Source organism: Ceratotherium simum, chromosome 37 (assembly GCF_057802395.1).
Source record: "Ceratotherium simum simum isolate JZ-2026a chromosome 37, ASM5780239v1, whole genome shotgun sequence".
NCBI classification, from domain to species: domain Eukaryota; kingdom Metazoa; phylum Chordata; class Mammalia; order Perissodactyla; family Rhinocerotidae; genus Ceratotherium; species Ceratotherium simum.
Genome location: NC_141936.1, coordinates 19,900,125 through 20,038,211, shown reverse-complemented (window position 1 = coordinate 20,038,211; position 138,087 = coordinate 19,900,125). Strand labels below are relative to the sequence as shown.

Genomic DNA, 138,087 nt, shown 5'->3' with positions numbered 1-138,087 from the left:
TCCTGCCTCCAGACAAGTCTATAGAAAAACTCTGCTTGAAAATAGGCTTTAAGGCTGGCCCCGTGGCTTAGCGGTTAAGTGCGCGTGCTCCGCTGCTGGCGGCCCAGGGTTCAGATCCCGGGCACGCACCGACGTACTGCTTCTCCGGCCATGCTGAGGCGGCATCCCACATACAGCAACTAGAAGGATGTGCAACTATGACATACAACTATCTACTGGGGCTTTGGGGGAAAAAATAAATAAATAATTAAAAAAGAAAATAGGCTTTAATAATCCAGTTTTGGGTCAGCCTGAAATTTCCCTTGTTGAGAACACCAGGGAAGATGTTGGGATGATAGGCTTCCCCTGAGGCCTTCATCAGCTGCAAGGTTGTGAGTCGGAGTAGGAAACAGCACAAAGACATCCTAAAATTGGAAGAAACAAGGGCTATTCAATGAATGCACTGAGACAGGGGTTACCACTCCTTCCCCCATCCAATCCAGAGCAAGTCTCTATGGCAGTCTTGATCTGGATAAGCCCTGAGACAAGTGACTCGGGAACTGTCAGACTGCAGGCCCTTCCCTGGTCCTCATCTCTAATCCTGTCTCGTTTCTGGGATTTTCCACTAGACACAGGGCTAGTTGGTCCCCTGTGCCTGGAGGAGAATGGCAGCTCCTTATATGCATACTTGATAGAACCATAGCAACCAGTCCCCATCACAGGGTCAGTCACAGGACCAAAGATGTGGTCCAGCAACCAATCCAAGCTAAGGAGCCCGGCTGCCATAGTGACAGGGATGGGGACCAGTTTCTTTGAAAGGGGTGAGGGGCTGGAATACCTCTGAGGTACAGGCTGCCTCTGGACGGAGCCCAGTTGGGAACTTCCCAAAGATGCTGCCATGTTCTTTGTCCAAGGTACCACCAGATGCTACCTGGACAACTCAATAGCCCCAAACAGGCCTACCTGTCTCTACTCTTGTCCATTTCATAATCCATTTTCCAGCAGCATCAGTGTATCTTTATAAAATGTTTATCGTATTGTCCTATTCCTTCCTTTAAAATCCCCTGATCATTTCCCATTGCACTTTGAATAAAACACAAACCCTGTCTACGAACTACAAGCCCTGAGTAATCCTGGGCCTATTCTCCAAGCTCATCTCCTGCCACACGCTGTTCTGTCTGTTTCCCTCATGAGTCCTGCAATCTCATCTAAGGACAACTATATTTGTAACTCTTTCTGCCTTGGGGACCCTTCCTCCAGATCTTCCCCTGGCTGCTTCCTTGTGTCATTTATGTCAAAGTCCAAAAGTCACCTCCTCAGGCTATACTTAGTGTGGACAGGTCTGAAGTGCGAAGCAGCCCAACCTCTACTGGGGTCTTTGAAAGGAAGGGTGAGGGCTGTGCAGAGGGAAGGCTGGGCGTCAGGAGACCTGGTCTAGTCCTGCTCCACGCGTGCCCACCCAGCTCCTCAGCTGTAAAGATGGATGGATGACTACTGCGTGGGTAGTTTTCTGTCTGGGCTCCAAAGAGCTCAAGGGTCCCAAGGAGATGCCTGAGAGCCTTACCCAGGCGACTTCCTCAACACCACAGAGAAGAGCAAGGGGGAGGCTGACTGCAAGGGGCTCTGGATACTCCTCTCCCATTTAAGGACAGAAGCTATACAGTCACGTATCAGTTAATGACAGGGATACATTCTGAGAAATGCATCATAAGGTGATTCCGTCGTTGTGCGAACATCCTAGAGTGTACTTACACAAACCTAGATGGTATAGCCTACTATATACCTAGGCTAGATGGTCCTAATCTTATGGGACCACCGTTGTATATGCGGTTCATTGTTGACTGAAACAGCGTTATGCAGCTGTATATATGTGTATACATACATATATGTGTGTGTGTGTATATATATGGATGGATGGGCTAGGTGGAGATTAGGGTCCTGTCATAATCAAGATTTTCTTTAGAAAAACAGAGCCCGTATATTTTTTTTAAAGTTGGAAACCCTCCTAAGTAGATTTCTGCAGGCCCTTCAAGCTCTGTGCCCATGCCTGATCTTACAGAACAAGAGGCAGCTGGAGGCCCCCAGCCCCTGCATCCGCAGTTGCTGAAATCTGTGAAAAGATGTCTGTGAGAGACAGAGAAAGTGGGGGTGCCCTCCGGTGGGGAAAGGAAGAATTTCCCTGCAATCCAGCAACCACTGGCCGGCATTTCTCATACATGGTCTTTGATCCTCATGGCAACTCCCAAAGGTCACCATTATTACCAACTCAGTTTCACAGATGTGGGAGAAGGGACCGGAAGAGCTTAGGTAATGTGTCCAAGGTCACAGCTGGGCAGTGGTACAGCCAGGAGTGGGCTGGCTCTGTCTGTTGAAAGCCCTGTTCTCTCCCATCCTCCAGGCCCTCTCTTCCAGAAGGTTCTCCATCAGGCTCAGTGAAGCCCTGTCGTTCCTCATCAGCCAGCGTCTCTCCTCTCCCTCACCCTGCCTCCCTCCTTAAAGGGGTGCTTGGTGGGCTCAGCCTCCCCGGACAAGGCCAGGCCCTCACCTGCAGTGGGGCCTTCCGTGGTTGGTCGTCTCTTGGTTCAGGGCCTTTGAAAACACTCCAGAGTGCGAGCATTGCTCCCTGCTCACCTTGGTCACTGGGCCCTGAGGGGAGGGAAGCCAGCCATCAAGGGCAAAGGGAAAATGGTGAAAGGGCCCAGAGGGAAAGAGGGGGGCCCAAATGAAGGATTTCAAAATCCCTGAGGGAGAGGCTGGCCCAACGGTGTAGTGGTTGGGTTCGTGCGCTCCGCTAAGGTGGCCCGGGGTTCACAGGTTCAGATCCTGGGTACGGACCTGCACACAGCTCATCGGCCATGCTGTGGTGGTGTCCCACATACGAAATACAGGAAGATTGGCACAGATGTTAGCTCAGGGGCAATCTTCCTCACCAAAAAAAAAAAAAAAAAAAAAAAAGTCCCTGAGAGAATCTCACCTTAGGGAACAATAGTTGAAGTTTCTCTTGGTCCTTGTCCCTAGAAGACAAAGATTAAGCCAGGAAGAGCAAATAGGAGCTGTGCTTCCTAGTCTCCTACCTTTGCAGACATCACTAATGGATCATAGGATTGCTTCTGGTTGAAATAGACAGGCATTCTCCTCATTCTATTCACTGGACTCCTGACAGCTCCTACCTGCAGTCCTAACGCTCATTTCCTTCCCAGTTCCTCGTCTACCAGACTTGTGCAATGTGGACAGACCACAGGCCTCACACACCTCAGCCTCGTGGTTTTGGTGGGAAAGTCTGCCTGCCCATCCCTCATGCAGGTTTCTGGAGCATGGAGCCTGGACATGAGCTCCATCTTCCTGGTCTTCACATCTTGAGTGACATTATCCTTCCAGAACAGTCCTACAGGGTGAAAGGACAGAATGAGTTGACACTTGGAACAGTCTGACTGGCGCACCCCAGAAACCAGAGTGTGGTTAGGATTTCTGCCTTCCCCAAAGTGCAAAGGGACCACAGGGCATTGGAGGGATCCAGAGACTCGCTGGGGTACAGGAGTCTGCCTTCTGCCCACCTTAGCATTTGAATCTCTGCTCTCACTAGCTCTGTGACCCTGGGAAACTTAATTAAACTTGCTGATCTTCAGTTTTCTCATCCATGAAATGACAAACCTCATAAGGTTGTTGGGAGAATCAAAGGAGATAATGCATGTAAGTTTCTTAGCACAGTACTTGGCATGTGATCAGTCATCAAATGGGAATTTAATAATGATGCTGCCATGAGAATTAAATGAGGTCGAGGATGTACAGAGTGCTTTTAAAACACTAAGGCATAACTCACACATTAGACACCATGATCATTAGCAGTAGTAATTTGAACTCAAAGCAGATCTCCCTTCTGAACCCTGCAACCACGAAACTCTGCTTTCGGGAAGAGTCAGAAAGTTTTTCCCAAGCAATCACCTCCCACTCGACCCCCATCTTTCACATCTTCTATTTGCCATACACTCTGAGCTGCCCACCCCCCCCAGTTCAGAGTCTGGGATATGTGTGGGCAGAGGAGAGGTGCTGGCTGGGGACCCCATGGTTCCTGGCTCTGGAGCACTCGGACAGCACCAGGGGCTTGGGCTAGTCCCAGGGAGATGGATGCTGGCTCTTCCAGGGGCTTCTAGTCCCCTCTACTGTGCTCCTTTAAAGAGTCCAAGTGAGAACAGCCCCCCTGCAAAGGTTGGGAGATCACCACCCCTGTCTTGCCCAGGGTCTGGGCGGGTGAGGCTCCAGAGGTGGGTATGATGAGAAAGCTTTAGGAGAGAAGTTTGAGGCGGAAAGCTTTTAATGTCAAGTTGGGGATTCCCTCCCGACTCCTATATGTGACAGGCCCAGCCTCTCTCCTCCAGCTCTTCCCGTCTCGCCTGGGGGCACACGCTGCTGGAGTACACCTTGGCAGTTTCAGAAGACCAGGTTGATGACCTCCTGGAGGGGCCCGTCCAGACACACTCCCACTGGGCTCTGTCCCTCTAAGGACACAAAAGCCTTCAAAAGGTCTCAGTTGCAGAGGAGCAGCACCCTCTCCACTGTCACTCCCAGATCCCTCCCCTTCCCAGTTATCCGCCCCCTCTCCCCAACTTCCACCCTTCGTCTCTTCATCCTCTGTGGCTCACTCACCCTTGGCACCGACTTCCAGGTAAGAGCAGAGTCTTCTGGCAAAGGGCAACCTGTGCATGGACAGAGGAGCAGAACCTCAGACAGCTACAAAAATTAAAGGGACAGACAGGCAGACAGGCTAGGGATGAGGGAAGAAGTTGAACTGCTTCCTGGGAGGAGAACTGGAAAGAGTTCTGGAATCATCATAAAAATAAAGCATGGAGGGGGCCGGCCCGGTGGCGTAGCGGTTAAGTGCGTGGGCTCCGCTGCGGTGGCCCGGGGTTCCGATCGCAGGCCTGCGCTGATGAACAGCTTGTGAAGCCATGCTGTGGCGGCGTCCCATATAAAGTGGAGGAAGATGGGCACGGATGTTAGCCCAGGGCCAGTCTTCCTCAGCAAAAGGAGGAGGATTGGCAGATGTTAGCTCAGGGCTGATCTTCATCACAAAAAAATAAGTAAATAAAAATAAAAATATATAAAGCATGGAACCTGGCTTCAGACAGCTGGTGAGTCCAGGCTCTTTTCCTAGAAGCCACAGTATACCCAAGTACACAATGTGGAGAATGACCTTTCTACTATACTGTCCCTCCTCAATCCAGGTAGATGGGGTGGGTGTGGGAGAGTCCAGGAGTTTTTTTTTCCATCCTCTCCTCCTCCAGTTCACAAGCAGATTCTAACAATGATGCAAAAAGGTGAAGATCCCAATAAAAAGACAACCCAATTTTAAACCGAGGAAGGGATCTGAATAGACATTTCTCCAAAGATATTCAAATTACCAGTAAGCCCATGATAAGATGCTAAATACCATTAGCCATCAGGGAAATGCAAATCAAAACCACAATGAGATACCACTTCACACCTACTAGGACGGCTAGAATCAAAAAGACAGATCATAACAAGTGCTGGTGAGGATGTGGAGAAATTGGAACCCTTATACATGCTAGTGGGAATGTAAAGTGGTACAGCCTCCGTGGAACACAGTCTGGTAGTTCATTGAAAGCTTAAACATAGAGTTACCATATGACCCAGCAATTCCACTCCTAGGCATACACACAAGAGAAATGAAAACACATGTCCACACAAAAACTACATGAATGTTCATAGCAGCATTATTCATAATAGCCAAGGAGTGGAAACAACCCAATGTCCATCAACTGATGGATGGGTAAATAAAATATGGTATATCCATACAACGGAATATTATTCATTAATATAAAGAAATGAAGTACTGACACATGCTACAACATGGATGAACCTTGAAAACATTGTGCTAAGTGAAAGAAGCCAGTCACAAAAGATTACATAGTGTATGATTCCATTTATATGAAATGTTCAGAATAGACAAATCCATGGAGATGCGAAGTAAGTTGGTAGTTGCCTAGGTCTGGGGTGCAGAGGGTATTAGAGGGGGGAATGGGTAGTGATGGCTAAAGGGCATGGGTTTCTTGGGGGGATGATGAAAATGTTATAAAATTGATTGTGGTTGCATAACTCCATGGATATACTAAAAATCATTTTAAATGGGTGAATTATATCTCAATAAAGTTGTTATCTAAAAGTCACCAATAAATTTAGTTTAACAAAATAGAAGTATTATCGCTTAACACAACTTTCCCAAGCTTTAGTTAGTTGAGAACCACCGATGTGATTTTTGGCTTATCTTTGTAGCATTGTACTATTATTGGCTTACTCTTCGAAGTTGACTCATGTTTTTTATTTAAGTAAAATTATTTTGAAAGGAAATTTTGCCACTGTAAATGAAAAACCAGTATTTCTTTACATAGATGGAAGATGATTATAAAAAATAAATTACAAAGCAGAGAAAGAGAGAGAGAGAGCCTAGCACCCCACCATGGGGAAAGGGCCTTCGGGAGGGGAGCTGGGTCTTTGAGGCAGCAGTCCAGGACTGACAGGTAAAAGGAGCGACCCTGGGCACAGGCCTGCTGTCACTAGTACTGAAACTCGGGGCCGGGCGGTGGGGTCTTGGTCTGGAGGTGACTCTCGAAAGGAAGGCCAGGCATGCGCACAGGGCCTGACTCCCTTCGTGCCCATCCAGCACTCTGCGAACCCCCAGCGGCGCCGCAGGAGGTCCTCTGCATTGGTCTCCAAGCTCAAGAACCCGCGGAGGAACGGTGGAGGAGGAGGGCCCCCCCCAACCCCGCATCCTCTGTTGCGCCCTCCCGCAGCCGCCCCTCTCATCTGAGATCGCGTCGCCCCAACCTCCCTTCCCCAGGTCGGGACGGGATGCCTGCGGGCCCAGCTCCTTCTGCGACCCCTTAGCGCCGAGCTCCTCCACGGTGGCCCCTCGCGAGTGCCGTTTCTCCGGTGGCCTCGTGGCCCGGATCGGTGTCTCTTGGCCCACTCGGGGGTCCCCTCCATTCCTCCTGCCGAACTCTCCATCTCCCCTTGAGCCCGCTTCTCTTCGGTCCCACCCCCATCTTCCGATTTTTAACCCCGCCTCCAAGATGCCCTCTAACTTTCTCACCCTATCCCCCACAATTTCCCGAGCCTCCGAGCTTTGTGCGCTCACCGCCCCCGCAACTCCTCCTCCGGGGACCGCCCCGCCCTTCCTGCAGCTTTCCTCCCGACCGTGAGGACTAACGGCATCCCAGCCCCGGGGCGGCTGCTCAACAGCAGGAAGCACGGCCTCAAACGCGTCCCCGCAGGCCCCTGGGCCCCCCGCGCCTCCCGCACCCTCAGCGGCCGCGGCAGGGTCTCCCCGGGCGCGCGCGCTCCACCGTCCGAACCGCGGCGACTGCGGCCCCACTGAAGCGGCGGCGGTGCGCGCCCCTCGCCCGCGGCGCCGCCGATCTCGGCGGGTGGTAACAAGGCCACCAACCCCGGCTCTCCTGGTCTTGGCGTCAGAGTGAGGCTTTAAGAGTGGGCTGCTCTGGAATACAGTTGACCCTCCTCTCTAGAATCCCCACCAGGCAACCCTCCGACTCCCAGCGCGCGCGCGCGCAAACACACACACACACACACACACACACACACACACACACACACACACGAGCATCGCCTGCATCCCCCTCCTTATCTCCAAGGATTAAAGATGGGGGTGAGGAGGGGCGAGTTAATATCATCCGTAATTGCACATCGGTAAACAGCACCTGTCATTCGTGAGAAGCAGGGTCCCGTACTTGGGTACTCGTTAAGGTGGTCGGCTCCGAGTGAGGCGGCCAGGGGTCAGATCCATCTGTAGGCAGCGCCTTCACTTCTCCATGCCCCGGCTCATCTCTAAGATGAGGATGATGATAGTATCTTGCGCACAGCGTTCTTACACGGATTCATTAGTTTAATGCCTGTGAAGCATTTAGAAACATAAGCGGACTCGCTCATAGTTAAGTGCCCAGTTAACCCTAGCCCTTCTGTTCTCTGCCTCTGCCTGTCTCGGGCACGCAGTAGGCATTGACGTGGTTTCTCCCTGCAAAACGTTTCTCCTGTTAGTCCACATTTTTTCCAGACCCCATGCCACCTCCCTGGTTCCAACCACCACCACCTTTTCCCTCTTACTGTGATTGCCTGTCACCTGGTGGCTTGGAATAACTGATAACTTGGGATGTGTTGCAGGAGCCTAGAGCAGGGTCTGTACACTGTCAGCCCTTAAAGTGTTCCTTCTCCCTACACATCACTATCATTTCCTTTCCCTCAGGACACTTATCACTATAATGCCTCCTTCCTTTTTCACTTGTTTATTTCTGTCTCCCCACCGGAGTGTAAGTTCCAAGAGGCAGGGGACATGTCTGTTTCGTTTACTATCACACCCTCCATGTCTTGCTCGAGACACATCTCAGAGCGGATGCTCAAAAAAGATTTTGGGTCCAGGGACATGTAGGAAACTTCCCTGCCTCAGAGTTCTCATTGTTAAATGGGCATCTCATGAGGGTGATTGTGAAAATGAAATGACGTGATGGATGTGAAAACAGCCTCACGCTATGCAAAGACATCGTGAGTGGAATTTGGCTTCACTTCAGCTTCAGCCGCTGTGGAGTGAGTGGAAGACCTTGAAACTCAGGGGGCCAGGCTGGTCTGGTAGAGAATCAGGAGCAGAACCCAGGAGTCTGCTTCACAGCTCATCAGGGGGAAGGGGTGAAAGACCTCAGCTAGTCCCAGAGAACAGAGGCCGCCCACCCTGATGGGGAGAGGGGAGCCCTGAGGCGGCCCCGCCAAAGCTGGACTCAGGCTTGCAGGCTCCCCAGGAACTTCCTGGCTGTGGGTCATCTTGGCCGAGAGGCAATGAGCGAGGCATGGGCCTCCGTTACTGGGCCTCCTCTTGGATGTCCAGGGGGAGATACTCTCATGGTGTCGACGTCTGCAAGACCCGGACCTCAACCCTTTGTCAGGCAACAGGGGCTTCTCTCAAGTACATGATCGTCCCTGGTGGGAATCTCCTGGAAAAGAGGCAGCTCCTGGGGGATGGATCAGAACTAGGTGGGTATCTGGACTTGCGCCTGTGTGTGTGTGTTTATATGTATCAATGTGTATTGTATGCCTGTGTGTTTGTGTATGTTTGTGTGTATATGTAGGCTTGTGTGTATGTGGGGGATGTATTTGTGTATAGGTGTGTGTGTATATGCATATGTGTGTATGTGCAGTGTATTTATATTCATATCTCTTGCTCTATTGCTCCAGAACAAGTCACCCCAGAGCTTAGTAGCTTACAACAATAAACATCTATCTCACAGTTTCTGTGGACTGGGAATCTGAGGGAGGCTCAGCTGGGGATTTCTGGTTCAGGGTCTCTCATGAAGTTGTAGTGAAGATGTCAGCCAGGGCTGTATTCATCTGAACACTTGACTGGGGCTGGAAGATCCACCTCCACTGTGGCTCTCCCACCCTCCTGGCAACTTGGTGCTGGCTGTTGGCATGAGGCCTCAGTTCCTTGCCAGATCAGCCTCTCCATAGGGCTGCTTGAGTGTCCTCACAGCACAGCAGCTGGCTTCCTCTAGAGCAAGTGACCCAAGAGAGAGAGAACAGGCAGAAGTCACCATATTTTTTTGTGTGTGTGTGAGGAATATCAGCCCTGAGCTAACATCCATGCCAATCCTCCTCTTTTTGCCGAGGAAGATTGGCCCTGGGCTAACATCTGTGCCTATCTTCCTCCACTTTATATGCGACCCTGCCACAGCATGGCCCGACAAGCGGTGCATCAGTGCGCGCCCGGGATCCGAACCCTGGCCACCAGCAGCAGAGTGTGCGCACTTAACCGCTCCGCCACGGGGCTGGCCCTCATATTTTTTTTTTATTGATGTCATACTAGTCTATAACATTGTGAAATTTTAGTTGTACGTTATTGTTTGTCAGTCACCAAATAAATGCGTCCCCTGACCCCTTGTGCCCACCCCCCAACCCCCTTGCCCCTAGTAACCACCAAAGTGTTCTCTCTGTCCATGTGTTAGTGTATCTTCCACATATGAGTGAAATCATACCGTGTTTGTCTTTCTCTGTCTGGCTTATTTTGCTTAACATAATACTGTCCAGGTCCATCCATGTTGTTGCAAATGGGACGATTTTGTCTTTTTTATGGCTGAGTAGTATTCCATTGTATATATATACCACATCTTCTTTATCCACTCATCAGTCAAGGGACACTTGGGTTGCTTCCACAGAAGTTACCGTATTTTTAGAATCTATCCTTGGAAGTCACATACCATCACTTCTGCCGTGTTCTAACCCCGATACATTGTGGGAAATTACTACACAAAGGCATGAATAACAGGAGGTAAGGATCATTGGAGGCCATCTTGGAAGACGGGTACCAGGTGCAGTATGTGCGTGCAGGTGTGTGTGGAGTTGTGTGTGTTTGTGTTTTTATGTGGGTTTGTATGTATAGGTATATATGTTTTGTGTGTGCATAGATGAATGGATATGTTTCGATCTGTTTTGTGGCATGTATATTTATTTGTGTATATGTATGTGTGTGCCCATGAGTATATGTTGTGTGTGTGTGCATATATGTTTGTGTATGTGCATTTGTGTATGTGTATATATGTCTATGTGTATGTGTGTGTACATGTGTATATGTTATGTTTATGTCTGTGTGTAGGTATATGAATATGTGTGCATGAGCATGGGCATGTTGTGTTTTTGTGTGTGTATAAATGTGTGCTGGCACACACACGCAAGCTTAGAAGTGTCACCTGCTATGTGGAGGAAAGCTGGGAGCCAGGAGTAGGGGTACCCAGGGGAGGAGTCCCTCTTATTCCTGAGACAGCACATGAATGGAGGGATCTAGAGTCTGGAGAACAAGTTCTCCTTCGTATCCAGAGTAGGTAGATTCGTGGACCTCTCTGCATTTGGCTCCCCTTTGTCCAGGCTTTCTTTCTGGTTCATTTTTGTTTGAACATTTCAGTCTTCCTAGAGCTGTGCACTAAGGGAGCAGAGGAAGGGCCCTCTCTAGTCCCTGGAAGCTGCGTTCGGTGGAGAGCAGCGCCCCCTGGGGGATACAAGGGGAGCCGACCAGGGGAAGGGGATTTTCCTGGAGAGCGATTGGCCTTCTCATCTGTTCTCTGCCCATCCTGAGCTTCTGGGGTTTACTAGGCAAGAAGGAGGCATTTCTTCACTTCTAATAATCCAGTCACCTTAGAAGCAACTCCTCTCCTCTTTCAATTTAGAATGTTTCTGGTGCCAACTTTTGTATTTGGAGGACTTTATTTTTTTTCTCTTTTTTAAAAAGTATTTTTACCTTATGATTGTGAAAAGTAGCACAGATAAACAAAAGTGGATAACATATAAAGGTGCATATCAACAGATGATTAGAGCGAGAACAACCATGTCATACTCTCCAGGCAACAGAACCCTGCCAACACCCCAGAAATACAACCCTCCCTCTCCTCCCCTTCCTCCCAAAGTTACTCCCTCTCCTGACTTTGAGAGTATAATGTCCTTCCTTATTTTTGTCATTGTGCAACATAAGTAAGTACACATTTCTAGAGAGTAGTGTTTAGAAATGTAATTATACAGCATATTAACTTCCTAGGGCTGCTGCAACAAATTACCACTAGGTTGGTGTCTTAAAACAACAGAAATTTATTCTCCCATGGTTCTGGGCGCCAGATATCCGAAATCAAGGTGTTGGCAGGGCCGTGCTCCCTCCAAAGACCCTTCTTTGCCTCTTCCAGCTTCTGGGGACTCCTGGCTTCCTTGGCTTGTGGCAGCATTGCTCCAATCTCTGCCTCCATCTCCATATCGCCTTCTTCCCTGTGTCTCCGTGTGTCCAAATCTCTCTCTCTTTTGTCTTATAAAGACACTAATCATTGGATTTAGGGCCCACCCTAAATCCAGGATGATTTCATCTCAAGATCCTTGACTAATTACATCTGCAAGACCCTATTTCCAAATTAGGACACATTCTAAGGTTCCAGGTAGACATGAGTTTTCGGGAGACACTATTCAACTCACTAAATACAATATGTATTATTTTGTGCTGATTCTTTTGTTCAACCTATTTTAAAGACTCATCCATATTGTTGAATGTGATTGCATTTTATTCATTTTCATTGCCGTATAGCCTTCCATTGTGTGATAACGTTGCATTACAATTTAGAGTAGGATGTACTGTGAAGCTAACGAAACTTCAGCTTTAAGAGTCCTCATTTTCACAGATCCCTTTCAAGGCTCTGGGAGGATCCCTAGCAATGTGTTCACATGATCAAATATTTTTGTATGATTTGCAAAAATAATTTGTTATGATATATTTTTTCATTCTAGTTACACTTTTTTCTTGCCTAATTGCTCTGGATAGAAGCTCCAGTATAATATTGACTGAAAGTGGCAAGTAGACATCCTTGTCTTGTTCCTAATCTTAAGGGGAAAGCTTTCAGTCTTCCATCATTAAGTATGATGTTATCTGAAGGGTTTCTCATAGATATCCCTTATCAATTTGAGGGAGTTCCCTTATCTTTCTGGGTGTTGATTATTTTTATCACAGAAGGATGTTGGATTTTGTCCAATGCTTTTTCTGCATCTATTGAGATGATCACATGGTATTTGTTCTTTGTTCTATTAGTATGGTGTTTTACATTGATTTTCATAAGTTGAACTAACCTTGCATTCCTGGGATAAATCCCACTTTGTCATGGTGTATAGTCCTTTTTACTTGTTGCTGGATTCAGTTTGCTATTTCGTTGAGAATTTTTACATCTATATTGATAAAGGATGAATTTCTTCCCTTTTCTTTTCACGTGATATCTTTGTCTGGTTTTGGTATCAGTGTAATACTGATGTTCTCTCCTCTTTTGCTTTTTGGAAGAGTTTGTCAAGAATTGGTGTTCATTCTTCCTTAAATGTTTGTCCTCATTCTAATTAAATATCTGCTTTTATGCTAAATTTTTTATTTGTAATTTTGTATTCTATTTAAAGAGGGTCCCCAAATTGTATATGTTTCAGCCCCCCCAAAACTTGGATCTCTCCCAGTAGCCATTGTATTATTCATGGGCCCTTGGGTTGTTTCCAGTTTGGGACTCTTATGAACAGTGCTGCTATGAACATTCTTGCACGTCTCCTGGTGCACATGCAAATACATTTACTACCGTGTACACCTAGAGCAGCATGGCTGGGTCATTGAGGATAATGCCAAACTGATGTTCTAGGCTGTTGCCAATTTACACTGCCATTAACATTGTATGAGAGTTCCTGTTGCTCCGCATTCTCACCAACACTAGGTATTGTCAGATTTAAAATTTTTAGCCATTATAATGGGTGTGTAGTGGTGTCTTATTATGGTTTTAATTTATTAAAACCATTATTTAGGTTAAACCATATGAAATTGCCATTGTGTAGGTCAAAATGGTCAAATATGGTCAATTTCACACGATTCAACCTAATATGTCTCTGATGACTAATGACATAGAGCATGTTTTCATGTATTTAATGGCCGTTTGGATTTCTTCTTTTATGAAGTACCTGTTCAAATATTTTGCCCATTGTGCTTTTAGATGTCTGACTTTTCTTATTGATTTGTAGGTCTTCATATACTCTGAACATGAGCCCTATGTCAATTACATGTGTTGCAAATATGTTTCACTTTGTGACTTGTCTTCTAATTCTCTTAATGATGTCTTAATGATGTCAAATGTGCCAATATTTTCCTCTATGCTTAGTGTTCTTTGTACCGTTTAAATCTTCCCCTAACCAAGGTCATAAAGATATTCTCCTCTAATATTTTCTAAAAGCTTTATGATTTTGCCATCTACATTTAGATCTAAAATCCACTTGCAATTGATTTTGTGTTATTGTGGGAGGTAGGGTTCCAATTTCATTTTTCCATATGGATATCCAATTTTCATAGCACAATTTATTGAAAAGAGCATCTGAATTGCCACTTCTGTCATAAATCAAGTATCAGATATTCATATGTCTCTACTGGTTCTATTTGTCAGTCTATCCTTGAACCAATAACGTACTGTCGTAATTACTATGGCTTTGTAATAAGCTTTGCTAACTGGTAAGTCTGTTATCTTCTACAAACGTGTCTTAGCTTTTCCATATATATTATAGAATCAGCTTGTCAACTCCCACAAAAAAAAAAAAAGAAAAGCAAGGAGAGAACCTGTTGAAATTGTTATTAAGTTTGCACATTGAATTTATATATCAATTTGGAGAAATACCACTATCTTTACAAAATTGAGTTTCAAATCTACAAATAACACATATCTTCCAAATTATTTGGACATCTGTCATATGATTTTCTGCATAGAGATCTTGCATATCTTTTATATTTATTCATACATACTTGATTTTTATGCTTTGTAGAAGTAATCCTTTTTAAAATTTCATTGTCTAGCCATTCATTGTATGTAGAAATAGAATCGATTTTTGTAAACTGATTTTTCAGTTTATTTTGATAAACTCTCTTAGTAATTCAGATACTATTTCTTTTGGATTTTCTACATAACAAATCATATCAAAAGGAAGTTTACTCTTCCCTTTCCAGCCTAACTTTTATTCCTTTTCTTACCTTATTACCTAGCTAAGGACCTACAGTGCAATGTTAACTAGAAATAGAACAGCAGGCATCCTTGCCTTATTCTCAGTCTCAGAGGAATTCTAACTTAGTTTAGGTTCCCCCAGAAGCAGCCCTGAGAAAAGGATCTGAGTGCAAGGAGTTCATTTGGGGGGTGAAGGAAAACATGGGTAGGGGCATGGGGAAGTGACAAGGAAGGGAAGGTGACCAATAAAGGGGTGTGTTATCAGGCTCAATTCTGGAGTTCAATTCTGGGAGCCAGCGTAAACTACATGCTTCCGAGTTATCTCACCCAGCACTTCCAACTGCTATGTGAGTGGAAAACCACGGTCAAGCAACATAAGAAAGCCGCAGGCAAAGACGTACAGATATTGGCAGCCAGAAGTGGGGCCACATGCACTTCCAGCTGGTAAAGAGAGGGACACAGGCGGGTTAAGACAGTGTCTTCCACAAACACCTTCAGCATTTTACTATTAAATAACATTTGCAGTCCCCATAGGGTGATAGCAGCTGCCTAAGTCCAAATCTCCCTATACTGCCTCCAAAAATCATTCACTTCAATAAAAGGAGAAGAAAGGAAATAAAAATACTCATAACTCACGCTTACAGCATAATTAGGAGACAGAAACTACCACACACTCCAGTGGAAGTGGTGCCAGCTGGTCTCTGCTGTTCTGCAGTTCTCTTCTCACATCCACACCCGGGAGCTGAGCTCTGAAGCGGCATCCCCACCATCAACCCCGGCCTGCAGAGGGCTGCCGCCACCGCTCTCTCAGCCAGTGAAAGGCTTAGGAACTGTGTGACTCCAGCGTGCTGGGGTTTATCACCAACACACTTAGCACTAACAAATAAGTAAAACTGCTGGGACTTAGGAGAAACCCACAAAATAGGCAAACTACTACCTAACTTAAGACAAAAAAGGAAAAGGAACAAATACAAGAAAAAGGAGGAGGGCATAGGAGAAGAGCAGGAGGAGGAGGAAAAAGAGGAAGAAGAAAGGGAGGAAGGAAGGAAGGAGGAAAAGAAAAAAAGAGAGAGAAAGAAAGAGAAAAGAGAGAAATGACAGGGGGAAATTATTAACCAGAGGAAAAAAATTTAATAAGAGACTGCTTTAGAGAACTGTGCAAATAAGTGTGAACACAGATAAAATGACTTATGTCTAAAAACATACAATTTACAAAAATTGATGTCATTAGAGGTAGAAAGCTTACGCCAATTTCCATGCAACAAATAGAGGAAGGGATGGAAGGACTTTTCCACAAAGCATCATCAAGTCCATATGATTTTGCAGAGGAATTCTACAAATTTTCAAAAGTCACATAATCCTAATATTAAATTGTTCAGACCATAAAAAAAACCAATAGGAAAACTTCCAAATTATTTTTAGGAAGCAAGAGTAACATTAATACCTAAAGCTGATAGCACACACAAAAAACCCCCCTGCAAATCAAATTTATTTACGACTATAGATACAAAAATCCTAAATAAAATGAAATAACATGTTGTCAAATGCCATTAATGACCCATTAAAAAATATGACCAACTGGGACTTATTCTTGGGATGTAAGTATGGCTTAATATTAGGAAAATCCATAATTCTCCATGTTAAAAGGTCTAAGAAGAAACAATCATGATTATGCACCAGACACAAAAAGCACATACTGCATGATTCCATTTATACAAAATTCTACAAAATGCAAACTAATCTATAATGACAGAAACCAGATCAGTGGTTGCTTGGGGCTCAGGGGTGGAGAGAGTGATTGATTGCATAGAAGGGGTACATGGAATCTTTTGGGGGGTGATGGAAATTGTCTTTATCTTGATTGTGGGGGAGGTTTCCCAGGTATCTATATATCTTTCAAAATTTATAGAATTGTACACTTAAAAATGGGTGTGATTTATTGTATGTAAATTATACCTCAATAAACTTGAAGAATATTTTAAAAATCAATAGCCTTCACTAGCCACACCTGGGGGGCAATGTCTGTGATGCATATATCCAACCTTTGTTATTTGTATTCTGAATGCACATACACATACATTCAGAATATAAGTCCTTTGTGTGTGTGTGTATGCGTGTATATATATTAAATATATAAATCAATAATAGGACCAACCATCCAATGAATATGGGCAAAATATCTGAATAGCAACTTCACAAATGAGGACATTCAAATGGTCAATAAACACATAAAAAAATGCTCAACATTATTCATCAGGAAAATGCAAATTAAAACCACAATGAGTTGGGCCAGCCCTGTGGCTTAGCGGTTAAGTGCGTGCACTCCGCTGCTGGCGGCCCGGGTTCGGATCCCGGGCGTGCACCGACGCACCGCTTGTCTGGCCATGCTGAGGCCGCGTCCCACATACAGCAACTGGAAGGATGTGCAACTATGACATACAACTACCTACGGGGCTTTGGGGGTAAAAAAAAAAACCCACAATGAGTTACCACCACACACCCAACAGAACGGCTAAAATGAAAAAGACTGACAATACCAAGTGTTGGTGAGGGTGTAGAGCATCTGGAACTCTCATATATTTCTGGTGGGTGTGTAAAATGGCACAGCCACTTTGTAAAAGTGTTTGGCAATTTCTTATAAACGTGCACCTAGCCTATAATCTAGCAATTCTACTCCTAGAAGAAGTAACGAGTTACAAGATTAACAAGTACTTGTCCACAAATATACCTGTATAAGCACGTTTGTAGGAGCTTTATTCATCATAGCCAAACGCTGGAAGCAAGCCAAGTGTCATCAGTAGGAAAAAGGATAAAGAAATCATGGTATATTCACATAAAGGAATATTATTCAGCAATAAAAAGAAAAGAGAACTACTTCCACATGCAACAACATGGATAAATCTCAAACATAGTATGTTGATCAAAAGAAGCCTGACAAGTTTGACAAGAAAAGAATTTAGACCAAAAAAAAAGAGTAAATATGGTTCCATATGTTAAATTTGTGGAATTCAAAAGCAGATAAATCTTAATAATGTTTTGTCGACCTTCTGTATCTTTTTAAGTATATCTCTTGCAAACAGCTGTAATTTTTTTTATATCAAGTCTGACAATCTTTGTATTTTAACTAAAATATTTAGTCCACATTTTTTTAAATAACAACCATATTGAGATATAATTAATCCACTTATTCTGAATGTTATAACTAGATATATTTGTTTTAGTCTGCCATCTTATTAAGAGATTTCTATTGCTTCACTTTCTCTTTTTTCTCATTTCTCTCCTTCTTTTGGATTGAATTTTTAAAATTTATCCCCATGTTTTTAGTATAAAAATGTTCAAACACAAAAAATTTGAAAGAATAGTACAATGAACACCCAGAGTCTCTCTAGAGTCAACCCATTTCACTATTTTCTATTACCCACACATATATACATAGTATGGTCTCGCTGAACCATTTGAAGTCACAGAGTGGACTGATTATTTTTATTATCCAATTTTCCCCACTCAATTAGTCTGAAGTTGTATTAGTTTCCCAGGGCTGAAGGTGTATTAGTTTCCCAGGGCTGCTGAAACAAAGTATCACAAAGTGGGTGGCTTACAACAACAGAAATGTATCGTCTTACAGCTCTAGGGGCCAGAAGTCCAAAGTCCAGGTGTTGGCAGGGCTACGCTCCCTCTGAAACCTGTAGGGGAAGCCTTCCTCGCCTCTTCCTAGCTTCTGGTGGTTTGCCAGCAACCTCTGGCATTCCTTGGCTTGTAGATGCCTCTCTCTAATCCCCCGTTTTCACATGGCACTCTCCCTATGTCTTCATATCTTCGTCCCTCTGTGCATGTCTGTCTGTGTCCAAATTGCCCCTTTTTATAAGGACACAGTCATGTTGGTTTAGGACCCACCCTAATGACCTCATCCTGATCATCTGCCAAAGACCTTATTTCCAAATCAGATCACATAGACAGTACTGGGGTTAGGATTTCAACATCTTTTCTGGGGACACAAGTCAACCCCTAACATAAGCTATATACTCTTTTAAAATTCTTTCAGTCGTTTTCCTAAAAATTACAGTATGTATCCTTGACTTTAAAGTATAGTATTACTTGATGCCTTCACTCTCTTCCTGGACATTGCAAGAAACTTAATACACTTGAACTTGTTTACCTCTCCCAAGTTTTTGTTTTTGTGAGGAAGATCAGCTCTGAGCTAACATCCATGCCAATCCTCCTCTTTTTGCTGAGGACGACTGGCCCTGGGCTAACATCTGTGCCGATCTTCCTCCACCTTATACGGGATGCCGCCACAGCACGGCTTGACAAGTGCTGCGCCAATGCGCGCCTGGGATCCGAACCTGGGCCGCCAGCAGCAGAGCACGTGCACTTAACTGCTACACCTCAGGGCCAGCCCCTACCTCTCCTGAGTTTTATGCTATTGAGGTCATAAAGTTTAGTTATATATATATATATTTTAAACTCCACCAGCATTATTATTGTTTTGTGCATCATATTAAGCATTTAAAAAATGTAAATGGTCATATTTATATAAAGTAATTTTTATATTGGTATCCAAAATATTGGAAAAACACGTTAGCACGATTATTTTGATGGAAGAGTTTACAAGCAGACTTCAACTTTTCCTATTTTGATTTTTCAGTGATAATCTTTTTCCCTGGTAACATATGACCAAGTAACACAACAGCTGCTGAGAAGTGAAGTGGATGATGAAGGGTGATGCTTAAGCCCAGACTGTCCTTCTCTATTCATCACCTGGGAGGGGTGGGGAGGGATTGGGGGAGGGTGGGAGACAGCCTGGGCTGCCCAGGGCAGCTCTGGCGGTGCTAATGCTGAGTGCTGAGACCTCGGAGCGCCGAGCTGGGCTCCTGGTCTATTCTGGGAATGGAAGGAGGGAAGAACGTTGAGGCCACGGTGAGGAGAAGGGAGGATGGGGCACGGGAGCAGAAATGACCTTCCAATTGTGATCCCACCCACCCTTTGCCCATTTCAGGCACGAGCTTAAGGAAGAGAAAAGAGATCTGGAATCATGCCTTCATCAGCTCCCAGGAGCTGTGGCCTCCTTGACCCGTACCCCAGCCTTCCCCTCTCTTCTGGTTCCAGAGGTTCGAGCCAGGCCCAATTCCCAACCCTCTAGTCTCCAAATAAGCACAACAGAATGAGTTTGAGTGAAAAATCCACTTTAATAATCCAGCTTCAGCTCAGCCGAGAACTTCCCCTCTCAAGCACAAGTCTTTCCAAGAGGCCTCAATCCACTAAGAGGTTATGGCTCAGAGAAGGGAACAGCTCAAAGAAGCCCTAAAATGGCAGGCAACACGGGATTTGGAATGAGCTGAGACCGGATGGAGGTGCCCCATTGCTCACCTCCCACCAACAAAGGCCCCAGCCAGACAGGCAGAGTTACTTCACCCACACTTGACAACTGTCCCTCTTCCCATCCCTGATCCCCTCTCTGTCCTCTCATTATCTTCTGGGGGCTGATCAGGGCCCTGAGCCTTGAGAAGAATGGGGACCCTTCTTTTCCTACATGGCAGCACCAAGACAACCCATCACCCAGACCAACCACTTAGTGATGGTGATGTTGCCCCAGCAACCAATCCAGGCGCTAGAGGGGGAAGGAGCCCAGTTGCCATGGCGATGGGTGGGGTGGGAGTCACCTTGAAGAGGGTGAGGGTCTGGAGTACTCCTGTGGTGCAGGCTGTCTCCCGGATGGAGTGCATGGCCAGTTGGGGGCTGCCTAGATCCAGTACCCGCAGCCCCAGCCGAGAAGCCAAGATGGGCCCAATGGTGGACCCACAGGGAGAGTCATTCCGGACCATGAGATCCTGGGGAGAGGAGGAGAGGTTCATGAGCAACATGTGGTCTGTGCTCATTAAGGCCAAGGAGGAAGTCACCTTAGGTGCACAAGCTGAAAGGGGCCTGGCAGATGGGCCACTTCCACCCCCTCAGAGAGTGGACGTGACCAGCATAAAACCACAAAGCCAACACTCAATGGCAGCACAGAGGACAGGATATTCTGAATTTGTCTCCTTCTCTCCATCTGTTCTTCCACCACCATAGTTCCAGCTACTATCATCTTGCCTCCCATAAAGAATCCCTTCTCCATATAGCAGGCATGGGGACCGAAAAAGAAATACGTATCCTATATGTCACCTTCTTGCTTGACACACACTCCACGTTCCCCATACACACACAAAGAAAAATCACTCAGTAGTTTTCGTGTTTTTAAAAATACTGCTACTGTCATTTTGAAACTATTTTCTTTATATTCTAGTAAAAAAGTAAATAAGAAAATCATAATATGATGTTTGATATCACGATTTTCAGTGTAAGGGAAAACAATCATAAAATCCAATAAATTAAGTAATAACTATTCTTATTTTTTGAATAAGGATTATAGTATTAACTTGTGATTTTCAAAATACATGTTTTTTTTTCTAGCTACGTTCACAGAAATGACCCAAAAGCACTGTCTGCCCCCCAAAAAAAAATCAACACTCATGGTGCCAGACATGGTCTCTAATATCATTATCCATCAAAAGCAACCAAGTCTGGGGAGAGAAACGAACCAGAGGAGCCTGCGATTTCTTGTCGTGCCAAAAAAGCAAGGAAACGTTCAAGAGTCATGTCAAAGGACACAGAAGTTATGTTTAAAGGGCTCCCATTGGTCAAAGTTACGACAATTTGAATGAAATAAAATGATTATAGTGCCTCACATCACATTGAACCAACGAAAATCTATGATTTTATAATGATAGAAAAGGAAAACAAAACAAAAAAACCCTTAGTATTTGTCACCATTTAAGGTAGCTATTAAAACACTACACCTTGAAAATTGGCTATTAAAGGTAAAGAATTAGGAGGCCGGCCCTGTGGCGTAGCGGTTAAGTGCACGTGCTCTGCTGCTGGCGGCCCGGGGTTCGGATCCCGGGTGCGCACCGATGCACCGCTTGTGAGGCCATGCTGCGGCGGCGTCGCATACAAAGTAGAGGAAGACAGGCACAGATGTTAGCCCAGGGCCAGTCTTCCTCAGCAAAAAGAGGAGGATTGGCATGGATGTTAGCTCAGGGCTGATCTTCCTCACCAAAAAAAAAAAAAAAAGGTAAAGAATTAGCTTTTATCTTGTCTTTCCAGTAGGAATTGTACTTCATGATAACCTAACAGCTCTAGTTGACAGGGAAAAAGTTCCATTTCACAGAAGAATGGCAGTTAATAAACGTACAAGGATGAAATGTAGAAGGGATGAACTGGGGGGGGGGGGCATTTTTCAGTAAACTCTAACAAAATTATTGATTTAGGCAAGGATTATCAATTGGTGTTAAAACCATGAGGTGGTCTCATTGACGGGGAACTCATCACTTGTACAGGTTACTGTCCAGTCAAAGGAAGAAAAGCCCCATATGATGGAGGGATCGGAGCGCACCCCCAATCCAGCAGTCAATCTTATCATCGCTACGGGTGGATCAGCCAGATAACACGTGTATGATCAACATGAAGGACACCCCAGTCACGATGTCTTCTGGCCAAAAACGTTTAACTCGAACATATCAAGCTTTAGACAGGAATTCCAGCTTACAGGGGCTAGAGGCACAAGCTAAAACCACCATGCGGAAGCAACCGGACAATCCAGAAAGTGGGACATTATGTGGGATGATCAGGCTGGTTCTATAACAAGTCCATGTTTAAAAAAAAAAAAGAAAAAAATGGAGGGGAGGCTGTGTGAGATTGAAAGACATTTAAGCGATGTATCCACCAGCTACAACCACACACGGCCTTGAAATGGGTACCAGGGTGGGACAAACAACCCTAAAGAATATTTTTGGGATAAGTGGGGAAAACAGAAAACGATCTGTGCATTAGATGAGATACAAATTTACTGAAATGGAATGGTGGAGAGGACTGAGTGAAAAGAGGAAGCAAAAAATATACCCACTATCATTTCATTTTTAAAAATGTATGATAAGTATATGCAGAGAAAAAAAATCTGGAAGAATATACACAAATCTCTGGGGATTTATGTCTTGTTTTCTCATTTCTATTTGTATTTTCTAATTTTCTAAAGTACACATGACCTGCTTCTGGCGTAAGTTATTAAAGAGAAATCCCCCGATGTCTTCCCACCGTCTTAGAAGAAGATCCAAACCCCCTTCCACGGCCCAGGAGGCCTGCGCGACCGGCCTGGGCAGGCTTCCCCCTCTCCCTCCTGCTCCCCGGCTCTCCCAATCCGGCTCCCTCTCCTCCCTGTCGACCAAGCTCCCTCCAGTCCCCCTGGGGTGCTTTGCACTTGTTCCCTCTGGCTGGGAAGCTCCTCCTCCAGACTCGCCCATAGCTGCTTCTTTCTCAATAGTTGGGTCTCAGCTCAAGGGTCACCTCCTCAGGAAGGCCCTCCTGAGAGTGAACCACTCAGCTCTACACAGGGCAGGTGGGGCTGTGCAGCAGAGGGAGCCCTGAGCCAGGAGTCAGGACGCCTGGGTCCTCGTCCTGCCTCACCAGGACCTGCCTGCCTTGTCTGTCACTGGACCACTGGGTCGCAGTCCCTGATATATACATCATACATATTATATATATCATCTCTCTTTCTATACATACACCTATGACTAGATGGGCCACTGCCAAGTCAAGAATGAAAATGAGCATCGGAGTGCTAGGCTCCCCGGCCCTGAACTTCCTCATGGAAGCCCCAGCGGTGTGAGAGCGACACTGGGCGGAAAACAAGGACGAACCCACAACGTGCACACTGTACCTTTCATCCTCACGGAAATCCAGGTGAGCAGGCATCATTATCAACCCCATTTTACAGGAGTGGAAACTGAGACTCAGAGAAATCAGGAGACTAGTCCAAGGTCACAGGGCGAGCCCCACGGCAGCACCAGCACTGGTCCCAGCTCTGCCTATATCTATAACGCGTTCTCCTCATTCTGCTGGGACCCCCTCCACTAAAGGTTGTCTACCAGGCTCCCCTCTCATGCGGGGCCCATCTGCTTGTGCCTCCCCGTCCCACTCTCTCCATCACACCTTCCCAGACGAGGCCCGCCCTCACCTGCAGGGGCACCCCGACACTGCTGGCCACCTCTCGGATCAGGGCCTCTGAAACCGCATTCGAGGCGTAGCGCTGCTTGCTGTTCACCTTGATCACAGGGCCCTGGGGAGAGGGAAACCAGGAGTTGAGGGTGAGGCAGAGACGGGTGACAGGCCCAGAACCAGCCAGGCCTCTAGGTCCCTAGGGAGAAACAGGAGCACCTCACCTTGTGGAATAAGGGCCGGTGGTTCTCCTCATGCTTGTCCCTGTAAGAGAGAGATTAGGGGCCAGGGATGGCACACAGGAGCTGGCCTGTCAACCCACCACCTCTCCCATGGCAGACATGACTAATCGATCACAGCATGCTTTCCCACCCAGGCCGGTAGGACCTCAGAGTCATGCTAAACACGGTGTTCCAAGCAGCCTCCAGCAATAGATGGAAGTAAGTTTATAGACAGAGCCTATTCAACAAACCTGGGTTAGGCGTTATATTACTTTGACCCAGCTGGGCCCTGCAGCAGTCTAAAGGAAGTCCCTGCTGAACCTCCTGGGAGAATAAGGAAGAAGGGGGAGGGGGAGAAGCTCGGGCCCAGGGCCAGGCTGAGCCTGAAGGCAGGGTATGCTCAGGTCTCCAGCTGTGTGAGGTCCGTGAGCCTGGCCCGGTAGACTCACAGGTAGTTGGGGTGCACAGCGTGGGCCATGTCTGCGCTGATCATGTAGGACTTGGGAATGGCTTCCTCGAAGGCCGTCAGGTGCTGGGGCGAGGCCGAGATCCGCCGCAGCACCAGCTCTGTCAGCAGCGACTGTGCCCCCTGGGCGCTCTCAGACCCCACCTGGCAACAGCAGGGACGTGGCTCTGGGGGTCTGAGCCGGAGGCCAGGCAGAGGGGCCCAATGCCCAGACTGGCCCAGGACCCCACTGAACCAGTGGGCAGAGAACGTGGGGTGTTATCTGACGGTGGGCTGGGCCCAAACTAATCCACAGTCATCTCTGGAGCAGAAACAGCACCTTCTGGTGGGCTTCCCACACTGCCTCCCTTCCTTCTCCCATGACCCTCACACCTGGGCTCTGCACAGGTGCCCCACCACTCTGATCAATCCTCTTTTACATATGTGACAGAGACCGCTAACTGCTATGCTTTCTTCTTCTTCTTTTTTTTTTTTTTTGGTGAGGAAGATCAGCCCTGAGCTAACATCTATTGCCAATCCTCCTCCTTTTTTTTTTTTCCCCCTTTTTCTCCCCAGAGCCCCAGTAGATAGTTGTATGTTGCAGTTGCACATCCTGCTAGTTGCTGGATGTGGGATGCCGCCTCAGCATGGGCCGACAAGCGGTGGGTCAGTGCGCCCAGGATCCGAACGTGGGCTGCCAGTAGCAGAGGGCGTGCACTTAACCACCAAGCCACGGGGCCGGACCCCCACGTGCTGTCTTCTATTATAGAACACCCACGTTGTAGCTAAGTGTGTAACCACCCAGCTGGAGACGACCTTCCTAGCTTCCCTTGCAGCTAAACACGGCCACGCGAAGCGCTATGGAACGCAGGCAGCGATGAACGCCACCTCTGGGTCATGCCCTGAAAAGGATGGGTGTACACTCCTGCTTTGCCCTTTCTCCCTTCCTCCTAACTCAGTGTAGACAGGACGGCAGGAGCTGGAACAGCCCCCCTGGATGCCGAGATGGAAGCCATGTGTTCAGGATGGCAGAGACTGTCCTGAACTGCTAACTCTGACCTGTGCAGCCACATGAGAACTACCCACGTGTTCAACCTCTGTCACAGCATCTAAGACTCCATCCTAACACGCACACACAATGAGGACCCGCCATGAGCTGAGCCCTGGGACTATGAGGATGAAAGGGCGAGTCCCTGTCCTCGAGGGGCTCACCACGTGGCACACAGAGAGATATGGGAGGTATGTCACACTAGAAGCAGATACATGCTGAGCCGGAGGGACCAAGTGCTAAGGAAGCAGAGGCAGTGTGTCCCCCGTCTCTGTGGCCTCCAGAATAGCCCTGGCTCATGGTGGGTGCCTGGCACAAGGGGGCTGTGGAAGACTCCACAGAAGGGACCCTCCCAGAGCCCTCTACGTACCTCTTCATTGTCGTAGAGGGCAATCATGCGCACGTTGGGGTCTGAGGCCAGGGAGGTAGGGGCTGCGCAGGTATCGATCAAGGCCTGGTTTGAGGGGAGAACGAGAGCATCATCCTCACCTTCCTTCTTCTCTAACAGCCCACCGACACTACGGAGGCTCGCACTCCCCGCCCGCCTTCTGTCATCACAGCCAGAGCGAAGTGGGCGTGGGCTCTCACTGGCCTTCCTCTCTCAGGGCACTGCCTGGCATGGCAGCCTTGTCAACGGGATGGGAGACCGCCCTTTGGGTGTTCTTCTCCCACACCTTCCCATGCAAAAGGCAGGAGGACGTGCCAGGTGGAGGGGAAGGGCTGAGAATCCTGCCAAGTCCAAAGGACCAAACAGATCATGTAAACTAATAGTCCTCAGTGAAAAGATCGAGGTCCAAGAGGTGACTGTGGCTCCATCAAGGTGACATGACTGACTAGCTGGTGGCAGAAGACGGCATGTGTCCCAGGTCTGGTTCTGGTCTCAAATACAGCCCAAAGCCCGTCTCCAAGAACAGGATGGGGAGGGAAGAGAGGTAGGAAAGGGCAGAGGGAGGGGTGAGGAGAGAGGGAACTGACTAGGACAGAAAGAAGGTGGGGAATACCAAGGTGGCTAGGAAGAAGAGAGACCACCCCACTGAGGTTCCAAGGCACAGAGAGAAGGCTGGGGGCGCTTCAGCCTGGGGTGGGGGGGCAGAGGGAGGTGGATGATACTGCCTTACGGGACGCTAGGGCCTTTCCCTTGAAGCAGAGGTTAACTAAGGGAGAAGCAGCAGAAGCAGGTTAGGACAGGACACTGGTGCCCTAAACAGCCTCTCCGCCTTCCCCTACCTCAGCCCCTGGCCCCAGGCCAGTGGAGGATGGCGCCACGCAGAGATGCTGAGGCTGCAGGCTTTAGGCCCCTCCCCGTGGGCCACCCAGCACCGGCAGACTGCGGGGGTGGCCAGCGGCCATCTCACGACCTGCTGGGGCTTGAGGTAGCCCCTCCCCAAACTCTCCAGCTGTCCTGGTGGTATGTGCTGCCTAGGAGCGCCCCAGCCCCTCACCTGCAGGGCACAGAAGCAGCTGTGCAGATTGTCCAGCCGAGGGGCAAAGATGAACTCCTCATAGGCCCCACCCAGGACCTAGAAAGATAGGACAGTTAGCCTGAACTTCGACCCCTTGCTCCGACTCACCTGCGTCCCCCTGCTCCCAAGGGCCTGAGTTTGAGTAAGCCTCCTGTGCAACCTCTCCCCGACCCCTGGCCTAGGGCACTATGATCCCCGCTGCACAGGGCTGAGCGGAGAATGGTGAAGGGGGCCGGGCTGCAGCTGAGGGACAGGAAGATGGAGGCCTGTAGTTCCCACACACTCCCTGTGGGACAGGAAAAGGGCGGGGTGAAGGTTCACAACAAAAGCTAAGGAAATAAACAGAAGGAGACAAGGCAAGAAACAGGACCATAGTGCACGTTCAAATAGGACCGAGCATCCAATTCTTGGCAATCTCCTACTGTTGGTAACTGGGAAGGACACGAGGACAGGCTCCAGAAACAGGGCTGTCACAGCCAGGCCTCTTGTTCTCAGAGGTTCAGGCCAGCATGGGTCACAGTAGACAGGGACCACCCGTGGCAGAAATTCCTGGGGAATCTGTGGAAAGGTCAAGTCCCAGGCTCCAGCCCAGACAGTCCGAGTAGGCAGGTCTGCAGAAGGAAACTGCCCTTTGGAGAATCACTGCCCTGGAGGCAGAAAGGATGGTGTCTACTGGCAAGAACAGGGATGATAGTAACCGGGGGAATGGCAGAGGTGATGACTGCCTCTGGGGACATGCTGGGACAGGCTGGGATCCCAGAGGTCCCCAGCCACAAGTGCCTACAGCCATTCCTCACCGCAGGCTGTGTGTCTGCCAGGCAGAGTTCCATCTCCAAGATGTCTTCAGGGCTCAGCCCCAGGTGGGCACACAGAAGGGACATGAGGACCGAGTGGTGCCGCTCATCCTGCAGGGCAGAAGGATGCTGGGAAGAGGCTCTGTTCTCCTCCCCCTCCCCCTCGGCCTACCCCTCCCCATGAGCAGGGACTCTCTTACTGCAGCACTGAGAGACCCTTGCTCTGGAGTCCCCTTCTCCAGCTCCTCCTGGACTGCCGTGGCAAGAATGGGGACCCTGTGGGGAGACATGTGATGGGGGGCTGGGGAGGGCTGGAGGGCACCCCTGAGCTCAGGCATCTCCTGATGGGAAACTGCTATTGCCCTTCAATTTCCAGCTGGGTCCTAAGAGGAGAAGCTGATGGTGGTCCCCAGTAAGGAGCGGTCTCCCAGGTCCCACCATCACCCTTCCATCACTGGTGCCACCCCCCATTCCTCCCAGTCACCACAGCCCTTGCCCAGTCTCACAAGTGCATCTCCATGTTGGGCCCAAAGTTCTCGTTGACATTTCGCTGCAGATGGATGGCCAGGTGCGGGATGCGAAGAATGGGCCGGTCCACGTGCACCAGCCGCTGCTCCAGCCGGCCTGAGGTCGGGCACTGTGGCCCCCCAGGCCAGGTCAGCCCAGGGCACCTCCCAACCACAGCCAGGTAAAGCCCCCACTTCACCCAGACTAACCAGGGTGATCCTCTGACCCCGACTGCCCTACCCTCCTGCCCCGGGGGGCTGTCCACAGGTACCCCGAAGAAAGGTGATAGCCAATCTCCAAGCAGCTGAAGCTGAGAACCTCCCAGGTCCAACCCCAGTGCCCACCTTGACAATGACACGTCCAGCCAAGGTCAGGTCACGGTCAAACCAGGTGCTCCAGATCCCACCGCCATAGGTCTCCACACCAACCTGCTGGAAGCCCACCTGGCTGCGGCGAGACCGCCGTTTCACCTGAGTGTGAGCATGGGGAATGAGAATCAGAGGCCGCAACACAAGGCTTGGAGATGAGACAGACCGTTCAAAGCTAAGTAACATAAATGAATATTTGTGACAGACAAGGGCTCAAGGTGGGGAGGAAGGGGGCGACAAGTCCTCTTCCTTGCTCTAGTGAACAGAGCCCCTGATTTGTACCCCCCGGGCTCTCTTTTGCCCTGTACTCCTTCTTCTGATGCCTCCCCTACCCCAGCACAGCCCCAGTTCCTTACCCGGAGGCAGGGACTGTCCGTGTGGGCTCCAATGAGGCTGAAACCATTACCAGGAACATACTGGCCTCCCACAGCAAAAGCGATGATGGTCGAGGAGTTTCTGGTCAGGAAGTACTGGCAGGGAGGGGGAGTTGGATTAGCCAGCCAGCTGGCACACAGACTTTGAGACCCAGCCTGGGTTCCTGCCTCTCCGCTCCCACCACACCCCTGGTACCTTGCTCTCGGGCTTGATATCCCAAGTCTCCGTCTCCTTGAGTTCATGAAAGCCAGCCTGGAGGAGGCGGCTGCGGCACTCGGCCACGGCTGTAGGGAAAGAAGCCTCTCATAGCGATGGAAGCCGGTAGGGGGCACACGGGGCCCACCCTCCTCCGCTGCCCTGGTCACTTACCGTGGAAAGGAGAGGGGCTCCGGTTCACGAACTTGAGGAGCTCCCGGGCCGCGGCCTGCACTGCCTCTTTGCGGGCCCTGCCACTCATGGCCACCTAGAGGAGGGGGGCGCTCAGACTCCGATGAGGTCTGGGACCCCTGACTTACCATCCAGGCTCCGGGGACTCCCCCCTGCAAATCTCCCCGAACTGACCGCTCCAAGGCTCAAGCCTCTGCTTCCGCCCCTTTCCCCACAGAGCCGCGCAGACGCCGGGCCGAACCTCTCTCCACTGAAAGCTCCGGCCCTCCAGCCAAAGTATCACAACCCCAGCCTCGCTCTCCGCCCAGCTCGTCCACGAGCGCCCGCCCCCTAATCCGAGCTTTAGCCCCGCCCCCTAAGTCCGGCCCCCGCCACGTGCCTGCCCAGTTGAGAAATCCCGGCGGGTTCCCCAGGTCCGAGCGCGCCCCTAGCTCTGAGCCGGCCTGCACCACGTGTTCTCCAGGGACTACCCACCTCCCCGCCACCCGCCAGTCTCTGCAGGCCACCCCTTGGCAACCCAGGAAGGTCAGGTCACCCGGGCCGGGCTTTCGGTTTCGCTTTGATCGGGCGCGGCCCCCACCTCAGCGCGCTGCTAAGCGTGTGCCCCAGCGGACGCAGGGTCGGGTCTGGGATCGAAATTCGAGCGGGGCGGCGGCGGACACCCACCTGCATAGCCCCCGCCAGGGCCCGCTTCTGCTCGCCCGACCCCAGCGCTCGGCCCGCCCCGCCCCGCCCCCGCCGTCCGCCCCGCCCCTCGCCAGGCCGTGCCGTCCGCCCCGCCCCCGCCGTCCGCCCCGCCCCTCGCCAGGCCGCACCGTCCGCCCCGCCCCTCGCCGCACCGTCCGCGGCGGTGGCGGGGGCCCTCTGTCGTTCCGGAGGTGCTGGGACAGCCGAGAGCCGCCGTCCCCGCTCGTCCCCCGGGTCAGAGTCCGAGAAAAAACTCGTCCCCGCCAGCTCACCTGGTCCAACGGGTGCTGTACAAAGTGCTCTCTCTCTCCACAGGCAGCCTTGAGATAATAAAAGCAACATGCCTGGTGTTCATGGAGCGCTCACGATGAGCTTTAGCTTGGTGGTCGAGCTTAACGTGTTACCTTGTTTAATCTTCACAACTGCCCTATCAACTTTGTACTTATACTGTCCCAATGTTATCCATGAACAAACCCAAATACAGAGACGAGTAACCTGTCCAAGGTAGTAAATGGCCAGAGGTGGGGTTTGGACTCGATTAATTCGATTCCAGGGGCCTGGGAACAATCCACACTCAGATCTTCTTTGGGCCTTTTTCTATGCACCTTGCTCTGTGTAATGTTACACAGAGGGCCCTGAGGGACAGAAGTTCATGACTTGACCAAGATCACACAGCTGTTTGGATGCATGTGGGATTTGACTTGTATCTGTATGTACTCTTTCCATTTCCTGAAACGACAGGGAAAAAAAACCTCCATATGTTCTTGGTGGCAATTCCAGTATTCATATGTCAAGAGTGGTGAGTAGCAATTTAAAAAACTCAGGCACCTGCCTAGCTGTAGATTCTGATCAGGACTCTTGGTGGCCCCTAGGTTCAAAACAGGGCCCAACAGATAACATAGGGGTGTTATCAAAACTCCAGGGATTACTGGTCAACGGAACAATGTGCCTCTTATAACCTGGGGTGGGAATGTTCGACCTGGGGTGGGAATGTTCGGGGAAGAGTAGCTGGAAGGTCCTGCAGCCCTCACTTCAAAGGAATAGATATTGCAGGTTAGTGTTCCAGAAGATACACACCAGGTGATGGGTTAAATTCATGGCATTCCCTAACAATTTATTTTTTTATTTTAATTTTTTATTATTTTTTTTTTGTGAGGAAGATCAGCCCTGAGCTAACATCCGTGCTAATCCTCCTCTTTTTGCTGAGGAAGACCAGCTCTGAGCTAGCATCTATTGCCAATCCTCCTCCTTTTTTTCCCCCAAAGCCCCAGTAGATAGTTGTATGTCATAGTTGCACATCCTTCTAGTTGCTGTATGTGGGATGCGGCCTCAGCATGGCCGAGGAAGTGGTGCCTCGGCCCGTGCCCGGGATCCGACCCCGGGCCACCAGTAGCAGAGCGCGTGCACTTAACCGCTAAGCCAGGGGGGCCGGCCCCCTAACCGTTTATTGAAATCTCATTGTGTATAAAGTTTCAGTGCTGAGTGGGACATGGGGAGAACATCTTTTTCATTTGAGGGGCCAGATGCTGGCTACTGGGGACACACTTAATTACAGTGAAAAGAGCTGAGACAGGGGTACAATGTATAAGGGAAGGAGATTTAACTTAAAGAAGACTCTCGGTGCCGGCCTGGTGGCGCAAGCGGTTAAGTGCGCGCGCTCCACTGTGGCAGCCCGAGGTTCGCCGGTTCGGATCCCAGGCGTGCACTGATGTACCGCTTGGCAAGCCATGCTGTGGCGGCGTCCCATATAAAGTGGAGGAAGATGGGCATGGATGTTAGCCCAGGGCCAGTCTTCCTCATCAAAAAGAGGAGGATAGGCAGATGTTAGCTCAGGGCTGATCTTCCTCACAAAAAAAAAAAAAAAAGAAGACTCTCTCATGTTCTTCTGATCACAAAAAAGAGCACAGGTTAATGTGAGAAGTTCAAATATCACCAAAGTGCGTAACGTAGAAAGGGAAAGTAAACGTTTAATATATTGAACATCCGTTCTTGATAAAAACCCAAACGAAATCCTCTTAAGAAAGTGGGAAGAGAAAGGATAAAGGCTGTCTGCCAGAAATCTACAGCAGATATTAGTGGGGAAATCGGAAGTGTCCTGTTCAAATCAGAAGTAAGACATAACCAGCCGTGACCGCCGGTGGTCAGTGGGGACCTGCAGTCAGAGCCATCGCCACAAAACCAAATAAACAGCTGCATATACGGAAAAGTAAAACTTGTCATCATTTGTAGGTTATATGAGTCCCTGGAACCTCCAAGAAAATAAACTGACAAGCTATTAGAACTGGTAGGAGTGGTGGTCTGATTCTAAAAATCATCAGCCTTCCTGTGCCATAATCAACTAGAAAATATAATGGTAAAAAAGTCCTATTTACAAGAACAAGAAATACTATTAAATTCCTACGAATGAACATAAGAGAGACCCAGTCTGACTGTAATCAGGGAAATGCAAGTTAAAAATGAGATCCCGTTTTTGATTTGTCAGATTAGCAAAAAAGAAAAAGACTGGTAGTACAAAATGTTGGAGAAGGCTTGGGGTAACATGCGTTTATTCCTAATTTCTGTGGTGTCAACCCTCCCCGTGGCTGGTTCCAAGCTGCCAACATGAACTGAACGTGGAGTTGGGAAGAGATGCACAAAAGCGTAGCATCATATAGATTTCCACCATACAGATATAATCAACGTAAATAACCCCAAGAGCATAGGTTTGTATTAAAATAGTTGAGAAAGTGATGATTTTTGAGTATTTATTATCTGTTTTTAATATGATTTATTTAATTGTAAGTTTATATAATTTAATTTTTTAATGATTGCTATGTGTAACAATGGGATCACAAAATTCTTGGAAATTTGACAGTCAGTTCTTATGAGCTGGTCCAGGTTGTCTGTAGCACACAACTTCGCTCATTCTCTACACCTTTGTTCCTCAATGCGTGATTTGTTGACCAGGAGCATCTACAAGACCTGAGAACTTTTTAGAACTGCAGACCCTCAGGGCTTACCCCAGACCGACCAAATCAGAATCTTTGTGTTAACAAGATCCCTAGATGACCTGAATGCACATTAAAGTTGAGACAGTGTTTTAAAGTACCATGTGGCAGAAAAAAAATAATGTGAGGTTAATAGAAAAAAGTTCCAGATAGATTGTTGAGTGGAAAAAAAAAACAATTTCCAGAATAATATTTACAGGGCAAGAGCATTTAGGTAAAACTTTCATAATGAACTAAATTTCTAGATTTTATGTAAATACATATGTAAATGCATGGAAACAGGTTTGGAAGGAGAGTGGTCGTCTCTGGATAAGGGAATGGTCTTGGATGTGAAGTCGGAGGGTCAAGGGGGGAACTTAGCTATCCAAAAAAAGTTTCTGAGGATCATTCTTGCCCTCAGCCTCCCGAGAAAAGCTTCCCTACCTGTCCTTAGCTGTGTTTATAATGCTATCATTATTCATTTATTGTGGAGTGTGTGTGCCCGCGTGCGTGTGTGTGTGTGTCCTGCCCCTGTCTGCTAAAATAGGTGCATTTAGAGAGGGGCTGAATCAGATGATCTTGATTTCCTGATGCCAAGAGAGCTCTGGGTATCTCATTGCTGGTAGATGTGTTGGTTGTTTAAATGAATAAATAATTTGCTTCCAGGTATAACGGTAGGAACGTGCATAACACGGTACCATGTGTCCTCTTACAGTGTTGTTGGAAGGGTACTTTAGTTTCCAACACGTCTTCTGCTCAAGTCCTGTTTTCCGTGCAAGACTCAACTGATCAAGGACTACAAGTTCCAGGATGCCTCGAGGCAAGTAGCTCAGGAAGATTATAATTTCCAACCAATTATGTTCTAGGAGAGAGGCTTAAAAAGTACTTTATATGGTTAAAGAGAATGAAGCACCTCTATAGGTACTGATAGGGAATAACTTCCAGGATAACACTAGTAAGTGAAAAAATAATGTGCAGACTAGCAGGTATGCTGCCATTTGTGTGTGTAAACACTCAGATGCACACACAAATATACTTATATGTTTAAAATATGTCGGCAGTCACAAGAACATGGTAACTGACTCTGGGAAGGAGAAATGGGGTGGCTGACGGTCTGGGGTGGAAGGAACACTTCCTTCTCCTATAAATCCTTTTGCACTTTTTGAATTTTTTTCTATGTACACGTTTTACCTACTTTTAAGAACGAAATAAGTAAATTTAAAAAGTAACAAGTGGAAAGATGATCTGTAAGTACTTTGTGACCATAATTTTGTTTTCTTCTGTACCCTGAGTGAGTAAGGATTTGTTGATTAGCATCTAACCCTAAAGGCTTCAGATAAAAAATGCCCACGTAAAGCTCTGTTACCTTCTACTGTGGAAATTGTGTCTTCATGTGGAAGGGGGAAGAGGATGGAATGTTTCTTTTGATGTTGATATTTAAACAAAAAAGAAACTGGGAAGGAGATAGGGAAACCAACTCCATTAATGGTTCACCTAGACAGAACTACGAACTATTGATCCTGTCTTTTTCCTTTTCCTTACCTGTCTCGTCTCCATTTCCCTCCTACCCAGCATTAATCCTGTGCTCCATCCTTATAATGGAGTCCCTTGAGTATGCCTTCGAATCCCTTGCCCAGTCTGGATTTGCTTACTTGCCTGGCAAGAACCCCAACCCTGACTGCAACTAGCTCCTTGCTTGCTCCGTGTCTGCACCTGGCATATGGTAGATGTTCAATAAATATTTATTGAATGAATGAAATTTTAAAAAATAATTGTTCTTGGGGCCAGCCTCGTGGCCTAGTGATTAAGTTCGGCATGCTCCAGTTCGGCGGCCTGGGTTCGAGGATTCGGATCCTGGGTGCGGGCCTACACTACTCGTCCGCCAGGCTGTGGTGGCGACGTACATACAAAATAGAGGAGGTTGGGCACAGATGTTAGCTCAGGGTGAATCTTCCTCAGCAATAAATAAATAAATAAATAAATAAATAAAATAATAATAATTGTTCTTTGTGAGAAAATGGCCCTCATCGAATACTGTCCAGCAATAAAAAGGAACAAACTATTGATAATTGCCACAATGTGGATGGATCCCACAAGTATTATATTGCATGAAAAAAAGAACAAAATTCTAGAGATAGAGAACAGATTCGTGGTTGCCAAGGCCTCGGGAGGGTGGAGGAAGGGCTGGGTGTGACTCTAAAAGGAGTAGGACAGGGAACATCGCTGTGGTTCTGGAATAGTTCTCTATCTTGATTACGGTGGTGGTTGCATGATTCTACACCTGTGATAAAATTAGGGTTGCCAGCTAAAATACAGGACACCCAGTTATATTGGAATTTCAGATAAATAAAGAATAATTTCTAAGTATTATAAGTACAGTACATGCCCCAAATATTGCACAGGATATATTTACACTTAAAATTTAACTGTGTCCTGTATTTTTCTTTGCTAAATCTCACAATTCTGGATAACATGGCATAGAACTATCCACACACATTTCACCAACGTCCATTGCCTGGTTGGGATATTGGGCTGTAGTTATGGAGATGTAACCTTTAGGGGAAACTGAGTGAAGGGTACACAGGACTTCTCTGTACTCTTTTTGCAACCTCCTGTGACTGTATAGTTATTTCCAAAAAAAAAGTTTTTTTCATTGGCCGTCCAAAAAAAACCACGTGCTCCTGTTGGTGATAAAAACAGAGATATAGGGAAGTGCTGGTGATTAACCTTGGGGGTTTTATGGAGGATTGTAAAATTGGCACTTCGCAAAGGTCTTAAGATGTTTCCCTCTGAAATGTCGAGGATCTTGTGTAGTTGTTGACGGGATAACAAAGTGGTTATGCATGTGGGCTTGGGACCAGACACACTCTGGTTCAAGTCCTGGCTCCTCCATCAACTAGCTGTGGGCCATGCGTGCAGTGGGGTGCTGCAGCCAGCTCCCACTCCCATCTCTTCCCAATTCGACGTTCAACGATATGAGCCTTGTAGCTTGAAACTGGCCTGGGAGTATTTCCACTACCGAGATTGGCAAACACCACAAATCAGGGCTCTTTTTCTTTTTCCTTCCAGAGAGCTAATTGTTAAACATTTACCATCATACCACTTTGAGCCTCAGTTTCCTCATCTGTGAAATGGGGGAAGATATCAGTAATAACAGCATGGCTGACAAGTGGTATAGGTCCATGTCCGGGATCCGAACCCGCGAACTCAGGCTGCCGAAGCAGAGAGCACTGGAACTTAATCACCACGTTACTGGGCGGCCCCTCTTGATCTTTAATCTTAGAGATTTTCAGGCCCTGTGGTAGGCTGCCGGGGAGGTCTAGGCAGCACTCACACCCACAAAGGGGAAGTCCTTGCAGGCCTGGCCCTGACCTCCCAAGGTGGAGATCCTGGCGTGTGCCCCCAGGTGGCAGGGACAGCTCCTCACCTCTCCTTCCTCCGGAAGCCAAGATGGGGCATTTCTGGCTCCGAGCCTGTCTGACTAGAGGTCATTTAATCCTCGCTGGATTTATGCTGTTTATTTTAGTGAACGGGGCTGTTTACTGTCAGTTCGTATTTCTAGGGTTGCTCGCTCATTTTGCTTCCCTTTTATTTACTCTTCGCAAGCACTTGGGTTTGAGTAAATATGTCTATAAAGTTGCAGGGACTGGGTTATTCTGTGTCTGGTATTTTAATGGCCTTTAAACAGTGTCTGCTCAGGTAAGCATTTTATAGATGGGTTGAAAAGATAGAAAATTCTGTTCTCAGTGGCTTCTGATTCCTTCCAAGCTGACAGCTGGACACCAGCAGCCTATGAATCGTGGCTTTTCATCAGTAATAAAAATATCAAAGCCAACACCCATCGCAGACAGAGAAACCCACCCACTGGGCCAACCAGACATGGGACTGGGACCCCTGGTAAGTGTTTAAACACTAGGGCAGTTCTTAGGATAAAAATTCTCTAGAGTACTTTTAAAAATGCAGATTCAGGAGCCCCACACTTGAAAATTCTGCTTTGGAAGGTTTGGGCCAAGGCCCAGGGATGTGCATTTTTAACCCATGCTGCAAATAATTCAGCTATCCGTAGACCACCCTGAGAAGCGCTAATCTAGATTCTCAAAAACGTTAGTGCCAGTGAGTAGGCTGCCCTTGATCTCAGTGCCGTGTTGGGGGGCCACAGGGAGAGAAGCTAGGGAACCAGATACGGCTGTTGGGAGTGGTTCCATCCATGCTTAGCACACCACTCCTCCAAAATTAGCCAAGAGGATAATGAGTATTGTTCTGGTAAGCCACATGCTCAAGGTCTAATTTGTCAGTAACTTGAGGGCAGGCGTCATATCTCCATCATCTTTTTTTTTTCGTTTGCTCAGGAAGATTTGCCCTGAGCTAACATCTGTGCCCATCTTCCTCTATTTTGTATGTGGGTCACCGCCACAGCATGGCTGCCGATGTGTGGTGTAGGTCCGGGCCTGGGAACCAAACCCAGGCCGCCAAAACGTAGCCCACTGGACTTAACCACTAGGCCACGGGGCCAGCCCCTTGATCATCTTTTTATCCCCGTAATTCCTATGACAGTGCAAGACACACAGGTTGGCTTTCTGCACTGGCTGGGACACTCCCACCAAAGACAGACCTAGAGACAGACCCCTTACCTCTGGGTAGCCTGGGAGCCAGTTGCTGGGAAGGGATGTGGCCGAGAGGCTGAGGGCCATGGTGATCTGCTGTCCTCCTCCCAAGCCAGGCTGCGTATGTCAGAGGCCGAGTGGACACCGACCACCTGGACCTACTGCCTTTTTTTGCCCGCTCCTCCCCCTGCCTCGGCCGCTCTGCTCCAACTTGCAGGGTCCTCATCCATCCCACAAGGCCCATTATGACATCATCAATGCATTTGAGACAGTAACATCCTCACAGTACCTGAGCCTTAGGCTGGCCTATTGAGGCCAATGTCTAAATGATGACATGGGGCGCGGAGGGAGGGGAAGGGTGTCCCGTATTCCAGGAGGTTACAGGTGTCGACTTTCTTCTTTACTGGAAGAACCCCACCCTCATTCCCCATCTCGGCCCTTTGTTTCCTTCCCTGCTCAGTGTGCTAATTATCTTACTTGTGTATTTACTTGTTTATCGTCTGTTTCCCCTCGAGATGGGGAGCTCCAGAGGGCACAGCCCATGTCTGCCTTGCTCCCTGCAGAACCCCCAGTGCCACCACAGTGCCTGACACATCATAAGTGCTCAGTAAAGATTTTCTGATTGCATGAACACGTGAATGAGAGGCTTTGCCGGCCCCAGCTGTCCATTCATTTATTCATTCGATAAGCATGCTTTGTGCATCTGTTGTGGGCCAGGCTCTTGTCGACCTAAGTAACTCCTTTTCTGCCCCGAGGAGCTCCCAGCTTGGTGGTAGGATGTGGAGACACATCCTTCATGTAACGCACCCCGACAAGGGCTGTATCTGAGGTCTAACGGAGACGGGGTTGCAGGGAGGAACGCGCGGTGACAATGACAGGCTCTTCAGCCAGAGAAATGGTGTGTGCTCGGGCAGGATTTCCCCTGCCTGAGTCAGGGAGCCCCATCTGCCCCGAGGCCTCTGCCTGTGCTGACAGCCACGGCTGCTTGTTTCTGCTAATATTGCAGCAGGGTGCATCTGTAGAAGCAATCTATAAAACACCATTTACAGCCATAACTAAACCACAAAAAATCAATCCCCAGCGCTCACTCCCATCCACAATATGCTTGCAGGGCCTGTGGAGTGTGGTGTACACCTTTAAGGTGCCACGGGAGACACAGGGATGAATGAAATGAAGACTGTGACCGGGGGCTTCTAATCTCCCTGGGGAGACAGGACACGTGGGGATGAGATGATTAACCACCCATAGTGGAAACGCGTATGCCACGTAGTGAATGAAGGTTCCAGAACGGCGCTGCCCAATACAGTAGCCAGCAGCCACATGTGGCTATTGAGCACTTGCAATGTGGCTAGTCCCAATTGAGAGGGGCTAAACATAAAATAATGTACACACGGGATTACGGAGATAAATATCTAATATATCTCAATTTTGTGTGTGTGTGTGAGGAAGATTAGCCCTGATCTAACCGCTGTTGCCAATCCTTCTCTTTTTGCTGAGGAAGATTGGCCCTGAGCTAACTTTTGTGCCCATCTTCCTCTGTTTCATGTGGGACACCTGCCACAGCATGGCTTGATAAGCAGCATGTATGTCCGTGCCTGGGATGCGAACCTGTGAACCTGCGAACCCCGGGCCACCAAAGCTGAGCGTGAGAACCCAACCACTATACCACCAGGCCAGCCCTACCTCAATTTTTAAATATTGATTACATGTTGAAATGATAATATTTTTGATACATTGGGTTAAATATACTATATTATTAAAATTAATCTCACTTGTTTCTTTTGCCTTTTTAAAATGTGGTTATTGGGCCGGCCCCGTGGCTTAGCGGTTAAGTGCATGCGCTCCGCTGCTGGCGGCCCGGGTTCTGATCCCGGGCGTGCACCGACGCACCGCTTCTCCGGCCATGCTGAGGTTGTGTCCCACGTACAGCAACTAGAAGGATGTGCAGCTATGACGTACAACTATCTACTGGGGCTTTGGGGGGAAAAATAAATTAATTAAAAAAATTATAAAATGTGGTTATTAGAACATTTGAAATGACATATGTGGCTCCCATTATGTCTCTGTTAGACAGCACTGGTCTAGGAGGTGAGGGGACCCAGTGAGGGACCAGTAGACTGTGTAGCTGGGAAGAATTCTGAGGAAATGGAACAATTAAGAGCAAGCAAGGGGTTGCTGAGGAAGGGATGGGAGGACATTTGAGAAGTGTGATCATGAAGGGAAGGAGGGAGGATGGCAGCTCAAGGAGGCAACAGAGGCCCAAGAACAATGCACCCATCACTCACCCAGCCGTTCCTCCCCCTCCTGCATCTTCCAAAAAGATGGACCCTAGGTACCTCCAGCCACCCTCCCATGTAGTGTCTTTAGAGTAAGGCTCCTTTTTCTCAATCCTGGACAATGGGGAGTTGGCCAGTGAGCTGGGTTTAGATGCTAAGTATCAGCTAAGTAAAATCCCTACCCAGGCCATTCCTTGCAAAGGTGGGTTAAAAACACATCACCCTTGCCTGACTCCCACCCCTGGGCCCTGGGCAAAGGGCAGTAGTGGGGGAGGGGAGGGGGGATCTGGGACTCCAATGCAGGCGGAGCTGGGGGCTGCTCCATGTTTGAGATGGGGAGCATTTCTCAGAGGAGCAGTCCGGCCCCGGAGGAAGTCAGCCCCTAACCTGGCCAGACAAAGCTTCCACCGTGGACACATTTCACCGGGGGGAAGTCAGGCAGCCTGCATCTGATGTTCTGCTGCTGCCCTCCCACTCGGCCGCACAGAGAAGCCATAAACACTCAAACGCAGGGATTAACTCTGCGTGTGGCGTCTGGGACATTGTGAGCAACTCTTGGCGGCGGTGTTTGTGTCTGTGTTAGATTGATCTTTTTAACCCCCAGCACCTGGGATGTGAGGCTTGGTAACAGTCAGTGTTCGATAAATATTGATGGGTGGAGGAAGAAAAGGAAGGAAGGGAGGAAGAGAGGAAGGGTGCATGGGTGAATAAGTGACAAATCTGGCAAAGCACAGAAGCCAGATCCCTGTGTCCAGGTCAGAGGAGACTGACGCCCAGCACACAGCACCCTACCATCCTACGTCCCTGCCACACGGCCCTGGGCCCCTGGGCTCTGAGAGAGTGTATGTCCCGGCTGTAGCCATACTGGGCTAAAGTTCTGCCCCTAGTCCCTTATCCTATTAAGTACTTTTTAAAAGCCCCTTAAAGCCTCTGTAAAAGGAAAGATCATGTGAAGAATTCCTGGAGGGTTGGATAAGCTTGGCCTGGGGGTGGGGGTGGCTGAGTTGGTTCCTGGACCAGCAAGGGAAGGACTCCCCAAGCGCATCGGGAAGCCTGCAGTTTCTCCATATGGCCACTGGAGGGCACTTCGACCATGAACTACCAGCTCTCCACCACTTCCCACATCTTGGACGATCCCTGAGTCAATTCAACAAACGTTTTTAAATCATCACAGTAATGATAGCTCTGCTGTGTTGAGTATGCAATAAAGCACTAAACGCCTTAAATATATATTGTCTCATTTAATATTCACTACAACTGTTGTGAGTTACCTTGGCTATTTAGGAAAAACCGAGGCTTAAAGGAACCAAAGAACTTAGGCTAAACTCACTTAGCTAAATACAGTTTGGGAGGAAGGACTTGAACTCAAGCCCTTGGGCACCGACCATAAACAGTGAATACACACGAAGCTGAAAAGGGGGCTGTCTGGATAGAAATGAAGAGACCAGTATGCTACACAATATTGTTACTGAATAATTTACACATATATAAAATTGGACGATGGCTTACAATTTGTACATTTCCTGTGGTAATGTTTCCTTTTTTCCCCCCAGAAATGGTGTCATTAAATAAATGAAGTGTTTCACAAATCATAGTGTCTTCACTGGGAGTAAATAAAGTCATTGTAATACAAGGCAGGAAAAGATAATTTTCATTTAACACTTAAATAGCGCTCACTATCTACCCAGAATGTTCTAAGCACTTTACATCAAGTAACTCAATTCATCCTCACAGCCACCCTCTGAGGCCTGCACTGTTACGATCCCCATTTACAGATGGGGAAATGGAGACACAGAGAGGGAAGCAACCAGTCCAAAGTCACACAGCTGGTAAGAGGCAGAGCCGGGAATAGGGACCCAGGACCCAGGCGGTCTGGCTCCAGAGTCTGCACTGTGGAATTTGGGGAATCTGGCTGGAGCTGGCCTCGAGAGGGGAGGGGGTAAGAGTTCCACCGGAAGAAATGCACTGTGGAGGAGAGGGTGTTCCAGGCATAGGGACTAGCACTGGTGAAGCCCAGAGGTGGGGAAGCATGAGATGAGGAGTCAGGATTGTCTCAGGCCTGGGCTACATGGAGGCCAGATGGCAGAGGCCCGCACAGCCAGAGCTCCCTGGGGCCTCCTTGGGGTGGGAGAAAGGAGAAGGGTACCGCAGCGGGGCCTGGGATAGGTGGGGGTGCTCCGGTGAGGGAAGAGCTGAGGCCACCCTGCCTTCGCCCCTCTCCAGGGACTGGCAGTTTGGAAAGGGCAGCGTGTGCCCAGGAAATGGCCCGATTGGATGACAGTGAAGATTAAAGGAGCTAAATCGGGCCTGGGGCTGGGGGAGGTGTCCAAATAGGAAAGGCAGAGGGCCAGCTGCTGGAGGCCAGCAAGGGCTGCCGGGAACTAAGGCTGGGGGCAGGGATCCCACACCAGCAGGAAGCCCTCCTGACCCCAGCCAGGCAGGAATGTGGGGTCACCCAGCAAGGGCGTCCTCACTTAGATGGAGCTGGGGGAGGGGGGCAGAGACCCAGAGACCAGAGTGGGGCGGAGACCATGGTGGAGACAGACCTAGAGGTAGAAATGTGTTAGGGGGACTGGGAGGTGGGGGGGAGATGGGAAGAGCACTGAGCTGGAGAAGAAGGGAAGGGGGCCGAGGCCAGAGAAGGGGAAACGTGGGGACAGAGACTGAGAGGGGGAAGAAGTTGGGGGTGGAGACTCAGCCTGAGCCCCATCCCGGGAGGGTGTCTGGGGCTGCCTGCCTTGGCTGGGAAGCAGGGGGCACCGTTGCTTGTAGGGTGTTGGCGGGGAGCTCTTTGCACAACACAGAGGAGCAGCTGGGACCATCCAGGGGCCCTGGAGCGCCCTCCCACTGTCCCAGCACCCCCCCTTTCCCACCCCCTCCCCCAGCCTGAGTGGCAGCACCGGCTGTGGCCCCTCCCGGCCCCCAGGGCAGGTGGTCAGTGGGCTATTCTGGTGCCCAGGGTGGCTGGGGAGCCTGGGAGAGGACGGAGGGAGAGCCCGGCCCATCTCTGAGGATGAAGGGGGACATCAGGAGGGCTCCTTGAGATGGTTGGGGGATAGGGTTCTGACTGCTGTGGGTGGGGAGAAAAATCTCCAGCGCTGTTGTCAACAAATTATATCTCTCGGGATCTTTAAAATTGGGAAGGGGAATGTATCTGGGACATCTCCAGGTGGCTCTGGGGCTCGGGACCTGGGGCAGTGGGAATCCCCAGCAGCTGACAGCGGGCCCCAGGTTTCATTCCAACCTTGAGGCCGCAGGATCAAGTCCTCTGGGCAGCCTCTCCAGGACAGAACTGTGGATGCTACTGATGGTGGCTGCTCCAAGGCCAGTTGGGGGCAGTCTGGGGCCAGGGTGCACTCTGGGGAGCCTCCCCAGCCTGCAGGGGAGCCCCAGGGCCTGGCTGGCCTGAGGATGGCCAGGGCGGAGCAGCCCCCACTGGCCTCTTATTCCCCAGATAGGAAATCTTCAGGATCCCCCACCCCCAGGTCCGTGGGATGAAGACCACACTCCTCTGCTGATGGGGCCTGACTCCTAGCAACCTGCCCCCTCCAAGCCCAGCCCCGTCTCTGGAGGGCAGTGGGTTGGGAAGAGGAGCAGGGCAGAAAGTTGGGAGGGACTTGCCCACTGCTGGACCAGGGGCTTTTCAGCGGAGATCCCCGGACAGGGCTGAGTTAAAAGGGGAAGGACCTAGGGCTGAGCCTGCCAGTGGATCTAGGGCAGGGCCTTAGAGACCACATAGAGAAACGAGCTGGGCTTCTAGGAGCCACTGACTAAAGTTCAAATCCAGACTTTGTTTTTACTTGCTGTGCAACCTTAGGGAACTTACCTAACCTCTCTGAGCCTAGTACCCATAACTGTAAAATGAGGATAACAGTTATTTCCTAGTGTTGTGAAGATTAGAAATACAGTGATTTTATATGGCAGGTGACCAGAATACTGTACCTAGTATACAGTAGGTGCTCAATAAGTGGTAGCTATGTTATTATCAAAAACAGGAAAGCCTCTGATAGAGAGCTCTGGAGTGAGAGCTCCAGAGTTAGGCAGTCCTGGAGATGAGTCTCGGCCCTGCACCTGCTGATCTCAAGCAAGGATTCAAGCGGTCCCTGGACCTCCGCGAACCAGTTTCCTTATGGGTCAAAGGATAAAATACTAGTAATGACCGGCGCTCGCTGAGTGCTTCCTGTGTGCCAGGCACTGTGCTCAGTGCTTTACAGACAATTTCTCATTTAATCTTCCCCCAAACTCTATACTGTCATTACCACTTTATAGATGAGGAAACTGAGGCTCAGAGAGGTGAGTAACTCACCCAAGAGTAGTAGAGCCAGGCAGTGGCCCAGCAGCTGCTCCCTGAATCCCTCCCCTTGCCCATAGCTCTGTGGAGTCCAGTGGGACTTAGGGCATTGACTGGTTATCTGGACAGGTGTGAGAAGATAGCAGGATGAAGGACTGGGGCTATCAAAACACTGAGGGCCCAAGAAGGGGTGTCTTCTGGAACCCAAGACTCACTTTCATTGTGTACCTGGATGGTTTGGAGAATAAAGCATCCCACCCAACAGCAAGAACAGCTCAAGGTGCTCTGGTGGGCTGTGGTCTGGACTGCCAGAGAAGGCCCTGGGGTCTGAGTAGACCCCAAGCTGACTGTGACTCAGCTAGTGAGAGGAAGAGGAGGATGATCCTATAAGGCTATAGATAGCAACTGTGCATAGTGGCCTTGTGAGGTCATTGCCAGCCTGCTCAGGCCCTGTTTAAAGCACTCCACAGCCTCAGAGGGACATAGGAAACCTGGAAAGGGCCCAGCACAGCAGGGATATGACCAAACTGGAGGGGCTGAAACCAAAAAAGCCTATGAGGAAAGATGAAAGGAATGGGGATAAATTAGGGAGATGAGAGAGCTGAGTGATGGGACTAAGATGTGACAGAGAAACCTGGGCAAGAGAAGAAGCTGCTTTTCTCTCTGAGTTAAGGTCTGAGAGAGAAGGGGCTTGCTTCCATTTCAGCAGAGGGATTAGAGTTAGGCCTCGAGAGGCTATCTAGGGTGCGAGTCCGTGGCGGGGGTGAAGAAGCCCGTGACCTCTCCTTCCACGAGGTTGGAGCATCCTGCACCATCTCGGCTGCTCCTGACTCCCCCTCACACCCTCCCACCCCAGTTCAGGCACCCCTTCCCCTCTTCCCCCCAGATACACCCGACTCTGGTCAAAGAGAATTTTCTCCCTGTTCTCCTTGGGGGTTTCAGCTGTGGGGGAGGCGCACATGTGTTGGGGGAAGGGGGTTCTGCTGCCTTGGGTCTCTGTCTCTTCAGGAAATGGCTCAGGACTGGGTGGGATTAGAGCAGTTCAGGGGTCTCCTCTACCCACCGCTGGGACTGTGGGGAGGTGGCCGGACGTGCTGAGGGGAGAGATGTGTGGGGACAGTTGGGACTCTGAGAGCCCATAAGCGGGCGGGGGGCTGCACATGTTTTGTTGGGCAGGACCAAGTGCTCACGTGGTGGGGACGGAAGCCTGGGGAGAGGGAAGAGGGGAGAGCCTGGCAGTCCGAACGAACCCCGGGGAGGGAGACCGTGTCTCTGAGGGGGAAGCCGAGGCTGTTTCTGTAGCAGGTGTAGCCCCATCTCATCAACGCAGGGTGGGATTGGGGCTGTTCTGGGCATGCGCAATGATCTGGGTCCCGCTTCACGGTGAGTCTGGGGTGAGCAGAGCGGCTTCGACAAGGCTGATCAGGGAGGCACCAAAGCTTTGATTCGCAAGAAAAAACCCTCTGTCATTCCTTTCCTTGGGGTCACAGCAGGGAGGGATGTCCGGGGTGTTTCATTTTAAGCAAGGAGAAACTGAGACCCAGAGAAGGGACATGACCAGTCCAATGTCACACAGCTTCTCCAGCCTCCAGACTCCCAGCCATATGCTGCCCCCACCACATCAGGATGCCTTCCCCGGGGACCTTCCCTTAATGCTACCAAGACCCCCTCCTTTTCCTCAACTTGACTTCTGTCCCCATTCTCCCCGCCCCCATCTCTTACTGATGTGAGCAACACCTGAAATTTACAGGATGCTCAGAGCCGTAGGCACTTTCACCGCCACCGTCTCATTAGCTCCTCCCATTGGAGGGTCAGCTTCCTCCTCCTCCCTCCCCCCTCCTCCCCAGCCTTCCAGACGTCCTATTTGGTAGAAGTTGGGGGCTGGGAGGAGGTGAGATGAGCCCCAGACTTCTCCTACTTTGGCAGAAAACCCGCAGCGCTCCATGTCTGTAAAAGGAGCGTGGGGCAGGAGCCTGGCTGTGGGGCCTCCCCGGAGAAGGAGCTAGGTCAGGGGTGTGGGGGTGATGAAGAGGAGGTGGAGGAGGGCTCCTGGGGAGGGGGCAGGCAGTGAAGGAAGGGGCCCAGGAAAGGGTCTAGGTCAGGAGGTGGAGAGAGTTGGTAGAGGCCTGAAGTTCTGAAACCAACAAGAGGAGGAGGGTGGTGGATGAGAGGGGTGGATTGCTGGCTGAGCCTGGGAAGGGGGGGCAGTTTAGCACGAGGGAGAAGAGTTCCAGGGACAATCCTGACGCCACCCATCGTACCCGCTGGGCCCCCCAACTCAACCTCCCCCCCGCCCCGGGTGATATCAGGAAGAAACAATCGCCTCTGGACATTCCTTCCCTTTTACAGTCACTCCCGGCTCCTCGGCAGCCCATGGAGGTTAAGCAGCCACTACAGCTGAGAGGAAGGTGGATGGGGTTGGGGGCAGCCCGGGAGGAGGCTGTTGTTGGGAGGGGCCTCTGAGAGCACTGAGGAGGCAGGCACCAGAGAGCAAGGGCTCAGCTGGGGACCACTCGATGTTCCCAGCCCATGGGCCGAGGGACTTAAAATGTCGGAAGCTGAGGGGACTTCAGAGATGACCTGTCCTGACAGGGCCAGGGAGGAAACGGGACTTACCCAGGTGGCACAGATGGTTAACTGGTGAACCCCCCGGGGTTGAGCACCCCCCATGCTTGGGCCTCCTACCTCCCCATGAAGTGCCAAAGCTGAGGCAAGAGCCAGGGCCCCAGAGTTCATACCTGCCACACTGTCCCCAGGGCTCTCATGCAATGGCTGCCTCCTCCTGGCCCAACCCAGCTCAGGATGGAAGCACGAGGTCGTCGGCTGGGAAACAGAAAGAGGAGGAAGATGGGCCTGGAGAAAGGGGCAGAGGGCAACCTTGGAGGTGGGGGTCAGGGGGTGGAGGGAGGGCACACCATGGGGAGGCTCAGCCCTGTCTCACACCTGGGCTCCTGGGGTAGACCTGGGGTAGGTGAGGAGCTCCCAGACAGGGCACGGTGGAAGAGCCCTGGTTCTCTCCTTTTGGACCTCTTTCAGTTTTTCCTCAATCCAAATGCCTTATACTGGCCACAGCAGTGTCCCCACCCCAGCCATCCACCCATGCTGGCCACCTGCCCCTGATCCATGCCATCCATGGGATCAGGGACGTCCTATGAGTAGCCAGGGCCCTTGTCTTCCAGGGAGTCCTCTGTGACGTTCAGAGATCTTCCTAGGCAGCCATAAGCCCTCCAAACACTGAGCTTAGGGGAGGGCAGGAAGCAGCAGATGCAAAGGTCTGGAAGCTGGAAAGAGCTTGGCAGTGTCACCCCACAGAAAACAGGACAGTGGGGCTAAGTGAGGTGCGCCCAAACGAGAGGTGAGTGAGCTGAGGTTGGCAAGGTGGGCAGGGCTAGTCCTTGGGGACTTGGAGGCCATGATGAGTTTGGGTTTTGCTGATTCAGTAGTTCATGGAAGGGGGAGAAACTGGGGATGGTGAAACAGGCAGTCTCCAAAAGTCATGAGCACTGTCCCCAAATATTTGAGGAGCAGCTCTGTGAAAGTGGGGTTTTTCTTCTTCCAGGTTAGAATCAGCGGCAGAGCAGAGACACACAACGCATGTTCAAATATAGGGAAATGTTTTCTAACAGCAGAGCCACCCACTGTCCCAGGACAGAGTCGTATTAGGTACCCAATGACTCTCTGTGGAATGGAATGGGCTGCCTGGAGACTCTGAGTTCCCAGGAAGTGGAGAGATTCAAGCTGGAGCAGTGCTTGCTGGAGACACAGCAGAGAAGATTTCAACCTTAACTGAGAAGTGGGGCATTGGACTGGTTGACCTTGTGACCTATGAAGTTACCTCCATCCTTAAGTTTCCAAGACTCTCCAAGGTCAGAGTAATCTGGGAAGATTTCAAGCAAAAGCAGAACTGACTTCTTTGATTGATTCAACAAAATGTACTGATAATACCCACTGTGCAAGGCACCATACCGCATGCACAAATTTACAAATTGTCCCCTTTTTCTGACAAATGCTGAATGAAATGGTCTGTCTTGGTGGATCTTCCCATTTCCAATATCAATTAGTTCAAGTAAGAGATGTGACCATCAAATAATGTGACTGTTATGGTTTTTTTATAAACAGCTTACCAAAATTTATATATTCAAAAATGTGTCCCAAGGATGTTCATAGCAGCATTGTTTATAGTAGGAAAAGATGGGAAACAATATAAATGTCCATCAATAAAAAATTGGCCAAAAAAGTTATGGCAAATCCATACAGTAAAATACAAATGAGAATATTAAGAATGACTGAAAACCTCCCAAGAAAGAAAAGAGCAGGACCAGATGGCTTCACTGGTGGATTCTACCAAACATTTCAGAATTAACACCAATCCTTCTCCAACTCTTCCAAAAATTTGAAGAGGAGGGAATACTTCCAATTTATTCTATGAGGCCAACATTACCCTGACACCAAAGCCTGACAAAGACACACAAGAAAATAAAACTAGAGACCTATATCTCTTATGAATATTGATGTACAAATTCTCAACAAAATACTAGCAAAACAAATTCAGCAGCATATTAAAAGGATTATACACCATGAACAAGTGGGGTTTATTCCTGGAATGCAAGGATGGTTCAACATAGGAAAATCAATCAGCATAAAACACCACATTAACAGAATGAAGGGAAAACCCCACATGATCAGTTTCATTTACAATAGCATCAAAAAGAATCACATACTTAGGAATAAACATAACCAAGGAGGCACAAGACTTGTACATTGAAAACTACAAAACATTGCTGAAATAAATTAAAGAAGGCACAAATAAATGGAAAGACATCCTGTGTTCATTGATTGGAAGACTTCATGTTCTTAAGCTGTCAATACTACCCAAAGTGATCTACAGATTCAATGCAATCTCTATCAAAATCCCAAATCCAAACGTTTTTTGAAGAAATAGAAAAATCCATCCTGAAATTCATATGGAATCTGAGGCGACCCTGAATAGCCAAAAATCTTGAAAAAGAAGAACAAGGTTGGAAGACTCACACTTCCTGATTGCAAAACTTACTACAAAGATATAGTAATCAAAACAGTGTGGTACTGGCATGAAGGCAGATATATAGGCCAATGGAATAGAATGGAGAGCCCAGAAATAAATCCTCACATATATAGCTAAATGGTTTTCAACAAGAGTGTCAAGACCATTCAACAAATGGTGCTGGGAAGACTGGATATTCACATGCAAAAGAATGAAGTTGGACTCGTACCTTATACCACATATAAAAATTAACTCAAAATGGCTATAATCACCAAGACAAAAAATAACAAATGTTGGAGAGGATGTGGAGAAAAGGGAACCCTAATTCACTGCTGGTGGGAACGCAAACTGGTGCAGCCTCTATGGAAAACAGTATGGCGATTCCTCAAAATATTAAAAATAGAAATACCTTATGATCCAGCTATCCCACTTCTGGGTATTTACCCAAAGAACTTGAAATCAACAATCCAAAGAGGCTTATGCACCCCTATCTTCATTGCAGCATTATTCACTATAGCCAAGATGTGGAAGCAACCCAAGTGTCCATCAACAGATGATTGGATAAAGAAAATGTGGTATATATATACAATGGAATACTACTCAGCCATAAAAAAAGACAAAATCGTCCCATTTGCAACAACATGGATGGACCTTATGTTAAGTGAAATAAGCCAGACAGAGAAAGACAAATGCTGTATGACCTCTCTCATATGTGGAATATAAACTAACACACGGACAGAGAGAACAGTTTGGTGGTTACCAGGGGGAAGGGGGTTGGGGGTGAGCACAAGGGGTGAAGGGGCGCATTTATATGGTGGCTGACAAATAATAATGTACAAATGGAATCTCACAATGTTATAAACTATTATGACATCAATAAAAAAAAAATTAACTCAAGGGGCCGGCCCCATGGCCTAGTGGTTAAGTTCAGTGCACTCTGCTTTGGCTGCCCAGGTTCAGTTCTCCAGCACGGACCTACACCACTCGTCAGTGGCCATGCTGTGGCAGTGACCCAAATACAAAATGGAGGAAGATTGGCACAGATGTTAGCTCAGGGCGGATCTTCCTCAGCAAAAAATAAAATAAAATAAAATAAAAATAACTCAAAATGGATCAAAGGCATAAAACTGTAAAACTCTTAGAAGAAAACACAAGGGGTAAAATTCATGACATTAGATTTGGCAATGATTTCTTGGATATGACACCAAATCACAGGCAATAAAAGAAAAAATAGATAAACTGGACTTCATCAAATTTGAAAAGTTTTGTGCATCAAAGGATACGATCAACAGTGAAAAGGCAACCCACAGAATGGGACCTCTTGAATTTTGCACCAAGTACATTACCCATCCAGACAGATTATTATTATTTTTAGTGTGTCCAATTCTAAGTAACCCCTGGGGGAGGCTAAACTCTTACTCCAGTTAGAGTGCTGCCCAGTTCGGAACGTGTTTTGGAGCGCTCCTCTGCCACCTGCCTTCCAAGCCCTGGAGTGTTGTTTTGCTGCCCTCCATGGCAGCAAATCCTCAGGGGTGGAACTGAATTTTGGAAACAACCCCAAGCGGTTCAGAGCCAAGTCTGGTAGATGTTGATTTTGACTAGAGAATGGATGGCATAATTTATTTATTTGTTTTCTGCCTCGTTTCACCAAGAAACTGAGGCCTCAAGCTAGTCGGAAGGGCGATTTCCGTATGCGGCCTGGAGACTGTTCACAGAGATGAGTCCCAGAAATGTTCTGTCTTCCCTAGCATCATAGAAATGGATACACAGGGCCGGCCCCGCGGCTTAGTGGTTAAGTGCGCGCACTCCGATGCTGGCGGCCCGGGTTCGGATCCCGGGCGCGCACCGACTCACCGCTTCTCCGGCCATGCTGAGGCCGCGTCCCACATACAGCAACTAGAAGGATGTGCAACTATGACATACAACTATCTACTGGGGCTTTGGGGGAAAAATAAATAAATTTAAAAAAAACTAAAAAAAAAAAAAAAGAAATGGATACACAGTCTCCTACAGTAGATTAGTCTGGATTGTTTGGGCTACAAGTGACAGAAGCCAACACCAAGTGCCTTAAGTGAAAAACAGGAAAGGTTTATTGGCCCCAGGGCCAGGAGGGACACTGGTGGAGCTCACAAAATCGAGGGAGGAGCTGCAGAACCAGGGCTCCAGGGGCTGGAGTTTAGGTCTTCCTGCCCGGCATTCTCCTCCTCCCCAGGTGTCTCTGCTTCTCCTTGCACGTTGGCTTCTCTTTCCTCCTACTCCAGAAAGACCTCCCCAGCAAGCAGGAAACGTGGGTGCCACGGGCTCTAGTTTAGTAACCCAGTTCCATCTATAAATTCCAGGGAAAGTCTCTGATTGGCCCTGCTCAGGTCCAGCCCCACCCCTTGAGCCAATCACTGCAGTCAGAGGGATGCAGTTATAAGACCGGCTGGGAGCTGAGTCACTTGTCCACTCGTCCACTCAGGGTCTGTGTGTGTGTGTTGCATTTGTTACCAAAATAAGAGGATGGAAAAGAAAGCTTGCAGCTGACTTTGAACTACAACAAGGACGGGGCTGCCTGGGATGTGCTAAGGATCCACATGGTCGCCAAAATTCTCCAGGAGCCTACAATCTAGTTTGGGAGACGAGACACAAAAATAACCAGAACAAAACAGCTTGCACTGACTCCAAGGCTGGATAAGAATATCTGGAACTCCCCACCCACCTCATACGCTTCTCTGTTGGATAAAAATTAGACACTTCATGGGAAAGGGCTTTCAAAAGACAGCAGTGGCACAGCCCCTTACAGTTCACCTGGCATGTTGATACCCACCCTGGGGGCAAAGCGTGGGCTCTGGAGTCAGACCACCTCAGCTTCCAGAGCTACAAAATGGGACTCATCCTAGTCCCCACCTCATGGGTTGTGGGGGAACTGGGGATCATGGGTGGGGAGTACTCAGCAGAGTGGCACACAGTGGGTGCTCGGTATATGTAAGGTATTGATACCTGCATATTGTTACCTGAGCCTCTTCAAACCTTTATAGGGTAGACATGGCAAGGCTGACCATTCCCACTTTGTTGTTGAGGACACAGAGCATTGAAGGACTTGCCTGCTTGTAATTAACCTGCTGGTGATGGCAGGGCTACAGCAAGACCAGCACTCTATTTCCGAGATTTGCATTCCAAAAGGGTCAGGCCTAAGAGAGGCCTGTAGAGTGCCATGTGGAGGTGTAGGGAGACAGCCAGTGTTCACGGAGAAGTGGGGATGTCCTTAGGGGTCAGCCAGTGCCTTGTACCAAGGAGGGGGCTGTGAAGGTGCGGGCAAGCCCTCTGCAAGGCTCCATTCCTGCTGGAGGCTTGAAGCATTATAGGGGTGGGATGTGCAATCACGAATCACCCCAAGCCTTCCTCGGCCATCTGACACCCCTGCCTCCTCAGGTACCTGGCCCCTACCCCCCCAGAGCTCCTCTCCTCTGCACTTGTTTCCCGGACCTCATGCATTCTCCTCTATAAATACCAGCTCTGGTATTTTGGGTTGGCAGCTGTTGCTGCCAGTGAGATGGCTGGGTTGACAAGAGGCTCCTGACAAAACACAAACCCTGGTGTGTGGGGGTGTGGGTGGTGTGAGGAGGGGGATGAATCCGAGACGGGGTGGAGGTGGGGACAAGGGGGCAGAAGCCAGGTGAAGCTGGTGGCATGGGGGTTAGAGTGTATACAGCAGTTGGAAACAGAGGGCACCGGAATCTTCCTGGAAATCACGCTGTTGTTTATAAACTTGAGGGCCCATCCTCACCTCTAGGGGCAGGTAAAGGGCCTACACTAGTCCAGAGGGAAACTGAGGCACAGAGCTAGAACCCAAGTGTCAGTGGACATATCTGAGCAGGCCTGGACATACCAGAACATACCAGCTCTGGCCAGCATCCCTCTCTGCCCCCAGGGCACCCTCCCACCCTCCCTGCCTGCCTACAGACCCTCTTCCTCCAGGCCTGGCTGGGGGACTCCTGGTCTTTGCCCGAGCCCTCTCAAACTTCTGCCACTTCCAGAGAATCTTTAGAAAAAAGGCGATTTGGTGTCTTTCTTGGGAGCAGGCCTTGTCCCTTCAGGAAATAACCCAAAGTTTCTCCTTGGAGCAAACAAGAGACCCTCAAACTAAATGGAGGCTTCCCCTGAGCACCCCCAGGAGGACGCAGGCCCCCAAGGGCCGAAAGGGAGGTTCCAGACACGCTGGCTGCCCTGGTGAAGGGGTTGGCAGGCCCGCCCATCTTCTGCCCTTCTAGGTCCATCAGCCTCTCTCACACCCCTCACGGGCCCCCCACCCGCCAGCCGAGGGGCGCAGGCCTCTTGCGGGGGAGCTGGCCTCCCCGCCCCCACGCCAGCGTCCGCCCTTTCCTGGCAGGACAGCGGGATCCTGCAGCTGTCAGGGGAGGGGCGGCGGGGGCTGATGTCAGGAGGGATACAAATAGCGCGGACGGCCGGGGGCCCTGTATCCCGTCTCGGCATCCACTCTCCAGCCGGCCGCCCGCCGCCTCCTCCGCGCCGTCCAGCCTCGCCCGCGCCGCCACCATGAGCCAGGCCTACTCGTCCAGCCAGCGCACGTCCTCCTACAGCCGCACCTTCGGCGGGGCCTCGGGCTTCCGCCTCGGCTCCCCGCTGAGCTCGCCCGTGTTCCCGCGCGCGGGCTTCGGCTCCAAGGGCTCCTCGAGCTCGGTGACGTCCCGCGTGTACCAGGTGTCGCGCACGTCGGGCGGGGCCGGGGGCCTGGGGGCGCTGCGGACCAGCCGGCTGGGGGTGGGCCGCGCGCCCTCCTCCTATGGCGCGGGCGAGCTGCTGGACTTCTCGCTGGCCGACGCCGTGAACCAGGAGTTCCTGACCACGCGCACCAACGAGAAGGTGGAGCTACAGGAGCTCAACGATCGCTTCGCCAACTACATCGAGAAGGTGCGCTTCTTGGAGCAGCAGAACGCCGCGCTCGCCGCCGAGGTCAACCGGCTCAAGGGCCGCGAGCCGACGCGGGTGGCCGAGATCTACGAGGAGGAGCTGCGCGAGCTGCGGCGCCAGGTGGAGGTGCTCACCAACCAGCGCGCCCGCGTCGAGGTCGAGCGCGACAACCTGCTGGACGACCTGCAGCGGCTCAAGGCCAAGTGAGGCGCCGGGCGCCCCCAGATCCCCCTTTCCACGGGCTGAGCGCGGGAGGCTGGGCCTGGGCGCTGGGGCGCAGCTGTCATTCACCACGGTGCCAGGAACCCTCTCCCGCACCGTGCAGGGACAAGGTCATTGACCTGTGTCCCCCAGAGGGGAGATGGACCCCAGGTCGCTCCCTTGTGCTCCCACTCTGCAAAGGAGAAGTTTTCTTGGGAACATCATGGGGTGGAAACAGGAGACCTTGGGAGACCTGGCACCCTGTGGACAGCCCCCTTACAAAGCATCTTAAGATGCTGAGTGATGTTGATGGGGGTCGGGCAGGCAGACGGCTGGAGGAAGGAGGCCCGTGTACCCTCAGTGGGAGAGGGGAGGTTGATGGGAGACAAGGAAATCTGGGACAAGCTGGGAAGGACAGCGGGTGGGGAATCCAAGCAGTAGCTCTCAGCTCATCTGTGATGAGGCCCTGGGGATGGGTGTAGAGAGGGGCTCTTGGCCCCAGGGCCTGGCTGAGCCTGTGCCATCTCACAAGGGGAGTGGATGAGCTAGAGGAACAGAGAGGGAGAGTGCAGCCCTCAGAAAGCTTGGGGGACCAGATGGTGGGCTCCACCAGGCTCCCGGTACAAAAGGCAGCAAGCAATCATGCGTCCTGCTTCCGAAAGCCCAAGTGAGCAGAGTCGCCGTCCTGCCACCCAGGTCACAAACTAATTGGGCACCTACGTGGGCCAGGCTGGGGCTGGAACCAGGAACACAGAGGTGGATAAAATAGACACAGTTCCTAATCCCAGGGAGGTCACAGTCCGGAGGGGGCATAGACTTCCAGGGTGTGGCCTCAGGGAAGAAATTGGGCCACTTCCTGTCCCCTCCCTGGGTGGGCGGGGACTCCTGTCTCTACCCAGTAGCCAGGCTTCTTCTCTCTATCCTAAGCCCACTCCCTGGGCAGCCCCCAGCCAGTCATCTCCGCTGCGAGTTTTATCCCCACCAACTGTCCGTCCTTCTGTCTGTCTGCTCCGGCCAGGCTGCAAGAGGAGATCCAGCTGAAGGAAGAAGCAGAGAACAATCTGGCTGCCTTCCGAGCGGTGAGCACTCTTTGGTCCCCCGGCCACCTTATCCCTCTGTCCCCTCTGTGTGGCCCCGGGTCTCCCTCTGCCCTGCCTGGGTGATCAGTGACCCTGTCCCTCTCGCTTGACCTCTCCCAGGATGTGGATGCAGCCACCCTAGCTAGAATTGACCTGGAGCGCAGGATCGAATCTCTCAACGAGGAAATCGCGTTCCTTAAGAAAGTGCACGAAGAGGTATGCCCTTGGCCTTCCTCCTCGGGGTCCTTAGACTCACGTGACAGCAGTTGGAAAGGGAGGTGGTGCCAGGCTCTGGGAAGGGGGGTGTGAGGTGCTGTGTGCTGTGTGGGGCCTGGAAGGGCTCTGAAGCCCAGCCACTCCTTGCAGGAGATCCGAGAGCTACAGGCCCAACTTCAGGAACAGCAGGTCCAGGTGGAGATGGACATGTCCAAGCCAGACCTCACTGCCGCCCTAAGGGACATCCGGGCTCAGTACGAGACCATCGCGGCTAAGAACATCTCGGAAGCCGAGGAGTGGTACAAGTCGAAGGTGGGCGGCTTGGCCTGGGGTCTCTGGCCCCTCTGTCCCCCTCAATCCCGGTCTGGAGGTGCTTCCTGTGGCTCCTTCCATGGGGAGGAGGGTGAGCCTGGGGTCTCCATGCTCCCTGGCCCACCCCACCTGCATCCTGCATCCTCCTCATCTCAGGGCTCCTCTCTCTGCCCTTAGGTGTCCGACCTGACCCAGGCAGCCAACAAGAACAACGATGCGCTGCGCCAGGCCAAGCAGGAGATGATGGAGTACCGACACCAGATCCAGTCCTACACCTGTGAGATCGACGCCCTCAAGGGCACTGTGAGTCCCTGCCTGCCTCGCTGGGCCTGGCCCTTCCTGCCCACAGCTCGTACCCTCTCTCTGGGACCCCGGGCCCATCACATATCCTCTCTGGGCCTCTGTCTCCTCAAATCTGCCGTAGGGGTAAAAACAGACAGTGGATCCCATTGGACTCTCAGGAATCATGGGGCTCCTGTGTGGGGGCGGGGAGGCCAAACATTGATGCTGCCTTTCTCCGTTCTGTCCTTTGAGTTTCCACGTAAGATTCATTTGAGTTCAGAGATCCATGGCTCAGGAGAGTTTGACAGCTCTTGGACCTGCCTCTCAGACCCGAGGCTGTGTCTCTCTCCATCCTGGGCCCCTAGTGTCTCTCCCCACCCCCAGCCTGTCCTTGACCTGGGCGCCCCTCCCCCGCAGAATGATTCCCTGATGAGGCAGATGCGGGAGCTGGAGGACCGCTTTGCTAGTGAGGCCAGCGGCTACCAGGACAACATCGCACGCCTGGAGGAGGAAATCCGACACCTCAAGGATGAGATGGCCCGCCACCTGCGCGAGTACCAGGACCTGCTCAATGTCAAGATGGCCCTGGACGTGGAGATTGCCACCTACCGGAAGCTGCTGGAGGGCGAGGAGAGCCGGTGAGGGGCAAGGCAGAGGCTGGCAGTGGGGTTCTGGAGGGGTGCTAGGGGCCCATTCCTGCCCTGGGCTGGGGGGCTCAGAATCACCTTAACAAGATTGGGAAACAATATTATACAAGAGACCACCACTCCACTAATTACAGAGAATTAACCAAGGCCACCTGAGTAAAAAGTGATTTAATTAATAGCTTTTATAAAAAGAGAAATGTTAAGTATTCCCTCATCCACCTTCAAAATTAAGAACCAGCACCATAAAACCACATGCAGCAACCTGTAATAAAATATTACTGTCAGTCAAGAGAGAGATGAGAGCAGAGTGGGGAATGATGAGGAAAGAAGGACAGAGACAAATAGGGCCAGAGGGAGAGACAGAGAGCCTTGGCTACGAGAGAGGGTGCAGAGACTCAGGCACTGAGGGTGCACGCACACACACACACACACACACACGCACATGCTCGTAAGAAAGACAGAATGACGTGCTCACAGCAGCTCGCCTCTAGACACAGAAAACAACATACAACTGGAGAGAACCTTCTTGGGCGATGGAAATGTTCTATATCTTGATTTAGACTGGTAGTTACATGGCTGCAGACATTGATCAGAACTCGCTGAATTGCAAGCTAAAGATCTGTGCATTTCACTGTATGTAAACTTAACCTCCATTTAAAACAGGTCAGTGACTTGAAAAAATGATGTCCATTGATACTCATAAAAATGACAATACCTGAGGTTTAAGAAAATCAGCAGACGTATTTAGATGTAGACTTACACTAACATGAGTTCAGATTTCGTAGAATTACATCTATATATAATGACCCTTCAAAGTCGTTTTCCCAGCACTAGGCATAAATGAGGATGGCAGCTCCTGGAACGTGCCCTCACGTGGGTGGGCCAGAGGTTCCCAGCCTGGCTGGAGGGTGGGCACACACAATGCGTGTCACCCACAGCTGCTGTTGATACACACTTTAGTGCCAAGAGCAAGAAGGAAATCCTGGTGAACTGGAGGGTGCAGTGGGGTTGGGGGTCCTAGTGTCAGACCAGCAGGTCAGAGATAGAATGGGTGATCCTTCCAGAAGGCACAGTTCCTGGGACAGCTGGAGGTGGCCTTTGGCCCCATGCCCTGAGCAGTGTGGCAGTGGGAGAGTTGGGGTCAGTGGGACTGGGACGGCTGAGGATGGTGTTTAGAGCGGACCATGGCAAGCTTTGATGGGTGGTCACAGGGAGAGATGGAGGGTCCTAACCCTTTGGGGGCTTGGTCTCTCCCCTTTCAGGATCAACCTCCCGATCCAGACCTTCTCTGCCCTCAACTTCCGAGGTGAGTGCGTGGTGGCAGGTGGAGGCTGGGATGGCAGGGGGCAGTAGTCCAGCATGGGCACTGCCCCAGGCCAGCCAGGAGGGGAGGATGGAACCATGGGGACAGGGCTGGGTTCTGGGGAAGAGAGAGGGGCTGCTGCAGGTGGATGGGGGTGTTTAGGTAGAGGCACCTCTGACAGAGAGAGCTTTTTATTTTCTTTTATTTCGTGGTCTTGTATTGTATTGACCATGTCCCCTGCACTTTCTGGGAATACTGGGCATCAGCAAACAGCTTCTGTTTCCTGATGTACCTAAACTCTGAAGGGGCCTGGCGGTATCTAGAACCATAGGCCCTGGGCTACCAGGCACCCACCACCCACTGTCTGTTTGGTAAGTTGCCAAGCGCCCCCACCACCCCTGGCTGCTTGTTGAACTCTTTCAGTTTGCTGGAGCAAGATGTTGGATACGCGTTTAAAAAAATGAAGCCAAACCTTAGCAGAGCCAAACAATGGAAAGAAGGAGCTCCTAGGGCACGCTGCCATCCTGACGTTAGTAATATGCAGATCGAGTGGCTTTCTAGCCCCAGAGAGCAGAAAAACATGCCATAATGATCCATTCGGAAAGCGAGTCAGAGTCCTTGGCAGCTTCGCCTTTCCTAGATCAAACCTTTTATATCTTCGATGTTCATTTCCATCAGGAAAAAACACACGCTGTGCTCCAGCGAGCTACAACGTTCAGCTCGGGCTGGTTGCTCGCTAAGGAGATTCATGAACACCAAGCTCATAATACCAAGGACCTAAGTTTGACCCTTCGTATAAAACTCAGAACCTTTCTTTTCAGTTAGGAGTTTATGCAGACACCAAGTGTGAGCCTTGCATGTAAAACTGCTTAATGTTTTTTGAAATGAATAGTTCTGTGGCCACAGTAGGGCAAGAATCAGTGTTACCATTTCACAGTAAGGAAACTGAGGCACAGAGGGGCAAGTGATTGGCCCCTAGCACAATGAATCAGTGACTGACTCCTGTCTGTCTCTTTCATGAAGACATCAAGTGACTCATCCAGAGTCTTAAAGGGGGCTGGGTACCAGAAGGTCCTCCAAAAGAGTACCTTGGGACCGGGCTTTGGGGTTCTAACGGTCAGGGTCCAAATTCATGTAGGGCTTTCCCGAAGCCCAGGGGTGGAGAGGGAGCAAGGAGGTGTGTGGGGACTAGGAATGCTGGCAGCCCCGGCCCTTCTGAACTAGCCCACACCTGGAGCGCATCTGTTGGCTCCTGAGTGCATCTCAACTGTGGCACTAGCCCTGGGGTCTGCAGAGCCATCTGCTGGGTGCTGGGTTCAAATCTTGCTGAAATAGTAACAGGTGCATCTTGAGAGGGTGGGAGTCTTCCAGGCTCTGCCCCATGGGACCAGGGATGGACTCCCAGCCCCTAGAGCAGCCTGGGCCTGGACTTGGTCCGGCTGAGCATGTGGATGGATCTATTACAGAAACAAGCCCTGAGCAGAGGGGTTCCGAGGTCCATACCAAGAAGACAGTGATGATCAAGACCATCGAGACCCGGGATGGAGAGGTGAGTGGTCTGCCTGGTCTCCTCACCCTTGGTGGGGGCTATGGGGTGTGTCTTGGGGGCTGTCATCAGGTACCTTCCACCAGCTGTGCTGGTCCAGCCCTTGCCTGGCAGGGAAGGGGGCCTGCTCCACTGGGGTTGAGGAGTGGCCCAGGACTGTGGCTCCTTCTCCCGCCAGCGCCAGGACAGACTGCGTTTCTCTTCCTCCCCAGGTCGTCAGTGAGGCCACACAGCAGCAGCACGAGGTGCTTTAAAGCCAGAGACCCCTCTGCCACCAGAGACCGTCCTCGCCCCTGTCCTCACTGCCTCCTGAACCAGCCTCCTTTCATCCCAGGGCACCGCACCCAGCCACAGTGTCCCCTCACAGCCTCTGACCCCTGCTCACCGACCCCCCCGCCGTGGTCCCCAAAGGGGACATGGCCCGTCCCTGCCCGGGCACAGGCAGCCCCCAGCCGTGTGAGTCCTGGATGTTGGAAATGAGCGAGCTGGCTCGGCCACCCTCAGGGTGTGCTGGGCAGGGCTGGGATGAAACCAGCGCAGAGCAGTGACCCGCCCCTCCCAGCTCCGTGACCTCGGGCTCTAGCCTCTGGCTTTGGAGAGAGCCCCAGAGCAGGGTGTTGGGACCCAGCAGGGTCACGATTGAGCCCCATGGACCTCCCTACTCCCTACTCCCCAGCCAGGGTCAGAGAGAGAACGGGCAGCCTCCTCAGCAACTGGGCAGGGAACTGGGGGACTAGCCCCCTGGGAAGACTGAGGGGCTTGAAACTGACACCATGGTCCCTTACCTTCGCAAGGTGGGCTTAGAAAGCAGGGGCTGCAAGAGGGAACCCCCGAAGGTGCCAGATGTGGGAGCAGGAGATTCAGAAGGAGAGAGAGTGGGCGAGATGCTGGAGAGGAGAGAGGCAGAGAGCGGTCTCAGGCAGGTGGGAGGGGTGCCCACCTCCCCGTGCCTGCCCCTCCCCCACTGCAGGGGCTCTGGACAGAAATAATAAAGAGAGAAGCACAAGCCTAGCGTGTCCCCTGCTGTCTTAACTACCAGGTCTCCTCTGTCGCACCGCCCCTTGAGATGGATTGTGTGCTGCCCTCCTGCCCAGCCAGATTTCCCTCAGGGCCTGTCACCCCTTCTGTTGCCAGAGCCTCCCAGCCTTGCTGTATGTGTGTGGCATATGGGGGAGGGGGGACGGACAGGGGGCTTTTATTGGGGAACCACAAATACCTCTGATTAGGCCCAATTCCGAGACTGCCCCCTTGGGCCCCCTACCCCACCTTCAGACAGACCATCAGGGCCCTGGAACACCACCTGCTGCTCCTTTTGAAGGACACCGCTGCTCCTCCAGTCCCGTCCCTGAAGAAGCTTACAGCCTCTTCCCATTAAACCTGCCTGAGTGAGCACCTTTTATGCACAAGAGCCAATTCAGGAAAAATTACAGTGTTAAGAAAAATGGAAATCTCTATCTTGTTCTCGGAGAAGAAGACTCAATACTCTAAAGATGTCAATTCATCCTACATTAATCTATAATTTCAATGCAATGCAATCTCAACCAAAATACCAAGGGGAAATTTGGGGAGAATTTGGGAAGATAGGAGGGGAACTTAGGACATATAAAAAAATTAAGAAATCACAGAATAAAACATCAGCACACATACATTAAAGGTTTCTGTAGGGAAACCTTAATTATTCAATATAGGGCGTGGGGGCAATTGAGTAGCTGTGAGGGGGCAAGAGTGAAGTCTGTCTCTCTTTTTACTCCCTCCAAAAAACAAATTCAAGTGGATCAAAGACTTCGGAAGCTTGATGGATTCAAGTAGGTCTCAGCGTTCCAGTTGCTTCTCACAGATTTGAGGGATTACTTTTTAAAGGAGTCAAGAAGGGGGTAGAGCTCACAAACACATAAATTCAGACAGTCTGTAGGTGAAATAAACCTAATGGGGTTTTAGTCTTAAGGTCCCTAATCTGCCGGTCCTAACTGGCTTTTTCCAGAAACTTCCAAAAGCCTTTCTGGTGTCTCTGTCTTTCTCCCCATCCTGGGATGCGGTCCTCGCTAAGTTGCCCTTTCCCTTCTGGGTTGCGTACGTCCCACCCTCCAAGGAGGCCCCCCTTCTCCATGTATTCTTTACCTTTGCCCTGGGAGCTTCTGGGGCTACCTGCCATATCCCCGCCCTCTGACCCCAGTGACTCATGGTCATTTCTTTCTTCCCCCGTGCTCCAATGGGGTGAACCTTACAGGCCCCAGAAGTACGCCCAATCACCATGTAGTGGAATCCAAATGAAATTAGAAGTAGCATTTCCAACCTCTTCACACTTGGGATAGAGGAGGAGGGATGGGTGAGGGGGCTTCTCATCCTTGAACCTGTTGGGGACCCCAGAATCCGAGCTAGTCTCTCTGTGAGAGGAACACCCGGGTAAGGCTGGGCCCAGGGGGATAAGGGGTGGTGTGTGTATCTGAGTAATTTCTGGAGCCTCTTGCCTCCTTCTTCTTTCCCGTGAATGAGTTATGTGTCATCTACCCCACAAAGGATAAAGGGACACGTAGGTCAGAGGAAGTCTTAGCCCCATCGTCCAAAAATAAGCTTAGGTGCAGACTAGTCACTAAGGCAGAGGGAGTGTAGGGATCTTAGACCCTCAGAGTCAGACCTCAAAGTCCCCCAAGCAATGACCCCCACAATGCAGAAATCCCAGCCTTGACCCAACACCTCGATGAGCAGTCATCAGCTCTGCTTGAACGTCTCCCGTGTCAGACAACGCACTCCCTCCATGGCGGCCCCTTCCAGCTGGGGTCAGCTCTGAAAGTCAGCCCTTCGTTCTCAGCACACATCTATCTCCTGTGGCTACTACCCACTTGTCTTTGGAGAAGAAAGGAGGTCCAGACCCACCTGTGTCCCCCAAGGGGAAGCATTCTTTGAGCAGACCCTTCCAGGGACTAGAGATTCTGGCTCTAAGCCCTGCGCTTTGCCTATCTGCTTGGGAGCTGGACAGTGACCCAGGAACTCTAGGACAGGGGAGATGGGTGTGGTGCTCCCAGAGAATAGACAAAAATAAACCAAAACAGATCTGGGCCTCGTGTGGTCATACACATACACCCCATTGCCTCCATGGCAAAACCTCTCTCTGCTCTTTGGGACTCTCTGGTGTCTTTTTCAAGACTCTGAACATAGAGAAATAAGAGGGCTCACAGGGGGCTGACTGGCTTCCCCCTGGACCCACATGACCAGTTCTAGACCAACTCAGACCCCACCTGAGCGGGTGGAGTAGGAAGGATGGTGGAGGCAAGTATGTCCCTAAGCCAGGAACAGAGGTCTCAGTGGGCACCTTCCTACCCTCTCTGTCCACTCTGGCTACCTTTCCACCCCCAGCCCCTTGAGACAAAGCAGGCCACCCATTCCCCCCGCTTCCTCCTCTCCCTAAAAGCCTGCCCAGGATACAAATGCAAATACATCAATGACCTTTGATTCAACACCTAAAATGTCAGCTACCCAAGGGCAAGGTTTTTACTCATTTTTTTCACCACTGTAATGTACCCCAGTGCCTGGAAGAGTGTTTTGTCCATAGAAGGTGCTCATTAAATATTTAAGTACTTCTTGAATGAATACCCACTGGGCACTTCTATTTACTTTTCTCTAAATTAAATATTTACCAGAAAGGCTGACGGCCCCCACTTCATTCACTGATTCAACCAATACTGACTGAGCTTTTACTAGGTGCCAGGCATATGGTGCATCATTATGACTCAGCAGAAACTCCCCACAGCCCAGAGAGGTGGGGTGAACTGCCAAGGTCACACAGCATATCTGTGGCAGAGGAGGACTAGGCCCCAGGCTCCTTGGCCTCCAGAGCCCAGATTTCTTTCCATGACACCATAGGCTTGTGATTGCAAGGCAGGGCAGATTGGCAGCACACACCCAGACTGGCGCCAGGCCGCGGGGCACTGTGGGGCCCATGCTGAGGGACAGATGAATGCCTTGCAGCCAGCTGCCCCCGGTGACCAGCCTGGCCAGGGCCTGACGGCTTCCGGCTGTCACAGCTAGTGCGGGGTCCTCCAGGAGAGGGCGCCCAAGACTCGCTCGGCCTGTGCCCTCCCTAGCAGGCCCACACGCTCCTCATGCGCACATCAGTGCATGCCCCCATTACCGACATTCAGACGGGAGACCCACAAGCCTGTTCCAGGCTCTGTGCCAGGCCCTTCTAAATAGTTACTATTCATTTTAATATTTAATATAATAATTTAAAGCCATCACAACAAGCTAAGTCAGATCATGTAATTCCTCGGCTCAAGATCCTGAGATGACTTCCCATTTCTCTAGGAATAAAAGCTCCATGGTCTACAAGACGCTCAGCTATCTGATCCCTGCTATCTGTCTGATCTTATGTCCCTCTACTCTCCCCCAACTCCCTCCAGCCCCTCTGGCCACCTGCTCTTCTCAGAGCCCCCAGGGCATAGTCCCACTCCTGCCTGAAGCAGTCCTGCCCAGACATCTGCACCATTTCCTTCCTCTCCCCTTCAAGATTGGCTCAGCTGTTCCCAGTGAGGTCAATTCCTATACCCTATGTGAAAACGCAAGCCCCCACCACACTCCCATCCCCCTTACCCTGCTAGATTTTTTTCCACAGTACTGTCTCCTTCTAACGATCTATGTCATTGCTTTATTTCTTTATATTTGTCTCCTTCCTCGACTATAAACAGCATGGGGGCAGGAATCCTTGTCTGTTTTGTCCACTGCTGTACCTCTAGTGCTTAGGACAGTGCCAGGCACATAGTAGGAACTCAGAAATATATGTCGAATGAATGAATAAACCGTGAGGTGGGCTACGCCCATTTTATAGATGAGGAAACTGAGGCTTAGAGATGTTAAGGGACTTGATCAAGATCACACAGTTCATTTATTCAACCAACTGACCAGCCAACCAGCCAACATTTACAGACCACCTACTGCATTCCACGCAAGTTGGTGACTCACAGTGCTGGGTGGCTTTGGGTTATTGGTTTTTAAAAAGTCTCTAGTCCTTTGTTCCTGATGTTCCTTCCACTTACAATGCCTTCCTCCACATTTTTACCTTTTAGAATTTAATTTTCGTTTAAGAATTCAATTCATCATCCACAGTTGCCAGGGGTTGGTGGAGGGGGCGTGGCTGACTACAAAGGGGATGCTGGGCGAATATTTAGGGTGATGAGACTGTTCTGTATGGTCCTGGGGTAGCCGATGCACAGTTCTCTGCATTTGTCAAAACCTGGAGAACTGCACATCACAAAGAGTAAGCTTTAATGTGTGCAAACTAAAACAGAAAATTTCCTTTTTCAAGGCTATTAGTCCCTATGGACATAATTCCGTGTTTCAATTGTTTCTTTCTACCCTCTCCATGCACACACAGACATAAGCACACTTTGACTTCCATCTCCCAGAATGATGGTGGGGGATAAGGAGGCGACATTAAGAGTACCTTTCTCCATCTCATAGGGACTCAGGGCTCTTCTCTTGGCTGCTCTCTGCCCTTCCCAGCTTCATCCCTCAGGGCTCAAGTTCAGGCCTGGGTCTCTCACCCGAAGTTTTTTTTAAACTTTTTATTTTGAGATAATTACAGACTCACAAGCAGCTATAAGAAACAATACAAAGAGAGCCCATCTACCCTCCACTTGGTTTCCCCCAATGGAGTATCTTGCATAACTATAGTACCATATCACTGCCAGGAAATTGCCATCGATACAGTTTACCCACCTTCTTCAGATTTTACCAGTTTTACATGCACTCATTAGTGTGTGTGTGTGCACGCGTGCATGTGTGTGTTTGTGTGTGCACTTAGTTCTATGCAGTTTTATCACATGTGCAAATTCATGTGACCACCACCAGAGTCAAGACACAGAACTGTTCCATCACAAAAGTCTCACTTGGACTCTTAAAAGCGGTAATGTCTTATCTTGATGTTTCTCAAAGTGCAACTCTTAGATGCCTCTGAGTCACCTGGACCACTTGTTAAAAGTGCAGATTCCTGAACTCTCCCAGCGACCCTACTGAACCTGTGTCTCTGGGGGGGTGGCAGAACCTGTACTTTATAGAGGCCATACTTTGAGAACCACTGGTCTAACTGGTCTCCAACTTGCCCATCTCCGGTTCACCCTCCACACTATGGCTGCCAGAGGGATCGTTCTAAAACACAGCTCTGACCACATTATCCTGCTGCTTAACACTCTGCACTGGGGCCCAACTGCCATCAGGATAGAGACCTTAGCAAGCAAAGCTCTCTCCGTCAGGCCCCACCTCCCACCTCCACTCACCCCACCCCACTGCGGTTCAATCCCTCCAAACTCCTCCAATTTCAGAACACATCATCTACTTTCATCACACTCTGATTTTAGTCATGCTGTTCCCTCTGCGTGGAACGTCCTTCCCACTCTTCTCTGCCTGTTGCAACCCTATTCAATTACTCATTTTTATGGATGAGGACTTGGAGGTTGAGAGATGTTTGGTGTCAGCCAGCAAGTAAGGGCAAGACCAGCTGGGAGCCGGAATCCTCCTCACTCCTTGCTCCTGGTTTTACTGATCACCGCGCTGTCATGGAGGCTGGGGGCCGCCCCTGTCCTCTTCCCTGCTGTCTGCTCACCTCCACTTGGGCCTCCCTCCCCATCTGCCTCTCAGGCAGATCACCCAGGGCCTCTCCCTCTCCCCCAGCCAGTGGGACAGGGAATCAGGGGTCTGAAAGGAGGGAGGAACAGGAATGGGATTGCGCTCAGGGGTAACCCGACTCTGGGGTGGGGGGCAGGCACACCACGGGGGAGGGGGCTTGGAACAAGTCCTCAGGGACCTGTTTAAGCTGGGGCAGGCTATGGGGGCTCCTGGAGGGAGAGAAGGAGCAGAGAGATGTCCAAGTTCCCTCCTCTGCTGCCCCCTCCCTCCACAGCTCCCTCGCAACCCGAGCCGGGGGGCCTAAAAATAGCCCCCGAGGCACAACCACCGGCCGCCCTGGTGACCTTCTGGGTAGCACAGGCCGAAGGCAGGCGGGCAGCAGGAAGGCAGGACGCCGGCCCCCCAGGACTCATCTCCAGGGCACCATCCCCTGGGTGCCCCCGTGGCCATCCAGTTCCAGCGTCTCCCCAGCCCAGCTCGCAGAGGCCATGCAGAAAGCCCGGGGCATGCGAGGCGAGGACGCGGGCACGGGGGCACCCCCCAGCCCCACGGTGCCCCCGAAGAGGGCCAAGGTGGGGGCCGGCGGAGGGGCCGGGGCCGGGGCGCCCGTCTTCCTGCGGCCCCTGAAGGACGTGGCGGTGTGTGCGGGCAGCGACGTGCGGCTGCGGGTGGTGGTGAGCGGGACGCCCCAGCCCGGCCTCAGCTGGTTCCGGGATGGGCAGCCCCTGCCCCCGCCGGCCCCCGAGCCCAGCTGCCTGTGGCTGCGGAGCTGCGGGGCACAGGACGCCGGCGTGTACAGCTGCAGGGCCCAGAACCAGCGGGGCCAGGCCTCCTGCGAGGCTGTTCTCACAGTGCTGGCGGTCGGAGGTAATGGGGAGGAGAGGGCTCACCTGGCGGGGTGGGGTGTGCAGAGGTAGACCAGGCCTGCTCCGGCCACGTGGGGAGGTACCGGTTCATCCAGCCTTCTCCCCAGGTGCTCTGGCTTCTCAGCTGTGCTGATCCAGAAGTGACCATCAAGAGCAAAGTGCAGGGAAAGTGATGTCAAGGTTGAGAGGCTCTGTGTAGGAAGGTCAGAGGTCAAGGGCCAGCATTTGGTAGGCAAAGTCTGAGCCCCACTCAGGCCTCTCTGGGAATTCTGTGAAAGCCTTCCTAGTTTCCCTGTAGAGAGAGGCCTTCTGGGAAATCACCTTCATCAGCTTCAGTAGTTTAGATTTGAGACCCCTGATCAACCCCTTACAGGCATGTGCATGACTGAAGGAGGGGCCAGTCCCCTGGTCCTGCTGCACTGTTGAGGGGATGGGTCAGAGCTCCTTGCAGTCCATTGCTGGGGCAGGTTGATATGGTTGGCACCAGGCTGGTTGGAAGAGGCCAGTGAGTGGACAAGTATGAACAGGGTGCAGAGCATCAGGGCTGGGGGCCTGGGCGTGTATGGAGGTGGGTGTTTGAGAATCCACATGCAAGCACGCACGTGGCAGGTGTGTGTACCAGCTGTGGAGGGGTCTGGTGGTACAAGCAGATGAGGGACAGGTGTTTGTAGAGTTGGTATGGAGAGTCCATGGATATGTCTACCTGAGGTTCCAAAGTGGATGTTTGGAGGGCCTGGAAGGGAGATGCTTGTGAGGGTAGAGTGCCAGGCTCGTGTGTAAAGGGATGGATGATGGTCTGAGGCAGAAGGGGAGAGGCATGAGACTAGGCCTGGTGCTAGGGTCCTGCTGGGGCTGGTGTGGGTGCCAAGCCAGGGCCAATTCTCCTTGGGTCAATTTTTGGGCTTCCTTTTTGACTTCCTGAGCCCCGAAGCCAGCCAGTTCTTCTCCAGGCTTAAGACAGAACCTTGGCAACCTGAGTCTTGAGAAATAGAATTCTGAGAAAGTAGGCTACAGTCGGGGGAGATGGCAAAGAGCTTGGGGGCCGCTGAATCTGCCCTGGTCATTTTCAAGAGGGAATTCTCACTCCAGCTGGATGATGTCTTGTAGGGGTATATGCTTGGGGGCTAAGGAGGAGGCTCAGGGATGAAGGACCTAACAGCTGGAGGGGAAAGAAGGCTCTAGGGTGCAGCCAAGTCAAGAGATGAAGCAGAGGCTCAGCTCCCTCTGTCAGCATCTCGGCTCTCTCCCTAGCCCCACCCTGCCCCACCTCCTACAGTCTTCAGTGAGAGAGAGGCCAAGGCTGGCTTCTCTTGGGTGGCCTCGCACCTGTCCAGGTACTGGCTTTCCTAGCCTGGGGATAGGGGACGAGGCATGTCCTAGCAGAGCCCTGAGGTGAGATAGGATCAGATTCCTTGGGGATCTTAGCTCCGGTCCCCTTAGGGGCAAAGGGGACTGAAAACAGAACATAAATCAGAGGCAAGATAGATTGATGAGAATACGGCTTGGGGGAGAGCGATATTAGGGAAGGGAAAGGCAGCGCTGAGAAGGAGTGTGGTGGTCATAATGTTTGTTTAAAGTTGGGAAGAACCACAGAGAACCACAGCTCCAAACACTGCCTTTTACGGGTGAGGATGCTGTGGTCCAGAGTGGAGGGAGATCTGCCCGAAGACATACAGCTAGTTATGGCCCTCCCAGAACTAGGGACTAGTCCTCCTGGTTTCTGATCTGGGGACTTGTTACTACTCCAGAAGTTCTGGATGGAGGAGAGAGAAAGGGAGGGGGAGCTGTCCATTGTATGGAGAGTAGTCCAGATCTGGCCTTTCTGAAAACGAGAGCCCCCTACTCTGCCCTGGTCCCCCAAAGTGGGGAGAGTGACAAAGTGCTAGAGCCCCCCAGCAGGGCTGTGTCCTCAGCCCCTCTGTAATCTGGGGCATGGTCGGCAGAGGTGAGTCCTGGCTGGGTATGTCTAGACAGAGGCTGGGGGCTGGTTCCAGGCTGTTCTGGTGGACTAGCATGTCTGAAAGGCTTGGGGTGAGGAAAGGACCCTCGGTGCTCTGGGGCTGGATGTGGGGCCTTTTGACAGTCATGTTAAAACAGGAAGAGGGATGGGTTGCAGCAAGTCACATTTGAGAATTTTTTCATCCTGGTGAAATCTTTATCCCAAGGGTGGCCTGATAATTATCATTAATTGGTAATAATTCTTAGTAGTCATTTATAATAATATGAATAGCTACTATGTTACTGTGTGGCAGGCAATATGCTATCATATCCTTTGATATATCTTTTAAGTCCTGCGGCAACCCTGGGGAAACTGAGGCCCAGAAGGATTAAATGACATGTCCTGTTGTACAGACAGAAGCGGGCAGAGCAAGAATGGAAGGCTTGGTCTGTCCCACTGCAAAGAACCATGTGCTTAACTACTACGCCCCTCCCACACGATGTGGGGGAGGGAGGGGCTTTGCTTTGGTGATGTTGGGGGACAGACTGGGTGACTCTGGCTTCTTCCTCCTATTGCCCGCTCCCACTCACCTCTGCCCAGGAATAGGTCCTGGGCAGGGCATCTGGGCAAGCAGCTCAGTATTGCTCAGACTTATTCATGGAAAACTTTCTTGGTTGGGATCAACAGCAGGAGGACTTCAGGGTTCTCGAGGAAGCCCAGCCAGGACCTGGCTACAGAGGGAAGGAGGCTGTTTCCTGGCTGGGATTGCAGTCTGGCTCGGCAAGACGGGGTGATGCTAAGGTTCCTGGCACTCTTGAAGCCTGAGATGTTAGCTCAGGGATGGAGGGATGTTGGCATGGCTTGAGGAGGCTAGGGCCTTAAGAAGGCAAGTGGGCTGCAGGCTGGAGAGTTTGGAGGATGGGAAACAGGAGGGTGGGATTTGGGGTATAAAAACGAGGAAAGAAAAGGAATAGTGAAGATGGCAGAGATGCAGGATACTTGTAGAATCCTTACTATGTGTAAAACGCCCTATCCCATTTAGGTACTTAATCTCCCACACCCCAGGTGACTGTTACAACCATTATACATATAAGAAAACTGGGGTTGAAGGAGGGAATTTATCCAAGGTCACGTGGCTAGTGAAGTGGCAGAGCCAGATCTGAAAGCTGGGTCTCTGTGTCTAGGTCCACCTTGCCTTTCCTCAGCAAGAGAAGTGTGGGAAGACTAAGGCACGGATCTGTCTTCATAACCATCCTTCTGTCAATATCCCCAAAGCCATCTTCTGGCCCCGTCTCCAAGATGGGCAGGCGTACTCCTCTTTCAAAACATCAGGCTCCCACCTGCGTGGGCTGAGGAGCCATGTGCAAATCAAATGACCAGAGCAAGTGCCACCCTTGAAGCTTGGGGCATGTGTGACTGGAGGGGGGGCCTGCACTACAGGGTGGAAGGTAAGAGGAGAAGGCACGGCTGAGGGAAGGCGCGAGCTGACGATGCTCACCATGTTGGTTAGCTGGAAGTTTCATAGCTGGGGTCTGGAAGACTCTGTTGTCAATCAGAAGGGCCAAAGGTCAAGAGATGGTAGTGAACCATGCTGGGGACTTGAAGGCACGGAGCGGAGAGGTTAGGGATAGGGAGAGAGGGCCAGTTTAGGCAAGAGAAAGGTGGAGAATACACCAGAACCTTCGTTGAGAAATATTGTGCAGTTATCATCTTTTTCACCTGGAATTTGGAATGTCTGGATGAAACACCAGGAGGAAACTAGTATGGAGTTGGGAATGGGTATGGAGAGTGTCATCATCCATTCATGCCAAGTCCTAATGAGGGAGAGGACGAGCTCGAGTGGGAATACTGAGGAGCCCTGGTAGAGAAGAGAGAAGTGAGCAGAGGGGCCCCGAAGTAGCCAAAGTCCATGCAAGAGAACTTTCCTGAAGCCAGCGCAGGCCCTCCCCGGAAGATCCTGACTGTGAGATGGTCATTTCTGCAGCTGTTTCTTGGAAAAGAGTCTGGGTCAGGACAGAGAAGGGAGGAAGGCTGGATGAATGAGCTGTTCCAGGAAGACTTAACACCCCACTCCCTGCCACCCATCATCCTCTCCACCCCCAGCTCTGCCACCCCCTCCCACATTTATGGAGTGCCTACTGTATGCCAATCACTGTTCTAGGTGCTTGGGATACATAAGCGGGGAGGGGGGAAGGGACACCCAAATTCCCATCCTCCTAGAGATTATGTTCTAGTGAGGGGAGACAGGTAATATGCAATAAACATAATAAATAAGTAAAAATTATGTAGTATGTCGAAATGTACGTAGAAATACAGAGCAGGAGAAGCTAGAGGAGGGGTGGGAGAAACTGACCTGAGGCAGGAAAGAGAGGAGGGAAAGAGGAGGCGAATGGGGGCATCTGGCTCAGAAGAGGGTCTGTATGAGGGATCAGGCATGGCATGATGACTCTGGGTTTCTCTGGTTAAGGGGAAAAGCTGGCAGTGCAGAAATTGGAAGTCTGGGTTTGGGGAAATGGCAGGGGGCCGTAGCTGCCCAGCTGTGGAGGAAAAATGGGCAATCTGGGGCCAGCTGGGGGAGGCCCAGCCTGCGAGCATGCCCCAGGCCAGCCCTGTGGGGGTGAGCGGTGCAGGCCCAGAGCAGGAACACAGAATCCCACAGGCCCCTCCTCGTCCCAGCTGTCCCGTCACTCACGCCCGCTGCCCATTGGTTATTTTTGTTACGGAATGTGCCAGCCCCTCGGATTCTCCTGGGGAACAGGGGCTCAAGTTACGCCCCTCCTCACTCAGCTCCCCTATCTGTGAGTGGGCATGTTCAGGGGTGGGCTGTGAAAGTGCCTGTGGGTATTCTGGGTCCTCTGGCTGGAAGTGACACGGACACACGTGTCCCCTCAGTGCACGGCCCCGTGCATGTGTCTGTACGTGCACCATTACCCTCCGGGGGTCTGGGGAACAGAACCACCTGCATGCACCCAGAATGTACAAGACATGACCTTAAACTTCAAAATCAAGGGGCCACAAGCTCCAATAACTTCAGGAGCCAAGTAGAAACTGAAAATGAGTGAGGTGCCGTGGTCAGCGGCCGAACTTGAGCGTGCTTGCCACCTGCAATATTGCGCAGGCTGAACAAAACTCATCAGTTGGCCTCTATTTATTTTGGACCCATGTTTTAACGAAATAAAGTTAAGGAACCTGCAGTGTGGGAGGCTTTATGGCCTAGTGGTCAATAACTCAGTCACAGCGCCGGCGTTAGAATCCTGGCTCTCCTGATTATTGGCTGTGTGACCTTGGGCAAGTAACCTCTCTGTGCCTGGGTCTCTTCCCTTGTTGTGAGGATTAAATGAGTTTCCTCATATAAAGTGCTTTGTTAGCACAGTGCTCGGTACATACTAAGCATGCTTAAGTGTTAATGATAATTACTTAGTACTCACATCTCAGAAACTAGGCTTGGCACTACTTGTGTAGGCTGGGATGGGAATCTGGATCTGGGGGACTCCTGGAGACACAGAACCTGTGTGGCTGTGGCTAAGCGACAGGACTTCTCTGAGCCTTTGTCGCTTGTCATTTTAAAGGAACTCAGGTAAATGTTCCTGAGGGTTTCAAGCTGTGGGGTTATTGTGATGAGGCAACATTTGAAAAGTGGCCAGCACTTACTAAATGCTTAAGAAATTTAGTTATAATGATTGTTGGGGTGGGGAGACAGTAGAGTTTCTGTAGGCAAAGTGTGCATGGTGCTGCATGGGAGGAGGACAAAGAAAGTCTGGTGCGGGTCCTCATCCGTGAGTGAGAAGGTGGGTCACATTTGTGAAAACAGGAGTACCTCTGGGCACGTGTGTGTGTGTGTGTGTGTGTGTGTGTGTGTATGTGCGCGTGCGCGCGCCAGGGTGCAGAGACAGAGTACCCACCTACCAAGAAACTCTAGGGCCCTCTCTGGCTTTCCCCAGGAGTCTGGGGGTTTTCCTAGCCTGGGTCCATGTCAGCACGGAGCCCCCACCCACGAGGACCCTTGCCCTGTGCATGACTCACGCCCTCCCCCACCCCGCCCCCTGGCGCTGTGGCCCTGCGGCGTGTTCGGGCCACGGCGTGTTCGGGCCACGGCGAGTTCGGGCCACGGCGAGTTCGGCGCTGCCTGGCAGAGTGTCCATGTGCGCATGTTTGTGGAGTGAGCAAGTCCAGAGGAGGCTGACCTTCCAGAGCGGTCCCGCGGGAGGCGGGTGGGGGTGGCGTGGAGGCCGCGTTGGGCTGCCAAGGAGAGAGTGGCCCGAAGTCTCATGGGGGCCACTGCACCCCTTTCTGTGCCTCAGTTTCCCCATGTGCCCGGGGCCCGGGAGGCAGATGCGGGGTAGGGGGGCAGGGAGGCAGTTGAGCGCCGCCCCAGGAGAGCAGGCAAGGGACGGGGCGCCAGGTGGGGTGCAGGCTGGCGGGGGAGGGGCGGGCTCTGGGCGCCGCCGCCGCCTCCCCTCCGCCCGGGCTCCCGCGGCCCCGAGGCTCCTTCCGCCACCCGCGCCGGCGCCCGCCCGCTCCCCAGCTCGCCCCCGGCCCCGCCTCCGACTCCGCCCCGCCCCCGCCCGTCCCCTCCTCGCCCGGCCGCCGGCCCGGCCCCCTCCCCCGCCATGAAGAAGCTGTGGGTGAAGAAGCGTTTCCAGGTGAGGGCTCCGGGGGCGGGCGGCGCCGCGAGGGGGCAGGCAGGGCTGGGCGCCCCGGAGGGAGGGCGGGTCACCGCGGCAGGGCCCGGGGAGGGGGCGCCGGAGCCGCGCCCGCCCCACCCCAGCGCCGAGGCCGCGGGTCGGGCGCTCCCCGCTGGCGTCCCGAGCGCGCGGGCCCCTCCCCGCGCCGCAGGGCAGACCCCCCGGCGCCCGCGATCCCCGCGACCACCCGGGGAGGCCCCCGCGGCAGCCTGCGGCGTGGAGCGCCCGCTGGCTTCCTGGCCGCCTCATCTCCTCTTTCCTTTGCCCAACCCCGGCCCCGGCCCCCGCCCGGCTTTCCCCAGCCCCCCACTCTGGAGCCTTCCATCTTCCGGAGCTCCTGAAAGCAACGCACGGGGATCCGCGCGGCGCTCCATCAATTCCTCAAGCCCTGCCCTGTCCTCTGCGTACCCGGGCCTCCTTCCCGCATTCGGGAGGCTCCAGCCCTTTGAGAGACCTTGCCCTCTGCCCCCCATCACTCTCCCCGCCCGCTTGACACCTCTCCCAGGTATCTGTCCTCCCCCCAGCAGGAATCTGTGTCCTTGTCCCTTCATCTCCCAGTCATCCAAGCACCCCCCCATCTCTTCCTTCATATTAGCCAGCAGCCTCTCTTGTCTCCTGGCCTCTGTCTCGGGGGTGTCGCTCAGGTCCCCAGTCCTGTGAGCCCCTGCCCATCATGGTCCCCGCGTGTGACCCGCAGCCTTGCTGTTCTTGCTCTCCTTCCTCCCCTGCTCCTCCCCGGAGCTCCAGCTGGGAGGGCTGACAGGCAAGGAAGACTGGAGACATTCCCTACAGGGGAAGCTGGTCGCCCTGGTCTCTGTCCACCCCACCCCCCCCCACTAGCCCTGGCATGAGTTGTTTGATATAGAGGTTTGGACGGGAGGTATAGGGACCTCAGGCGCGAGCCTTCCCCTCAACAACTCATTCTGGCTTTTTTCTTTCAGAAAACCGGCCACTCCCGCCGGGCCTTTGGCCGACTCACCCATGGTGCGTGGACCGTGGGCTCCCTGCTCTAGCCCATGCCCACTCCTTCTCTTGGTCCATGTCCCTTTATGAGGCACCCAGGCCCTGAAGACAGCCCATGAGACGTGGGACCCCCCCATACACCCACCTCATCCACCTACCCAAGAAGGTCCCCTCTGCCCTGCAGCTGAGAGAGGACCTAGTGATGGGGGGTGGGGGGGTCTAGCACACCCCACCGTGGGCCTGGGCTCCCTGTTCTCTATCTGTGGGGCCAAGTGGGGATAAGCTCCCTGCCATGCTTTGGCAACCTAGTACATGGCTCCTGCTTGTCATGGCACTCATAGAGAAACTGAGGCACAGAACCTGTTAGAATCTGAGAAAGTGAAAAATATGCCCAGGAGACTTTGCTCCTAGCCTAACCACTGGGCATTTTTTGAGGACCATTCAGCAGTAGAAGGGAAGGATCGAGAGGAGGGTGCCTTTCACATCGTGATGCAGAAGATGGGGCTGGGGGGGGGTGCAGGAGAGAGCAAAGCACAATGCAAATATTGTAATAGAGGGTGGGCCTGATCACTTAGGGGGCCTGGGGCTGCAGCTGGGCCACAAGCAGGTGTGTGTGTATGTGTGTCTGTGCATGGCCAGTGGGAGCACCAGTAAAAGTGCCAAGGGTACACAATCACTGGGGGAGTTGGAATAAGCCACAGCCAATGCATGTGGGCTCCCCAGGGCTGGGCACAGAGGAGCCTGCAGGCAGCCAGAGAACGAGAGATGCTTCGCCCATCCCAGGTGTATCCTTCCCCCAGCCCCCTCCCCACAGGGCATCTCTGGGCACTGGGTACCCTCATGCCCGCTCTGTCCTGTCCGCCTACCATGCCCTACCCCACAAACGCTCTGATAACAGTCTGTCCATGTCTCTCTCCTGCTGCTCCTATGGAAGCGAAGTTTTCCGCTCCTGCAGAAAGCAAAGTTACGGTAGGAAACTGGCTCCTGACTCCACCCTCCACTCCCCGCTTCCCTGCCCCAGCCGGCCTCTCCTCACCCTGCCTGGGCTGCACCCGGATGTGTTCCGGCTGGTTCAGGGTGGAGGACAGGCTGGCCCTGCGATTGGTCCAGTGCCCTGACAGTACGACTCTGAAGTGACTCCTCTTCATTCCTGGGGTCCTGGAACCCAGAATCTAGAGCCTTGGAACCTAGGACCTTGTTATTTTGGGGCCTGCACAGGAACTTAAACTATTACTGACAGGGGAGAGGAGGAGGCGCTGAGGCCCTGGTAATCCATTAAGTGGCTGGGAGGGGGGATGGTAGGTAGCTTTGAGGGCAGGACCAAGGAGGCAGGGGTGAGTAGCCAGGGACATAGCGATGGAGCCAGGAAGCTGGCATGGGAGGGGTTACCCACGAAGCCCAGGATGTGGGGGCAGGACAGGGGAGAAGATAGGTACTGGAAGCCCTACCAGTGGTAAGATGGAGCCTGCCGTGGGAGAGGAAGGAGGTAACATAGAGAAGAGTTGGAGTCAGAGGGGGGAGGGCCCTGCCCACACAGACCCCTTCTTCTCCAGACTCGGAGACGGGCGAGGATGACATCAGCGATGTGCAGGGGACCCAGCGCCTGGAGCTTCGGGATGACGGGGCCTTCAGCACCCCCACAGGTGAGCTCTCTGGGGTGCTCAAAGAGCAGGCAAGGCGGGTTTCCCACAAGAGGTGCCTCGTCTTCACCGTGCTCCTTTCTCTAGGGGGCTCTGACACTCTGGTGGGCACCTCCCTGGACACACCCCCGACCTCCGTGACAGGCACCTCAGAGGAGCAAGTGAGCTGGTGGGGCAGCGGGCAGACGGTCCTGGAGCAGGAAGCGGGCAGCAGGGGTGGCACCCGCCGCCTCCCGGGCAGCCCAAGGCAAGCACAGGCAACCGGGGCCGGGCCACGGCACCTGGGGGTGGAGCCGCTGGTACGGGCGTCTCGAGCTAATCTGGTGGGCGCAAGCTGGGGGTCAGAGGATAGCCTTTCGGTGGCCAGTGACCCGTATGGCAGCGCATTCAGTCTGTACAGAGGACGGGCGCTCTCGATCCACGTGTAAGTAATGGCCTCACACGGGCCTGCACTGTCCCGACTCACCATGTGTCCTGCACTGCCCCTCACCGCTCCGTCAGCCTCCACCCCCATCAGCCCTGCACCCTCCATCCCTCTGCGCTCCCCCCCCATCGCTTCCACTCCTGTCCCAGCCACCCACCCCATCTTCCCACACTGCTCCATCCTCCTGTGCCATCACCACCCACATCCCCCCGCTCCCGCTGTCCAGGCTCGCCATGCCGTCTCCATGGTCTCGTGGATCCCTCTGCCCCTTCCCCGTTTCCTCCAAGGTCCCCACTTTCCCAGGGGCCCTCTCCCGCCTCGCCCATTTAGCCTCCAGTTGTCCCCAGGATTCCCCCCCCTCAGGGGCCCCCTCCGTGCCTGCTGTCTCAGCAGCTGCTGCCTTTTCGTCTCTCTGCACATTCCTGTTCCCATGTGGGCCTTTTTCTGGGAGGAACGGAACCCTTCCGCACGGCAGCTCCCGGGAGAGCAGGAGAGAGCAAGGGGCAAGAGCGAAACCAGGAGAGAGAAGAGTGAGGCGGTCAGGGGGCAGATGGGGCCAGGGGCCCGGGAAAGCAGGACAAAGTGGGGGTGTGGGAGGCAGGGGCCGGGGCAGGGAGGGCTGGAGACAGGGCTGGGGTGGAGATAGAGGGCTTGGAGTGATGGAGGCGGGGGCGCGTGATAGGTCTTGTGCGACTCTCCTGAGGGTGGGGTTGAAGGTTGTTCTGGTAGGGGGCGGTGAGGAGTGGAGGTGCTGGAGTGAGGCATTGGAACCATTTTTGGAGATTTGGGGGCTGGCAGATACAGGAGGAAGTGCTATAGTAGAGGAGAGGAGTGGCTGATGATAGAGGTATTGGGGGGCATTTGGGGAGCCGGGGGGGCCCCGATTTGTGATGGGTATGGGTGTGGGGGGGAGGTACCATCATGGAGGAGAAAGAAGGGGCTTGGTGGGGGGAGGCTGTTTTGAGGGTGTTTGAAGTGGCTAGTGGTGGGCAGGGGAGAGGGCCGGGCAGGCGGGGAGGCTCCCTTGCTCTAGCTGGTTGGCATTAACCAGGCGCTCCGGTGCCCTGGACTTGCCTTTTCCTTCCCTGCCCATCTTTGCCAGGCCCCAGCGGAGCCTGGAGTTGCTATGGCAACTTCCGAGGAACCCATCTCCTTAGTGATGTCTGTGGTACAGAGGCTGGCCTGGAGCTCAAATCTGCCAGCAAGAGGCCTCCTCTGCTGTCCCCAGTTCCCCTCCATGCCTCACCCAGTTCCCAGAGGCCATTCCTTGGGGACTCCGCTGTCCCTTCCCAGAGTAGACTCTGCTTCCCTGCAGGTGGCTGGCTGAGGTTCTGCTCCCTCAGGCTGCTCTGGATTGCCATCACCCCCTTCTCCCATCAGAGGTGGGGTCTGCAGTGGGGGTGGCTGACCTAGGTAGTCTAAAATATCCTTACACTCAGGCACCCCTAGAACTTCTGCTCATGGCCGGGGCCCTACTATTTCTCTTCCCTTCTGTGCCCCCAGAATCCCAGACGTTTTGGAGGGAACAAGGGCTCAGGAGTCAGACTACCTGGGTTTCAATCCTAGCACCAACCATTTCCTAGCAGTGTCACCTTGGTAAGACACGCCACCTTTTTAAGCCTCAGTTTCTTCATCTGTAAATGGAGGTAATAACAGTTTTCATCTCAAAGGATTGTTGTCAGGATTAAATGACTCAATGCATTTTAAGCATTTAATGGCACACACATACTCAATGAGCCATTTCTCGTTTTTATTAACCTCTCTTTAATGTGTCAGGTATGATGCTAATATCTCAGATTCCTTTTCTTGCTACTGTTTATGTTTGGTGTGCCCCCCCCAAGGGTCCAGAGGGGGGAAACTGAGGTCCAGCTCTTGGGCATCAAAGTTCTGTAGGTGAGGGGGCACTCTGGGCTGGCCGGCTCCTTCCCTCCTTCTCTTCTCCCACACTCCCTATTCAGGCCCACGCAGTAGTTATTTCTGAGCTGAGTTATTTCTGAGCATCCCTCTTTGGGGAGCTTCTGTGCTTCTCAGGGGGTTTCCAAGGACTCAGGTAACTTTCCCAGGGGCAGGACAAAGTCAAAGGCTTGTACTGCGGGCAGACTGATCAAAGAGAATAGGAACCTGGGTATCCTAGTCTCCTACCCCAGGGACCCCAGCTGCCACCTGCTGTGTCCTGTCAGCACTGGTGATGGGCTCAGGTCTGTAGGTGCTAGGTAATCCCAGGGGCAGGGGCATTGCTCCCGGAAGACTTGTGCCTATTCTAGAGGCAACTGTGAAGGGGGTATGTCCTGCCAAGGATGGGCAGGGCTGTGGGGGCCAGCTGGGGGCAAGAATGAGTGGGAGGCTGCATTCCTGAGAGGGCCCCTCCCCATCCAACCCTCTGCTTCCCTCACCACTTCATCTTTTGAGTCCTTAGCCTCATTCTTTTCTCTCCCACTGCTCCGTTCTGTTTCTGCTGTTTCCCAGCTTCTGGGGCTGGGGGGAGGGGGCTGGCCAGAGCCTCTGGGGCTGAGTCTGTACCTGGACCTAGCCACTAGCCCAGTCTTCTGGTGCCTGAGCCTCCAGCCTCTCCCCAGCACCTGCTCTGGCTGTGCCTTCCTCTTAGGGGGAGGGGGTGGAGGGTCTGGCCCATGTCACCCCCAAGCCTTCCCAGCATGCCCCACCGCCCAATCCCTGTCACGAGCTGAAAGTCTAGGAGGGGAGGCCCCCTGAATCTCCGACCCCTCTTCGTCTCGGTTCTGCAGCAGCATCCCTCAGAGCGGATTGCACGGGGAGGAGCCTGACCTTCAGCCTCAGCCGGCCAGCGAAGCCCCGCGGCGCCCGGCTCTACCGCCTCCCTCCAAATCCGCGCTGCTGCCCCCACCGTCCCCCCGGGTGGGCAAGCGGCCCCCGCCGGGACCCAGCGCCCAGCCCCCGGCCACCCCGACATCGCCCCACCGGCGCACTCAGGAGCCCGTGCTGCCCGAGGACACCACCGCCGAAGAGAAGCGAGGGAAAAAGTCCAAGTCGTCGGGGCCCTCTCTGGCGGGCACGGCGGAGTCCCGGCCCCAGTCGCCGCTGAGCGAGGCCTCGGGCCGCCTGTCGGCGCTGGGCCGCTCGCCCAGGCTGGTGCGCGCCGGCTCCCGCATCCTGGACAAGCTGCAGTTCTTCGAGGAGCGGCGGCGCAGCCTGGAGCGCAGCGACTCGCCGCCGGCGCCCCTGCGGCCCTGGGTGCCCTTGCGCAAGGCGCGCTCGCTGGAGCAGCCCAAGTCGGAGGGCGGCCCGCAGTGGGGCACCCAGGAGGAGCTGCGGGCGCCGGCGGGCAGCGTGGCCGAGCGGCGCCGCCTGTTCCAGCAGAAGGCGGCCTCGCTGGACGAGCGCACCCGGCAGCGCAGCGCGGCCTCCGACCTCGAGCTGCGCTTCGCCCAGGAGCTGGGGCGCATCCGCCGCTCCACGTCGCGGGAGGAGCTGGTGCGCTCGCACGAGTCTCTGCGCGCCACGCTGCAGCGCGCCCCGTCCCCTCGAGAGCCCGGCGAGCCCCCGCTCTTCTCCCAGCCCTCCACCCCCAAGACCCCGCGGGCTGTGAGCCCCGCCGCCGCCCAGCCGCCCCCTCCGAGCGTCGCGGGGAGGCCCGCCGACGAGCCGGGGAGGCCCCGGAGCCGCGGGCCGGCGGGCAGGACGGAGCCCGGGGAAGGCCCGCAGCAGGAGGTTAGGCGCCGGGAGCAGTTCCCGCTGACCCGTGGCAGGGCCATCCAGGAGTGCCGGAGCCCCGTGCCGCCCCCCGCCGTTGAGCCCCCCGAGGCCAGGACGAGAGCCCCCCCGGGGCGGAAGCGGGAGCCCCCGGCTCAGGCCGTGCGCTTCCTGCCCTGGGCCACGCCGGGCCAGGAGGGCGCTGCTGTGCCCCAGACCTTGGCAAAGAACAGGGCGGGGCCTGAGGCCGAGAAGAGGCTTCGCCGAGGGCCCGAGGAGGACGGTCCTTGGGGGGCCTGGGACCGCCGAGGGACCCGCAGCCAGGGCAGAGGTCGCCGGGCCCGGCCCACCTCGCCTGAGCTCGGTAAGGCCTCGGGGAGGGCTGAGAAGGTGCTGGGACCTGGGCGGTAGGGCGTTTAGGGAGAGCGAGGTTGCTAGGCAGTTGGGAGGGTGTGGTTTCCCAGGAAGGCATGGACCCAAGCTCAAGTTGGAGTGAAAGATTAAGATTGTGCCAGCCTCTGCATACTGATGAGGCAGTGTGAGTGTGTTTTGATGGAGGCTGGGTGGAGCAGAGGTGTCAGCAAAGACCCAGTGCCCAGATGCCTGCCATAGGTCCCCTGAGTCCAGTGGCCTGCTAGTCTGTTGGGTCAAAGACCTAACTGTGGAGAGAGGCACTGGTGGAAACCTGGAGCCCCTCCACACCCCACCCCTCCGTGGGGGCAGAGATGGAAGCCCATCTCAATAAATAGGTCCCTGTTATAGGCAAGCTTTGGGCCAGTCAGCTGTCACCTCTGCCCTCCCCCATCCCGGACCCCTCCTTGGCTACTAAGATCTGACCCAGCCTCCCTTCTAGCCTCCTCTCTTCCGTCCTTGAGTCCCTGCATCCCTGAGCTGATGGTGGCCACATGCCAGCCTGTGTGTTGTCTCCCAACCTTCCCATGGGTGGTGACCAAGAGCCAGCATGCCCCTGCCCCTAATTCTGCTGATCTTGAACATCAACTCAGGCCCACTTCTGGACCAAGGAAGAGGAAGCCATCCTTGACTCTCTCCCATCCCCTACTGCTTCCCCGGGCCAGATGCTTCTACCCACTGCTCCCCGGATACCCTGTCAGTGTCTCTTTCATTGCACTTACCACCCTGTATTTTTCTTCAGCAGAATCGCTTTTTCATTTAAGTATTACCATCTCAAAATCTTTAGAGATGGTTAGGCCCCTGTCCGTTGTCCTAGTAGGCACCATTGTTGCATACCCACAGCCATGTCCCAGGCATTGTGTTAACTGGACACTTAGGGATGTTATTTTATTCTAATCTGTATGCAAGCTCTGCAAGATGTTGAGTGTTATTTATCAGCTCCATCTTACAGATAACAAAACTGAGGCAGAGAGAGGTTATCTGATATGCCCAAGGCTCTGTAGCTAGAAAACAGCATGATTGGGATTCTCACTGCTCTTTTGGCTGCCTACACTGTGCTGTAGCTAGCTTATAGAATGTCAGAGTTGGCTCATACTGGGAGAGATCCACAACAGCGGAGCTTTAAGATCTCTTCGAGTGTACAAGCTTCCTGTAAGCAAGGTCCACATCTTATTTCCTGTTGCATCCCTGGTCCCCATACAGAGCTCAGTCTGCAATAAGTGTATGTTACTGTTCCGTGAATGGACAGAATCAAAGCTGATCTTCACGAGGCTGCTCAGGTGGCAGGACCCACCGGCTGCTCCCACTTTTGAATCTAGTGGCATCACTAATTTGACAGCACACCACGTGTTGCCCTCTGAGATCACTATTTTTGCTTAAGTGTTGGGTTCTATTGGCTTGTTCTCTCTCTGTATGGAATCTGGTAAAATCTTGTGGCCCTCAGATTACCTTGCTCAGGGCCTGATCTCCCATCCTTGACAACTGACTTGGGTAAAGACATACAGAGCACAGTCCCTGCCTTCCAGAAACCGACTCTCTAATTGTGGCTGAAGTTGAGGAGCAGCCAAACTAACATAGAGTCCTGGCTGGCCCGTCCTGTTTGAGAACCCTCCTTCTGTCTTCCTTTCTTCATGTCTCAGGACATTGAGGAGAGAGAGCCTTTGCTCCCCAGCCCTCACCTTCTAGAAGCCCCTCGCTCTGGGTTTGGCTTTCTAGGATATGGGGCTGCCATCACCCCGTCTCCCCCTGAGTCATCCCCACAGGGACCGTGTCCCCTTACCCTGTCACCCGTGTCTCCTGCAGAGTCTTCAGACGACTCCTACGTGTCTGCCGGAGAAGAGCCCCTGGAGGCCCCCGTGTTTGAGATCCCCCTGCAGAATGTGGTGGTGGCCCCAGGGGCGGATGTGCTGCTCAAGTGTATTGTCACTGCCAACCCACCGCCCCAAGGTGAGCTCCAAGGCTGGGGCCAGGCTAAGGTTGAGACAGGGAGAGGGAGGGTCCCTCACCCCGAATCCTTGGAAGGAGGAGGCAAGATCATCCACTCCATAGGGCTGGCCTGACTCCTGTGTGTTAGGGGAGCTTTCCCAGAATTCTCTGAGAGAAGGGAGGGCAGACCTAGGCTTTTGTGAGTGAAGGGAGTCCCCTGAATTGCCTACAGTGGGCTGGGGGGAGATTTGCCCCGGTGGGCCCCTGTGGGCCATGGCGACCCAGTCACCCCACTGCTTCCCCACAGTGTCCTGGCAGAGGGATGGGTCCCCACTGCGCAGCGATGGCCGCCTTCTTATCCGGGCGGAAGGCGAGCGGCACACTCTGCTTCTCCGGGAGGCCCGGGTGGCTGACGCCGGGAGCTATTCAGCTACTGCCACCAACGAGCTGGGCCAGGCCAGCTGTGCTGCCGCGCTGGCCGTGAGACCTGGTAGGGAGCCTGTGGGTCCCGGGGCGGGTGGGGCGGGCAGTGACCCTTCCCCGTGGGCCTAGGCTCCCTTCCCACTCCCAGCCGGAGCTCGGCTCTCACCCAGCGGGCACAGTCTGTTCCCGGGTATCATCTGCTGTGGTGGAAGGATTTTAAATGGCCTTGGCCTCAGGGCAGGGGCCAAATTCCCTAGGCACACACCAGGCTGGCCAATTCATGAAGTCACTGAAATTTGTCTTCAGACACCCTCTAAATGACATCCTCCCGTGGCATTTCCCTGAACAGGGTCCTCTGGGGAAAGCAAATTATCTGTGAGTCTCTGACAAAAAGAATCTCCCAGCTCAAAGGGCTTAAAAGCCATTAGGAGCCTTCTGAGGTCATTTCTTCTCTAGAACAGCCCCTCCCTCCAGTAAGAAGAGATGCTTTTAAGTGCCGCCACCCTGCCCCCTCCCTTGCTCCTTCTTTTGAACCCAGAGTCCTAAAGAGGGTGCAGCCGAGAGCACCTCTCGGGGGATGGCCGCTGAGGTGGCCTTGTTTTCTATTTTTATGAAAGCCTTCACTTGGTGTCGGACTACTTCCTTTGGGTGTAAGCCCAGTTTCTTTCTGGTTCAGGGCAGGGCTGGACTGGTGTTAGCATGCATGGCCAGTTCAGCTCATTCAGGTTGCTGGGCCTGACAATGTACTGAACCTGGGCAGTGGGGGGCGGGGCAAGGTGAGGCTGGGAAGGGGACCTTCCAGAAGGAAAAGGCTCAGACTCAACCCTCAAGGATGTTACCGTTGGGTAATCAACCCAGATCAGAGGACCTGGGCTGGAGGACGGTGCAGGGCAGATGAACCCAGAGCCTAGAACAGTCGAGCAGTCAGTCAGGGCTGTAGGATGCAGGATTGAGACATCAGGGCTCTCAAGTAGGCTGGGATTTAGACTGGCAGGGGGAGCGGCTGGGCATGCCCAGAGAGGGAACAGCACGCACGGTTCTGTTCCTTTCTTGTGCTCAGCTCCCCAGGAGACAAGATTACAGAGCTGTCTTGCTGTGGTCCCAGAGCCTCAGCACTTTCACGGTTAGATGGTATCTTCCGAGTCCCAGTCCTGCGTTAGATCCTTTTGGTTGCCCCCGTGTGGCTTTGCAGAATGGCAGGTCTTCATCTTCTTAGCTTACATAGCCCTCCCAGGAACCTGTGTTTTTAGCTTTCTCCTCCTTCTCGCCCCTCCCACCTCGAGGAATCATACCCATCCCTCCACTGCGTGCTTCCGTCCTTCCATCACCTCTGGGATCTGGCTTCTGACTCAGCTCCCCTTAGGGGGCTCAGGCCTGGCTCCAGGACTCCAGTCAATATCTGGCTGGGGCTGAGATGTGGCAAGGGCAGGGGTGTGTGGGGGGTGCCCCGATACTGGCTTGGGCCGTCTGGGAGCCTTTTAAGGTTGGGAGTTCGGGGTTTGCCACGCCGAACCTCCCCGCACTTCACTTTCCTCATTTGTAAACCAGAGATAATTATACCATCCTCTCGAGTGAAAGCAAATGTGTGAACGAGCTTTATGAACTGTAAAGCTGTAGACAAATGATAGTTGTTAGCGTTATTAAGGGGTGATGCTGTGCACAGGAGAGCAGGTTTCCACGAGGCTCCGGAAAGCTGCCTTTTCCTTTTCTTCCCTTTCTTCAGACTATCTGGGCCTTGGGGACTCCTCCCCTGCCGTTGCCAGGCCCGCAGACCCCAGCCCCTCCGTATTTTCCAGCCCCTGTGTCCTCAGCCCTTCACATGTCTCTGCGCCTCCCCCACCCTGGGGAGCCAGAGAGGCTGCATCGCATTGGCTGGTTGCACCAGGCATTGCAGCGAGAGAACAGCCCCCATAAGTCAGGCTGGCTCCAGGGCCCGCGGGCTTGAGAGGCGGGCATGTGGGGCTCGACTCGGCTCTCGCGGAGGAAGCTGACTTTCTTACCCTACAAGGCACTGTTTGGTCCAGAGCAGCTGGACGGGGGCCAGTGGACCCGGAGAGCAGCAGGAGTGGGCGGAACCAGTGGGTGGCACAGATGTTTGGCAAGGGCAGGGTGTGTCCCAGGCCTGGAGTCTGTAGGGAGTGAGGGGGTGGAGCTGGGGAGGGGTGTCCACAGTGTGACTATGGGTGGGGTGGGAGCGGGTTGAGGGAGGGAGTGTGTGGTGCCTTGTGAGAAGAGGCCTTGTGGAACCACCTCCCTTTCTTCCTCAACCCCCCACCCAGTACCCTGGTAACCAGGGCTGGCCGCCCAGTGCCCCCCCAACAGGGCCTGCTTTTGAGAGCCCACAGATGTCAATTCCTGGTTGGGAATCACAGGAACAAGGAATGGGTAACTAGATAATCTGCTCGCCCAGGTGCTCTGGTTTGGGGAGCAGAGTCTGGTCCTCACCAGCCCTGGCAGCCCCACCCTGGCCCTGGGTCCCTCCCACCCTGCCCCACCCCACTCTCTGCTGAGACCACAGTCGTTCTCCCAGAGGGTGTGTGTCCCGGGGCAGGCGGTTGAGGAGTGTGAGAAGTGTACTTGACCGAAGCTGAGCACTCTGGGCTGCGGACCACATCCATCACACAAGCATTTATTGAGTACCAGCTGGGTGCCATGTGCTGCATCTCTCTAAACAGTTTCATATGTTTGGAGAATGCCACGTACTTTTTTCCAAACCCCTTCACATCTCTCCCCTTACTTGAGCTATATCGCGCCATATACATCCCTTGGAGAGGGCCATCTCAGGTGGTAATAGCCCCATTTTACGGATGGGAAGGTGAAAACATGGAGTGTAAGGTGACACAGAGCTAGCACGAGGCCAGCAGCCTTTACTGAGCATCTATAACCTGCCTAGGGATGTTAGAAGCAACAGGTGATTTAGAGTGATGGAAATACCTGTGAAGCAAATAAACTTAGTGTGGATGGCAGATAAAAAGAAATGACTGGTTAGCATTTACTGAGTGCTTCGTGTATGTACCAGGCTTGTGTGGATTGGATTATCACATTTAATCCACCCTGTCAGGTAGGTTCTATTATTATGCTCACGTTACCGATGAAGAAACTGAGACTTGTAAAGCTTTAGCAAGTTGTTCAAGAGCAGTGCTGATCTATAGAACTTTCTGGATGGCAGAAATATTCTGTATATGCACTGTCCAATATGGTAGCCACCAGCCATGTGGGGCTGTTGAGCACTTGAAATGTGGCTCGTGTGACTGAGGAGCTGAATTTTTCATTTCATTTTAGTTAATATGCATTTAAATAGTCTTGATGGCTATTCGCTTCCTTATTGGGGTGCTCAGCTGTAGGAGCAGAGGGCCAGTGGGAGGCTGGATCATGATTTGAAGCCCTGTCCCTGGGTCTCCCGAGCCTACACTCCTAACCACTGCACTGCACTGCCCCTTCTCCCGCTACTCTGAAGGGGTTCAGGGTTAAGGTAGGATAGTGCTCGTGAGCTCATGGGGCAGAGATGCCCACTGTGGGTATGTCAGACTAGGGGTTTTCTCTCCTTCCTCTCTGGGTTCCCCAACTCCACCATGGCTGTGATCCTGCTTCATTTCTCTGCGTGTCTGGTGTGTGTTCTCTGCTCACCCCCACCATGGGCTCTGGGCAGGAGGAAGGGGGATGTGGGAGACTCCATGGCCCCTGACCTCTGTCCTGCCGCCTTCACTCCTCCCTCAAGCACAGGTCATGTATTTGAGCCCAAGGTTCTAACATTTTCCAGCTGAGACCTTGGCCTCTCCGCTTTCCCTGAGCTGGCCACAGTTTTCTCATCTGTAGAGCGAGGATCATTATAACTCCGGGGCTACTTCCTCGGTAAGGCTGGTGAGGCTCTGTGGGGCTGATGATTTAGCTGGGGACATTTGGGCCAGAGGATGTAGCTTATCACAGCTCATTCTGGTGCTACCCATAGGACCGACACCATCACACCTGAAAAGAGGTTCTTTTTGGGGGCATGTCATGAATACAAAAGGAAGGGACGAGAATCGCAGCACCCGTGTCTGCTCCGCTCTTCTCCTGGCCCTGGTCCAGGCCGGTGCTGCAGACTGGCAGGTTCTTCTTTGTGAAGGCCGTGGTTGCCCCTGAAGGGCATCTTGGAATGCCACGTGGCCCCATTGTCCATCCTTGATGGAGGTGTGGGCACATCTAAAAAAGCAATGTGGTCCCTTAACCAGACTCGGCCCTCCCTCCCCACTCCTGCCTACCAGAAGCAAGTCAGCCCCGATGGGTGTGTCCCCCAGGCTGCTACTTCAGCATGAGGGTGATGACACACAGCCTGTCAGAAGAGTAGGGGCCTAATTTCCCGTGGGCGCCAATGCTTTGTTTAACACGGAGCAATCCCAAGTCATCATACGTAGGAAATTAACCACTGCCACTGCTAGATCAGGCTGAAGGAGTTAAATTCTCTTTGCTCCCTTGTCCATTTTAAACCAAAATGGAAACACTCTCAGCACAACTTATAAGGGAAGATGGTCATGATGGCAGCTGTGGAAATTCCCAGCCACAAGCCGACCTGTGTCCTCTTTCCCGCCCCCCCCCCGCCCCCCCGCACTTCGTGATGAGATTACCACAGCAGACATTGAAAGAAATCGCCTCTGGAGGGTCTGCTGAGGCCGTGGGAGGCGCCTGCTTGACCGTTGTCATGTCCACTTCCTTCTTTACCCAGTTCTGTAGCCAGAAAGTTGAGCTGTAGTTCTCCGAACCTTCGCTCATGCGGTTTCCCCTGCCAGGGAAGCTTTCTCCCTCTTAAACCAAATTCTTAACTCAAAAACCACCCCTTCCCTCAGTTCCCTTTTCTTCCCTGAGCCAGAAGTAATGTCCTGCTCTCTGTACTCCTGTGTCCCTTATCTGTCCCCTCTTGCCAACTTCTGCTTGCTGTTCTAGCCGTGTGTGTATCTGGCTGGTCCTCCCTGCCTGCCAGAAGGCTCCTGAGGACACGACCATGACTTCGCCACTTCTTAGCCCTCACAGCCATACCTGGAGGCCCTCCTGGGCAGTCAGGGGCAGGGTGGACCTCAGGGACTGTGTGAGCTGGCAGTGAGGGCTGGAGATGCTCATGACCTTCTAAGCCCCTGGAACAACCTGGGTAACCTGCAGAGGCTAGGCAGGATGCGCATCTGCAGAGGGTAGTGAGGATCTGCCTGAGAGTGGAGGTAGGGGTGGCAGAGGAGACCATGGAGTGGCGGTCCTCAAAGTGTGGTCCCCAGACCAGGAACCTCTGCATCACCTTGGGAATGTGTTAGAGATGCACACTGTCAGCCCCAGCCCAGCCCTGCTGAATCAGAAACCCCGGGTGGGGCCCAGCAATCTGTGGCTTATGGAGCCCTGCAGGTGATTCTGATATGCGGTGAACTTTGAGAACCACTGCCGTCAAGTTAGGAACCTTACTCAAGGTGGGAGGCCAGGTAGCATAGTGGGCAGCACATGGCCTGTGGTGTCTGCCCTCTGAGGTTCAGGGCTCTGCCCCAAAGTTTAGTGGCCAGGTGAGGTGGGAGTCCGTGATACCACCTCTTGGGGTCGTCCTCCTCCCGTGAGGATCACAGAGGTCCCTAAACTTCCGTGTGCATAAGAATCACCTGGAGTGCTTTTTAAAAATGCAAGTTCCTGACCCTTGTTTCAGGAAATCTAATTCTTCAAGTCAGAGTAAGGCCCAGGAATTTACAGTTTAAGCAGGTTCCCACGTGGTCCTGATGTGGGTGGTTCAAGGACCATTCAGATGGAGAGGGCCTCGCGTAGGTGGCTGTGACTGTTATCTATTGTGAGAACATCTCAGGGATGTTGGCACGCACTGGTCTGGGAAGGGAGGGAGGGCTCCCCGACTTGTGGGCTCCCCAGTGCCGTTATTTTCATTAAGTGAGTCTGACCTGGGAGCAGTGTGGAAAGGCTAGACTCGTGCACAGGCAGCGTGTGTAGGGCAGCACCTACATGGCACCTACATGTGTATCTTAGGTTTGGGGGCACCTGCTCCCCCCTCTCCGGCTGGTGTAACTGTGTTTCCCACACTAGAGCCAGGCTTCTGGTGGAGCAGAGCTGGGATATAAGGACTGGGTACAAAGATGATTTTGGCGATAGGGCTGTGGACAGTGGGGTGGCACCAGAGCCTGGTGTGGAACCCCAGAGGCTCTGGGAGCTGATCCTTGATTGGCCTCCTTGGCCGTGCCGTTTTGGGGATACAGAGGGATGGGGGCCACTGCCTTGTTTCAAAGAGGCCTACTTCTGGCCCCTTTGGAGCCTGAGCCTCCTGCCAGGGCTGCTATGACAGCTCCCCTCTCTGAGTGGCTTGAAGACTCAGGCCCACTTGGTCACTGGATGCCCCCAATGTGCTGTTCCCCCGGCGACCACCAGGGGTCTCTGAGGCTCCCTGCAAACCTTGACAGTCCAGCTTTAATCTTTGCTCTCCCTCCCTGGGCCTGTGAGTGGTGTCAGCGCTGTGCAACCCGGAGGTGACCCCAGAGGTGACCCTGGAGGTCACCAGGCTCCACGGAGGGGAGGGGGCGTGTACCTCCAGGGGCCAAGCCTGTGATGTCAGCATCAGCTAGTGGCCAAGCCCCAAGCCAGCGCTCACCAAGTGCCATTCTATTTCCCTCTCCACCCCCACCCCTATTCAGCCAGCCTGTGTGGTGGGCCCCCTCCTCTGCTGGTCCCCCCTCCTTCTTGACTGGTAGTGCTGGGAAACACAGGTCATAGCTTGGGAATGTGGCCCTGGGCGGGGGGTGACAGGAGGAGGAGAAGGACATGTGACCTCTCTACAGCTACCCTGCTCCCCTGCCCTGTCTCCAAGCCCCTTCCCCAACCCCAGTACAGGGGGGTGCTAGCTGTGACGGGTCACTGGGGGAAGCAGCCTCTGTCCCCCTGACTGTGGCCCTGGTGGGTCTGACGGGGTGAGGGACAATGGCCAACAGGTGCCCTGGTCGAGCCTGGAGGAGAAGGGTTGGGTGCAGGCCCCGTTCCCTGGGGTGGCTGCTGGGCCAAACCTGCCAGGGCAGGAATGGCGAGGCAGAGGTGGGCTTCTGGGACCCTCAGGTTGAGGGGGCCATCTCTGGGAAGGAGGCCAAAGGTGCTGACAGTTCTCTGATTCTCAGCAGCAGAGGAAACAGGTAGGCCAGGCTCTGTAGCGTCTGAGGCTTGCTGGCATGTTTCAGCGTCGGAGATCTTGGTGGTTTGATGAGAGCAAGGGGCATCATAGGGGCCGTTTGCTGTCGGTATCTCCTCGGGTCGACACGTTGAAACAGTCCAAGCGTCTTGGATGCTGCAGTGCTGTGCCACCCCCCTCCCCCGGGGACCAAGGCCCCCGCACTTTGAGCCGAGGCGCCACCAAGGGGTCTTTGCGCTTGTCAGGGTCCAGAAGCCGTAAGGAGAGAAAAGGCAGATCTTGCTGCTAGGTGGCTAAATACAGCCGGCTGTGCTCTGCCCCTCCCCTCCCCTCCCCTCCCCCTCCACTCCAGGGCCCCAGGCTGCTTGTGGTCTCAGCAAGCGCCACCTTCCCAGCCGGCTGCCTGCTGCCACCCAGCCGGTCTGCCCGGCCAGCCCCCACCTCCTCCTTCCCCTCCTCAGGCTCTTCCCCTCCCCCAGGACCTCGTGCAGAGCCCCAGCAGGGTGAGCGAGTGGGGCTGGGCAGGCCGGGCTCCTGCTCCCTGGGGAGCCGGGCGGGGTGGGCAGTGGGCAGGCAGCAGGAGGGCCTGGTGCCAGGGCAGAGCCTTCGGGACGGGCGCAGGCCGGGGTCCGTGTGCAGAGTCTCGGGGTGAGTTGGGGCGCAGCCCTGCGGGGGGCCGGACCACAGGGGCTTGGGGTGGGGGAACCAGGAGGAGGGGCCAGGGGGCTGTGGCGGATTCATGTCTGTATTTGGCAGTCGGATAGGAGCCAGCTCAGTGAGGCTGGGCCCCTGGCCAGTTGAAGGGGAGGGCGTCAGGGCCCTGGGGACACCCCTCCCCCGAAGCAATACTAGTGACCCCTCCTCTTCCCCAGGCTGAGCCGCCCTTCTCTGCGGATGATTCAAACTCTGCTTTCCCATCCTCTGGGAATTTTGGGGTCCCTGCTCTAGGGCTGGGGCCAACAGGTGCCTCTGGGGTATCTGGGGCAGGAAGCTGAGAAGGGAGAGGGGGAAGGGCAGGCTGCACAGTGCCACCTCATGGGCCCTGGCACTGAGGTCAGGATGGGGCTCGTCTGAGGTGTGCGTTCTCTGCACCAGGCCTAGCTCATCCAAGAAGTGTCCTGGCTCTGCCACTCTGGGGTCCAGAGACCACCCACATTAGGAGCTTCTGATTCCATGCCAGGAACGTGGGTTCCCTGCTCCAGTGGAATTCCAACTCTCCCACAAGGCCCTGGGCGGCCCCTCTGCTTCCCCAACCGTTTGCTCAGGCCATTCCCTAGGGTTCCCCCACTTAGGAGAATCAGCAGGGTCAGTACTGGGTGTCTGTGGCAGAGCAGGATTCAGGGGCTCAGGGACAGGAAACGCCTGGGCAAGCTCACAGGGCAAGCGAGTGAAGTCAGAGCAGGGCCGGCCTGTGGGAGCTGCCTTAGCTCCTGGGCACTGTGACATTTCAGACCTTATCAGATCCTTGACCCTGGGGCTGATCGATCCAGCTCTCTTAGTCTCCCGGAATCCCCTGGCATCTCTCTCTGTGCCACTTTCTGTCCTCTGTCTCTCTTCCAGGCGGGTCCACATCTCCTTTCAGCAGCCCCATCACCTCTGACGAGGAGTATCTGAGCCCCCCAGAGGAGTTCCCGGAGCCTGGGGAGACCTGGCCCCGAACCCCCACCATGAAGCTCAGTCCCAGCCAGAACCGCCGTTCCTCCGACAGTGGCTCCAAGGCACCCCCCACCTTCAAGGTCAGACCCCTGAGGCCAGCCTCCAGCTCCCTGGGGACCCCCATTCCTTGTTCTTGGGGCCACACCAGGCTCCGGGAGCTTTGCCCTGTGAACCCTTCTTACCCAGAGCCCTGTGTCCCAGATCCCCAGCCCCCAGGAGCCAAAGCTGGGCCCTGACTGCCTCTCCTGACACTTGGGGGTCCCCTTTCAGGTCTCACTGATGGACCAGTCAGTAAGAGAAGGCCAGGATGTCACCATGAGCATCCGTGTGCAGGGGGAGCCCAAGCCTGTGGTCTCCTGGTGAGTAGCCGCCACCGACCACCCCCTGCCAGCTTCCTCTGCTCCAGGCTTGGCCCCGTGAAGCCTGGCCTGGGGCGGGGGAGCGTGGACCCTTTGTGGACTTCCCTGTGATCTGCCCGGGGGCTTCATCCCAGGGACAGTGGGGCCTCATCCCCCATCCTCCCCTGCCCCTTGCTTTGTATTAAGGCTCATCAGGGCTTCCCTTTCTTGGGAGGGGTTTGGGCAACAAACCAGAAACCATCTGTTCACTTGGGATGAATGGCCAGGAGTCGTCCACTCCTGGAGAAGGCTGCCCACCCCACCCTGTCAGATGACAACAGGGTGATTTTGAGACCTGCTCTGTGCCCAGCCCTGTGCTAGGCCCAGACATAACAATTTGCTTCTGAGCTGCTGGAGCCCAGAGTTCAGTGTCGGCCTCGGCTGCAGTGTTTCAGCCCAGGGGCCTGGGACTTGGAGCACTCAATTCGCTTAGCTTTTTATTGGTTTGGGTTCTGTTTTTCTTTTTTGCTGAGGAAGATTCGCCCTGAGCTAACATCCGTTCCAGTCTTCCTCTATTTTGTATGTGGGTCACCACCACCCAGCATGGCCGATGAGTGGTATAGGTCCACGCCCGGGATCCGAACCCGGACTGCCGAAGTGGAGCACACTGAACTTAACCACTAGGCCATGGGGCCAGCCCCTTTGGGTTCTATTTTTCATTTTTAATTGATTGTCTAGTCCCCAGTGTGATATTTTAACATTGAAAGTTATTTCATATCCCTTTTTGGAAGTGGAAAAGCTTTCTGTCCATGATAAATAAATGTAAGACATGAGGAAATTTAAGAACTATTAAAAGCTGAAAAGCATGGCACTGCGTGCAGTTAGGTGCTGAGAAGGGAGAGATCCAGGTGGGCAGAGGTGGTCTGGAATTTCCTGGAGGGGGCAGGGTGGCAGAGCTGGACTGAAAACCCAGCCCTGTAACCCAGGGGTGCCTGTGGTCAGTGGGACAGATCTGGGGAGTGGACGAATGATGCAGTGGGAGGAAGAGGCCTGCTTGGCCCTGGGACTGAGTTCTTGCCCCCCTGGCAGGCTGAGGAACCGCCAGCCCGTGCGCCCGGACCAGCGGCGCTTCGCGGAGGAGGCAGAGGGTGGGCTGTGCCGGCTGCGGATCCTGGCTGCTGAGCGGGGCGACGCTGGCTTCTACACTTGCAAAGCGGTTAACGAGTATGGCGCTCGGCAGTGTGAGGCCCGCCTGGAGGTCCGAGGTGAGTACCCCACCCTCTCCGTGAACCCCCCACCCTGGCCCTGGCCTCGTCCCTGCCAATTGCCAACTTTCACACAACCTCAGGTACAGGATGCCAGAATTGAAAGGACCTTAGAGGTTCCTAAATTTAGCTGCTTATATTGTGGTTGGGTAAACTGAGGCCCAGAGAGGGGAAGTGACTTGCCCAAGGCCACACAGCAAATTGTTCATTGCTCAGCTTACTACACAGTATTGCCTTCCCTATGCTCAGTCACACCTGCCCCTGATGCCAGCCAGAGACCCTGCTTCCTGCCGCCGGCCATCCTTTCCCCACACTCCCCTAAGCCTTTGTCACCTTGCCCCTCCCAGGCCCCTCCCTCACACCCACTGCCCCATCTCCTCTTGCCCCTTGCCCCCCTACCATCCCATTGCTGTGCGGAAGCTATTGTGGTTGGGGGTGGCCGGGGGGAGAGTCTGATAGTTGGACCCGTTCGGAGGGGCCCTTGGGGTGACTTGGGCGTGGAGCATCACTGGGACCCGGGGCGGGGGCCAGGATGAGCAGAGCCGTGAAACGTGGAGAGCCCTGGGCCCCCAGAGTCAGGACATAAGGGCAGGTGCCTTTCAGGCAGGGGGGATGGCAGGCGCTAGCCAGGCTGCCCTTGTGGAGCTGGTGGTTTTCCTCCCAAGGACCGGCCGTTTGCCTTGTCTTCCACCTCACCCTTCGCTGTGAGCAGTTCAGGGCGGGAAACGCCTGCTCAGCTCCGCACTCGGCCATGTCCCTCCCTTCCTGACAGAGGCCAGCCCTGGGAGCTTCCCAGGATACCCCCAGCCCCTGCTGGAGCCCAGCTCCTAGCAGCCATGGGCGCCTCCGTGGGGCCCTGCCTGCCTGGTTACCCTGTCTGTGCCTCCCGTTCCTGGGGTTGCCACCTCCTTGGTCTCTGGATTCTTCAGCTCCCACACTCCCGGCCCCCTGAACCCAGCCCCCATTCTCTGGCCTGCCCCTTCCCCTCCAGGGTCTGGCTCTGCCTTGCTTCTCTGTGTTAACCCATGTCTCAGTGCTTCTCTCTCTTTGGGGTTCCTCCCTATACCCCAGGCTTTGGGGTGCTCCTCATGCCCGTGAATGCCTCTCCCCTGATTGCCCAGGGCCTCTGCCTGCCCAGGATCCCCAAGACCAGACCTCTGGCTGGCTCTGGCCCCCCCGCCCCAGGGCAGATCTTGGGGGAGCTGAAGGTGGCAGCCCCACCCTGACAGTTTAGCGGCCGCTCTCCATGCAGAGGGGCCCTAGCCAGGTCTGCGTGCGTGTGCGTGCGTGTGCGTGTGCCGCACTAACCTGCCGCTTGCTGACTGAGGTTTTTGTCTGTACACAGGCGAGTGAGCTCAGGGGGCCGCCAGTGCTCCCCCCGCTACCCTCCGAGCCGCGCCCCTGTCTCAGGCACCTCTTGGACCTCGCTGTGTTTCACTGCCTCCTGCCCACAGACCCCGCCGGCCTGCCGGCCCGGACCCTGTCCCAGCCTCCCCACCCCGCCCTCCCCACGCAGCATCCTGGGATAGCCCACGGGCCCCTGTGGACCCTCCCTCCCCAAGCGGACATAAGGCTGGGCAGGCCGGGAGCCCCCACATGGGCTGAGTGCCAGGAAGGGGCAGCCGTGAGGGGTATCAAGACCCCCCAGTCTCTCCCTGCAGGGGAGCGCCCAGCGGGTGCATGTGCTGCTGCTGCTACAGGCCCTGTCTGTCTCTCCGTTTGTCTGTCTGTGTGTCTGTGATAGTCAGGAAAGGACGCCTCCGAGCTGGAGTGGGGTGAGGCAGAGGGGGAGAGGACAGGGTATGGCATCCGCAGGGTGAAAGGGCCCGGAGGGGCAGGGGGCTGTTGACAAGGGGCTCACCAAGGGGGAGGGCAGGGCACTGACCATTCCAGAAATGGGTTTCAAATGGCACAACACTTTCTATTTCACAAGAGACCAAAAGCCAGAGGCCCCCGGGCCCTGTGCTGATGAGGAGGCCTGGTGGAGTCCTGGCCCCAAGCAGGTTTAGGGCCTATGGGGGGCTCCCTCGTTCACTGTCAGGGCCGGGGATGCTCTGGGGATGAGGGAGCTAGCCAGGCTTGGTGCAGGAATAGGGGCCTGCTGTATTGGGGGTGGAGATATTCGGAAATACCTGTTTCTTAGCGCAAATAAAGTCCAGTTTGTACCCAGCTGGTGTGCTGTGTTTTTTTTTCCGCCGCCGTCTCTGCTTCTACGTGGCCCTCTCAGTTTCCCCACCCTGAATTCCCTCCCGTTTCCCCGGAGTTCACCCTCCCTGGCCCAGCTTGAGTTGCCATCCCGAAGCCAGGCCCGGGGGCTCCATGCTGTCCTAGCCAGCTGGGCGGGCGGGCTTTCTCTGTCTCCAAAGGAACAAAATGCATCTCTCTCTCTGTGTCTGTCTGTCTCTCTGTGTGTGCGTGTGTGTCTCCCTCACCCCGTGTCTGCTCCGTGCGTGCCCCCTGTGGCCGCCTTCCCCCCAGCACACCCTGAAAGCCGGTCCCTGGCCGTGCTGGCCCCCCTGCAGGATGTGGACGTGGGGGCCGGGGAGATGGCGCTGTTTGAGTGCCTGGTGGCGGGTCCTGCCGACGTGGAGGTAGACTGGCTGTGCCGAGGCCGCCTGCTGCAGCCCGCGTTGCTCAAATGCAAGATGCATTTCGATGGCCGGAAATGCAAGCTGCTGCTCACCTCTGTGCATGAGGACGATAGTGGTGTCTACACCTGCAAGCTCACCACGGCCAAAGGTAACTGCCCCCTCGGGCCCTAGGGCTGCTGTGGGCACCCAAGGGCTGGAGGGAGGGGCGTGGAGGTGAAGGAGCTGGATGTATCCTAGGATGCCCTGGAAATGGGCTCATCTCCTGGGGGACCAGCAGTGGGGTAGCAGGTAGTGCAGTAACCTGCCTTGATAAAATCAGCCCTTGGAGTAGCACCAGGTGCAAAGGCCACTGTGCGTCAGTGTCGGCTGCTGTTCCTATGAGGGAGCCAGCCTGCTGAGTTGTAGCCAACAAGCTGGGACACGGGTTCCAATTCTCCCCCCACCACATACCAGCCACGTGACTTTGGACAAGTCACTTCATCCCTCTGAGCTTGAGACTATTCATCTGCAAAAAGGGGTCATGCTAATACCCGCCTCGTAGGGGGCTTGATAGGATTAACGAGATAATGTATGTGAAGAACAGAGCACAGCGCCTGGCGAAGGGTGCCACGGAATAAATGTCAGCCATTAGTGTTATTGATGACATCTCTGACCTGGTCCCTGTCGTCATTAGAAGAGCGGAGATAATGCCTCACCAGACTGGTGATGAGCACCTAAGGTGACCCTGAAGGGGCTTTGTAAGCAGGAAAGGATCAGGTCAGCATAAGGGACTGTTATTTCCCCCAGAAGCTTTCCTGTAGGGTGGTGGAGTGGGGCACAGGGGCATTTGCTCTGGGTCTGGGTGGGTGGGAGGCAGTGTGGGCACGGCCCAGCCGCAGAGGAGAGTGACAAGGGTAGGAGAGAGTTGGGGGAGAGTGGGGCTTGGCTTCTAGGCCCTTCTCTTAGAGCTGAGCTGAGCTGAGCTTCGACCTGCATGGGAAGGGTAAGGAGAGGAGGGGAGAGCCTGCCACCCACCCTCGCTGACCTCCACCCTCCTGAGAAGGCCCGGTGTTTGGATCCTGTCCACTGCCTCCCTCTGGTGCCTGGGGACCTTGCTGGGCTCTGCCCAGGCTCCAGTTCCTGGCACAGCTCCTTTTTCCTGCCCAGGGTGAGGGCAGGGCCTGCGGGGTGGGGTGCCTGGGGCTCCATGGGCTTCCCTGCCCCAGTGCTGACCCCTCCCCCCAGATGAGCTGACCTGCAGCGCCCGGCTGACTGTGCAGCCCTCGCTGGCGCCCCTGTTCACACGGCTGTTGGAGGACGTGGAGGTGCTGGAGGGCCGGGCTGCCCGCTTCGACTGCAAGATCAGCGGCACCCCGCCCCCGTCTGTTACCTGGACGCATTTTGGTATGGCCCTCCATCCGGCAGATGTTGGGGGACCCCCTGGGGCCAGAGGGCAAGGCCCCTCGCTAAGCCTGCTCTACATCCCGGTCCCCCAGGCCACCCCGTGGAGGAAAGCGAGAATGTGAAGCTGCGGCAGGACGGGGGTCTGCATTCACTGCACATTGCCCGTGTGGGCAGTGAGGATGAGGGGCTCTACGAGGTCAGTGCCACCAACGCCCATGGCCAAGCCCACTGTTCGGCCCAGCTCTACGTGGAGGAGCCACGGACGGCCGCCACCGGCCCTAGGTACAACTTGGGGCCCCCGATGCCACCGGGGCTGCCTCCATGGTGCCCCAGCCTTGTGGGAGGTGTGGCTCTGGGCCTCAGGGCAGCTGTGTGGTTCTTACAGCTCAAAGCTGGAGAAGATGCCATCCATCCCGGAGGAGCCAGAGCAGGGCGAGCTGGAGCGGCTGTCCATGCCTGACTTCCTGCGGCCGCTGCAGGACCTGGAGGTGGGACTGGCCAAGGAGGCCATGCTGGAGTGCCAGGTGACCGGCCTGCCCTACCCCACCATCAGCTGGTTCCACAACGGCCACCGCATCCAGAGCAGCGATGACCGGCGCATGACACAGTGTACGTGTCTGGGAAGAGACCCTGGGGAGTGTCCCCTCCAGCACCCTCTTTGCTTCCAGTACCCTCCCCGTCTCCCCACCCTCAGTCTTCCCTTTTCTAGCCTGGTCAGGGAGGAGTACCTAGGGGAAGGGAGCCCAGAGGGGCCGTGAGGTCATAGCCTCCTTCCTCAAGCCACACAGTGCCCATGTGCTGAATCACCACTCTGGGCCTTGGTGGCCCTGTTAGCACTTCCTGGACAGACAGTACAGCTGCTACTGACCGTGGGCAAGTTACAGAGCCCCTCTGTACCCCAGTTTCCTCATCTGTAATAGGCTCGTTATGGGAATTAAATTAGTTAATGTGTGTAGTGTGCTTAAAGCAGGGCCTGGCGAATAGCAGGTGGTCCATAAATGTTAAATCTTATTGTTATTGCTGTGGCTGCTGTTGCCACCATTATCATCCTTGTGGATGAAGTCGTGCTGCTTACACCTTCCTGGAGAAATTTCAGTGAAAAGGCTGGTGTGAGCAGTGTCTGGCACCAAAAGGATGCTTGGTCCAGGGTTGTTAACTAGCAAATAAAGAAGGAAGAGCCGGGGGACAAATACAGAGGCACACATTTGGGACCGTGTCCTCTCAGCCTGGGATCTTTCTCCTGGAAGTATCTCAGCAACATCCTTGAAGGATCTGAGTCTCGTGTGAGAAGGTTGCCTCCTCCCGTCAGATGGTGACCCGTGATGGGCTCCTCTTATAGCTGCAGTGTGGCAAAACTCGCCTTTATTAAGCACTTTGTGAGTGCCAGGCCCTGAGTGCTCAGGTCCTGATGTGGATGATCTCACCTTCCTCACCATGGGCCTGTAAGGTTGGTACTATTACCCCTATTTACAGATGGGGAAACTGAGGCTTACAGAGGGACAAGGACTTCCCCAAAGGCAGGCAAGGACCGTCTGATGTGGCGCCCACCTCCTACAGGATGCTGCCCATTGCCCGTGCCCCACTCTCCCCTCCCCATCATGTCACCACCATGACTCTGACCCTCCCCGCAGCCCCCACCGTGCTGTCTTTGCTCAGCCCACAGGCTTCTTGTTTCTCCATCTGCTTGAGGCCCTGGGTGGGTGTCTGTCTCAGGATCTGAGCCGGCGTTTCTGCTTGTGTCTGTATCTTGGGTCAGTGGCAGCCAGTGGCTTCTCTTCTTTTATAAATAGTGTCAGCAGAGATAAATGAATGGGGGATTGTTCCATGCGGAGATAACCTCTGAGAGAAGGGAGGGGTGTTTGGGGATGGCCCTGACGTGAAGGAGGACAGTGCAGGCCTCTTCCCCTTCATGTCCCCGCCGGGGACGGCCACCTTATCATCATTCAGGGAGCACAGGGTAGGGAAAGAACTTCGAAATCAGAGGGAACCAAGTTCAAGCTGTGGTTCCATTGTTTATTAGCTGTGTGTCCTTGGACCAGTCCATTAATGTCTCTGACCTCATTGGTAAAATCAGGATAATTTTGCAGGGTTGTTGAAAGGATTATGGAAAAAAAAATGCATGTCAAGTAGCTGGCATCGGCTGGGCACAGAGCAGACAACTCTTATTGTAATTTATAATGTAACATCTTTGGCACTTACTGCGTGCAAGGCTTTGGGTTCTGGGCCTGCAGGACGAGTCAGGCCTGTCTTTAGGGAGTTGCAGGCTGATTCAGGAGTCATGACACATGCAAGTAAAGAGGGAAGACCACCCAAAGCCGCATGGGCCCCCTGCTGGAGGTCCTGAGGAGGGCTTCAGAGGTGAGGGTGCAGGGGGGCCAGGGGCACGGCAAAGGAGGCGTCCCAGGCTGGCGCTCACTTGAACTGCGTCTTAAAGCAGAAGGAGGCCATCAGTACGAGACGAGTATTCTAGAAGGGAGGAATTTTGTAAGCAAAGACCTGGAGATGGAACTCCTGTAGCTTGTTCAGGGACCCGTTCACGGGTCAGGGGCAGAACATGGAAGAATGGTGGGAGACGTGGTCAGACGGGAGTTTGGGCTGAGGGCTTGGATGCAGTAGGTGCCTTTAAGGTTTTCAGATCAAGAGGTAATGTGGGATGCTGTTGGCAGAGTGTGGACTGCACTAGAGGAGGCCTTTCACGGGCTCTGTGCTGGAGATGGGACCGCCAGTGGCCATGGGATGGAGAAGAGGGGACTGAGGGCGGGGCCCTAGGAACAAAGACTAGTCAGAACCGTGACATGGAGGTGTGCCTCCCCGGAGGTGCGGAGATGAAGGGCAGTCAACGGGGTAGGAACCCGCAGAGGGTGAACCAGCGTGGGAAGAGGATGAGAAGTCTCTGAGCCTGAAGTGCTGGGGCTAGGACTGCAGGTGTAGACGAACCCCGGGGTTTGCTGCACCGTGGACTCCTTTCTTGCTGTCTGCCCCACCCCTTCCCCCTCACCTCCTCCCTGTAGTGGGTGGGGGCAAAGGGCCAGGCCTGGGGTGGTGGGGGCCCACCCCTCAAAGTATCCTCCTAGCTCAGGCCCAGTGTCGCTGTCCCTCCCCCCTCAGACAGGGATGTCCATCGCCTGGTGTTCCCTGCTGTGGGACCTCAGCATGCGGGTGTCTATAAGAGTGTCATCGCCAACAAGCTGGGCAAAGCTGCCTGCTATGCCCACCTCTATGTCACAGGTGAGGCCAGTGCCCTCCCAGGGGGCTGGGTGAGGGTGGGGCCTCCACACCAGTTCCCTTCCCCTTGGTCGCCTGGGGAGCCATCTGGCCTTGCCCCTGCTCCTGTGGCTGTGTCCCCGGTCCCCAGCCCATCGCCCCGAGGCTTGGTGATCCTGTGGAGCCCTTGGGCCCTAAAGTACTCAGCAGATGTCCAACCTGTGGCTTTCAGATGTAGTTCCAGGCCCCCCAGACGGTGCCCCGCAGGTGGTGGCTGTGACCGGGAGGATGATCACGCTCACATGGCAGCCCCCCAGGAGTCTGGACATGGCCATCGGTGAGTCAGGGCCACAGAGGACTGTGGGGTGGGGTTGGGGCCACAAGCAGGGCAGGCTCGGGCAGGGGCACCAAGCGAGGCGGGAGGGGCGGGCAAGGCCCAGGGAAGCCCGGGGCGGTGTGGGAGTGGACGGAGTGCTGGGAGCACGGCCAGGAGCAGCTTTGCCCGTGTCCTCTCCATGGCAGATGGAGCCCTGGCTCCAGGTCAGGAGAGTAGACAAAGAGATCCACCGTATTCCCGTCTCTTTCTCAGAGGGACTGGGTGCATGGGTCATGATCCTGGGAAACCCCTCTCCTTCCCTGTGCACGGTCTCTTCCTGCTCTGTGCCTCAGTTTCCCTACCTCAGATAGTAGCAGGGAATTGGGATACAAGTCAAACTCCCTCCGTGCCTGTAACCGGACCCCATGCCTGGCACCTTGTTGGCTCTGAGCCTGGCCAGGCCAGTGGTTGGGCCAAGAAAGATAGGGGCCAGGCAGAAGCAACAGGAGAACCAGAGGCAGGTCCTCAGAGCAGACCAATGGTGGGTTCCTGGGTCCCAAGCCGGCTGCACGGTGTGGGGGGCGCCCCAGCACTGCCCGCCTCTAGCAGCTGCCTCCCCAGCAGACCCGGACGCCCTGACCTACACCGTGCAGCACCAGGTGTTGGGCTCGGACCAGTGGACAGCGCTGGCCACGGGCCTGCGGGAGCCTGGGTGGGCGGCCACAGGGCTGCGGAAGGGGGTCCAGCACATCTTCCGGGTCCTCAGCACCACCATCAAGAGCAGCAGCAAGCCCTCACCCCCCTCCGAGCCAGTGCAGCTGCTGGAGCGAGGTGAGTCTGGGTGCCCCCGGGGGGCGGGGGTGGGAGCTGCTGGGCCGGGGAACTGGGTCCCTGTGGTGGAGGCTCAAGGGCCAGTCTGGACGTGACGGCTGTGGTGGGAGCAGCGTGGCTGGCATGACCTTGACCCGTCAGAGTGCTTCCTTCTCATTCCTGAAAGCAGCACGCACAGTGAGTGAGGCTGAGGCTCTGCAGTCAGACCAGCTCGGGGTGCAACCCCGGCTCTGCCACTTCCCGGCTGTGTTTCTTAGACAAATTGCTACACCTCTCTGAACCTCAGCTTCCTCATCTGTAAAAAGGGAGCCCACGTGGCGAGTGGGAGGGTGAAAGGAGCAGTGGGTGCTAAGGATCTGGCCTCAAGCCCGCATAGAGCCTACGCTCTCCTCCTCCCAGGCCCGCCCCTGGACGAGGCACCCGCTGTGCTGGACAAGCCGGGCGTCGTGTATGTGGTGGAGGGGCAGCCTGCCAGTGTCACCGTCACCTTCAACCATGTGGAGGCCCAGGTCGTCTGGAGGAGGTGAGGCCCCGCCGTGCACTCCCTGCTCCCCACATGTGGCAGTCCAGCTCTGGCCATCCTGGCCTGACATCCCTGGGGCTAGATCCTGGGTGACCTCCCTGTCTTGTGTCCCTTAGCTGCCGAGGCGCCCTCCTAGAGGCACGGGCAGGTGTGTATGAGCTGAACCAGCCGGATGACGACCAGTACAGCCTTCGGATCTGCCGCGTGAGCCGCCGGGACTTGGGGCCTGTCACCTGCACCGCTCGCAACCGCCACGGCACACAGGCCTGCTCGGTCACACTGGAGCTGGCAGGTGGGTGACAGCAGGCCTCCTTCCCTCTCCTCCATCTGAGGCCCACAGCCCCCTCCTTACACCCTCAGGGACACACACCCACCTGCCAGTCCCGGGTCTTCCCTCTTAGGCCTCTCCATCTAATGGCCATAATAATACCAGAAATAGCAATAATAACAGTAATAGTACTGGTAAGATATTTATGGAACACCTAGAATGTGCCAGGCTCAGCGCTAAGTACCTTACACATATCACCGCGTTTAATATTTACATCAACCCTATGAGATGGGGTCGGTTATTAGCCTCATTTTACAGATGGGGAAACTGAGGCTCAGAGACTGTGCTAAGTAAGGCCCAAGGTCACACAGCCTAATAAGTACAGAAGCTGGGATTCCAGTGCCTGACCCCAAAGCCAGAGAGTGCTCTTAGCTCCTGTGTTAAATACAACAGGAACTAGTACCTCAAATACAACAAGCTTGAGGAGACCAAGTGATTTAAAGAAAAAAAAAGCTCAAATGAGCACCTCTTATCACCAGCCCCCCAGCTCGGGGGTCCTGGCTGCCCCTTTTGCACAAGCCTGTTTGACGGAGCCTCCCAGCCTTTGCCGCAAGGACCCTTTTTATGATTTCTCCTTTAAGGATGTAGGTCTCTCAACCCGTAGCCCGCCCTCGGTAGTAATTGCCTTGTTTTGCGGTTTGTTAATTAACTGTAGACATATGTAACTGCCACTCAGCTTCGGCTCAGCGTGAGTTAGACTGTGTTACCTGCTGAGGAGATACAGTTGCGATCAAATGCAAAGAAAGTGACATTTTAGTTAGCAAGGCCATCTTATCATGGGGTAAATGTGCATTCTCTGGCACTTGAAAAAAATGGTTGCAGTTCACTTGAAACCTTCTGCTCCTTTGACCTTCATAGACTGACCACACCAGCAGACTAGGGACAGATTCCTGGGGGGGGCCAGGCATCTTTAAAGCGGGAGAGAAGCGTAAGGAGGGGACGTGTAAGGAGGGGATGGGGGAGCCCTCCTGGCCCCGCTGTGGATGGGGGATCGGGTGGGGCCACAGATGGTCTGGGCCCCTGCTCTCCCTTGTCCATGACTTCCTCCTTGTCCTGCTCCCCCCCAACCCCCGACCCCCATCCTGGCACTTTCTACTCAGCCACCGCTTTGCTCCTTGACAGCACCATCTGCAAGACTCATCTTTCTTCTCAGATAGAGGAGGAGCCCTCAGGTTTGGGGAGACCCTGCCCACCAACGGCCCTGCAGCCAGCTTGACTGGGGCAGTGACTGAGGGAGATTGTGTCCCAGCCAACCATGGCTAGAACAGGCCTGGGGCTTGTATCTACATGCCCTCCCACCCCCTATCCCCGGGGAGGCAGAATGGCCCCTTTCCTCCACACCTGCCCTGCTGTAGCAGGGAGCCCCGCTTCCAGAGGCCCTCCCCTTTTATCTGTCTAAATCGAGCCGTGTGCCTGTGATGAGTGGTGGTCTCTGCCCAGTGCCCCTGCTCTTCTCTCAGGACCTGATCACTCCTACCTGCCTTAAAGCCGAGATCCCCAAACATTCTCAGGAAGGGGGACGCCGGAAAGTCACAGGCTTCTCTGAAAAGCACGTTGGAATATGTATTTAATTCCATCCTGAGAGTGAGAAGCTGCTTTCCCAGGAAATACACGAGCCCTATGTGCGGAGAACAAAATCACAGGCATATGTGGGAGAACTAAGCCGAGCATCGGGACCTGTTAGTTTGTCTTGCCACCTCCCAACTCGTAGAAGTCCCCTTAAATGAGATGCAGAGAGAAAACTTCAAGATAGAGGCAATGCCACCCATGAACTTGACCGAGGGTCACAGACTGAGTGGCCTACAGGGCCCAGGACAGTGAAGCTGGAGAAGCCTGCGGTGGGGCGTGCAGAAGGGCGATCACCCACAGGGGGCAGTGTCGCGCCACTCCGCGCCCGCCAGTCCGTGCAGTGAGGGAAGCTGCTCAGGGTAGCCAGCCCTGATTTTCCAAAAGAGGCAGGAAATCCAGATTTCTTGTGTGTGTGAAAATCTCCTAATTTCAGAGGTGGTCAGTGAATACTGAGGGTCACTCAGAGCCAGCCTGCACCCTCTGGGTTTTCTGAGATTTGGACAACATCATGTATGGATTGACAGGGAGAGCGCTTGGTCCAGGCAAGGAACTCTGTGTTCCCAGGGGCCAAGTTTGAGAGCCCAGTGGGTGGGGTGCTGGGGCTCTGGGGTGGGGGGTCTGCCTGAGCCAGTTGCTGAGGGAGAGCTTGGAGAGGGACCGAGAAGGCAGGCCCTTGTGATCGCAACGTTCTGTCCCCCTCCCTTCCCTGCCGCCACCCCTGTGTGTTTCAGAGGCCCCCCGGTTTGAGTCCATCATGGAGGACGTGGAGGTGGGGGCTGGGGAGACCGCACGTTTCGCCGTGGTGGTTGAGGGGAAACCGCTGCCGGACATCGTGTGGTTCAAGGTCAGAGGATGCTGAAGGCCTCAGTGGAGTCCTGGCTGGGGCTGGCCGGGAGCCTGGGGGGAGGGTGGGATTTCCTAGGGGCGTGGGAGGGGTCCTCCAGCCTTAGGAGGAGGGGAGCCTGGGCAGAGAAGAGCAAAGGTGTTGCCAGAGGTGTGGTTAGGAGAAGGAAGGGGGACCCAGGGGTGCTGGGTGACTCTGGTGGGGGTTGAGGAACCAGGGGACTAATTAGGGGGTGCAGAACTATTAGGAGGAGATAAGGGTGGAGCTGATTCTGGCTCCTGAGATGAGCAAGGCCCCTGGGGCAGAAATGATGCTGGGCCCTGGAGTAGAGAGGTCCTTGGCCCTGGGGTAGGGATGAGCCTGGGTCTCTGGCATGGAGGTCAAGCTGGGTCCCAGGGGGAGGGGAAGCCAGGCCCGGGCTGGAGGTGACGGCCAGCTCTGCAGGACGAGGTTCTGCTGACCGAGAGCAGCCACGTGAGCTTCGTGTACGAGGAGAACGAGTGCTCCCTGGTGGTGCTCAGCACCGGGGCCCAGGATGGAGGCGTCTACACCTGCACGGCCCGGAACCTGGCTGGCGAGGTCTCCTGCAAAGCAGAGTTGGCTGTGCGTTCAGGTGGGCTGGAGTTCAAGGGGAGAAGGGCAAAGTGCTCCCCCCCAGGAGTCCGATGTGAGCCCCTGGCCAGGAATCACTCCCTGGCCCTTCGCTCCTTGACTACCACGTCCTCCAGCCCCTGCACCCCGCATCGGGCCCCCAGTGTTCTTGCTGTCTTCCCTCTCCTCCAGCTGCCCTGCCTGTCCCAGTCTCTGCCCTCCTTCCTCCCTTGCCCTCCTCTCCTAACACCAGGCATCTCTTCCCAGCTCAGACAGCCATGGAGGTGGAGGGGGCCGGGGAAGATGAGGAGCAGCGAGGAAAGCGACTCAGCGACTTTTATGACATCCACCAGGAGATCGGCAGGTGTGGGCCAGGAGGGGGCGCGGTGTCTGGGGGCCACGAGAGGCTGGCTCTGAGCTTGGAGGGAGTAGAGAGCCAGGGCTGCGCCGGTGCCTGAGCCTGGTCCTCCCCCGTGTCGTCACCCAGGGGCGCCTTCTCCTACCTGCGCCGCGTGGTGGAACGCAGCTCCGGCCTGGAATTCGCGGCCAAGTTCATCCCCAGCCAGGCCAAGCCCAAGGCGTCCGCGTGGCGGGAGGCCCGGCTGCTGGCCCGCCTCCAGCATGACTGCGTCCTCTACTTCCACGAGGCCTTCGAGAGGCGTCGGGGACTGGTCATCGTCACCGAGCTGTATCCTGGGACAGGCTGGGCGGGCGGGGACCCATGGCCTGAATCACTGGTCCTTGTAACAGCCAATTAGCAACATGTTTTACACTTTACAAAATGTCCGCAGTGACAGTTGGGAGTTCTGAAAGCATCTTATAAATACTCCACAGAGTGGAGTCTGGAGACTTCTGCAAAAACCAACATTTTTTTAGCCCATATTTTTAGCTTAAACTTACAGAGCACTCAATGTGTCACATAGCAATGGCAGTGTTCTAAGAGTTTTACAAATATTAACCTATTTAATCCTCACGTATACCTATCTCATGGAATTTTTTTTTGCTGAGGAAGATTCGCCCTGAGCTAACATCTGTTGCCAATCTTCCTCTTTTTGCTTGAGGAAGATCTGCCCTAAGCTAACGTCTGTGCCACTCTTCCTCTATTTTGTATGTGGGTCGCCACCACAGCATGGCCACCGATGAGTGGTGTAGGGCTGCGCCCAGGAACAGAACCTGGGCCACCCAAGTGGAGCGCGCTGAACTTAACCACTAGGCCACAGGGCCAGCCTCTCATAGAATTTTTTTATCCCCATTTTATGGGTGATGAAACTGAGGTATAGAGAGGTTAAGGAACTCACGCGAGGTCACAGAGCTAACAGTCATGTTGTTTTGATCATGAAAGGTAGCACAGTGTGTCTGAAGGTTTGAAGTGACCCCATTTCAGATGAGCGTCAATACCTGGCTTTACTGGGAAGGCTGTTTTCTTAAAGAATGGGTTTTATCCTTTCGTGAGAGCTGTGGTTAGCATGTTGGCTGGTCTGCTTGTCACCCCCACTAGCAGGGTAACCATGTCCTTCACACAGGCTTCCCAGTCTGCATGGTTAGAACCCCAGCCTCAGCAAAATGACTAATTATTACATATCATGGACCTTCTGGGTCATTCTCAAATAGAGTCAAGAAGCTCCATCCACAGTTAACAAAATTCTGCTCTAAGTTGATCCTTATAAACACCTCCCAGAGTGGGCAAGAGGAGGTGTTGTCCCCGTTCTACACCTGAGGCAACCTCGGCTCAGAGACGTTAGGTGACCTGCCTAAGATCCCCCAGCAAGTGAGAGTTCAAGCAGGGTGGTCCCATCTGTGCCCCCAGGCGACAGGGGAAAGGGTGAAGACAGAGTCGCTAACTGGTATCAAATGTGCTTTAAGGGGAAGGAGACCCCTGTGCTCAGTTGGGAACTGACTTGGGCTCTGGGGCTGGAGGGCACTGCCCAGGGAGGACCTGGCACTGGTCAGTGTTCTCCTTGATCTGGGACACAGATGCACAGAGGAGCTCCTGGAGCGGATGGCCAGGAAACCCACCGTGTGTGAGTCTGAGGTGAGGGCAGCGGGTGGTAGGGGTCAGATTGGGCACTGGCCTCCACCCACCTGAGTTCTGAGACCTGAGGGGTGGGTCCTTGACATGCCGTCTGTGCCCATGAATAGGCCAGGGGGTGGTGCTGGAGAGCACTGTCACGCAGGCACCAGAGCCCCTATCCCCCATCAGATCAGACCCCCACCCTGGAACTTATACTGTCCTCTGTAAATCTCAGCAGACCCACCCTGGCCCCGACTCTGTTGTTTCCCAGTCTTCCCCACATAAATATTCCTCAAACATTTCTCCCAGAAGGAGCCCCACTTAGATTCTATTCAGTCTCACCGCTGTCCTGCCATACAGGGCTGTACAAGTTGTGCACTGCACAATTCTTTTTATTATAATGTAAATGGCTCCCTCCTATATTTGTGCTCTGCCCAATCTGTGCAGCTGTACATGGAAGACTAGATCTCAGCAACCCCATGTTTCCACCCCCTCCACCAGCCATCTGCAGGCCTCTTTCCAGGCGTAGCCTGACCTCCTGCCACAGCCCTGGTGGTGATCAAGCATAATACCCCACCCTTCCCCCACGGACTCTGGGCCTCCTGTTTCCGCAGATCCGGGCCTACATGCGGCAGGTGCTGGAGGGCATATGTTACCTGCACCAGAACCACGTGCTGCACCTGGATGTCAAGGTGAGGGGCAGGTTGGGGACAGGGAGCAGGCACCCTGAGGGAGCCAGGTGGTGGGGTGTCCTCTTCGCTCTTTGCTCAGCTCCCATGCCCTGCCTTGTGTCCTGCAGCCTGAGAACCTGCTGGTGTGGGATGGTGCAGAGGGTGACGAGCAGGTGAGGCTCTGTGACTTCGGGAACGCCCAGGAGCTGACACTGGGGGAGCCCCAGTACTGCCAGTACGGCACACCCGAGTTCGTGGCACCCGAGATTGTCAACCAGACCCCTGTCTCTGGAGTCACCGACATCTGGTAATGTTGGATACAGGGCGGCTGGGGCCGGCCGGGCTCCTGCCCTCAGTGCCGTGCTGGGGACTTGCTCGCTGGCAGAGAGGAGCTTTCCTGACCCAGATTCCTTCTGACAGTTGGCTGGTGGCTTTGCTCACGGGGTCTCCTGCTCGTGTTTCTACCTGCCCCCCTTCCATCAGGGCCGACCTGGTCACTAAGGCCTCAGCCCTGTTGGTCCTTGGCTCCTTGGCCCCCCTGGGTGCTGGGCCTCCCCCTCTGCAGCCACCTTGCCTACCCCAGTGAGGCAGACACGGTCCCTTGGTTTCCTGGGCTGGCACTGCCATGACTCTTGACTCCTCCAGGGATGTCCAGACCTCTGGGTTCACAGTCCTCCCGAGGGAGGCCGCCCTGTGCCCATTTGTCGACGACTGTGTTCACGGAGAGGACCCTTCTCCATAGATGAGCTGTGGCAGAGAACTGCTCACTTTCAGTGGGAGCTGGGCGGTCCTCTTACCCATCCACTCTCCTTTCCCCACAGGCCCGTGGGCGTTGTCGCCTTCCTCTGGTAAGGACCCCTCTGCACCAGGACCCCTGTCTCCCATGGCCTCCTAGCAGGCCCACCCCTAACATTGCAGCCCACCCCTTCTCTTCCACACCCCCTACTCCTTCGTGCATGGCATGGGGCCTCATGTGCATGAATGTGGACGTCTCAGTCTGCGTGCCTCAGCTCTGTCTGCCACCATGCCCCTCCATAAGGGGCGGGCACACTGGGAAGCTGGACAGAGGGAGCCCAGTGCAGGCTCAGTGCCATTTACGCAGGGAACTACAAGGTCCCGAGTGTCCAGAGGACTAGAAGGGGGAGGCTCGGGCTCGGCGAGGGGGCGCTTATCCCCTTGGCACAGACTCCTCACCTCAGGGACAGGCCACAGCTGAAGGAGGGACAGAAAAGGTCCTCTGAAACATGGGCCCAGGGCAGGCACCTGGTTGCCCAGGTCTCAAGGCAGGTTGCCTCTGTGTGTGGGGGGGAGTGGGGGAAGGACAGGCAAGAGACGGAAAGACCACCTTCTACCCAGATTCACCAGCCTCTGCCTCCCCAAAGCCCCGGGGTCTCCACCTGTCCCCGCCCTATGTCCCCACTGGCATCCCATGTTGTCTCTGCCCTGTGGCCCTGCCAACCCCCTCACGCCTGCCCTCTCCACACCTGCAGTCTGACGGGAATCTCCCCGTTTGTTGGGGAGAACGACCGGACAACACTGATGAACATCCGGAACTACAACGTGGCTTTCGAGGAGACCACGTTCCTGAGCCTGAGCAGGGAGGCCCGGGGCTTCCTCATCAAAGTGCTGGTGCGGGACCGGCTGTGAGTAGAGGCCGAGAGGAGCCCCCACCTGCAGAGTCCTCCCTGCCCCCACGCTGCTGCCCAAGCTTCTGCCCTTAGATGTTCAACCCCCAACTCCTTAGAGCCTTGTGTTCCCAAATACTTATGGACTGACTGAATGAATGATAAATCCCTTCTTAATCCTCATTCCCTTACAGGAGGCCCAACGCAGAGGAGACCCTGGAACATCCTTGGTTCAAAGTGAGTCGAACCCCGCAAAGTAGTTGTAGGAAAGGTAGAGGGAGAGAGAACGTTATTAACAGCTCCATTTATTGAGGACCTACTGTGTGTAGTAACCATGATAGGCATTTTGTACACGTACGGTCTGTTAGCCTTACAACAGCTCAGCAAAGGAAGGTATTCTCCCATTTTGTTGATAAGGAAACTGAGGCTTAAGTTGGGGTATCATGGACTCCAAGGCACAGGTCTGGACCCCCTCATCCCGGGGGTCCTCATCGGGGTTCTTCCAGGCTCTCGAGGCCAGCCCTGGTCCTCCTCACTCCTGTGTGCCCACCTCTGTCCTGCCCTGGTCCCACACACTGGGGTTGGTGGCATCCTGGCGTCTTGGTTTTGAGGTCCATGTGGACAGAGTTCTCGCTCATTCATCCTCAGACCCCAGCACCACAGGGCACAGTGCCAGGTGTGGGGGGGGTGTCAGCAAATGACGCAGAAAGAGCCACTAGGTAAACCGTCCACTGAGCGATGTGCTGGGCCAGCTAGAGGCTGAGGTCGTTCTGGTATCTGTCCTGGGAGTGTGAGCCTTGTCTCTCAGATCAGAAATGAGCTCTGGAAAGGACCGCCTGGGTGGGTGGCTGAGGGAAGCATCTGCCTAGGTCTGGCCCGCCGAGGCTCCACATGGGGCGCTGGCTCTGCACGGAGACAGATGGTGAGCTGGGGAGCGGGGCCCAGGCCAGGGCAGCCAGTACCTCCGGACAGGGCCCTGAGCCCTGGTGTAGGCTCTGACACCCACCCCAGGAGCCACCATTCTCTGCCTTTCCCTTGGTTTAGGGAATTTGTCCCTGCCTGGGCACCTTGGCTCTGGGACTTGTTGTGACAGAGCCAAGGGGAAGGGGACCCCCAGGAGCCCAGACTTAACACTGCTCGGTCCACTGTCCCCTCCTGTGGACTTTGTCTCTCCATTGCCAAACCCTGAGGGTCTAGGTTGACAGAGGCCTCTCCCTCAGGCTCTCTTTCCCGGGTTTGCAGACACAGGCAAAGGGCGCCGAGGTGAGCACGGATCACCTAAAGCTGTTCCTTTCCCGGCGGAGGTGGCAGGTGAGTCTGGCTGGGCCCTGCCTCGGTGCCTTCCGCCTTCTCCTGCAGCCTCCTTCCTCTAACTCTGCCTTTTTTCTATCATGTGCTGTCCCCTCCTGCTCATCTATCTTCATCCACTTTTGATTCTCTCAACCTGTCCCCGACCCTCTGCCTGCCCCAGGCCGCCTTTCCCGGGGCTGAGGTGGGACCTGAGGGGACCCTCAGGTCTGACCCTAGTACCCTGTCTGCAGCGCTCCCAGATCAGCTACAAGTGCCACCTGGTGCTGCGCCCCATCCCTGAGCTGCTGCGGGCACCCCCAGAGCGGGTGTGGGTGGCTGTGCCCAGAAGACCACCCCCCAGTGGGGGGCTCTCGTCCTCCTCGGACTCCGAAGAGGAAGAGCTGGAGGAGCTGCCCTCAGTGCCCCGGCCACTGCAGCCCGAGTTCTCAGGCTCCCGGGTGTCCCTCACCGACATTCCCACTGAGGATGAGGCCCTGGGGACCCCAGAGGCTGCGGCTGCCACCCCCATGGACTGGCAGGAGCAGGGAAGGGCCCCCTCTCAGGACCAGGAGGCCCCCAGACCTCAGGCCATCCCCTCCCCAGGCCAGGAGCCCCCGGCTGGGCTTAGCCCCCCGCGGGGAGAGCTCCGGAGGGGCAGCTCAGCTGAGAGCGCCCTGCCCCGGGCCGGGCCGAGGGAGCCGGGCCGGAGCCTGCAGAAGGCGGCGTCTGTGGAGCTGCCACAGCGCCGGAGCCCCAGCCCGGGGGCCACCCGCCTGACCCGGGGAGGCCTGGGGGAGGGCGAGTATGCCCAGAGGCTGCAGGCCCTGCGCCAGCGGCTGCTGCGGGGAGGCCCTGAGGATGGCAAGGTTAGCGGCCTCAGGGGCCCCCTGCTAGAGAGCCTCGGGGGCCGTGCCCGGGACCCCCGGCTGGTGCGGGCTGCCTCCAGTGAGGCAGCACCACACCACCAGCCCCCACCTGAGACATGGGGCCTGCAAAAGAGCAGCAGCTTCTCACAGGGGGAGGCAGAGCCCCGGGGCCGGCACCGCCGTGCTGGGGCACCCCTTGAGATCCCGGTGGCCCGGCTTGGGGCCCGCAGGCTACAGGAGTCTCCCTCCTTGTCTGCCCTCAGCGAGGCCCAGCAGCCCAGCCCTGCGCGGCCCAGTGCCCCCAAACCCAGTGCCCCCAAGTCTTCAGAACTTCCTGCCACCACACCCAGTGATGCTCCCCAGCCCTCGGCACTCCAGCCTGCGCAAGAGAAGGCCCCAGAGGCCACGCCAGAAAGAGTCCCAGCCCCTAAGCCTGCACAGCCCCCTGTGGCTCTGCAAACCCCAGCGCCCCCCCTGACGCCCTATGCCCAGATCATGCAGTCGCTCCAGCTGCCAGGCCACGTGCCAGGCCCCCCGCAGGGCCCTGCCGCAGCTCCATCGGAGCCCAAGCCCCACCCGGCTGTGTTCTCCAGGGTGGCCTCCCCGCCTCCGGCAGCCCCCGAGAAGCGCGTGCCTTCAGCCAGGGCTGCCCCAGGGCTAGCCGAGAAAGCCCGGGTCCCCACGGTGCCCCGCAGGCCAGGGAGCAGCCTCAGCAGCAGCATCGAGAACCTGGAGTCAGAGGCCGTGTTCGAGGCCAAGTTCAAGCGCAGTCGGGAGTCGCCCCTGTCTCGGGGGCTGCGGATGCTGAGCCGCTCGCGCTCCGAGGAGCGCGGCCCGTTCCGCGGGGCCCCGGAGGAGGACGGCATGTACCGGCCCAGCCCGGCGGGAACCCCGCTGGAGCTGGTGCGACGGCCCGAGCGCTCCCGCTCGGTGCAGGACCTCAGGGCGGTCGGGGAGCCGGGCCTCGTGCGCCGCCTCTCGCTGTCGCTGTCCCAGCGTCTGCGGCGGACCCCGCCGGCGCAGCGCCACCCGGCCTGGGAGGCCCGCGGCGGGGACGGGGAGAGCTCGGAAGGCGGCAGCTCGGCGCGGGGCTCCCCGGTGCTGGCGGTGCGCAGGCGGCTCAGCTCCACGCTGGAGCGGCTGTCCAGCCGTCTGCAGCGCAGCGGCAGCAGCGAGGACTCGGGGGGCACGTCGGGCCGCAGCACGCCGCTGTTCGGACGGCTGCGCAGGGCCACGTCCGAGGGCGAGAGTCTGCGGCGCCTCGGCCTGCAGCACAACCAGCTGGCCGCCCAGGCCAGCGCCACCACGCCTTCTGCCGAGTCCCTGGGCTCCGAGGCCAGCGCCACGTCGGGCTCCTCGGGTGAGGAGGGGCAGAGCGGCGCGTGAATTGTGAACAGTGGGGAGGGAGTGGGGGTGCAGGGTTGGGATGACAGGCGCAGGGCATGCTGGAGAGGCTCTGCGAGCAGGAGAGGGAGAGGGACATCCACCAGAAAGAGGCTGAGAGGTGCTAGAGGCCCTGAGAGTGGACTTGGCAGAGCTGGAGCGGAGGGAGGCTGGGGCCAGGGGCTGGCATGGGAGCAGGCCAGGGTGGGGCTGAGGGCTGCAGGGAGGTGGGAATGTTGTGGGACCGGCTGGGCAAGTGCTCATGGTTCTGGGTCTTCCCAGCTCCTGGGGAAAGCCGAAGCCGGCTGCGCTGGGGCTTCTCTCGGCTGCGGAAGGACAAGGGGTCGCAGCCAAGCCTCTCTGCCAGCATCCAGGAGGATTTGGGTCACCAGTATGTGCGCAGTGAATCAGGTAATACAGGCCTGCTGGGTGAGTAACCCCCTCCCCTCCCCAGAGGATAGTCATAGCTGGGTGGGAGATGGACCACTTTGAGGAGCCAGGGCAATGGTGGGAGGGGCCTGGAGTCATGAAAACAACAACAATAATAATAATAGTCGCAGCTGCACTTAATTAGCAATGCCCAGAGTCCTATTAAGCACCACAAGCCCTCCCTCACCCAACCCTCCTACACTGTTTAGGAACTATTCTTCTTATCCCCATTTCACAGGTAGGGATACAGAGGCTCAGTATGCTAAGTACCTTGTCCAGGTCACAGGGCTGGTAGTAAGTGGAGCAGCCAGAGAGATGGACTGTGTGACCCTCTGTAGCCAGATCCCAGAACGGGCTTTAGGATACCAAGTATGGCAAAATACCTTTCTTTGGCTGGTCTCCTCCCTCGTGGGAGACCCTAGAAGTTCTCTGTAACTGGGTGTCATTCTAAAGGAGCTGGGGATAGGGCTCCGCTGCCCCCACAGCCCCCACCACCCCCTCCAGATGTGTGTATGCTTGAATGTGCACTCAAAGATGCTCTTTCTCTCCCAGCCTAGAGGCCCACAATCTGGACTGTGCCCCTAATTCTCCATTTCTCTATAGCCCTGAACACCCGACTGTCCTGCCCTGTCCCCCTGCCCTGACAGAAGGTCCTTCTGCATGAACAAGCAGCCCTCTGGGCTCTTTGCTGGGGGGAGGGGGACTTGGGATATGCCCTGGTCTGTTTCTCTGTCCAAGGGCCCTGGGGCTACAGGGAGGGGGTATTTTCTACCTGGGGTCACGCGGTCCCCCACCTGAAAAAGGGGCATTACTCAAGGACTGCACACAAAGGCTTCCCAGAGCAGCATGCAGGGAAGGAGCAGGCCCACGAAGCCAGGCTGTGTGCAGTCTCTGTCAGTCACCGGTTCTGTTCTGCCCGTTTCCTGATAAAACTCCTCAGCCGTGCCTCAGCTGGGCTTGAGGTGACTGTGTCCCGCTTTGGCCAGGGGACTTGGTGCAGTGAGCAGTGGGGGCTGTAGTGAGTGAAGAGGAGGGAGGGAGGCCAGCTGGTGGGGACAGGGGTGGAGAAGGAGGAGGAAAGAGAGAGAGAGAAGCCAGCACAGAAGCCTGGGGACAGCTGATCTCTTCCCACCTGGGGCCTCCCTCCCAGCTCCATTTTGCTGGTGCAGCTGATTCCTGCCTGCTGAGGCAGTGTCCCCTTACCTCATCCTCTCCCTGTTCCCTGCAGGAAGAAGGCTGTCGCGTGTCCACTTTAACAGCTAGCGCTGGCCCTGGGGGAATGGGAGTGGGACTGGCAGAGCTGGGCTGGGGTCACCTTTCACCTCTCCTTCTGGCCTCTCTCTGTCTCCCCCCTACCCAGTACCCTCACTTGGTCTGGAGGCCCATTGATGAAACTGTATCACTTTATGGTGTTGGAGCCTCGGTGTGGGACCCCTCCTTGGGGAACACTGGGGTACAGTGGGAAAGGGGGGCACGCTGCTGTCCTGATCATCCAATCCTACTGAGCATTCCTCTCCTGCCCAGCTCATCCCCGCCCCCACTGCCTCCTGGGTCTTCAGACAGGGGGTAGCTGGGGCTCCCAGGGGTATCTACCTCTCAGCTTTCTCTGCCCACGTGAAAAAAATCTACCCCTTCCCTCCTTCCCCGGTGGCCAGGACCAGATTGGGAATTTTCTAGAGACATTCCCAGGGAGCAGGAATGCAGACCCTCATGGCACTAGGAAGCCACAGGCCGGCTGCACTGGGGCAAGACCTTGGCCCACCTGCAGCCTGGCCATGGGCCCTTCACCAGCCAGCTGTGAAGCCAGCTTTCCTGAAACAGCCTGTTTCTTTGGGGGTCTGCACATGGCTCGCCTACTGGGCATATTAACAAGCTAATAATCACAACAACAATAAAAGCTAACCTTTACGAGCCCTTACAATATGTCAGACCCTAAGCACTTTGCATGCCTCTTTTAATTCTCACAATAACCCTCTGAGATTGGTATCATTATTTTTCTCAATTTACAGGCAAGACATGGTCCAAGGTCCTGCAGATACTGTCTCTTGCCCCTTCAAAAGTTTTCACCACTTAGCTGACCTGAAGGAGTGTTAGGAGGTCTAGAATCTTCTTCCCAGACCCCAGGGGGACGAGGGGTGGGGGAGGCTGACGCGCTTCTGGGGTCTGCCCCCGCTCTGCCTAGACTTCAGATCTTTTGAGATTGCACATTTTCATTGAACATTGTGTTCAATCCCGGAGTCTCTGCTCAGGTCACCAGCTCCTCTCACGTGCCCTATGGTGCCCTGGAGGGAGTGGGTATCGCAGGATCTTAGCCATTACAGTTTCTCAATATTTGTTTGTTTTTATTTTACTTAACAAATGCATATAGGGCACTTACTTAGTGCCAGGCCCTGCTGTAAGCGATTTACAAACATGAGGTAGTCAGCATCTTCAGGAGTCAGTGAAAGGAAAAGAGAGTTCCAAACACAGTGAGTGCCTTGGGAGTGTGATGCTCACCCCAGAGAAAATTCTCGAAGGCGTGGCGTGGGGTTTGACTTCCCACATCTGACGGGGAAGAGACAACCTTTCACTCTGCTCCCGAGCTCCCACATGCATCCTCTCCTCCCTCAGCGGTAAGCGAGCCAGGGTCCCCGCAGACCCATGGCTGTCTTTGCTCCCCCTCCAGACTTCCCCCCAGTTTTCCACATCAAGCTCAAGGACCAGGTGCTGCTGGAGGGCGAGGCAGCCACCCTGCTCTGCCTGCCGGCGGCCTGCCCTGCACCCCACATCTCCTGGATGAGAGGTGAGGAGAGCGGCCTAGGCAAGTGGCCCCAAGGCCAGAGGATGCTCGGGGAGGGAGGAAGGTGGCAACCGAGGGGACCTGCAATGTGCTGCCTCACTCAGCAGCCCCTCCCCTTCCTCCCTGACCCCAGACAAGCAGTCCCTGCACTCAGAGCCCTCCGTGATCATCGTGTCCTGCAAAGACGGACGGCAGCTGCTGAGCATCCCCCGGGCTGGCAAGCGGCACGCTGGGCTCTATGAGTGCTCTGCCACCAACGTCCTAGGCAGCGTCACCAGCTCCTGTACCGTGGCTGTGGCCCGTGAGCCCGGGGCAGGGACCAAGGGGGGGCAGTGATGGGGGATTGTGCGGTAGGGCTTGATGGACCCCAGACTGGGGCATGGGAGCTCACTGGGGTTCCCCTCTTCTCGCCAGGCATCCCAGGAAAGCTAGCTCCTCCCGAGGTGCCCCAGACCTACCAGGACACTGCGCTGGTGCTCTGGAAGCCAGGAGACAGCCGGGCACCTTGCACGTACACCCTGGAGCGGCGGGTGGATGGTGAGGGACAGGGCAGGCTGGTGGCGGGAAGGGTGGAAGGCGGAGAAGCCGAGGAGGCGAGTGCCCTCCCTGGGCAGAGGGCCCCTCCCTGGGCTCCTCACAGAAAGCACTGGGACAGGATGGCCCTGTGGCTTAGTGGTGAAGTGCGTGCGCTCTGCTGCTGGCGGCCTGGGTTCGGATCCCGGGCGCGCACCCACACACCGCTTCTCCGGCCATGCTGAGGCCACGTCCCACATACAGCAACTAGAAGGATGTGCAACTATGACATACAACTATCTACTGGGGCTTTGGGGGGAAAAAATAAATTAAAAAAAAAAAAAAAGAAAGCACTGGGAGCGTGGGCCACGCCTTCTGCGGCCTCAGCCCCTCCCCCTTGCTGCCTGCAGGGGAGTCCTCCTGGCACCCCGTGAGCTCAGGCATCCCCGACTGTTACTACAACGTGACCCACCTACCGATCGGCGTGACCGTGAGGTTCCGTGTGGCCTGTGCCAACCGTGCCGGGCAAGGGCCTTTCAGCAATCCTTCTGAGAAGGTCTTTGTCAGGGGCACGAAAGGTCAGTGGGATGGAGTGGAGGGTGGCCAGAGAAGGAAGGGCACCCTGAGCCCAGGGTCTTGCCCCTCCTTGGCGCACCACTGTTTTGCCGCCCAGCCACCATGGTGATGATTTTCTTTGTCTCCACTTAGATTCCTCAGCTCCGCCATCTGCTGCTCACCGAGAAGCCCCTGTTACCTCAGGGCCAGCCAGGGCCCCGCCTCCTGACTCTCCTACCTCACTGGCCCTGTCCCCAGCCCCCGCCCCAGCTCCTGCTCCCGCAGCCCCCCAGTCAGCCACTCCCAGCCCCTCGTCTCTCCCAACACCACCCAGTAAGGCCTTGTCCTCACTCAAGGCTGCAGGTCCACCGCCCCAAACCCCCCCACGAAAGCACAGGGGCCTGCAGGCTGCCCCACAAGCAGAGCCCACCCCACCCAGTGCCCAGGTCGCCCCAAGTGAGCCCAAGTCTTCCGTCCCTGACACTGGGACCCCAACCCCAGCCTCCACCCCTCAAGGGGTTAAACCAGCGTCTTCCTCGACTCCCGTGTATATGGTGACCTCCTTTGTGTCTGCACCACCAGCCCCCGAGCCCCCAGCGCCTGAGCCCCCTCCCGAGCCCACTAAGGTGACTGTGCGGAGCCTCAGCCCGGCCAAGGAAGTGGTCCGCTCTCCCCGGCCGGAGGGCACCACTCTTCGGCAGGGCCCCCCTCAGAAACCCTACACCTTCCTGGAGGAGAAGGCCAGGCAAGTGGGGGCCGGGGGAAGGAAGCGGGACAGAGCAGGGAGTGGGTGGAAGCTTGGGAACACAGGGATCCAGAGAGAAGTCCAGAGCACCCTGGCCCGGGTCGGGGAGGTGCTGAGACCTGGGTGCTGATCCCATTTAATCTTCACAACTCTGAGAGGGAGACACTGCATTATCATCATCCCCCATTTCACAGATGGGAAAACTGAGGTTAGAGAGGTTATGGGATTTGCCTAAGGTACAGAGCCAGTGAGTGGCAGAGCTGGGACTTGAACTCAGGCTCCTAGGATTGAACTCCAGAGCCCACACTTGGAACCCCTGCATTGTTGCCCCCAGGGTCCCTGCTCCTCCCCAGTTAGCCCTCACAATGGAGGTGTCCCCTTTTGTCCTCTGAGCCTGTGGTGTCCCCCCGACGCACAGGGGCCGCTTCGGTGTAGTGCGTGCCTGCCGGGAGAACGCCACTGGGCGGACGTTTGTGGCCAAGATCGTGCCCTACGCAGCTGAGGGCAAGCGGCGGGTCCTACAGGAGTATGAAGTGCTGCGGACGCTGCACCACGAGCGCCTCATGTCCCTGCACGAGGCCTACATCACCCCCCGTTACCTCGTGCTCATCGCTGAGAGCTGTGGCAACCGGGAGCTCCTCTGTGGGCTCAGCGACAGGTAGCCAGACATTCCGGAGGGACGGGGAATGGAGTGGGGGGAGCTGGGCTGGGATATCACCTGTGTCCCCCGGGCCCCCCAGGTTCCGGTATTCGGAGGACGACGTGGCCACGTACGTGGTGCAGCTGCTACAGGGCCTGGACTACCTCCACGGCCGCCACGTCCTGCACCTGGACATCAAGCCGGACAACCTGCTGCTGGCCCCAGACAATGCCCTCAAGATCGTGGACTTCGGCAGTGCGCAGCCGTACAACCCCCAGGCCCTGCAGCCGCTTGGCCACCGCACGGGCACGCTGGAGTTCATGGGTGAGGGCACCATGCCAGCCAGGGTGGGGGTTGCGGTCCTGCCAAAGGGGCAGCAGCCAGGGCTCATGCCACTTCACCTGCCTATGTGCCATTTATTGAGTGCTTACTGTATGCAAGCAATGAACTAAGTCCCCTCCGTGGATTTTTTTCAGTTTATCTTTACAATAGCCCTGGAGATTGGCATAATATTACCCCCATTTTACATACGAGGAAACAGAGGCATAGTGAGGCTAAGAATTTGTCCAACATCAGAGTTATAAACGGCAAAGCCAGGATTTGGTAAAGCTGGAAAGACAGGAGAATCAATTATTAATTTATATAAATAAGGAAAACCAGCTCCCATTTAGCTACCTGCTAAATGCTTTATGTTCATTATCCCTATTCCATAGAGTTATTCTGCAAGCTACGCTTTACAGATGAGGAAATGGAGAGCCAAACACGTTTAGTACATTGCCCGGGGCCCCGTGGCTGGAAGGGGCAGCCTGGGATTAGAGCCAGCCTGGCTGATTGCAAAGGCTCTTCATCTTGGCATTGGCCACACTCTGTGAATGGGCGCCCTCCCTCAGAGCTCATCCGAGGGAGCTAGTGACCCTGGTTCTCCACTCCTCTGCAGTTCTGGGGAACCCCCATTTAGTGCCTAGGCTCGTTCCTCAGGTGCCCCACATATCCCCTGGGAGCCACCCCCACTCCCGTCCTGCCTGCTGGTGTCTAGGGCCTGCTGCTCTGGTCATAGCCATGGTCTGGTGATTTGGACATTGTCCGGCTCCTTAAGCCCCCAGGGGCCTCCCCTCCTCTCCCCCCCCCCGCCTCCCCCCTCCCCTGCCACAGGGAAGCTGGTTCATCTTGGCCTCTGTCCCTGTCAGCTCCTGAGATGGTGAAGGGAGAACCCATCGGCTCTGCTACGGACATCTGGGGAGTAGGTGTGCTCACTTACATCATGTGAGTGCCCCCAGGACCCCTTCTGTCTATACCCCCTCCCCGGCACACACATGCACACACACACATACGCGCGCCCAGGTGTGGGTGGCCCTGTTCCTGAGTGCCATGCCCCTCAGAACCCTCACACTAATGTCCCCCTCGGCCTGTGAGTTGACCCTCAGTCTGCGTGTGTCAGCTGAACTGTCTCCACCACAGGCTCAGTGGGCGCTCCCCATTCTATGAGCCAGACCCCCAGGAAACGGAGGCTCGGATTGTGGGGGGCCGCTTTGATGCCTTCCAGCTGTACCCCAACACCTCCCAAAGCGCCACCCTCTTCCTGCGAAAGGTCCTCTCAGTCCATCCCTGGTGAGTGGGCCCCACACCTGCCAACCCCCAGCACTACCTGCCCTGGCCCAGCCCCTGCCTAAGATCCCCCACCCCCACCCCTGCCCCCACTACCTCTACTAAATGGTGATACTTACCACCATGGAAAGCCTATCAGAGCCCTATGACGTAGGGAGAGTCACCATCCCCATTCCAGAGATTGGGAAACTGAGCCCCAGGGTTGCCCAAGATCACTGACTAGGAGTGAATCCAGGATGCAGACCCCGACCCATGGAAGGGCAGAGCTGCCCCTCCAGGCTCACGGTCCCTGGCTCGCCTGGCAGGAGCCGGCCCTCCCTGCAGGACTGCCTAGCTCACCCGTGGCTGCAGGACGCTTACCTGATGAAGCTGCGCCGCCAGACGCTCACCTTCACCACCAACCGGCTCAAGGAGTTCCTGGGCGAGCAGCGGCGCCGCCGGGCCGAGGCCGCCACCCGCCACAAGGTGCTGCTTCGCTCCTACCCGGGCAGCCCCTAGCGGCTCAGACCACAGCCCGGCCTCGGGCGTTGACTCGGGTTCCCGCTGACGCCGCGGGACATTCCAGGGCCCACGCGGAGCCGGGTGGGCCCGGGGCTTCGGACACCACCAGCAGCAACATCCGGCCGGGCTATTACCTCATGGACCTGCGGGGACAGAGGCCCCAGGCTTTGCTGATGTCACCCAGGCCAAGAGCCAGAGTGGAGACCCGTTGGCCAGGCTGGGCGGGGTCAGGAGCAGGAAGAGGGGCAAGAAGGGAATGGGGAAGTGACAAGGAAAAGAAGCCGAAGGATATGGAGGGCGAGGCTCTAGGAAGGTTCTGGGGATGGGGCATGGTGCATCTGGGGCAGAACCAACCGAGGAGGGTGTGAGTGGCTGGAGAGAGGAAGAGGCAGGGGCCCAGGGTATCGGGGCCATGGGCTGGGAGTGAGTCCATGAAACGGACAGGACGTGGAGACAATGCCAGGGAGCCAGAGGCAGCATGTGAGCGAGGGCAGCGAGATGGGGGAGGGAGAGGAGAGAGGACTCAGGTGGGGCCGGTGGCGGGGGGGCAGCTGCCAGCATCCCCAGCAGGAGGAGTGTGGAAGGCAGGAGGCTGGAGGCAGTGGGCGCTCAGGCCGGCACTCTCCTCCTGTCCCAGTGGATGCAGCTGTGGGCACTCTGAGCTGGCCCAAGGATGTCCCCACCACCGCTCCGTGGCCTTCGCCCTTCTTCCCATTCGTATTTATTTATTTATTGACTTTTATGAAATTTCCCTTCCATCCAATCCCTATTGCCCATGTTGTCCTGACCATCCCCCCAGCCATCCAGCTGTCTGTGCAGCTGTCTGTCTGTCTGTCACAAGGAAAATAAAAACGGCAAGCAGCAGGACCTATGTGTGATCTATGGGGAGGGATGGCTGGAGGTCCTGGGGGTGCTGGGACGGGGCATTCCAGCCTTGTCTGGGCCAGTGAGAGCCAAGGCATACCAGCTAGCCCCTTGGGATCTTCCTCCCCTCCCCTAGCCCTGTGGGCCTCACTTTTTCCTTAGTCCTGGAGGGAGGAGAGACTTCGGTCTGCTTCTCCTTGTGAAGTGTCTGGAATCCCCGCAGGACCACCAAATCCCCACCACCACCCTCTACCCAGACTCTGGTGGTCTCCACCTCTTCTCACATGTTCCGTTATCACAAGTTGGAGGATGCTGGGCTCTAGAATGGATCAGCCCACACCCCAATCCTGGCTCAGCCTCCTTGACTCTGCCCAGGAGACGGGCTAGCCCTGGTCCTGACCCCTGGAGCGGGGTGCGGTGCGGGGGGGGAGTTTCATCATAATGATTGGCGAGAGCAGGTGGTATGAAGAGCTGCGGAGGAAACCAGGACATGCCCATGCCCCGTGCTCTCAGTGTAAGGTATGCAGGCACCAGCGGCACAGGGCAGCTGCCAGTGCTCTGCTCAGCGTGTCTGCTGTGGTGTCGCCACAGACGAGCGTTTTTCTAGGGCCCAGGAACACTCAGCCTGGACCTTCTTGTCCCCACAGCAAGCTAGGGGGTCTGCTGAATGCTAAGGCACCTTGACTCTAGCTGTCCCCCTGTGGTGCCACAGAGTGGCCACTAGGTCCTAGAACTGAGCTGCCCTGGCCTGAGGTGGGGGAGGGGAGAACCAGTTCTCCTTGTATCCAGAGGGACTGTCCCCCCCAGACTATGCCCCTTCCCACCTGGAAAACTCTGTTCTTGGCAAAATGAAAGGAATACAGCCTTCCCCCGTGATCAGAAAGAGGTGGCGCTGGTGTGTTGCTGATTGAGGTTGGGGGCCCCTTGGCTGTAGCCCAAACACCCCTTTGCCCAGCCCAGCCCAGCCTCTCTGGCTTCTCAGGACCCCAGGGAAGAGGCAAGCCCCATCACCATAAAATAACAGGATGTTACAGCCAGCTGGAAGGGACCAGAGAGACACCTTGCCCACCTGTCATTTTAGCGATGAAGATATACAGTTCGCCTGTGAGAATCTCTAATCCTCTACTCCCTGCGAGTGTTTTCATAAAAATGAGGTGCCTGAACTCATATCTTGATAAATGGTAAAATTCCTCTCCCGTTCCCCTCTGATCTTGAGTTCCCTTCCCATCTCCATTGGAAATGGCATGTGAACTGCTGGTTCCAAACCCGGAGGAGCAAAGGTGATTTATGTCAGCAGAGCTGTGTCAGAATTGCTCTGATCGAAAGATGACAGTGCTCCACAGCTGGGCGGGCGGTTACAATGAATGGAAGCAATGCGCTACCTGGTGCCCTGGCCTGGGCAGACTGGACTTCAGGCAAGTCCCAGGGAGTTAACTGAACCCATTCACCCCAGGTAGTCTGATGCCCCTGTGCACCAGTTTATGCCCCAAAAGGGGCTTGGGTTGACCTAGAGTTGGGGAGTCAGTATTGGTGCCAGTCTCCAGGGACAGTGCAGCCCAGCCAGACCCTATCATGTCCCATGGAGGGGAGTGAGTGGGGGTGGGGTGGCAGGAGGGGATGCTGTTCTCAAAAATCTTTACCATCCCCTCTAGGTTTATCCCAGTTTACTGCCAGGGGGCACAGTGCAGAAATGACAACCCTAGACTCCTGGGGCTGGGGGAGAAATGCGCTTCTGGATTGGTCCTGACAGAGAGGTTGCCCTCTCGGAATTGGCTGGACAGACGGTGAAGTCCACTGCTACTCTGGCTTCATTCAGGGACACCCCCACAAACACTTGCAGCCCTTAACTGCCGGTGTCCTAGGAGGGGCACATTGTCCAGCTGTCTGGGGATTGACCTGAGTGTAAAGCTGCTCCAGCAGGAAGCCTGGGGTCATGTCTGGTCCTCCCAGGAGTGGGATGGATACCCCCTGCGCCGGGAGGGGATGGGGCCGCTTCCAGCTGCCCAGCTGTCCCGGTGCTGACGCGAGGTGCACCCTAGAGCAGCTGGGGTTTCCCCTTCGAGCCTGCCCCAGTGGCTGAGCCAGCATCCCAGATGGCCTCGGGCTAAGTAGGGAGCTCGCTTAGGTCAGAGGGTGGGGGCTGGGGTCCCCGGGGGGCTTGGGGCAGCCACGCCAAACAAGGCAAAGAGGAGAGCATAGTATTAAACCAGGTCCCGGGGCTGAGCACCTGCCCACACCCCTACTGTGCCATCGGAAGGGCTCTGTGCCACCTGCTACCCAGCTAGTCCACCCAAGTCCTGAAGTCGACCCCCCATGGTGAGTCCTGATCCTCAGATCATCCTCAGACACTCCCGTTCCTGAGATGTTCTGAATCAGCAGGGAAAAGTCTAAAGGCCGAGTCTCTGTGTCAGCCTAGACTCTCTTTTATGTTTATTTTGTGCTCCCCAGATGTCCAAAGCTGCTCCCCCCAAAAAACCAGCGGCTGTGGCCCGGCCTCTGGGATGTACCCTGAATATCAATGACCCTCAGGTCCAGAAAGCAACCATTCGCATCCAGGCCTTTTACAGGGGCCACAGGTGAGAGAAAGCCCTGGAGCCCTCAGGAGGAAGGGAGCTGCAGAAAATGCATTCCTGCATCGGGAAGAGGTGCTGAGCACAGTGTCATGGACCCCCAGGGTCACTGGACTTAGGGGAGAGTGATTACTGAAGTGTGGAAGGGTGGGCCACAAGAGAAAATCATTTTGTCAGGGTAACAATTCAGGAGCAGCCCCCCTCCCTACTCACCCCCACGTTCTAGTGGGCCGAGGCGGTGGGCAGGAGACCGTGTGTGCGGGCGGACAGGGCTGCAGGCTGGCTGGAGCAGTGTCGTGGGAGCTCTGGGCCCTGACTCGGCTTGGGGTAGGTCCCCGAAGGAGCTGCGCGAGAACGGGCCGCAGCGAGTGCTGGAGCCGCTGAAGGCCGTGGTGCTGATCGAGGGCAGCGCAGCCAAGCTGACTTGCCACATTTCCCGGACCCATTCATCCGCCAGAGCAAGGACGGCAAGGAGCTGCGCGACGGGCCCAAGTATCCTTACGTCTTCCAGGACCCCGACGTCGTCGCACTGGTGGTGCGCGATGGCGAGCTGGCAGACCTGGGCCAGTACAGCATCAACGTAACCAACACTTTCGGCCAGTGCTCGGACTCGGCGCGCATCCTCGTGGAAGGTACGCGCGCCCCGCTGCAGTGCCACTGCGCAGAGCGGCACCACCCCACGGGGGCCCGCAGCTGGGTCCAGCCGCGCGCGTTTTCCGCTGGGCCTAGCCTAGTCCGGATGGGATGGGGGCGAGGCCAGCCCCGGGCACAGCCTGGGGCGCAGCGCCCTGCGGGCTGGGCAGTCCTTCCCTACCTCAGGATCCCCTCCCACCCAGATCGAGAAGTCCGCAGTGGGCTTCAATCACTTGATTCCAGGGCCCCAAGGTCACAGCGAGCCAGAGGCAGAGCCAGGGTTAGAGTCCTGGTCGGCTCCCAACCCAGAGCAATTTCCACTCCCCGGAGCTGTCTCCAAGGCACCGCGAGATGTGTGAACATTCCCGGGCTTTCACCTGTAGTATCTCTTTTAATGCTCCATTCAACCCTGCGAAGTGGGAGGGGCAGCTATTAGTCCCGTTATACCTGAGGAGACGAAGCCCCAGAGAGGCTACGGACTTGCCCAACGTCACCCTGCGAGTTGAAATGCATCTCGCATTTAGCTGGGGAGGCGACGTTCCAGCACCGCCGCGCCTCTAGGTCCCTCACTGGGGCGCGTTTCCTTTCCCTGCCTCTAGTCCCCGCGAAGATTCAGAAGGGACCGGATAACACTAAGGCGCGCAAAGGCACCACGGTGACGCTGACTGCGGCGATCTTGGGCGAAACTGCGCCCGACGTGGGCTGGAGCAAGGACGGGGAGGACATCGAGGAGGACGACAGGCGAGGGCGGGGACCTGCCGCAAAGGCAGGGCCTGGAGCTGGAGCCTGGGCGGGACGGGGCCCAGAAACCGGGCGGGCGTGGGACGGGGGCGGGGAACTGGGAGGCGGGAACAGAGCTGGCTAATGAGCCCGGCCCAGGGCGCAGTAAACCGAGCCGCGCCCCCCCACCCAGGGTGTTCTTCGACGTCAGCAGTACCACCACCACCCTGACCATTCACCGGGCCACGCCCAAGGACAGCGTGTACGAGGTATATGTGGAGAACAGCCTGGGCATGGACCAGAGCTTGGCATGGACGTGGCCTGAAAGGGACCCTCAGATCTTTCGCCCTGGCTCCCAGCCCGGGCGTAGATGGGATCGACAACCCTCCTTAATAAATCTTGCTTAATAAAGCTTCTCTCTCTGACCCTCCGCGTCCATTCTGTTCCTTTGCGATGCCATTTCCTCTCCTCCGCATCCACACCCACACTTACTCCAGACCCACACACCCAGGTCACAGTGTGGGGTGAGAATGTTTGCAGAGTGGCTAGTCTAGTGCTTCATTTTGCAGACAGTAAATCTGAGATAGGCTTTCCGTGACTGTCGGAAGTTCCTTCTCTTCCAGGCGGGACCGCCAGAAGAGTCTGTGACTTCGCCTTCTCTTCTCTTTTATATCTCAAGCCCCACCCTCTGGTGGCGGGGGTCTGCGCCCTGGCCCCGCCCATTTCAAGGCTGGCCACACCTCCTCTCGTCTCAAGCCCGGCTTCTGCCTGTGACCTAGTTCTCTACTTTGGCTCCTACCCCCGGGCCCATTCCCAGACAGCTCGGAGTCCTAATCTTAGGGTCCAGTCTCTGTTCCTCAGGCCCCACCCTCCTCATTTAGGCCCGCCCCTTCTATCCCTTGGCCACGCCCCCGTGTTCTCCCACCACTCTCCTCTCATAGAAGTGAGGGAAGCGCTTAAGAACTACAATTCCCGGCATACACTGCGAAGGAGTTCTCGCGAGGTGCGAGAAGACACGTGCGCGGAAGGAGCAAGCACTAGCGGAGGGCAGAGCCGGCGTAAAGGGAGCTAGTGGTAAAAGGAGTTGATGGAGGGGTGGCGAAAGGGGTAGAGGGCAGGGGACGGCCCCTAGCTAGAGGGCGGGCTCGGGGGTCTGGGTTGCCTCCCTGCACGTCCGCTCCTGTGTGGGTCCCACAGCCCCTGGCTACGCAAGGCTAAGGCTTATAAGGTAGAGTCAGTTGTGACGTTCAGAGGGTCACAAATTAATCCTCGGAATTCAGAGAGTCAGCACTTGTCAGTATTGGGACTCAGGGGGCTGGTGGGTTCAGTGTTTGGGATGCCCACGGAATCTGTGTTTTGATTCAGAGTTCATCACCGAGGGGTTAGTTTTAGGATTCAAGTTCAGCATACAGAGGATGTTTGCTAGAATTGGGGATTCATCAGATGCGGATCAGTGTCAGTTCAATACTTGGGGTTCACTCAGGATTGTAGTTAAATATCTGGGGCTCACTCAGGCTTTGAGGTTCAATATTCAGCGTTCATTTTTGGAATTCAGGGCTTAACATCTAGAGTGAGGATGCGACAATTTAGGGATCAGTGGGTTTGGAGTTTTGGGTTTTGAGATTTGGGGTCTGAAAAGGGGGCCTGTTGCTGAGTTTCTGAGTCTGTTGAATTTGTTTGTGGCCGGAGGCAAATCTGTTAGGGATCAAATTGTGGGGTGTGAGTTTCAGAATTTGGGAGGAATCGCTGGGGTCTGAAGCCTGCCTGCAGTCTGGGTTGAGATTTGAGATATGTGGGATTTGTGAGGTGTTGTGTCCAGGCAGGCACCATATTGAACTTTGGATTGACGTCCTAGGAGATGGCTAAGGGTTGCTATTTGGGGTTTGGTTGGGGTTTGAGTGGGGTCCTGGGTTGGGGTGTGAGATCTGAGCTTGACTTCTCTGTTGGGATTTGAGGTTTAGGTAGCAGGCACCATCATGCTGAAGGCTGTGATCCTGATTGGAGGCCCTCAAAAGGGTGAGACCCAGGGGAGTTCAAGGAGAGGTTGGGCTGGGGTGGTTGGTGGGGTGGGGGCAGAGGGAGGCAGGAAGCTAAAATGTGCTTCTTTTCCTCTCCCAGGGACTCGCTTCAGGCCTTTGTCTTTTGAGGTGCCCAAACCCCTATTTCCGGTGGCGGGGGTCCCTATGATCCAGCACCACATTGAGGCCTGTGCCCAGGTAACCTCATAAGCTCCCATCTCCTGCCTCACTTCCTGCTCATCTCCTTCATGCCGTATTTCCCCCTTTTCCAACCATGACCTTTTCCCACCCAGCATAACTCCAGGGACCACGGTTCACAAGTGACAGTGCAAATTTTCCCACACAGCATAACTCCAGGGACCACTATTCACAAATGACAGTGCAGATGGCGCCCCCTGGAGTTGTGCAGTGCAGCTGCCCTGCTGTCTTCCCCTAATCTCATCTCTCATCTGTGGCCTCTTCTTGCTCGGATTTCACTCCTATTTTTTTTTTTTTAATAATTTTATTTATTTATTTTTTCCCCCAAAGCCCCAGTAGATAGTTGTATGTCATAGCTGCACATCCTTCTAGTTGCTGTATGTGGGATGTGACCTCAGCATGGCCGGAGAAGCGGTGCGTCGGTGCGCACCCGGGATCTGAACCCGGGCCGCCAGCAGCGGAGCGCGCGCACTTAACCACTAAACCACGGGGCCAGCCTTTCACTCCTATTTTTAAAGCATGGAATGTGAGATTGGGCAGGAATCTTAGAGACGGTTTAAAGCTGTAGCATGGGTAGCCTTAATAATAGCAAAGCACGCAACTCATGCCCGTTTGCGATGGAGCTAATCACTTTATTGCTTCTGGTATTGGGACAGACAAGGTTTTATTTGAATCCAGTCTTTGCCTGCTGCAAGGACTTGACCAAATTTCTCACCCTTTCTGAGCCTTAGTTTCCTTATTTGTAAAGTGGGGGTGATCAGATCTACTTTGTGGGGTGGTGAAGTGTGGAGATGATGTTTGTAAAGTGCCGGGTACGATGTAGGCCTTTGATACATGGTCTGCTTACCTCAAGCTCAGATGGACAGATAATAAATATGGGGGGAAATGAATGGAGTATCCTTGAATGCAGCTTGGTGGGCAAAATCTTTCCTAGGGTGAGCCCCAATTTAGATGTGAGGTGGGGGGATGGAGGAATAGAGTAACAAAAGATGGAAAGATAGGGCCTGAGACTTCCTCGTCGTGCAGAGGAGAAGTCAGACCAGAGTGGTAGAGTGAGTGCCCAGGGCCCCACAGGTGAGACCGAAACTGTGGTCTCTGGGCTTCTGGGCCAGTACCAGGGGTTTCTCCAACATTCTATCAGATACTTTTTGTCCCAGCGTTTTCCCTTGTCCTCAGGTCCCTGGGATGCAGGAGATTCTGCTCATTGGCTTCTACCAACCCGATGAGGCCCTTACCCGGTTCCTGGAGGCTGCCCAGCAGGAGTTTAACCTTCCGGTCAGGTGTTTGTGCACATTGGCTGTGTGGGGGTGGGGAGCAGTGCCCTAGGGCTCTGAGTTCTTGAGCATGGGTTGAGTCAGCATTTGCCAGACGGCACCCTCACACACTAGAGGATTCTTATTTGGGCATCCCTGAATCACTGACTGTATCGAGTTTCTCTGTGGGCCTTGGGCAGGCGTACTTCTGGGAGCAGGAGGGGTCCAGGTGCCCAGGCTCGTGGTGTCTGTCTCCTCTGATCTCACTGAGCTGGCTCTGGGGTCCCTGGGGACAGGTATCTGCAGGAATTTGCCCCCCTGGGCACGGGGGGCGGTCTCTACCATTTCCGGGACCAGATCCTGGCTGGGGGCCCCGAGGCCTTCTTCGTGCTCAACGCAGACGTCTGCTCCGACTTCCCCTTGAGCGCCATGTTGGATGCTCACAGACGCCAGCCTCACCCTTTCTTGCTCCTTGGCACCACGGTGAGGGGGCTGGGAGGGCTGGAGGGTGTAGAGGGGGTGATCCAGAGAGGTTTCTGGAATGCAGGGTGTCAGGGAGGCAGGGGCAGCCCAGGGAGTTGCAGTGGGAACGGGCATCAGGAGAAGATGTGTCAGAAACCCTGGCAGTAACAGAGGTGGCAGGTGGTGGAGACCCCGGGCCCTTTGGCTGTTCAGAAGTGGGGAGGGGAGGGCAGCTGTCAGTGCTCACCTCTGCTGATGGCCTGTCAGTGGCAGAGCTGCGTGCCAGGTGCTGTGGGGGAGAGAAAGAAAGAAAGAAACAGACCTTGCTGCCCTGGAGCAGGGGGGTCACCGTCTCTGTGTGTCTGTCTTTCAGGCTAACAGAACACAGTCCCTCAACTACGGCTGCATTGTAGAGAATCCACAGACGCACGAGGTGAGAGCAGAGAGGAGGCTGGCCGAGTGTCTACTCATCATTGCCCCACCCTTCAGCCTCTAGAGAATGCTGGAATGCTATGGGGTGGGCCTCAGTCTCCTCAAACAGGTGGGGCATACCCTCAGTTTTTCATCTCATATCCCTTTAAGAAAGATCGACGAAGGGGTAACAGTTAATTTCCATGGGTATGGTGCTCTGATGGATGTATGCACAGAGTGCTACGGGGGTGCAAAAGGAGGCCCAACCCAGCCTTGCCTGGGTGAGGGTGGGGAGGGCTCCCTGGAGGAGGTGAGGTCTGAGCTGAGTTAAATTTGTCAAGATGAAAGAGACAGGAAGGCTTTGCAGGTAGAGGGAACGGTATGTGCAAAGGCACGGAGGCAGGAAACAGCATAGCGCCTCCAGAATTATGGAGGTGGGAGCATAATCAGCAAGGCAGAGGGTCTCTGTGAAACTCTGTCCCAGAGCCTAGCTGCCTTTCATACAGCCCTTTTATTTGTTTAAACAGCTTTAGTATTAAAAATACATATAAACATACACATACACACATATATTTTTAAGTTTGTGCTAGGCACTAGCTAAGTGTGAGAGAAACAGCCAAAAAGATGCAATCCCTGCCTCTCAAGAACCCTCAGTCTAGTGGGAGAGATAGTCAAGAGCCAACCATTGCAAATGACACAAGTGCCACGGGTGAGGTGTGGCCAGAGGATGGGTGCCCAGAGCTGAGAAGCTAACTCTGGGGCAGACGAGAGTGGACTCAGAGAGAGAATGACAATGCCAACTGGGTTCTGAAAGCTGGGTTTTCCAGGTGAAGAGACGGGGAAGGGCGTTCCAGGCACGCAGTGGCATGGCGTTGTGTCTCAGAGCGTTGGGAGGTGGGGAGGATCTGGAGGGGAGGGGCATGTAGTTCGGACTTAGCGTGAAGGTGAAGGGCAGTGGCACGATGCACTCTGCATTTTGGGAGGACCACCCTGGCAGCAGGGAGGACCTGGAGATCAGAGGGGCACAGGGGATGGTGGCAGCAGTCCCTCCTCTGCTGAACCCAGCTGCTCTGCCCTCAGGTCCTGCACTATGTGGAGAAACCCAGCACATTTGTTAGTGATGTCATCAACTGCGGCATCTATCTCTTTTCCCCGGAAGCCCTGAGGCCCCTGGGGGATGTCTTCCGGCGTAATCAGCAGGATGGGCAACTGTGAGGCGGGCCCCATGGCCCTGTAACCCCAAGCACCCCAGTCACAGACCCCCTGTCTCCGCAGGCTCCATCTCAACCTGCTCACCTTCCTCCTCCCTTCTTTCCATTTGTCGTCTGCAGCCGAGCCTCCCCGGTCCCTCCCCTTCTAACCTCATTCTGTCCCTCTTCCTTATCCATCTCAGTTCCTCCTCTCTCACCGCCTGCCCACTCCCCTTCTGGTCCATTTCTCTCAAGCTCTGAGTGTCCCAGAGATGTCTTTCAGAACAGACGGCAACGCACACACTTGGGTGCACACACATTCGGGTGCAGACATAGAGACACACACACGCACATACACGCAGGCTGAGGCACCCCTCGGAGCACAGCACCCAGAGCCTGCTTGCCATAAGCCAAAATCCCAGGGTGGTCCTCCTAGGCCTGGACCCGTTCCCTTCTGTGGATGCCCTGCCTTCACTCCCCATCCGTCTCCCCATCTCCTGTCTCATTCACTCATAGCCATCTTCTCACTTCTCCCATGTGCTTCTCTCTCCATCTCTCCTGGCCTTTCTGTCTGTTTCTGCTGAGCTGGCATCTCTACCATCTCTCTCTCCCTCTCTTTCTGTGACTGTCTCTGCCCTCACCAGCTGCCTTCCTCTGGGGTGAGTCTGCCCGTGTTTCATTCCATCCAGTGAGAGGGAGGGTGATGGAGGCAGGGTTTGGAGGAGTGGGTGGGGAGGAGAGTGTGAAAATGGGGGAAGCCAGGTCTGGCTGAACTCCTTGGACATGGGCCAGGGATGGGCAGCAGGTCTGTACCTGCAGCTCCCCTGGGACACACCTCAGCTGGGGGAGTGGGGGGTGATGTGCCAGAGCTGAAGGAGCTTCGTGGGGTGCGAGCATCCCTTCGGAGAGGATCTGACCAAACCTGGCGAGGTGGTGGGATTCCCTCCCATTCCTATCCGTGAGAGACTCTTGGCCCCCTAGACGGGCTCAGCTGGGGAACTGATGCCAGCATCCCTTCCTCCCTGGCAGGGAGGACTCTTCAGGCCTGTGGCGGGGGGCGGGTACCATCCGCCTGGAGCAGGATGTGTTCTCAGCCCTGGCTGGCCAGGGCCAGATCTACGTGTACCTCACTGACGGGATCTGGAGCCAGATCAAGTCTGCAGGGTATGGGCGGGGCCTCCGATGGGATGGTTGGGTCAACTGGGGCTTGAGACGTGGGCTCGGCTGGCCCCTGAGCCCCTACTCCACTTTGTGGCCCCCAGCTCAGCCCTCTACGCCTCCCGCCTCTATCTGGGCCAGTACCAGCTCACTCACCCAGAACGCCTGGCCAAGCACACCCCAGGGGGTCCACGGATCCGAGGTACCCACCTCCCCCAGTTCCTAACCTTTGCCCCCAACCCCAGCGCCCTCTGCCCTCAGAGCCGTGACTCCTGACCCCAGACCCAGAGGTGAACTGTCAACCCTGCCCTCCCTGGACCAGATAGGGTTTGGGCTCTTTGTCCCCTGTCCTCTCTTCTGCTTCTAGGAAACGTTTACATCCACCCAACGGCGAAGGTGGCCCCATCGGCTGTGGTAAGTGGTGGCCCAGCCCAGGGGGAGGAAGGGGGCTGTCAGGATGGGTGGGGCAGTGTGGATACTCCTGAGCTTGGAGTGCTGGTCTCTCCGCTTTGTCACAGCCTGTCCTGTGGCCTCAAGCAGTCCCTTCCCCCTTATGTGTTCTGTGAGGGGATTGGACGTGGGGTCCTCTAAGCCCCCCAGTTCTTAGAGTATGCTCCTCTCCACAGCTGGGCCCCAACGTCTCCATCGGGGAGGGGGTGACCGTGGGCGAGGGTGTGCGGCTCCGAGAGAGCATTATTCTCCATGGAGCCACGCTGCAGGTAGGCACCCAGGCACACACTGCAGGGCGTGGCGCCCCAAGAGGCTGAGGGGAGGGCTGAATCCCACAGGCTCTGCATCTGGCCCCTCTCAGCTCCTCACCTCACCCGTCCTGTTTGGCAGGAGCACACGTGTGTTCTGCACAGCATAGTGGGCTGGGGGAGCACCGTGGGGCGCTGGGCCCGTGTGGAGGGCACCCCCAATGACCCCAATCCCAACGACCCCCGAGCCCACATGGACAGTGAGAGCCTCTTCAAGGATGGGAAGCTGCTGCCTGCCATCACCATCCTGGGTATGGCTTCCCAGGGGACCTGGGTCTGTGAGAAACCTCCGGAGGTGGTGGCCATGCTCTGTGGAGAGCATTCATTCATGTGCATGCATGTGTGTGCGTGTGTTTATTCCTTTAGCAAACACTTACCAAGTGCCTGCTGTGTGCCAGGCCCTGTGTGTCACTAGGGGCCTGAGGCCAGGGCACAGATGGTCAGGGAGGGATTCCTCCCGGCTGGTGGTGGCCCCCAGCTCCTTGTCCTTCACCTCCCTCCCGTGGTCTCCCCCTGGCCCCCTCGTCCACACTGCAGGCTGCCGCGTCCGGATCCCTGCTGAGGTGCTGATCCTGAACTCAATTGTTCTGCCACACAAGGAGCTGAGCCGAAGCTTCACCAACCAGATCATCCTCTGAGGGGGGCTGCCAGAAGCCCCCCAACTCCTCCTTGTTCCTCTCGAGGCTACTGCCTGCATGGCCAGCCTCTGTCCAGAAAGGACCGGAGGAAGCCAGGCAGGATCTTCACACGCTGGGGGCAATGTGGGTGGCCGGGGGACTCCTGGCCTCCCTCTCCACTCCCTAATAAACCCGGTAAACCTTGGAGCCAGCACGGACTCCGCTTGTGCCTGGGCTGGGGGTGGAGGTGGAAGGGGGGCAGCTGAGTCAGGCCCCCCCACATTAGCATTTAAATTGGAGTCGTTGCTGCGGGCTCATGAATAATGAATCTGGAGCCCTGGTAACTCTCCCCCTCCCACTGCCTCAGCCTCCTGCGCTGCTCCGGAGGAAGGCCCTCCAGGCTCCCAGCCTGCCTGGCCCCCACCTTCACCCCTACCCCACGCTGCCTGCCCACCCGCCTCCCCATTCCTCTTCACTGGGCCTGGCTCAGGCTCCGGAGTGGAAGGATTCTGAAGGGAAGGGTGAAGGGTTTCGGTGGGGCAGTGGGGTGTAGGTGGCAGGCACAGGGACTGGGAGCCACAGGCCCGAGGTTGGATCACCCACACCCGCTCTTGGTTCCTGCCGAGCCCGTGCGGGCCTGTTTTCCGCTTTGCCAGCTCCATCTGCTCCTAGCCTGGCTTTTGGCGGGGCCTGGTGTGTCCCCTACTCCCCTGGCAAGTAGGAAGCACAGTGGGATGTGCTCTTTTCTAGAAAGGGAAGGCTTCCGCCACCTCCCACCACCCAGGCTCTGCCCTTTGGGAGGTCTCAGGCCTCCTGTCCACATTCCTGAAGCCCCAGAGAAACCCAACCATCTCCCATGGTTGCCCATGACCCCCATGTGCCCCTCTTGGTGCCCCCCCCCCCAGCTGTGGGTGCCGCGTTGAGTTGCCAGATGAGCTGGTAATGATCGTAATCTGCTAATTGAGAGGAATCTAATTACCCGAAGAGAATGGGGGGGCAGGGCGTGGGTGGGAGGGAGGAAGGGGTCCTGGCAGCAGGCAGGGGTGGCAGGCGGCAGGGTGCCGGGGCCTTGTTATCAGCACCAGGTCTGGGACGGAGCCCAGGATTTCATCACTTCTCAGCCAGGCAGTTAGGAAGATGCGCTTTCTCAGAGCTGGGCTGATGGTGACATGGGGATCGGCCAGGTGTGACCTCCCAGCCCTGAGGCCCTACAGACTATGAGAGTGGGTTTGAAATAACCCGGGGACTTAGCATCCCAACCTATAACCTGCCCTTTCTGTTTCCTCCGGTCCCTGCCTCCAGCCCAGCCCTTCTATCATCTCTGTGTGGAGTTGGGAGGCTGCTGCAGATGCCTGGGCCTGGGGTCAGCCCCCTGAGGAAGGGGCTGGGTCTCTTCCCCCGCCTCCCTCCAGTCCTGACCCTTCTGTTCCGAGTGGTTGGCAGAGGCCATGGCAGCTCCATCATAAATATGATAATTTAATTATTTTCTCAGCAAAACACCGTGAAATCCAATAAGTCTGTGTCAGGCCCTGGCCCCCAGGCCCCCCCTCCTAGGCCCAGTGGGGGTGGGGACATGGTGGGCAGAGGCACTGGAAGGGGAAAGGGTCAGTCTTGGAAGTGGGAGGGGGCTAGTGAAGCTGAGGTCTCTGTAACATGTCCCCCAGGCTGATGGAGTCCTTATTGTGTGTGTGCTCAGGCGGAGGGGGGTCTGAGAAGGAGAGAGGTGTTAATGCCCCCCACTCCTCTCCAGCCCTTGTCTGCCCTGGGAGGGACCTAGCACCCCATCCGTCTCTGAGGACACAGCTCAGGGCCCAGGGTGTGGGAGCACTTTTCTCCACCACCTCTGGGACCTCATCGGCCCTGTAGGGGTGGGGGGTCCTGGCCCCTGGAAGGGGTGGAGAGAAGGAGAACCGAGGGAGCTGGGGTGGGAAGTGGGGGATGAGCGGTGGTGGGAGGAGGGATGCGGGGGAGGGGTGTGCTCCTGCCATTAGCGCTTTTTTCGGTTTCCATAAAAAGATTATTCTGTAAAATCAGCGAGGGGGAGCGCGCTGGGGGCCAGGGAGTGAGGCGGGTCCCTGGCACCAAGCTGGATGGGGCGACAGGGGAGAAGAGCTGGGGACGGGGACTGAGCGTGGAGAGAAATTTGGATGGGCTTCAGGAGCCAGCCAGCAGAGGCCGAGCCAAGAACACAGATGGGGAGAGGCTGGCCAGGATGGGGTGGGGCGGGGGCAGGGCCCTCGTCTCCCTCCTGCCCCTTTGGCGAGGCCGCTCCGGGCCCCCGTCCCACCCCCATCTCCATCCCCTCCCCCTGGCACTTAGCAGCCATTATCGTGGGAGCAGATTGCAGCCCCCACCCTCTCTACGGGAAGCGGGCACAGCTGGGGCCCCGCCACATCTGCCGCATCAGCTCGGAGCACAGCTGGGTGTGCCCAGACCCACGCTCCCCAAAACACAAAGGGGGGGCGGGGGCCAAGGAGAGCCCAGACCCCTGAGACAGACACACTGACACCTCTGCCAGTAGACACATACTCCTCGAGGCGAAGCTACACCCACCAGCACACACGCTCCCTCGTGTGCAGAGACAGAACTGACAAACACGCTATTACTCTGCCCCGCCCGCCGCCCCCGCTCCCCTCCCCCCACCCCCTCCTTCCCTCCCCTTCCTTCCCTCCAGGCTCCCCTCCACCACCTCGGCCACCTCTGAACCGCCCGCGGCTCTCCCCTGGCGGGAGCAGGGGCCTCACCCTCCCCAAGCGCGCCCTTCTGGGAGGCTTGGAGAACAGGAGGGCAAGGGGTGGGAAGGGGCAGCCGGGTCCGAGGCATGAGCCTGGGGAAGCCACTGCCCTCCCTCCATGCCCATACCCATACCCCTCCTCACAAAGAAACCCCCTCTGCAACGCTGGTCTTTGCCACCCTGGACATGATGGGGTCTCCACCCAGAGCTGGCTGGCTGGGCACCCTGCAGCGCAGTTCCCCGGACCCTGTTCCATTGGCCACCTCTAGGAGGCGCTGTGTGCCCTCAGTCCCTAGTGGTGAGCGCAGTGGCTCGCAGAGTCGGCCCCCGCCGCTTCCCCGCCGTCGACCACAACAATCTGCCAGTACCCCATGCTCAGCAATGCACCCATCCGCTTAGCTCAGCTACCCCTGACATGCGCAGGGTATGGGGGCTCGCCAATGACGGAAAAGACCCCCTCTCCAGAAGACATGATCAAGAGTCCCTGCTTTCCTCTCTTTGCCAGGCGATGACCACCTCTTGGCCCCTGGTTAAATCCTGCCTCTTTCGCAGCCCTCGCTTCTCCTACTCATCTCCTTGGCCCTGGTGTCTTGCCCTTAGCCCTCTCCTCCCTGTCCTGTCCCCGTGTCCCACGCCGCGCCGCCGCCCCTGCCCCTCAGAGCTTTAATCCCTCCCGCTGCTGTGCCGCCTTATCTGCTCCCAGCAGCTTTCCCTGCTGCAAAGCCCTCGCCCCCTCCTTCTCTGAATCTTCTCCCCCTCCTTCCCTGGATCTCTCTACTCTCTGACCAGCCCCCCCACCAGCCTGTCTCTGCCTCTCAGGCCCTCATGATGGCTCCTGGCTGACACCAAATCTGCACCCCAATCCCCCTTGCCCTCTCTCCAGCTTCAGCTCTGAGGTTGCTGGCTGCCCACCCACTCCCACACTGGCCGCTTCCCACCCCAACCCTCCCCCGCAGGCCCCACAGACTTGGTCAGTTTCTGTCCAGCCAAGATTTTTCATCTTCCTTCTTCCTTCCCTGCCCTCCTTTTCCTCCCTCCCGTCTTCCAGCTGCCCCTTGATCTTGGACTGGGTCCCCTTCAGTCACAGTGACCCACTGCCTCTGCTTGGGCATCCCCAAAAGGGGATGGGGAGGTGTTGGTACCAGCCACAGGAGAGGGTTCAAGGCTGGGCTGGGCAGGGCTGGCCCTAGGACGGGGTTGGGGTGGGGGGGGTGCAGAGTGCTGGCGGGCAGTAGGGGCAGGGCCT

At 54.9% G+C, this 138,087-nt stretch overlaps 5 protein-coding genes across 8 annotated transcripts; 4 read left to right on the top strand and 1 right to left on the bottom strand.

Annotated features, from left to right (window-relative positions):
* Positions 1-19,697: 19,697 nt before the first annotated feature.
* On the bottom strand, positions 19,698-29,887 carry DNPEP (aspartyl aminopeptidase). 3 transcript variants are annotated; one of them, XM_014785322.2, is made up of 15 exons: positions 29,830-29,887; positions 29,146-29,239; positions 28,972-29,060; positions 28,758-28,871; positions 28,378-28,503; positions 28,033-28,163; positions 27,727-27,802; positions 27,530-27,637; positions 26,712-26,789; positions 25,640-25,723; positions 24,226-24,386; positions 23,780-23,819; positions 23,575-23,676; positions 20,192-20,359; positions 19,698-19,832 (listed from the first exon to the last, which is right to left on the bottom strand). In XM_014785322.2, exons 1-15 carry the CDS (start codon positions 29,833-29,835, stop codon positions 19,782-19,784), a joined length of 1,428 nt encoding a protein of 475 aa, XP_014640808.1. In that variant the 5' UTR covers positions 29,836-29,887; the 3' UTR covers positions 19,698-19,781. The 3 variants fall into 3 exon arrangements, with proteins under 3 accessions (XP_014640808.1, XP_087280905.1, XP_014640809.1); XM_087424779.1 differs by lacking the exon at positions 29,830-29,887 and adding an exon at positions 29,744-29,762; XM_014785323.2 differs by lacking the exon at positions 29,830-29,887 and adding an exon at positions 29,338-29,441.
* A 23,590-nt stretch (positions 29,888-53,477) lies between these two features.
* DES (desmin) lies at positions 53,478-60,513 on the top strand. The gene is made up of 9 exons (XM_004427596.3): positions 53,478-54,127; positions 55,144-55,204; positions 55,325-55,420; positions 55,571-55,732; positions 55,910-56,035; positions 56,432-56,652; positions 57,924-57,967; positions 59,431-59,513; positions 59,723-60,513. Exons 1-9 carry the CDS (start codon positions 53,550-53,552, stop codon positions 59,762-59,764), a joined length of 1,413 nt encoding a protein of 470 aa, XP_004427653.1. The 5' UTR covers positions 53,478-53,549; the 3' UTR covers positions 59,765-60,513.
* Positions 60,514-66,535: 6,022 nt separating this feature from the next.
* Positions 66,536-121,770, top strand: SPEG (striated muscle enriched protein kinase). 2 transcript variants are annotated; one of them, XM_087424778.1, is made up of 43 exons: positions 66,536-66,995; positions 74,560-74,602; positions 75,480-75,550; positions 76,135-76,224; positions 76,309-76,645; positions 79,390-80,678; positions 82,529-82,672; positions 82,959-83,141; positions 91,764-91,939; positions 92,130-92,218; positions 93,287-93,462; positions 95,941-96,201; positions 97,278-97,436; positions 97,529-97,718; positions 97,822-98,045; positions 100,545-100,664; positions 100,873-100,977; positions 101,581-101,787; positions 102,187-102,310; positions 102,427-102,602; positions 104,939-105,051; positions 105,496-105,664; positions 105,910-106,006; positions 106,130-106,330; positions 107,617-107,674; positions 108,268-108,345; positions 108,453-108,631; positions 109,146-109,172; positions 109,815-109,967; positions 110,144-110,186; positions 111,192-111,260; positions 111,491-113,465; positions 113,771-113,899; positions 116,583-116,699; positions 116,830-116,997; positions 117,111-117,233; positions 117,620-117,787; positions 117,918-118,509; positions 118,928-119,167; positions 119,250-119,473; positions 120,337-120,412; positions 120,608-120,757; positions 121,060-121,770. In XM_087424778.1, exons 1-43 carry the CDS (start codon positions 66,617-66,619, stop codon positions 121,250-121,252), a joined length of 9,885 nt encoding a protein of 3,294 aa, XP_087280904.1. In that variant the 5' UTR covers positions 66,536-66,616; the 3' UTR covers positions 121,253-121,770. The 2 variants fall into 2 exon arrangements, with proteins under 2 accessions (XP_087280904.1, XP_004427654.2); XM_004427597.3 differs by lacking the exons at positions 74,560-74,602; positions 75,480-75,550.
* A 2,797-nt stretch (positions 121,771-124,567) lies between these two features.
* Positions 124,568-126,690, top strand: SPEGNB (SPEG neighbor). Its single transcript, XM_087424509.1, is given in 6 exon segments — positions 124,568-124,695; positions 125,021-125,118; positions 125,121-125,321; positions 125,922-126,063; positions 126,236-126,358; positions 126,666-126,690. Coding segments are annotated over 6 exon segments (717 nt in total).
* A 440-nt stretch (positions 126,691-127,130) lies between these two features.
* GMPPA (GDP-mannose pyrophosphorylase A) lies at positions 127,131-134,314 on the top strand. Its single transcript, XM_087424777.1, has 13 exons — positions 127,131-127,270; positions 127,998-128,058; positions 128,161-128,258; positions 129,435-129,538; positions 129,808-129,994; positions 130,347-130,406; positions 131,465-131,595; positions 132,604-132,738; positions 132,837-132,934; positions 133,100-133,146; positions 133,359-133,451; positions 133,573-133,741; positions 134,028-134,314. The coding sequence occupies exons 2-13, from the start codon at positions 128,019-128,021 to the stop codon at positions 134,126-134,128; spliced, it is 1,263 nt and encodes a 420-aa protein (XP_087280903.1). The 5' UTR covers positions 127,131-127,270; positions 127,998-128,018; the 3' UTR covers positions 134,129-134,314.
* Positions 134,315-138,087: the final 3,773 nt, after the last annotated feature.

Excerpts from the sequence above, each read along its gene's own strand:
- GMPPA (XM_087424777.1), top strand. The coding sequence starts at position 128,019 with ATGCTGAAGGCTGTGATCCTGATTGGAGGCCCTCAAAAGG. Across the intron at positions 128,059-128,160 it reads GATTGGAGGCCCTCAAAAGG|GGACTCGCTTCAGGCCTTTG; the intron begins GTGAGACCCAGG and ends TTCCTCTCCCAG. Across the intron at positions 129,539-129,807 it reads GAGTTTAACCTTCCGGTCAG|GTATCTGCAGGAATTTGCCC; the intron begins GTGTTTGTGCAC and ends CCCTGGGGACAG.
- SPEG (XM_087424778.1), top strand. The coding sequence starts at position 66,617 with ATGCAGAAAGCCCGGGGCATGCGAGGCGAGGACGCGGGCACGGGGGCA. Across the intron at positions 75,551-76,134 it reads CTGCAGAAAGCAAAGTTACG|ACTCGGAGACGGGCGAGGAT; the intron begins GTAGGAAACTGG and ends CTTCTTCTCCAG. Across the intron at positions 107,675-108,267 it reads CCACCGTGTGTGAGTCTGAG|ATCCGGGCCTACATGCGGCA; the intron begins GTGAGGGCAGCG and ends CTGTTTCCGCAG.
- DNPEP (XM_014785322.2), bottom strand. Across the intron at positions 28,164-28,377 it reads CTGGACGTGTCATTGTCAAG|TGCCCGACCTCAGGCCGGCT; the intron begins GTGGGCACTGGG and ends GGGGGGCCACAG. Across the intron at positions 20,360-23,574 it reads GTGTCGGGGTGCCCCTGCAG|GATCTCATGGTCCGGAATGA; the intron begins GTGAGGGCGGGC and ends TCCTCTCCCCAG.
- DES (XM_004427596.3), top strand. The coding sequence starts at position 53,550 with ATGAGCCAGGCCTACTCGTCCAGCCAGCGCACGTCCTCCTACAGCCGC. Across the intron at positions 54,128-55,143 it reads CTGCAGCGGCTCAAGGCCAA|GCTGCAAGAGGAGATCCAGC; the intron begins GTGAGGCGCCGG and ends TGCTCCGGCCAG. Across the intron at positions 59,514-59,722 it reads TCGAGACCCGGGATGGAGAG|GTCGTCAGTGAGGCCACACA; the intron begins GTGAGTGGTCTG and ends CTTCCTCCCCAG.